The 133882-nt window shown below is 49.3% G+C and overlaps 5 protein-coding genes and 1 long non-coding RNA gene across 11 annotated transcripts; all 6 read right to left on the minus strand.

Annotated features, from left to right (window-relative positions):
* Positions 1 to 10538: 10538 nt before the first annotated feature.
* Positions 10539 to 37210, minus strand: LOC311530878 (butyrophilin subfamily 1 member A1-like). Of its 3 annotated transcripts, none has more exons than XM_084647868.1 (9): positions 37057 to 37210; positions 30951 to 31575; positions 27764 to 27874; positions 24419 to 24766; positions 22327 to 22608; positions 17276 to 17380; positions 15819 to 15839; positions 14343 to 14369; positions 10539 to 11175 (listed from the first exon to the last, which is right to left on the minus strand). In XM_084647868.1, exons 3-9 carry the CDS (start codon positions 27867 to 27869, stop codon positions 10652 to 10654), a joined length of 1413 nt encoding a protein of 470 aa, XP_084503994.1. In that variant the 5' UTR covers positions 27870 to 27874; positions 30951 to 31575; positions 37057 to 37210; the 3' UTR covers positions 10539 to 10651. The 3 variants fall into 3 exon arrangements, with proteins under 3 accessions (XP_084503994.1, XP_084503993.1, XP_084503995.1); XM_084647867.1 differs by having other exon boundaries at positions 30951 to 31581; XM_084647869.1 differs by lacking the exon at positions 30951 to 31575.
* A 4326-nt stretch (positions 37211 to 41536) lies between these two features.
* Positions 41537 to 52386, minus strand: LOC311530806 (uncharacterized protein). 3 transcript variants are annotated; one of them, XM_084647740.1, is made up of 5 exons: positions 52059 to 52386; positions 50343 to 50430; positions 49667 to 49793; positions 48047 to 48160; positions 41537 to 46826 (listed from the first exon to the last, which is right to left on the minus strand). In XM_084647740.1, the coding sequence occupies exons 2-5, from the start codon at positions 50364 to 50366 to the stop codon at positions 44704 to 44706; spliced, it is 2388 nt and encodes a 795-aa protein (XP_084503866.1). In that variant the 5' UTR covers positions 50367 to 50430; positions 52059 to 52386; the 3' UTR covers positions 41537 to 44703. The 3 variants fall into 3 exon arrangements, with proteins under 3 accessions (XP_084503866.1, XP_084503864.1, XP_084503865.1); XM_084647738.1 differs by having other exon boundaries at positions 41537 to 46829; positions 52059 to 52385; XM_084647739.1 differs by lacking the exon at positions 52059 to 52386 and having other exon boundaries at positions 41537 to 46829; positions 50343 to 50482.
* A 2634-nt stretch (positions 52387 to 55020) lies between these two features.
* LOC311530995 (uncharacterized protein) lies at positions 55021 to 72731 on the minus strand (the record flags this gene model as incomplete). Its single annotated transcript, XM_084648058.1, has 4 exons — positions 55021 to 62037; positions 62409 to 62522; positions 68615 to 68840; positions 72708 to 72731. The coding sequence occupies 4 exons, from the start codon at positions 72729 to 72731 to the stop codon at positions 60671 to 60673; spliced, it is 1731 nt and encodes a 576-aa protein (XP_084504184.1). The 3' UTR covers positions 55021 to 60670.
* Positions 72732 to 76946: 4215 nt separating this feature from the next.
* On the minus strand, positions 76947 to 84344 carry LOC311530883 (uncharacterized protein). The gene is made up of 5 exons (XM_084647887.1): positions 84177 to 84344; positions 82153 to 82240; positions 81463 to 81589; positions 80792 to 80905; positions 76947 to 80426 (listed from the first exon to the last, which is right to left on the minus strand). Exons 2-5 carry the CDS (start codon positions 82174 to 82176, stop codon positions 79303 to 79305), a joined length of 1389 nt encoding a protein of 462 aa, XP_084504013.1. The 5' UTR covers positions 82177 to 82240; positions 84177 to 84344; the 3' UTR covers positions 76947 to 79302.
* Positions 84345 to 93290: 8946 nt separating this feature from the next.
* LOC311530941 lies at positions 93291 to 96455 on the minus strand. Its single transcript, XR_014714126.1, has 3 exons — positions 96378 to 96455; positions 94997 to 95039; positions 93291 to 93361 (listed from the first exon to the last, which is right to left on the minus strand). It is a non-coding gene; the product is annotated as an uncharacterized lncRNA (long non-coding RNA).
* Positions 96456 to 115814: 19359 nt separating this feature from the next.
* LOC311530890 (zinc finger protein RFP-like) lies at positions 115815 to 127645 on the minus strand. Of its 2 annotated transcripts, none has more exons than XM_084647908.1 (7): positions 127204 to 127645; positions 124618 to 124713; positions 123797 to 124027; positions 123000 to 123022; positions 121020 to 121135; positions 118818 to 118877; positions 115815 to 116820 (listed from the first exon to the last, which is right to left on the minus strand). In XM_084647908.1, the coding sequence occupies exons 1-7, from the start codon at positions 127618 to 127620 to the stop codon at positions 116309 to 116311; spliced, it is 1455 nt and encodes a 484-aa protein (XP_084504034.1). In that variant the 5' UTR covers positions 127621 to 127645; the 3' UTR covers positions 115815 to 116308. The 2 variants fall into 2 exon arrangements, with proteins under 2 accessions (XP_084504034.1, XP_084504033.1); XM_084647907.1 differs by having other exon boundaries at positions 123911 to 124027; positions 127204 to 127621.
* Positions 127646 to 133882: the final 6237 nt, after the last annotated feature.

The raw sequence follows: 133882 nt of genomic DNA on the forward strand, positions 1-133882 counted from the left end.
CTTAGTATACCTGTGAAGCGACAAGAGAACAGCAGACAGGGAACACATATACTGTGACAAAAAACCATTACCCAACTCCCATTCCCCTGACAGAACCGGGGTGCCATTCACAGGCCATGTCCTTCCTGTCGTTAGGGACTGAGCCCTAATCTACCCTTTGGGAGAACGCGGATACGGAGTAGGACGAGGGGCAAAGCATCAGGCCATCGCAGTGAGACTTCTTGGCACACTTTTGAGAGATGCCGTTTAAGGGTCTGATTGGTCCGCTCCACTACCCCACTGGCTTGTGGTCTCCAGGGCGTATGGAGTTTCCAGGGGATCTGTAAGGCATGTGAGATGCTTTGAATGATTTTTGACGTGAAGTGTGTCCCGTTGTCAGATTCCATCCACAGGGGGAGTCCAAAGCGAGGAATGAGCTCCTTAACAAACTTGAGGGCCACTGTCCTGGCAGTGCAGTTACGGCATGGGAAGGCTTCTGGCCATCCGCTGAACCGATCCACTATAACAAGGAGATATTTGAACCCTTGGGTCCGGGGAAACTCAGTAAAGTCTATTTGCCACACTTGTCTGGGGCCCGGAGTGGGTTCTAGGGCAGCTGGTGGCACAGGATGTCCCGGTCGGGGGTTATTCTTTTGGCAGACTAAGCAGTCCGCTTGTACCTGGGCAGCCAGGGGTCGGAGTCCGGAAGTGATAAAGTATTTTCCCATTAGCTGGATAAGTGCTTCCCTGCCAGCATGAGTGGTTTGATGTAGTTTCTGCAGCACTGGCCGGATTAGGCCCTTTGGTAAGAGGACCTTCCCTTCTGGGGAATGGAGCCATCCCTCCTTTTCCCGGAGACCGAGTTTGTCAGTTAGCTGTCTCTCCTCCCCAGAGTATTGAGGGGTTGGAAGCTCCCCTACTGATGGGATAAGGGCATGCATATGGGCGTTCTCAGTCTGAGGGGATGGTAGGGTGGCAGCAAGCTTAGCCTCTCTATCTGCCCGGGCGTTACCACTGGCCACATCTTGATCCTCCCTTTGATGGGCTTTACAATGTACCACCGCCACTTCCGAGGGGAGTTGTACGGCTTCTAGGAGCCGGAGGATTTGGGGCCCGTACTTGACTGGGGAGCCTTGGGCTGTCAGCATTCCCCTTTGCTTCCATAGGCCAGCATGAGCATGCAGCACACCAAAAGCATACTTTGAATCAGTAAAAATGTTGACCCGCTTTCCTTTTGACAGTTCAAGTGCACGGGTCAGGGCTATTAGTTCGGCAAGCTGGGCAGAGGTCCCAGCAGGCAAACCTTCAGCTTCCACGGTGTCATGGAGGGTCACAACAGCATAACCCGCCCTCCTTTGCCCATCTATTACAGTACTGCTACCATCAGTGTACCACTCATAATCTGCATTTGGGAGGGGTACATCCTTTAAATCCAGATGGCTGGAGTACTGGGCATCTATGATCTCTAAACAGTCATGTTTCTGTTCCTCTGTTTCTGGCAAGAGAGTGGCTGGGTTAAGGGAGGTGCAAGGCTGTAGGGTGACTTCAGAGTTCTCTAACAGCTTAGCCTGGTACCAAGCAATCCGAGCCTGGGTGAGCCAGAGCCCACCCTTTGCATCCAATAAGGCTGGGACCATATGGGGAGTATAGATTTGCATAACCCCTCCCAATGTTAGCTTCTCGGCTTCCTCAAGCACTAGGGCAGTAGCTGCGACCGCCCGTAAACATGCCAGCCAACCCTTTGCAACCTGATCCAATTGCTTAGAAAAATAAGCCAGGGGACATCTTCATGCTCCTAACAGCTGTGTAAGCACTCCTAGGGCCACCCCCCTTTGTTCACGTACATTCAACTGAAACGGCTTAGAGAGATCCGGCAGGCCCAGAGCCTGGGCTTCCATCAATTTTCTTTTTAGGATTTTAAATGCCCTGTCAGCCTTTGGGGTCCAATAGAAGGGGTCATGATCTGTTCCTTTTACACAGTCGTACAGGGGTTTAGCCCACAGTCCAAACTCTGGGATCCCTATCCTGCAAAAGCCTGCCATACCCAGAAATGCCCTGAGCCGCTTACGGTTACTTGGGGTAGGAACCTGACAGATAGCTTTCAAGCGAAAGAAAGGAAGCTGACGCTCCCCTTGCCGTATGTGAAACCCGAGGTACCGTACCTCTGGGAGGGCAATTTGAGCCTTACTCTGTGTTACCCGATATCCCCTGAGTCCAATAAAATTCAGGAGGTTCACGGTGGCTTTAAGGCAGGGTGTTTGGCCCACAGTGGCAATTAACAAATCATCTACATACTGCAGAAGGAGGGCCTCCTCATTATCCCACTCCTGTAGGTCCCTGGCCAGAGCCTGGCCAAAGAGGGTGGGGGAGTTTTTAAATCCCTGGGCCAACACTGTCCAGCAAAGTTGCTTTTTAACCCTTTTTCTGTCCTCCCACTCGAAGGAGAAGATCTCCTGTGACGGGGTGGCAACTGGGATGGTAAAGAAAGCATCTTTCAGATCAAGGACTGAAAAATGGGTATACTGTCCCCCTATAGAAGCCAATAAGGTATACGGGTTAGGGACAAGAGGGTGCAGAGTCTTAACCCGTTCATTGACTGCCCTTAGGTCCTGTACCAGCCGATACGTGCCATCAGGCTTCTGTACGGGTAGAATGGGAGTGTTCCAGGCTGACTGACATTCCCGGAGAATACCATACATTAGGAATCGATCTATAGTTTCCTGTAAACCTTCTTTGGCTTCCCTCTTGATTGGATACTGTTTTACTTGCACTGGGCCTTTCCCTGGTATGAGCTGAATAGTAATGGGGGTCTGGTGGGTGGCCTTTCCTGGAATCCCTGATGCCCACACGAGGGGGTACACCTGGTCTTCCCACGGGCTCCATTCTGGGGCTTGCATGGCTGAGGGCTCAACTGCAAGGGTCACGATCCATGCATTCTCAGGGGGTAAGGTAAGGGTTATTTCGTCCTCAGTAAAATGCAGGGTGGCGCCTAGGCAACAAAGCAAATCCCATCCCAGCAGAGGTGTTGGACACTCAGGGAGGGATACCAGCTTGTGGGATATAGTCCTGTCTCCCAAAGTGCATTCCGCTGGGGCATACACTGGGCACTTGGTGTCCCTGCCTGTGGCTCCCATCACAGTAAGGGAATCTGCTACTGGCAACTGAAGAGGCTGATTTACGGCAGTTCGGGCCGCTCCAGAGTCCACTAAAAAATCTATTTCTGAGCTTCCCACCCGCATCTTTACTCGGGGTTCCGGGGTAGGGTGGTCCGTCTCCCCTGACACCCTGTTCCTGCTCCACCATCGCCATCATAGGGGCACCCCCCTTTTCTTTCCTCTTTGGGCATTCATTTTTCCAGTGTCCCTCCTGTCAACACAGGGCACACTGGTTGCAACCCAGTCGTCTCTCCTGCGGGCCTGGACGGTCGCGTCCACGGCCCCTTCCTCCCAGACCACTTCTCTTAGTGCCGGCCTGTACCGCTGTTACCATCGATCTCACTTGCTTTCTCTCCTTCTCTGTCTCTCTCAGACTATAAGCTCGGTTTGCAGTCTCTAAGATTTGTGCCATGGTCATGCCCATTAAATCCTCCTTTTTCTGTAACTTTCTCTTAATATCAGGGGCTGCTCTGCTCTTAAAAATTCCCTTAATAATTGACTCAATTGCCTGATCATCGGGGTCTGCATTAGTGTTCTGTCGAATGGTGTCCCGAATACGCTGTAGAAAGGCCCCTGGGCTCTCTTTTAAATCCTGTATTACTTCATATGGCTTTGCCCAATTTTTATGTCGGACAGCCAAGTGACGGAGTCCATGCAAAAGCAACTCCTTATAGGAGGTAAGGCGGGTCATATCCCCATGATCATTTGGATCCCACCTGGGGTCTGCTCGGGGGACTTGTGCATCCGAGTCAGGGACATTAATACGATCCCGGTCGTACCATCTCTGTGCCTCCTCCCTTGCCTTGGACACAGCCTGTTGTCTTTCAACCTCAGACAATAGGGTTCGCAGGAGGACGTTACAATCATCCCAGTCCGGCTTGTGACTACTGAGGCACCCCTCGAAGACTGATATAAACCTGCTTGGGTTGGTGGAAAACTCTCCTGCCTGTGCTTTGAAAGCCAAATCCACAGGGTTAAAGGGCACATGAGTATAAACCTGCATAGTCGTGGCCGGACGCCTGTCCGATCCAGACCGGGCGACTTTAGTTTCGGTGATTTAGGGGTATAGGCCAACCATTGGGGACTTACAAGGTGTGGGTGTAGGGGCCGAAGGGGACACCGGCTCTGCCATTACGGTGGGGGTGGGGGTCTGGGGACTAACATTAGCTGCTACCGAACCAGTCGGAGTCAGATTACAGTGCTGTAAAATACCTGTTCGAGTACATAAAGTCAGAAACAAATGCGCATACATATGTTCATTCCATTTCCTTGTTCTCTGACAGAACAGAAGTAACTGAAGGATCGTGTTGTAATTAATTGACCCTCCTGATGGCCACCACTCCTGGTCCTCTAGTTGATATTGAGGCCAGTCAACTGTACAGAATCGTTTTAATTGGTTCTTAGTCATTGGATCTGCACCAAATACCTTCCAGTTTGCTAGAATGCACTCTAGGGGCGTACACCGTGCCCTAACCCCTGAGCTCTGCCCTGTCCCATACCTACAGGGTAACTCTGGGCGTCCCCAGGTTCCAACAGAGCATACAATCCGGATTTCAAAAGGTTCCTACCTTATCCAAGGGACCAGTTCTTCACCATTGTCCACAACAACTGCTTCTCCACTATATGAGTGCGTTGCACCATTGTGCCCTCCGGGGTCGATCAAATCGCGTCTCCTCTGAGGCCCCAGTGAACTCACCGGTGCGCACTGGGCGTCGGTTCTCGCCGCAATCCTCGACCTCCAGGAGGGGTCCGGGCAAGGCTAAATTGCAGCCTCGTGCCCACCCAGGGATGCCAAAAGCTGTTGCCGGCACCCAGTGCCGAGAGGCTGAACAACAGCTTGAGTGGTTCGTTACCCGGTGTGCTACACCCAATAATCACAACGGGGTGGAGAAGCAGAAAAGTTTATTTGCAGCTGCAAAAATGTACAGGGAGAATAAAATCTCAAATCCTGCACACAGAGCAGGAAGTTACACAGGCTTTTATACATCCTTTTTCCCAGCATACTTATCCAATAGCAAGCTGCCCCAAGTATCCATATAGCCAGCCAATCCAGTTCCCAGCTAGTTCCCTGGTTCTCTGTATCATTTGTTAAACTATACATAAAGCTGCTTTATTCAGCATTGTTCTTCCATATCTGCCCTGTTTGGCCTTGCTTAGTTTCAGGCAGTCTGACTCTGCAGCGTATTGTTGCAGATTCTCAGCATAACTGCTGTGTGTGCCTCCAGGCGGGGGGGGCAAGGACACTTGGGCCTAGTACGCAGAGCTGCTGCGAGTGCCTCCAGGCGGGAGGGGGAGCCAAGGACACCTGGGCCTAGTGCGAGGGGGCTTCATCGACACTCGTGGTCTTCCGTCCCCTCGAGTTACCTAGTGGCTATGCCCCAGTGTCCCCAACAATGTGATGGCCATTTTGTTCCTCAGGAGTTTCGGTGTCATTTTGGTTCATTGTGTCTCTGAATCCCAGAGGGTGCAGAAGGGTTTGCTCCTTAGCTGAGGCCGTGGCTAGTCCAGGTGGTTGTTGAACCCTGCAGAGTTGTGCACAACAGCTTAGCCCTTCCCTTTCGATTCACTCATTTGATACACGCTGCAGGGAAAGGGGACACACTGTAGTGATGTCAAAACCCTTGCTCAGACCTCATGCTCTGCTGAGAGAGGGGAAACACCCCCCCACCCCTGTTCCAATCCCTTCTCCCCACTGGGGCGGGGGGCAGTTGAAGCTGGTTGTCCCATATCCTGGGGGAATGCTCTACCTACCACATTGGGCCCTGAAGGAGAAGTAGGTGCGTCTCCGCGCATCTTCTCCTGCTTCGTGCATCACCCAGGGCAGGGGCATCGGAACAGGGGGCAGAGGGGCGCCATGGCCCTCCCACTTTTTTCCAGTCATAAGGGTGTATGATGAGGGGGAGGGGGCAGGGGCAGAGAGGAGTGAGTGGCGGCTTGAGGGAAGGGGAAGGGCGGTGCAGGGGAGCGGGGCCACGGTTTGAGTGCTGGTGACCCCCCCACTTTTAGGATGTTTTCACTGCTCCTGACCCTGGGGCTTAGGTGGGAGATATGTAACTGGATACATAGAGGGAGGCAGGAATGGAGGTGCCTAGAGAGGTCAGGCACCTACAGGGTAAGGCAGCAACTGAGCAGAGATTTTGTGGCTTGCAGTAGTGCTCAAACGCGGCTTTAGGTGCCTAAATCAGGGGCTGAGGTGCCTAAGTCTTTTTGTGCATCGGGGCCAGTATTCCAAGTGATCTCCTGGGGAAGGTGTAGTCTCATGATGCTGTGCTTTAGAATGTAATAATGATTTGTGATATTTACTGTAGCTCACAAAAAAGCAGGAATGTGAGGCTTTTAAAAACCATTATTGCATTCAGGTATCTTGTGGCACCTGGCTATTTGAATCAGCTGGTACTGATACAGTCAGCTCAGCCGTGGCTGTGTCGTAAGAGAAGAGCTGCATCTCTCCACCTGACAGCGTCTGAGATGACTGCAACTTTCCAGTTCCTCTGCTACTTGACTTTCAAACCCATCAAACGCTGCAAGAGGAAAGCAAGACGTAGCAGTCTGGAACAAAAAAAGGACTCTTAAAAACCTGCAAGGAAAGGAAAAGCTGTTATCGTCCACACACTGCTATTTTATAGCCAAAATTAACTGTGCAAATTGATACAATGCAATAGTCCTTAAAATATAAACTAACTCAGAAAAACAGAGAAAGAGTTTATAAAGTCTGTCGACACGCTAAAGATCATGAAACTTCCCAGAAGAGTCAGCCAGGCAAGTGAACTTTGCCTGAAAAGGATTTAGCTAACTGATTGTTTTTATAACGTATTAGACACTCCCTTTTTTTCTTGGTTATATGGTTAACAGCACAAAGATCAAGTAATCCCATGAGAATTGTTTTTGCTCTTTATGAAACACTGCATTGTGTCTATTCAAAATACATTTCAGATCATTTTCCTAACGCTGCAACACCAGTTGTTGCAGCTCATTGAAAGTGAGTAGGAACCTGGCCAAAAGAGCCAATGGGAAGGCTAGAACTTTTTAAAATTGAAACAAGACTCCCCTTTTGTTTGTCTGTTGTTCTCTCCGGAGAGGAGACACAGAAGCAGCAATGCTGTAAGAAGCTTGCGCCAGGTTTGAAAAATCAAATCACACCTAGAACTACTCATTTGAAACCCCAGATATGTAAGCAGATCAGGAAATGTCGAGGAAGACGTGATTAGGTTTATCTCTTTTATTTCTGTAAGGCTTGGGGACTCCTCTGTGCTAACCCCAGGTGCTTTTGTTTTGCTTGTAACCTTTAAGGTGGACCTCAAGAAAACCATTCTTGATACTTAATTATTATATTTGCTCTTTTTAAATCTAGCAATAGCCTAAGTTCCAGATATATTTTCTTTCTTTTTGTTTTTAATAAAATTTACCTTTTTTAAGAACAGGATTGGGGTTTTTGATTTGTCCATGTTGTTTAATTAGCTGGTGGCAACAGCTGATTTCCTTTGTTTTCTTTCTCAGCTCTTCCCCTGAGGAGTGGTGAAAGGGCTTGAGGGTACCCCACAGGGAGGAATTCCCAAGTGCGCCTTCCTGGGTCCAAAGGGGTTGTTTTTGCACTTGGGTAGTGGCAGCATCTAGCAAGCCAAAACCAGAGAGAAGCTGTAACCTTGGGAGTTTAATATAAGCCTGGAGTGGCTAGTATTAATTTTTAAAATCCTTGCAGGCCCCCACCTTCTGCACTCAAAGTGCCAGAGTGGGAAATTCGCCTTGAAAGACGTTAAGCTGACCTAAGTCCCCATGTAGACAGTGCTAGGTTGACGGAAGAATTCTTCCATTGATGTAGATATTGCCTCTCAGGGAGGTGGATTACCTATGCCAACGGGAGAATCCCCCCCAGCGGTATAGGTTGTGTCTACCCTGAATTGCTACAGCAGTGTCACAGTGCCACTGTAGCACTTTTATTAGTGTAGCCGAACCCCATATAAAAAAACCCCCACCCATTTGCCACCCTTCCACAGCAATGGCCCACAAAGATACAAGGCAACATTGACTTGATCACAGGATAAAAATGCGGTGTGTAGTGCAGATCATGCAGTTGTTGTTGCAGATCATTTAGTGCATACACAGAAAACCCATACCAGATTAGAAGTGGAGACATGCCCGCCTCGTTGGCTAATCTCATGGAGGATTCTGACCACCTGGATTCAACAATTAATTCCACCAGTATTCAGCAACACTCCATAACAGGTGCTTAACGGTGGACACATATTTCATGCACCTATGCATGCAGTCAGACTTTTTAACCCTTTACAGGTAAAGCAAGTAGAGAACAGCTACTAACAGGGATTTTATAGCTAACTGGCTGGCTGGGTGTCCATAAAAGGGAGCTACCCCCTCCCCCCTTCTTTTATCACAGCGTCACTCAGGGAATAGCCTTCTGCTTCTGGACTGTCCCCCAGCTCTGGAGACAAACCTCAGCTCCAAGCCTGTTCTTAAAAGGCTTTTTCTTTTTTCTGCCAATCCAGGATGATGCCTGGTTATTCAGTGGGGAAACCTCCCTCCTGACTTAATGTTCTGGAGCTGGGAATGTGCTTTTCAATTTCCAGTTGTCTCAGTGTCTTTCCATTAACTGTGATAGTTCACCATTGTTCTCTCCTCGGGCTGGACAATGGATTGTTACTTGAGGCCAGTTTCATGGACACAACTGGATTTGGAGGTGCCCCTCCCCGCTTGACTGCTTCCCACTCTGCCATAAGGTGTAGCTAAAGTTGCACTACAGATCATGATCCCAGTTTTCTCTCTACACAAATACATAAACTCATAACCACAGTCTGTCTTCATAGCTGACAATGACCATCAATGTCAGAACATTACAAGCTTTTGTAAAAGACCTTGCTGAATACAGTTTTACAGTACTATGACGCTGTATACAATTGCTTGGTTTAACTGCTTTTTGGTGGGGGGGTGAAACCTTCTATTCGCCCCTTGGGGTGGCTGACCCTGATTGTCACAACAGGTGCCTGTGTCAACATTTCTATTTTTTTTTTTTTAACCAGAAGATATCCTCAGAGTTTCTTCACTTTCTGTGAGCTCTTGGCTGCTGTTTACAACCCCATCCTTCCTTATCACTAGAATCAGTATATTTTTCTGTAGCCCAAGAACAGTACCATCCTTTCTGTTTGATTTCCTTTATAAGCAGACGATCCAGGCAAGTAAAGTGATGGACAAGCTGTGTAACTTTAAATATGTTGTTAGCCCCATTGAATTTCATAGGCCTACTCCCAGGCTTAAAGTTAAGCATGTGCTTAAGTGCTTTGCTGGATCAAAGACTAAGAGACCAACAGGACAAGGACAAAGAATAGTGAAGTTTCCCTGAGAGCAGCACAATGTGTATTCCCTGTTAACTAGGTCTAGTTGAAAAATTTCCATCAAAATTGGTTTTTGACAGAAAATTAAGCTTCTGAATACATGAAACGTTCCACAGAGAGTAAGAAAAATTTCAACTTTTGGTTGAAAACTGAGAAATTTTGTGGTTGAAAATTTTCAGTTTTTTTGTGTTTCAAGTTTTGGATGAAAAGTCAAAAAATTCTATGGAACTTTCAACCAAAACATTTGTTCTTCATTTTAATTTTTTTTTTTCTTTCGACTAGAGGAGAGCAGAGAGGAACATTTTTCAAACAGCTCTACCATAACCCTTTCAGAGGAAAGATGGTTTCTTTTCTGGGTTTGAACAGTGCACAACCTAATGTGGTCCCATCGCTGTTGGGGCTTTTGGGCATTGGTCTTTTATGAATTAGACAGCATGGACGACTGCGGGAATTTGATCAAATCGTGAACCCAGAAAAGCATGATCATAGCACTTATATTGATACATAAATCACAAGAATCATAACATCAAATGGAAGGAAACTGATCACAACTCCTCATAGGCCTAACTTACGTCAGCATACAGCTGCTGCAGTAATTATGTGGCTTGTGCATGCCTACACCTTGCTCCTTGTGTCAGCGGTGTGCGTCCTCACTGGGAGCACTTGTATTGATTGTACTGCCAATGGGGGGCATTGTAAGCCGGCTTCTGAAAGCTAGTAACACTCATTGTAAGTAACTCAGTGTCTCCACTCACACGGCGTCGACCTAACTACATCGACTTTCACTCTACACCTCTCATGGGAGTGGAGTTATTAAATTGCTGTGGCGGGGCAGGTATTTTAGTTCCCTGGTTAGGTCAACGTCAGATACCTTGCATCAACCTTACTCTGTAGCGTAGACTAGGCCTCAGGCTCTTATCAGACTGTCAAGAGGGCATCTGTGACCCTAACGGGGAAGCAGACCCTTCCCCCCCCAAAATTGCAGCTGAAATAAATAAAGTAGACAGAAGAAGAGCAGAAAAATACATCCATTATTTCAAAATTTCTTTATTTACAGGGAATTAGTACGAAGCTAAAGAGGAGCTATAAGTGATCTTTATAAACTGAATGAAAGATATCCTAAGTTGATGAGAACACATCTGAGTGAATCCAAGTGGAATAATGTACCCTTTTTCATGGACACAGTCTGAGGTGGGCTCCTGCACCCCCAACCCGGAAGAAAGGGAAGATTTTCTCATCAGCGAAAGAGGCCGAGTGGAAAGTGTAGAATGGTTTCACATTATCAGCATCGAAAAATTCCACCTGCCCCCCTTCATAGTCCAGAGAAACCCGAATCTTCTCAGGTTTCCTACTTAGGGACAGGCGTGTCATAGGGTTAGTGAGAGCCCAGAACTTACCCCACCACTGTCGCTCTACAGCCCAGATCCCCTCCTCAGGATTAAGGATCACTACTCCTTCCTTCCTCCTCACAGACTCTCTGGCCACCCCCACAGCCCAGCCTCCTTTGCTCCCAACTTCCACCCCCCAATAATGCGTCCCAGAGGTGAATCCCTCAGAGGCCAGCACACAGGGAGAATAAATAAATCCCTCATGATTGGCGAGCAACTTCTCGTCTGTGCCTTCCAGTCTGGCTCTTTTCCGATCCTTAGACAAGATGATATAGGGATTTGCGGTCTCTGGATCCAGGGTCACCCTCTCTGGAGAGAGTAAGAGAATCAGAGTGTTAGAGACAGAACTGAGCCCTGTCGGTGGCATGTCATCATGTCGGTGACAGAATCTGCCCCAGCTGGAGAGTGAATCAATTTATCTCCTCTCTCTTGATTGTATATCTGGGGGGAGGAAGGACAGCTGGATGATGAACAGATTTTAATTACTATTTTAAAATGATCACAAATGTTATCCCAACTTTTCATTTGCAAAAACACAGGTTTTGGATAAATAAATTTAAAAAAATCAATTTTGACCATTTTAAAATAAAAAATCATGAAAAAAAATTCCTCATAAAATCCTAAAACAGAAAAATATTAAACACTTCAAAAGGAAAGCATTTTAAAAAGATTTTTTTGCAAAACTTTTTTTTCCCTTCCATTTTCCAACCAGGAGAAATCTGCCACTGTTAATGCTTCTGTTCTCTCTCAAGCTGAGATCAGGGATCATTGCTGGATCCCCTCAGGTAAGAGCAGGGGAAAGAACAGTATGATTATGCTGAAATGTGTGTGTACGGTCTTGAATTTAAAAATAAATAAATAAATAAAAAAACCTCCTTAAAGCCAGTGGGTGTGCTGAGCTCACTCTGTTACAAGCCATGGGAGGAGCAATCAAGCCCCTTTACGTAGTAAAAGCATATCCAAGGAAGGCTACAAATGCAGGACAGAGCGAAGTTTCATGGTCTGAGGGGTTTCCTTTGTTGCGGGGGGTGTGTGTGTGTGAGAGTGAGTGTGAGAGAGAGAGAGAGAATTACAGGGAGAAAGCCAGAGATGCAGTTGTGAGAGTGACCCTGAGAGGAAGCAGAGAGACCAGAGCTCCCCATTCCACCAAGGGACACTCAGCATTACAACACCTAACTTTTAGGCACCTAGAAAATCACTGTGAAAACCATGGGAACCCCAAATCCTGAGTGAGGTGCCTAGGCTTCCTATATGAATGGGGAGAGTGAGAGGCCCCTAAAGCTACATCTACATTGCACACCACGGGCAGTATTGTGCAGGGTCCGTGTAGCCACACAGTGCAGTGAAAAGCAGGCTGTATTGACACTGTGAGGTGTAGCTACACGTTTCGGAGAAAGGCTCTGGCAGGGTGGGGGCAATGGGGAAAGGCCCTGGCAGTGGAGAGCTGTCGGAGACTTTTCTCACTGTCTCCCCTCACCAGAGCCTTTCCCCACGGCTTGCGTCTTCCCTTGTGGCGGGGAAAGGCTCCAGCAGCTCCCTACAGAGGTGAAAGGCTCTGGCAGTGGGGAGGCAGCAGCCCATTCTGGGGAAGGTGTTGCTTGGGCATGTACAGAGCCATGTAGGGTACATCCCCACAGGGCGCATGGGTGACTTCACTTGCCTAAGCCGTGCCTCACCGTCTACAGCTGCTGTTTATACCTGAGCTAGGAGGGCGTGTAGGGTATGCACGCTATGCGCTGCTACAAGAATACTGTGCAGGGTAGATGCACTTTAAGGAGGGGATTCACAAAAGCCGGCATGCTAGACAGGGCGCTGCCTGAACTAACATGGTGGGAGGGGTGTGTGCTAAGCCCCGCCCTGCTCATGGAGATAATGCCCAAGTCTGGACAGTGCGGAGGTGCCTATCTCTGCTTGAGATCCATGAACCTGGGGGCTGCAGGCAGCTGAGTGCCTGTCCTGCCTGCAGGGCCTGAGCTGGTAGATGGGCTCAGAGGCTGGCTAGTTCTGCACAAAACAGTGGGGGGGGAGGAAAAATGCACATTCCCTTCTAACCTTTAGTCCAGCGACTAGGGTGCTCACCTGGGCTGGAGGAGATGCCTAACTCTGCCTCCTCAAGAGAAGGGATTAAAACAGGGATCTCCCATCTCTCAGGTGAGTGCTCTAGCCAACAGTCCCAGAACCTCGGTCGAGGGTGGGGGGGAACATCAGGCCCCACCTCTTTCTGTGGCCCCACCCTTGCTCCTCCTCTTCCCTGTGTGGCCCCACCCCTTTCCCTGGACCTGCCCCCTGCTCCTCCTCTTCCCCCTGTGGCTCTGCCCCTCTCCATGGCCCCCAGTCCCTGCTCCTCTTCTCCCCCTGTGGCCCTACCCCGCTCCGTGGCCCCCACTCCCTGCTCCTCTTCTCCCCCCTGTGGACCCACCCACCTATGTGGCCTCCAGGCCCTGCTCCTCCTCTTCCCCCAAAGTCCCGTCCCCGTGCCATCAGAGCTGGGCTGTGATAAGAGCTCCCCATGGAGCCTGAGCTGCTGTGGGAAGCCCCGGACCCTGCACCTGCCCTGGGCAGGGAGGCCTGAGAGAACCCCCTGGCTTGTGTCCCCATCCCAGCCCCTTTTAAAAATCCCTTTCTCCTCACAGGTGGAGAGGGACTTGGACTGGAGGTTTTCCACATCCTGGGTGAGTACCCCAAGCACTGACTGAAAACTACAAGGAGCCTTTTCTTTCAGCTGTTCTACACAGAGCTCTGAGCCCGCCTATCAGATTGGGCCCCACAGACAAGACAGGCCGTCTTCCCTGGCTTCTGGCTCACACGGGGGCTTAGATGGGAGATCTAGGCACCTGGGTGCCTAGAAGGAGGCAGGGCTCTGCCTGCCCAGAGGCAGAAACTTAGGCCCTTGGTGCCTACATTTTTGCAGTGAAAATCCCAGAGTTCAGACACCTCCGTTCAGGTGGCAGCCAGGCAGGGGTTTTGTGGATCACAGTAATGCCTAAAACTGGGAATTAGGTGCCTTGTCTGGGTTTGTAGATCTGGGCCAGAACTCCCTGGGCACACAGCTTGCTGGTGTGGCAGACCAAGGGATTTCTGAGCAAGGAAACTGCCTGCAACAAAATGGCTGATGAAATTCAATGCTGATAGACGCAAAGGACTGCACACTGGAAAATGTAATCCCAACGAAATGTTGGGGTCTAAATTAGCTGTTGCTACTCAAGAAAGAGACCTTGGAGTCATTGTGGATAGTTCTCTGACATAGGATTGCTAACCCTCCAGGAGTTTCCTGGAGTCTCCAGGAATTAAAGTTTCATCTTTAATTAAAGATGATATCGTGTGATGAAAGCTCCAGAAGTACGTCCAACCAAAATGGTCAACCCTGCTCTGAAACATCTGCTCAGTGTGCAGCGGCAGTCAAAAAAGCAAACAGAATGTTAGGAACCCTTCGGGGGATGGGATTTGGGCTTTGATAAAATATGAACGTTTATTACCTGCTTCTGTAAGGCAGTTTCTCCACCCTGCAATCAAGAATAAGACATGAGAACTCCTCTGAACGAACACTGAATTAGCAGGCAGCAATATGATACAGAATGAAATGTGGGGAGTGGAAAGGGGGAAACGGTTCTAAGTAAATCTGGTCAAAAATGTGTTTGAAAACTTTTCCTGCAAAAAATATTTAATTGAAATGGTAATTTTTGGAGAGAAAAAAAATGATGATTCCCATGTGGGTAAATGTCAAAATAAAAAAAAAATGGAAATCAACATTTAGAAATGAGACAATTTTTGTTTCATTTCAAATTAAAATATCAGTTTTCAGATCATTTTTCCATTTAAACAGACAAAACCATACTTTGTGCTGAAATGTCCATTTGAAATGACAATTTTCATTTTAAAAAACTTTTGGGTTCCATTATTATCTTTTTTAAAATATTTTGACTTTTTGGGGGGAAAACTAATTTTCAAAGAGCAAAATGTCCAGCACATCTTCCAAACATCTCTCGTTATAAGTTCTAGTAAAAAGTTACCATGCAATAATGTCAGAAATACGTATACAATACATGAGACATTCTCTTTCAAAGGCTACACATTGAATAGCGAGTTTACAGAAATTTCCAGTAACTAATATTTATTTCTATATTATCATCATACTTAACCTGGAGATAACTTTAGTGTATCTTTAAAACAACCAAAAACAAATAACCCCTTTTATTGAAGGTCTAATGCTTCGCTCACTGATGTCCATGGCAAATCCTCAATTGTATCATATGGACCCAATTCCAAATCTCACAAGAGAGAAGGGAAAGACCCTGGTTTTGTATCCAACCCAGTTGGAGGAGGTCTGAACCCATTATCATTATTTCCAAAGATTTGAAATAGCAACTGGAAATAAATATACTAATATTATGCTTTAAGGATTTATTGTATATGCTTTAAGGATTTATTGTATCTTCACTTTCTAGAATATAAACTTTCCGTCTTCAGTGCCTCATGTCCTTACTAGAAAGTAAAGGTTTAGGCACATGCAAAATTTTGACATGCGCTTACGTCCCAATTGCCTTCAGTGGGACAAAAACACATGCCTAAAGTTAAGCATGTGCTTAAGGGCTGCCCTAAATAGGGAGACACTTAAATTCTAGCATAAAACTTTCCTGAATCAGGCCCTTAGATTTTCCCTTCATTGTATATGTTAAATCTCATGCCTTTATTCTATTAGATTGTCAGTACCAACATTAAGGCTGATGGGTCATTTCTATAAAACCATGAATGCTGAAGTCACATAACTTTTTTTTTAAAGTTTCCTTTCAATGTGAAATTCCACATATTTAATATTAATCCAGCCCGCAACACCTTTTAAAAATTTAATTAAAAACCAAATGAAATAAAACACCCACAAAACAAGCAACACCCCCCAAACAAGGATGCAGCTGTGTGCACAATATTGTGAAAGGAGAGGGAATAATACTTACTACGTTCTGCAGCCCTCTTCTCTAAAAAATAAGCAGAAATACATACAGTATTATTATTACATTTCTTTTCCCCGGGGATCCACAGTAAAAAGACTAGGCCCTTTACGGTCAAAATTTATCCACGGCTCTTCAAACCTCCCCGAGGGACTGCCCTGGGGTACACTGGCAGAGTGGCCAGACAAGGTGTCTGTGTGTCCACTATAAGCAAGATAAAGTGACTCTGCTCCGAATGCAAATAGGCATGTGCAAAAGGTGGGGCAGTTCCAGAATGGGGTCCCAGATCTCTTGGCTCCAGGACCCACAAAACCGGTGCACAGTGAAAAAGGTCATTGATTGGGTTTCTGAGTTTTAACAGGCCCAGCATGACACACCCTGTGCCTGATTTTCAGAAGAGCTCAACATTTACAGTAACCTTTGACTTCAGCTGGAACTGGGATTCCTCAGATCTTAAAACCAGGCTCCAGGAGTCTCAGGGTGTGTCTTCATTGCAGAGTTAACGTGAATGACTGGCACTTGGGTCTGAGCATCTAGGTTAGCCTAGGCCAGGTCTGTGGCCGCTCTGCAAACACATACTCAGAAAGTTACTGTGTCTTCACTACTGTCACACTCACCCTTGTGCAATACGAGGACTTCCGGGGACATATCCCAGGGTTCTTTGGGCTCTGCTAAGTTGAGCCACTCTACGATTCTTTTCCAGTGATTTTTGGGAGAACTTGTCTGTCCTTCTGGGCACCCGGGGGAATTATGGGAAGGAACTAGGGGACCATGAGAATTCTAGTGATTTAGCCGGAGCCCTCACTGTAATACCAGCCTGACTGAAAGCACAGCCCCAGTTGAGTGAGCGAGCCTGGGTGGAAGGGACCACTAAACTCAGGCCAGAGGAATGTGTGTGTGAATGGAAGATGGGGCTAGGAGCAACATCTGAGTGAAAGCCAGGGCTAATTCTGAAGTCAAGACATACCCTTGGATTCATTACACAAAAAACAGAGGCAATTCAAATCAGTGGTGACATGTGACAATTTGGGCCTTATCCGTATTGCATATTTCCATTTTATACAAGTGTATTTTGGTTCTGCACTCTAGATCTCAGCTGCGAAGTCCAATACACTAAATTTTACTTTTCTCCTTTGTTTTGTTCTTAAGAAATGGTAAAAGAAAAAAAAATGGAGTTTGGATGAACATTCCCATGTTAAGGATGCTGTAAATTGGGAACCCTTTGTTCAAATCACTTCCAATTTTGCAGAACAAAAATCACCCACAGCCCTAGGCCTATAATTTTTTTGTGCTGATATCACTGTTTTGGGATTTTAGAGGGGGGAACAAAAACAGACTTTGAAATAATTTGAAAATAAAGTAACAACCTTAACTATGGAGTCATCACCATCACTATATAACCTTAAAAATTGTTTATTAAGAGAATGTCTCTTTATAGTTTACTTCCTTATTTAATGTATTACCTTTTGTTGTCAAGAGATAAATTAAGAGGCCAATAAAAAAACCCTGAATAACCAGGATGGTGCACAGAATGGCGATCCAGGGAGATTTCTTCGGGAAAAAAAGTTCTGGAAAAAAAAAATTGAACTGGCATTACTTTGGAAGCAAGGACAAAGATGAAGTGGTTTTTATTACAAATATATACATTTACAGCAGAATTTGGGTGAGACGAGGAACCAGAGATGGCCCTGCTTACACTATGAAAGGGATCAGAAACGGACCTAAAAATGGTTCTAACCAAGATCATTTTAACAGAGATATATGGTATCAGTGAATAAAAGTGGGCTTGGCTTGATTCACTGTTGAGATATTGTTCAATGCTGTGATATCACATATAATAATAAATTATAGTTGAAGTGAACAGTTTTTGACAAACAACCCACACGATAAAAATTACCCACACAGAAAACTTTGCTAAAGTGAAGAATCCAGACACAGATCCATGGTTTGAGTCTATACTACCTTTATAAAAAAAAAATAGATTTAAAAAGATTTCACTATCTTACCTGCAAATTTCCAGTTTTCCAAAGATGTGGGTTTTTTGTAATTTAATCTTAACTATGAATTTATTGGCTTCTGATTCCCCCCTATCCCCAAATTTTAGAGTTCTTAAAAGGTACCATATTCAAATTACTACTACTACTAACAGCATAAGAGAATTATAACAATGGAACACAAACAGTGGGAAAATGTGAGAAAAAAACCCCCCCACGATTGAGGAATACACAGAAATATCAAAGAAAGAAATAGATGGAACACTGAGAGGAATGAAAAATTAGAAAGCATGAAGATTAAACAGGGTGCACGGATTGTGGGTGAAATGACTAACCACTCTCTCTGACTGCCTACTGGAAAAAATTAACAAATGTTTGAAGAACAGATGCCCAAGGTGGATGGTGAAAGAAAGAAAGAAGCAGAGATTCTCAGAGTTACAGGCCGATCACGTGTTTACCAACTGTGTGGAAACTTCTATAATGGCACTTCTGGCAAAGAAGATTTGTGTTGTGCTAATTTGCAGTGGAATGCTGCATCCCGAGCAAGAAGACTGCACAGCAAACATCAAAGGGATGCAAAATCACCTGACACTGAACAGAAAGGTCACAAAGGATGCAAAACAGAAAGAAGAAAAAGCTAGAGAGGTATGGTTAGTGTTGCTTGATCTTTTTAATTGTTAATTATACTTGTATTGGTTGCCAGTTATCTGATTAATAGACTAAGGGCAAGAGGGTTCTTGTCCTAGAATCTGGCTACAGTGAACTCAAACTAACAAATTCAATATCTTGTAGGGATCCTCGAGGTGTAGGGCGAGGACTCTCACACTGTGGGCAAAGCAAAGCCTTAGAGATTTTTATTAAAATCAATAAGAAAGCCAGAAAAGCTCCAAGCCACATAAACAATTATGAATAACACGGCATTGGGGATAACTGCGGTATCATTCTTTGCATGAGCTCTTAGATTTGCCTACCCAAACCCTTCCCTGAGGACCTGGTGGTAAGAGACAAAGGACCAACCCCGCCTTTAGTATGCCAAGTGAGTCCGATGATCCAGGTTCCTCAGTGCCCAAGATTGATGGTAGAGAACCATAGAGCTGAAGGGTCCAATGATGGAAAGCTAACCCCCTCCACATGGTGGTTTGCCCTATTATAGGGCTGGAGCACCATCATGATTATTCATTCTAATGCTCAGCCTTCCATGCCCAAATGTGACTTCCTCACCCTCATAATATTGGGGTGCACTTATCCTGTAAGTCAGCATATTCATACATATTTCCAGTTCTCTCATTATCATATCCATCACTTCTTACTCAGGTGAGTTTGCAGTGATCACTTCCTTGTTCCTGTGGTTGCTGTTTCCTGTTAGATTTCAACTCCTGCTATTGAGGGAGCTATTCCTAGTTCCCCAGAATCTAACAGTAACTGGCCATTTAGCTATGCCAAAGATCTCAGGCCTACTATATTTGACTGTATTTATGCTAACTTGCTTAAGCTACTGACTTCCAGGATCCAGGCCTGTAGGTTCCTTTTGTTACATTGGAATATAATGAAGGCAGACAAGCCCTTATGGGCTAGAGTAGTCTACCAAATAGCATATGAGAGAATGCGACATTAGTGGATCACTGAGATACTGAAAATGTGCAAGGTTCCTCCCACAATCATATTCTTTCTGCAACAATGAATGGTTAACTGGGACCCTCGACTCTGCCTGGAAGGGAATCTCATCGATGAGGTCCAAATCTTTCAAGAGGATTCCGTAGCATCAAAGCTGTTTGCGGTAGCAGTGCTGCAACTCACAAGGAGGCCCCAGGAGACAAATTGCAGTTGTCATATCAGGAAAGAGCCACCACCAGTCAACTATCTGCTATACAGGGATGATCTGAAAGTGTACGGACAGTCACAAAGGGAGATACAGAGACTGCTGAGATGCATAGAACAGTTTAGTGAAAACATAAAGCTATGGTTTGGATCAACTAAATGTGCATTGGCATCTGTAAAGCGGGGGAAACTGGTTCAGTCTGATGGCGTACAAGTCAACAAAGGCACTACCCAGGATCTCGCTCACCCTGGCCCCTACAAGTATCTCAGGATCAGGGAACTGACAGAGGTACAACATAAGGAAATCACAGAAGACATGAGGAAAAAATATTATACACAAATAAAAACTGTTCTAAAGACAACAAAGAAGTTGGTCTGAGCCATCAATGTATGGGTGATAACGTAAGTATGGCACACGGCTGGAGTGATAAACTGGAATCAATCAGAGAAGAAAAAATTGGGAAACAAGGAAAAAAACTCCTAGTAATACATAGATTAATGAATGTTAATCAAGATATGGAGAGGATTTCCATCCAATGATGTGATGGAGGAAAAGTCTCTGTATGGGTGAAGTAACGGACAATGAAGAATACAACATCAAAATATATAAGGAGTCAGCTAGAGTAAAAGCCCACCTGGTCACAACAACAGGTGATGGCTGAACGCGTATCCCAGTCCAAGAAAGCATAAGAAAAAGGAGAAAGCAAATCACCAGAGAAAGACCCAAAATATGTACACAAAAAGCAATACCTGGAGAGAGATCAGACCCATTAGTGAAAGAAGATTAACAAATTAATGGCTTATAGATGGTTATCCTCAAAAGAGAGATAGCCGCATTATGGGTGCCCAAGAGTAGTTCTTAAGGCCTAATTACATTTGAAATTGACTAAACAGAACTGCTCCCCAAGATGCAGAATGTGTTCTGAAAATAAAGAGATGGTGGAGCACGTGTTGAGGGCCTGCAGGATCCTGGCTGGGAAAGAATATATGAATAGACACAATGAGGTTGCCAAGCATCTGCATTGGAGCCTCTGTGGTAAATATATATTCAAATGAACCATGCAGTGTTCTGATCACCAAATTGAAAACGTTCTAGAAAATGAAGAGGCTAAGATTTAATGGAATCTGGCAATTGTCACAGACCAAACCGTGCAGGCAAACAGGTTTGAGATAGCTGTTGTAGAAAAGACGACAAAGAAGACATACCAGCCAACAGAACTATAAAAAAAAGAAATAAGAGAACACAAGAGTTCTTCATAATTTGCCATGAATTAATATGGAAAACTAGAACAAAATCAATCCCAGTCATTACTGGAACACTTGGAGGAATGCCTAAGGGTATGAATGAGCAGCTCAAGCTGAGGCCTTGGTAAAGGCCCAAGGAGGTGCTGGGATTGCAGAGGAGCAGCTCGGGATAGGCCATGGCAGCTGGTCCAACCCCCTTGCAGATGATGAGTGGCCATTACAGACTGCAGTTTGCCCCAGAGAAAGGGGCTAGATGACGACTGGAAGTAGCCACTGAAACAAGGTAGGAATAGGGGGAAGGGGTTCCCCTGGGAGGGGAGACCCAGAGTGTGGGGACTGCTGTGGGGCAGCACCCCAAGGTAAGGGGCACTGGGGTCTGGGAGGGACACGGGGCCTGCAGCAGGCAAGACACCGGCCAGCAGAGGGTACTCCGAGAGCTGGAATCCAGCGAATTCCCGAGGTAACCAGCAGGAGGCGCCGTGGTAGGGAGTGTTCGCTCTGCAACGCCTCCATTTTGCCAGGAAGCAAAAAGCCAGTCTGCCTCACCTACCGCTCCTTGTACAGACTAGAAATACTGCCCTACCTGCCATAATCACTGTGTGTCAGTGGCCCCCACCTTCCAGACACGTACCCACTCTTAGTGAATCCACACCACACATTCTGCGGCTGTTGTTTGCATTGATCAAACCTGATTAGAACTTTGTTTGGTATGAAGCACAGAACGGAGCTGAGCTGTCTGCTATAGCTGGAGTCACCCGAACGCACGGTTAAGGAGAGTGAATTATTGGAGCAGAGCTGTTCCCGGGGAACAAGGCAGCTGAAACTTCTGACAGAGAGTTTCACTTGCATACTGTTTGTGACCGTCTCACTTCAAGGACTGATGTATGGAGCAGAAATAAAATATGTTGCACTGAGACTATACCCAGACTCTGCCTTGGTGATCTCTCCCGGAACGCGCAGCAAACCTGTGAGGCCATGAAATCTGCTACTGTTCAGCTGTGGGGAGACAATAGCTTGGGAAGGAATTAGGCACAATAAGAACAGCCACACTGGTCAGTCCAAAGGTCCATCTAGCCCAGTATCCTGTCTTCTGACAGTGGCCAATGCCAGGTTCCCCAGAAGGAATGAACAGAACAGGTGATCATCAAATGATCCGACCCTTGTCGCCCATTCCCAGCTTCTGGGAAACAGAGTCTAGGGACACCATCCCTGCATTGATGGACCTGTCCTTCATGAACTTATCTGTTTCTTTTTTGAACTGTGTTCTAGTCTTGGCCTTCACAGCATCCTCTGTTTGATTATTTATGTACCATTCAATCACTATTCATTTGCATCCATGTTAATGCTTAGTGGCTGTTACTAAGGTAGTTGTCATTGGTAGAGACATATTTTAACGGTTAGCCAATTGCAGGTGCGTGCGTGTTGATGGTCACATTGCGGCTTGGACAGTAACTCACCTGCTATATAAATTGTTGATTCCTTTTCTTGTTTGAGGATTGTGCTCCTAATGGAACAGGAGATGTTCTGGTTTGAGGTTTCTGTTATGATTACAGAAGTTTCTGTTTCAAACAGGCCATTATCCCCTTGGAATTTTGTTTCAGACAGCAACGGTAAATGTTGTCCAGTGAGATCTCTCCAGAAAACCTCAGGCTCTGGGTACCACCCGGCCGATCGGCACACCACTCGGATCCCTCCATCCTGATAACCCTCAACAGAGATGAGAGGACCAGTGCCTAGAGCTGGAGGAGAGTGGAATAAAACTGTTTTAATTTTATATTGTGCCATGGTGTTGTAGCCATGTCGGTCGCAGGATATTAGAGAGACAAGGCGAGCGAGGTAATAGCTTTTATTGCACCAACTTCCATTGTGGTGAGAGACAAGTTTTTGAGCTTACACAGAGCTCTTCTTCAAGTCTGGGAAACTAACCCCAAGTGTCACAGGTAAATACAAGATGGAACGCGCTGAGTTAGTTTCCCAGACCTGAAGAAGAACTTTTTGTAAACTAGGAACCTTGGCTTTCTCCCCAACAGAAGTTGGTCCAGTGAGAGATATTACCTGGTCCAACTTGTCTGTTTAATATTATAACTTATTCAATATTCAGCATAAGGAGTAAGTATTTAAACCTTCAGCACAACAAATGCATGGCAATGCACAACAGAAGCAGAATCGAAAGCCATCAAAATGACTTGGGAAGAAGCTAAGATTGGAGCAAGAAACCAACAAAGATGCAACGCAGCAGTGAAGGCCCTATGTGCCCCATGGCATAAAGTGCATAAGTCAAGTTAGTCATAAAAAGGCACCTGTCTGGCTTAGGGGGACAGTGTTAGAACAGGAGAAGACAGCTGCAGCCATCTCTACACTGAAGTTCTGGGTGTGCATGGCAGCTCAGGCAGATGGATCAGCACTAACTGTGCTCTAGCTGGCTCACTAAAAGTAAAAGCCAGGATGCCACAACATGGGCTTCACTGCTAGCTGCTCCAGGGGGTATGTTCCCGGGGTGGGGAAAGCTGCTCTGAAGCCCAGGCCCTGGCATTCTCACTTCTAGTTTTAGCGCGCTAGGTACAGGATGGTTAGCATGGGTATATCTACATGAGCTACTACTCATGCCCCTGGCTGCAATGCAGACAGACCCTTAGTGTCATCCATTGTTGCTGACGGATGCTCAGGATGTGCTCAGAGAGCAGTGTACAGACACTTGCTCTTGGATGGTGCCAAATTAATGGGAGCCATTAGACCACTTATTGATGGCCACTCTTGAAAGAGTAGGGTACCAGGCAGAGACGACCCATGCCTGCCAATAGTGGGAGGGCAGAGTGAGGGCAGCAGGCTTCAGCAGTGTTACTGAGCATGCTCAGTCTGTGTAAGCATGCTCACTACAAGCCAAGCAGCAAATGGGGGGGGGGGTGTGTGTGCAGGGATGTGACCCAGCATGCCCCACCCCCCACACGTCACCTCTGATGCCAGTCCCTCTTCCACAAACAAGTTAGACCTCTCTTCATAACGGGAGTCTGAGGATATTCACAATCTTATCCATCAGTACCCATTTTCAAATTGATTTTAGAGGGTAAATTGCTGAGGAGACATCTACAGCCACATCACAATTTCACAATTTCCCGAGATATGTAGCAGCTGAGCGTGAGACCGGTGATGGAAAATGTGTTGGTATCTGTGGCTGAATATCTTTTAATGACGTATTCAGGAAGGTGTCCTGCAGATTTCAATAGATCTCTCAGTGGCCAACAGGGACCATGGATCATCTCTGCTGCTTCTCATGGGTAAACTGGTTCCTATAGTTTAGTTCAGAGTCATTTTCTTCCTGCCTCATGAAAGCAACCTATGCCAGGGGTTCTCAACCTTTTTTCTCTCTGAGCCACCCAGGAGAACGTACCTCTTCCTCTCTTAGGTGAGCCAAAAAGAGTAGAAAAAACACCTTAAATTTAGAATCATACATGCCAAAAGCTTCCAGCTTATTGGGTGCTGAGCTGCAAATGAGAAAAAAGAACAAATCAAATTCTATTGCTATTGGAAATACAAGCACAAGTTACTGACCTGCCAGCTTTAGTTCCAAATGGGCATCTTTATAAAAGGAAGTTGACTCAAAATAGCACGTGTATCGTCCCTCATCTGTGGGTCTGATACTATGTAACCTCAAGGCGACGCTTCCATTTCTGATGCCGTCTTTCAGAAACTCTGTCCTTCCTGTGTATTCTGGCATTTGATATTCAATCTGATCCTTTCCATTACGATAGCGATGCACAAGTAAAGAGTAATGGGACCGGAACCATCTCACCTCCATGTCCTCAGCACTCATTGGGGGTGACAAGTGACAGGGTAACACAATGTCCTCACCCACAATAGCAGTGACAGGTTGATCCGGTCCAAGGACTGTGAACTCAGCTGTGAAACGTATTATGACACAAGGAAAATGAACTTTAACAAATTGAGCATATCATATTGCCTCTATATAAATCCATGGTACGCCCCACATCTTGAATACTGTGTGCAGATGTGGTCACCCCATCTCAAAAAAGATATATTGAAATTGGAAAAGGTACAGAAAAAGGCAACAAAAAATAATTATGGGCCTGGAACAGCTTCCATATGAGGAGAGATTAATAAGACTAGGACTTTTCAGCTTGGAAAAAGGACAATTAAGGGGGGATATGATTGAATCTATAAAATTATGACTAGTGTGGAGAAAGTAAATAAGGAAGTGTTATTTACTCCTTCTCATAACACAAGATCTAGGGGTCATCCAATTAAGTTAATAGACAGCAGGTTTAAAACAAACAAAAGGAAGGATTTCTTCACACACCACACAGTCAACCTCTGGAACTCTTTGCCAGAGGCTGTTGTGAAGGCCAAGACTACAACAGAGTTCAGAACGGAACTAGATAAGTTCATGGAGGATAGATCCATCAATGGCTATTAGCCAGGATGAGCAGGGATGGTGTCTGTAGCCTCTGTTTGCCAGAAGCTGAGAATGGGCAACAGGGGATGGATCACTTGTTGACTGCCTGTTCTGTTCATTCTCTCTGGGGCATTTGGCATTGGCCGCTATTGGAATACAGGATACTGGGCTAGATGGACCTTTGGTTTGACCCATTATGGCCGTTCTTATGTTCTTAAGGTGATTGATTAAAAAATATAAATGGTTACATTTGATCAGAGCTGGCCTCATTATTATGAAGCCACCTGGTTCCTGATTCAAGCTGAATTTTCAATCCTTTCTGAAATCTACATACAGTAGAACCTCAGAGTTACAAACACCAGAGTTAGGAGCTGATCGGTCAACCACACACACCTCATTTGGAACCAGAAGTATGCAATCAGGCAGCAGAGATGGAAAAAAAAGAGAAAAAAAAAAGGCAGCAAATATAGTACAGTGCTGTGTTAAATGTAAACTATTATAAAAGTAAAGGGAAAATTTACAAAAAGATCCGACAAGGTACGGAAACTGCTTCTGTGCTTGTTTCATTTAAATTAAGATAGTTAAAAGCAGTATTTTTCTTCTGCATAGTAAAGTTTCAAAGCTGTGTTAAGTCAATGTTCAGCTGTAAACTTTTGAAAGAACCATAACATTTTGTTCAGAGTTACGAACATTTCAGAGTTACAAACAACCTCTGTTCCCCAGGTGTTCGCAACTCTGAGCTTCTACTGTACATAGTCAACTTGGAAATGGCCTATGGCTCTTTAAGACCTGCTGCTAATTTGTGCTCGTTTTCTCAAGAGGCTAGTTTCATCTCCCCCACAATGACCTGTCCTTAAAACCTAACCCAGTTGTAAAATGGCTTTTCTGCAGAGACAGAGAAAAAAAATAGAAGGGAGGATCCACCCAAAGCATTGAAACCAAAACGGTAAAATGCTACGAGTTTGGTTTTGACTCTGCAATGTGAGCCAAGTGTGGTTTGCAGGCACTTGACAGCATTGAGCAGACTCAGCAAACTCAGCTGGCCCTCAGGAACTGGTGGTGAACACACTGCGGACATTCCTCCACTTAGTTGGTAGCTGCACTCATGAGACAGCACCAGTTGACGTGGAGGAGGCGGGTGTCCATCTACTTATATTTCGCCCCTAGGCTATGGTATCTGTACTCCAGAGGAGCATGAATGAATGGTCAACTAGGTAAGTTTTACTATCCTCATTTTCCAAATGGGCAAAGAGAGGCTCTGAGAGACTGGTTTAGCAAATATTTCCTTCTGATGGAATTTCATTGTTCCGTCGGGGGACCTAGGTACTCTCATCACTGTAATTCCAATTGTTCTGTGCTGGAGTGATTTTGATTCTGTCTTTGCAGTTGCTGTACTTGCAGGGAAAATATGCAGCACAGGTTAAAGAGAAGATGGTCATTCTTTCTAGCAGAAATGTACATATTTTTAAGTCATCCAAGGGGTGAAAAACTGAAGATTTGCCATTGCTTTTGTCTATAAATTAATGCCTGAGAATGATTACTCATCCAATCTGAACATATATAATTTTCTCTGCCCTCGGCAGGTGGCTACAGACACATCACAGCATCTAATCCTTCTCTAGCAAAGTTTCACATTTTCTTATACCAGAGAGAAAAAAAGAGGAACTTTTCAATCGGTGCACCTTAGTCTTCTTTGACAAGCATTGCTACTTGGTGTGTTCAGAATAACTCAACCCCAAATTCTTCCCCAAGTACCATTACAGAGCTACCACACAATTTCATATACTGGCATCCCGGGTGCAGGGGCAAGGGAGCAGACTTAACATAAGAATGGCTGTACTGGGTCTGACCAATGGTCCATCTAACCCAGTGTCCTGACTTCTGACAGTGGCCAATGCCAGATGCCCCAGAGAGAATCAACAGAACAGGTGATCATCCAGTGATCCATCCCCTGTTGCCCATTCCCGGCCTCTGGCAACAGAGGGTACGGAGACCATCCTTGCCCATCCTGGCTAATAGCCATTGATGGACCTACCCTCCATGAACTTATCAAGTTGGTTTTTTTTTGTTTTTTTTAAACCCTGTTAGTGTCTTAAGGTTGTGCGATGATGTTGTATGGGCATGAAGCAGCAGCATAAACTATTTGTTTCTTGGTTTTTTGAATTGTGCGCTTTGGCTTTAATTTTGATAATAACTTTGCTGCAGCTGATGAATTAAAAAAAAATAAAAAATAAAAAAAATTAGGGAATGTTCCAGGCATCCCTCGGGAAAAGACTGGTGATTTCGTGATCATCAGATGAAGTCTTCTCGGCTTTGATCAAGTGGTAGAATTAAGTAGGCTAAAGTGATGTTATTTTTCTGATACTTGTAATGTAATCATATAATTTTGCCCCTATATGCGCCTTAACAGCTAAGCAATGGAACAAGCAAATAAATAACATAAGTAACAACGGGGAGGACAATGCATGAGTGGTATCGTCTACCTGACTCCAAGTTGTGAATCGGTAAATTAATGAAGAAAATGATGAAACCAGGCAGAGAGATGCTTGCTGTGGAGCCATGATGGAGAGACGATAATTTCATTTTCATTGTAACTTGAGAAAAAAAAATAAATGAAAGAAAAAAAAATAAACGGGGTGCGCATCATAAGGATTATGTTATAACTAAATAAATCTTGGGCAGCACGTAAACAGCTCATGGGACACTTGGATATGGAGATCCTGGTTCAAATGTCCTGATGATTTTATAGCATTGTCATCAACTGTATCTCCCCACAGTTGCTTAGCAAGGAACCTTAACAGGGCTCCGTACGGTAGAACCAGGAGTTAGTGAAGAGAACATGGGGAAATAGTAAAACTGACAAAGTAAAACTATTTCCCTATGTTTATTCCCCCCCTCTCCCCCGCACCCTTCCTCACACGTTCTGGTCAACTGCTGGAAATGGCCCACCTTGATTATCACTACAAAAGGTTTCCCCTGCTCTCCTGCTGGTAATAGCTCATCTTACCTGATGAGCCATGGATTGTATATATGTGGCATGTAATATCCGGGGAAGAAGATTTAAGAGAAAAGAGGCGAGGCAAGCCTTATCCAACGAGCAAGAGACCAGTAAAAGAGCAGCTTAGTCAAACAAGGGAAGTAAATTCCTACTCCTTTGTCAGAGGGATAGTCTTACAAGAGCCCTGACTTACATTAAACAGTTACAAAAGGCTGGTTACGAAATTATCATGTGGAGAGAGAAAGCAATGGGGCCAGAGTATTCAGTTGGGCAGGAAGTGAGAATCGTGGACCTAGCTCACAGAATGCAGGCATTCGAACAAACCTGTAACATTCTGGAGGATACGTACCGTCAGGTCATAAATATTGAAGGTGAGAATGGGCCAACACTCCCAAAAAATAAGGAGGATGCCTGTATAAAGATGGAGTTGCCATCTGTATATGTTGTGAATAGAATTCCAGATATTCCAGTAGTTATGGTCTGGTGAGACCCACAATAAGCAAAGGTAGAATCTCACCCCCATTTACAGATTGAGAGCTAAAATCAGACAGGAAGAGCAGAAGGGATTGCACAATCTGGGGAGTTAGGAACAGAGGAAGAATCAAAACAGAGACACAGAAAATTCGGGGCCGGGGGGGGGAAGGGGAATCTGAAAAAAAAACAGCCAGCAGTGAGGCAAGGAAAGAGAAAGTCACAGGCAGTCTTGGTGAAAAGTCTGATGAGGAATTAAATATTGAAAGATTGAAACAAGAAATGGAAAGAACAGCAATTAGTAGCTGTCACGAGAGCAAGAAAATCAGTTACAAACGGTTCGCCAGAGAATAAGTCAGCCAGACTTATCACAGACCCATCCACAATTGTGCCGCTTTTTACAAGAAGCCCAGGGAACTATAGAAGTTGCTGTGAAGGCTCGTAAGGAGGCAATCTCAGGACAGACCAAAAGTCTTTGCAACCTGAAATTCCAGCAAGTAATTTTGATATCTTTAAGTCAACTGAGCTAGAAGCAGTAATGAACAAGTGGCATAACTGATCCTGACTCCGGTACGCCCACCAGACCCCAAGCCACTTTACAGCCAAAACCAAAATCTCCACAGAAACCCATGCCAGTGCCAGACCTTTCTGAGGTGCAGACACCTACCCCAGCCAAAAGAAAATGTAAACGGTTACAGCAAAACTCCCTGTGACAAAGTGGGGTTTCCCCTTTGTTATATTGTATGAGAGTCTTACTGTTGTGCATGAACACTGTGTGTACCTCAGTTTCCCTGTTTATTACGCCAATGCCTAGGTGGTGAGAATACGGATGTGTGACTTTTGCTGAGGCCTGCAGGGGCAGGTGAGGCTGCTCCAGCTGCCTGCACATTAGCGATGGATGGTGCCCTTCATAACCTGAGAACCAGGAAGGGGATGCGACCAGGTGATACTTTGCCCAGGAAGCAAGACAAAGACCAGGAGAAGGAGCAACAGGCGTATGGGAGGTCACGTGGCTGGAAGCTGGGTAGTCTGCTGCTTGGGACTCGAAGGTGAGGAGGGGTCCTCAACAGCTCAGTAGTCCCCCCCAAGATGGACTTTGCTGAAAGTCACTGATTTCTGTACTAGCAAGATCTGTTCTATGCTGTGTTCCTGTCGACTAATAAACCTTCTGTTTTACTGGCTGGCTGAGAGTCACTGCTGACTGCGGGGTTGGTGTGCAGGGCCCTCTGGCTTCCCCAGGGGCCCGTCCAGGTGAACCCGCCAAGGGGAAGTGTACGGTGTGAACAGGGATGCTGAATGCTCGGAGGTCAGACCCAGGAAGGCCATAGCCCAAGAGGCTCCTTGCCCTGGACAGCGTGCCCTGAGGGGAGTCACGCTACCCAGAGTCCTGGCTGGCTTCATACAGAGCAGTTCCAGAGCATCGGGCCTGTAACTCTGTCACATTTCCCACCTAAATTGTCTACTGTAGAAGCTGCCCAGCCTTGGGAGGTACCAGTTCCTCTAAAGGGAAAGGGGCCCCAGACTCCCCAATAGAACTGGGGAAGAGGAGAAAGCATCAATTTCTAATGTGGAACCATTAGAATCCAGTGGTCATGTCTCTCCAATAGCCTGGCGAGGGGCAGCCATTTCTAACGGATTCGCCTTCACAGCAAGAGACATGTATGAGGGACAATCCCTGGGATGTGTGTATTTAAGTTTATTGGTGTTTAATGGCAAGATATAAAATATATTTTTAAAATAGCTATCCCAACGCTAGGCAGACAATTACCAACACAATCCAACCAGGAAAAAAAAAAAAACCCTAGAACTGAAATTTCCATACCTCAGCTCCCTGAAAACCTTAGTCCACAATAATGATAAATAAACCGACACCTTTGCTTATTCCCCTGAGAACTTCAACTCTGCTTGAACATCTGTCTTTATGCAAACTACTTCTACTGAAGTAGTTTTCTTTTGGGGTGTAGGAGAGAAAAAGGGAGGATTGAAAAAGAGAAAGAAAAATAGATGGTATTGTGACAATCAGGGTCCAGACACCCCAGAGGGAGAACGGGGGTGCTGAACCCCACAGAATAAGGAATCTTTTTGTCCGGTGTTGGTACTGCACCTAGCACTATGGGTCCTGACCATGGCTGGGATTCCCCGATGCTACCACAATACAAATAAATAATAACAACAACAATTAAGAAGTAACCAAAGCTCACCTATCTGATGGATCCCGGGCAGAAGTTTCCCAGTGTTTTCATGATCTCATCAGTTCTTACAGCTTCTCTTAAGCCTTCATCTCGTCTCTCCCATTGCAAGCAAGTCTTTCCATTTATGAGCCTGCATAATTAATTATTTCGATCCGCTTCTCCTCGCGGATTTAATTGAAAGGTTTGGGTTGATTTCCACTGAACAGAAGTGTCTCTCTCTTGATGCTTCGACCCACTCAGAAAATAAACGCGGAGAAGTAACAGGAACAGTACAGTCACTCAGCCCTTAAAGACGCACACCCAGTCCTACCGAAAGGTAAGTTGCCATGGCGGCAGCAGGCTTATTTTCCAGGGAGCTCATATTCGGCTGATTATCCACCAGGCTTTTTTCCAGGTATCCCTCTTCGGATGAAGGTAACAGGTCTGAGGAGCCTCTTTTGCTGTTCTTCAAAACCTTGCTGACTTTTTGTTTTTCAACTCTATTTTCACCTCACTCCCAAAACGAAACCTCCCTTAGCAAACCCATGAAAAAAAAATCATCTTGTTGCTCATCTGGCATTTATGGTAATATTTTTATTACTTCCAGGTCTAAAGATCAAAGCTGAGCCCGTATCTATTCTCAGACAGAGTTAACCTGTAACTGAAAGGAGAAATTATAAAGTAACATGAGGATAGTCAACTACAGAGTGCTCTTGGCATAAGACAACACAGGTTGGAACTATTACTGTTCATATGAACTATATCCCACGTCTAACGTCAGCATTCCTCCAAATAAAGCAGCAGTCCCCAAACTTTTGACAGTCACGCCCCTCCCTTGCCCTTGCCCCTGTCCGCGCCCAGGAGTGGGGCTGCAGCCAGGGGCTGAGGCTGGGGGCGGGGCCTTGCCAAGGTTAGGGACGGGGCCAGGAGCCGGAGACGTGGCTAAGGGCGGGACCGGAGCAGAGCTGGGAGCAGAGTGGGGCTGGGTGGTGCTCCCTCCCTGTCCCCCATTGGGGCTGGCCTAGGCCACGCCATGCTCCCTGCACCCAGACTTTCCTCCATGCCCCACTGGGGGGGCATGCCCCCAGTTGGGGATCTCTGAAATAAAGGCTACTGATCACCAGGTACAATGCAGGGATGTCTCTGGAAAACAATACACTGAATCAGATCCCCAGTACGGCAACAATCAGAACAATGAGGGGAAAGAACTCTTTTTAGGCTGGAGAGTTTTCCTCTTTGGAGGAGAATGAACGTTGTGGGCGTGCGATGCATATAGAATAGCCCATCTACATATGCAGAACTGTCAGCAGACACTTCTGTCATTTCTTTTCTTTTCTAAAATAGCATGCACATCTTCTGAATTTTCTGCTCTACTCCAATTACGTTTCCCCAACACACCTATGTTTCATTTGCAGATTTCTGCCAGCAGCAGGTGTTGAATTTTAAAAAAAATTATATAATACATAGGTTGGGAAAAGAGGGTCTGTACATCTGCGTATAGTGCTTAGATTATCCACAAATATAAAGTTTGTTTTTAAAGTCATATGATACACAGAGTGCATAATCAGCAATAACCCAAATTTAGGTGAATAGATTTAACAATACAGTTTAGATATTAGAATCCAAATACTCGGGTACATCACTCATGAAAAGTTGTACAGAGATTTGGTTCTGGAAAGCAAAATACACCAATGAGCGGAGATTGTCCCGGGGGGGAGGGGGGGAGGATTTGCTCGTGCCCCCCCGCCCCTGGCCCCACCCCAACTCCACCCTTTCCCGGCCCCCATTCCAACCCCTTCCCCAAAGTCCCGCCCCAACTCCGCCCCCTCCCTGCCCCATTGGTCTGCTTCCCCAAATCCCGGCCCTGGCCCCACCTCCTCCCCTAAGCACGCCGCGTTCCCCTTCCTCCCCCCTCCCTCCCAGCCGTGCGAAACAGCTGTTTCCCGGCGCAAGCGCTGGGAGCTAGGGGGGAAAAAGTGGGCACTCTCTCAAATGATCAACATTCACTCTCTTTCTTGAATGATCAACTCTTCTTTGGGGAAAAATAATAATGGCAAAATTCCAGACGTTTTTAGATATTTAAAAATTCCTCCCAGATGGCAATTTAAGAACCAAAAAGCCGGACATATCCGGGAAAATACAGATGTATGGTAACCCTACACTTTCCTAAGCTCAAGAACATGCTCGGTCTGCTGCTGTGAGTAGGTGGGTGTTTCCCTCCCTGAAATGCTGAGCTGGTGGGAATAGAGGAGTGGAGGTGTCTATAAAAGGTGCAGTATTGGTAACCCAGACTGCTCAAAACTAATGAGTCGGCCCCGTGCCTCCCAAGAATCACGCAGTAAGCCCCCCAAATTATGAGATTAATAAAACAAGATGATGTTGGGTTTTGGGGTTGTCGATGTCTGAACTCCCCCTGTCACCCCCGGGGTGTGTGTGTGTGAGAGAGAGAGAGAATTAGCTGCCCCCCACTCACCCACCTTTACCAAACAAGAGAATTTCTGTCCCAGCACACAAGCTCCCACTCCCTCCTCTGCCTGGCCCCAAATAACCTGACCCCAACCCTCAAATCAATCCTTCCCCCAAGCAGTTCTGCCCCCAGATCTGACACCTTGATTCAACCGCCCACAGCAGTGGAAGTAGGCCAGTCCTGTCAGGCTGTACCAGCCATTTATAGCCCGTAGCACATCGGAAAGACACCAAACCGCCCCCAGCCCCTCCACAGAGCTGCCCCTCAGGAGAAGAGGGCAGGCCTGGGAGCGGTACAGCAGCCGAAGAAGCTGCAGGTGTAGTGTAGTAAATTGCTCTGGGTAGGAATGTACTACTTACAGTTTTCAGAGTAACAGCCGTGTTAGTCTGTATTCGCAAAAAGAAAAGGAGGACTTGTGGCACCTTAGAGACTAACCAATTTATTTGAGCATGACCTTTCGTGAGCTACAGCTCACTTCATCAGATGCATGCCGTGGAAACTGCAGCAGACTTTATATATACACAGAGAATATGAAAAAATACCTCCTCCCACCCCATTGTCCAGCTGGTAATAGCTTATCTAAAGTGATCATCAGGTGGGCCATTTCCAGCACAAATCCAGGTTTTCTCACCCTCCACCCCCCCACCACAAATTCACTCTCCTGCTGGTGATAGCCCATCCAAAGTGACAACTCTTTACACAGTGTGCATGATAATAAAGTTGGGCCATTTCCTGCACAAATCCAGGTTCTCTCACCCCCTCACCCCCCTCCCAAAAACCACACACACAAACTCACTATCCTGCTGGTAATAGCTCATCCAAAGTGACCATTCTCCCTACAATGTGCATAATTAAGGTGGGCCATTTCCAGCACAAATCCAGGTTTTCTCACATCCCCCCCACCCCCATACACACACAAACTCACTCTCCTGCTGGTAATAGCTCATCCAAACTGACCACTCTGTAAGTACTACTTTCAGTGTACTGAGCATTAGGGATGGGGTGGGAGGAGTTAAGCCCAGAAGTGAGTCGGTGACAGAGGGCAAAACCCGGCACAGGCAGGGGCACAGGGGGTAACAGTTACCCCAGTGGGATGACACACCAGTGTTTGCAAAAATGGTGGGGGGAGGGGCAAAGGAGCTTTTTTGTTTCCCCTCCCACAGACAGCACCTCTCAGCATGGGCTTCCCAGGGCTGGGTTCTTAAAGGCACAGGCATCCCAATGCCTAGTCAATGCAGCGCCTCTTGGTCTGATCTAACCCACTGAGGCTACATCTACACTACAAAGTTCAAAGCGCTGCCGCGGGTGCCAGAGATCCTGGTAATCCACCTCGACGAGGGGGTTAGCTCCGAGCACCGGGAGCCGAGCCTGTCCACACGAGCGCTTTAAAGCGCTTGGACTTGCTGCGCTCGGGGGCGGAAGGGGTTTTTTTTTCACACCCCTGAGCCAGCAAGTTAAAGCGTTTAACTTGCCAGTGTAGATAATCCCTGAGACTTAATTCAGTGAAAAATTTTACATATATCCCCTCAGAAACAAAGAATTCCTTATCACTGTATCTGATTGCATAGAATCTCACAGCAGTTTCCCAAGTTGTTTTATCTGCAGCTGGGATTCCCTGAATTTTTAATTCTAATTTTTTCCTTCTTATTTTTAGAGCAGACGTTTATTCTGTTGGATTATCTGACTTCCACTCTTTTGCCTCTCAATCCAGCCCTTGGTGTTTTTCCGCATGCCATTGCTTGTGTGTACAACTTGATTCTCAAATATTCAATAAAGGCAGTATACTCTCTCCTGTAACATCTTTCTCCAAGACAAAAATCTATTGTAATTTTTGCTGAACATTAGAACTGCCATAGTGGGTCAGACAAATAGTCCGTCTAGCCCAGTATCCTGTCTTCTGACAGCCGCCAGTGCCAGGTGCTTCTAAGGGAATGAACAGAACAGGCAATCACTGAGTGAACCATCCCATTGTCCACTCCCAGCATCTGGCAGTCAGAGGATGGTTTAGGGACATGCAGAGCATGGAGCTACATCCCTGATTATCTTGGCTAGTAGCTGATGCACCTATCCTGAGGGACTGATCTAATTCTTTGTTGAACCCATTCATAGTTTTGGCCTTCAGAACATAATGAACACACATCTCCAACCCCAGGATACCTTGACAACCACAAGAATTCTAAAAACTTGAGTTACACACCCTGAAGTCAAGAAATGTTAATAAATACAGTAACTTTTCACGTAACACTGTAGTTATGTTCCTGAAAAATGCGACTTTATGTGAAATGATGTTAAGCGAATCCAATTTCCCCATAAGAATTAATGTAGATGGGGGGGGGGTTAGGTTCCAAGGAAATTTTTTTCGCCAGACAAAAGACATTATATACATATACAGTATAAGTTTTAAACAATTTTAAACGAACCGTTTAATATTGTACACCGCAATGAATGATTGGGAGGCTTGGCTGAGGTGGTGGGTAAGAGGGTGGGATATTTCCCAGGGAATGCCTTTCCGCTAAATGATGAACTTGCACTCAGCTGAGCCCTCCAGGGTTAATACGCTGTTGTTAATGTAGCCTCACACTCTACAAGGCAGCACGGACTGAGGCAGGAGGGAGGAAACACACTAGATGCAGGGCAGTAGCTGCAAACGCTTCCCCGCAAAAACTGAACATGATGATGAGCCCACGCGATCCAGCTGGAGCGCACCACTCCCTCCTCCTGACAGCACGTGCAGGGCTGCACAGGTGCTGACTTTCCAAAGTGCTGGGGGGTGCGTGCATGAGTGAAAGAGAGAGAGAGAGAGATGTGCATTGCCCTTTAAGTACAATAACCGCACTTCAAGTATGTTGCTCTTTTAAGCAAATCAGCCAGTTCAGACAGGAAGCAACAGCTTCCTGCAAGCTCCTCCCCGCCCCGCCTTCTGTCCCAGAGCCCTGTGACTGTCCCTTCCTCCATTTTATGGAGAAGGGGTACGGAGGGGGGAGCAGGGGGACACCCTGATATCAGCACCCCTCCCACAGCAAGCTCTCGAGAGCAGCTCCAAGGCAGAGGGAAAGGTCAGGAGCAGCATGGCAGTGGGGGGAGGGCCACCTGAACTGCTACTAGGCAGATGCCGAGCCACATACCTTACAGGGAATTTAGGGGAGCTGCCAGCCCCCCCGGTTCTAATCCCCATGAGGAGGGGCTGCTCTTCTAGAGAATCCTGCAAGCAGTAGACAAAGCAGGCAGCTGCCAAACCATGTTATAGGAGAGCATTGCGCAACTTTAAATAAGCATGTTCCCCAATTGATCAGTAACGTAACAATGAAACAACGTTAACCAGGACAATGTTAAGTGAGGAGTTACTGTACGTGATATTTTGTTCTTATGGGCCTCTTTACCACCCCAATAAACTAGGACGGTCTCTTTACGCCTTTTGGGTTGTGTAAAACTTCTCTCAGTAAAGACAGTCCTTTCCCCTCCCCGCCACAAATAACCCAGCACCATTTGGTACAGAGCAGTGAGGAAGTACAGCTGGCCGGGGAGCTGCCGCTGCTCTGCTCCTGCCCCCCCCCCCCACTTCCAGGCACGAAGCAGACTGGGAGGGCAGGGGAAGAAAATAATGTTACTTGCACCACTGCCCCCCCCCCCCAGTCCCCACCACCACCCCATCTGCACCTCCAGCCTCACCTCTGCTCCTTCGGCAGCTCCTGGGGCTCTTCACCCCCCTCTCCCCGGCCTGGGGGGCGGTGGGGTCCCCTCTCCCCCTTGCCAGGCCCTGTGCTGGTGGAAGAGGCAGGGGCTGGGCTGGCTGCCACTTGCCGTGGGGAGGCTGAGAGGGGAGGAGAAAACAGCTGAGCTGCCCTCACGTGGTTTCAGGGAATTTCCTCCCCCCCCATCAGTATTTACAACTTTGCTGTTTCCTGGGCAGGCTGCAGGGACCCAGACACGCCGGGTAACCTCCACTGAAACCGCCGCCTCCACTTGCATCCCAGCCAGCTCCCTGCACAGCATCCCTGTGAGGAGAGATGAATAACACCGGGACTTTTCCGCTTGGAAAAGGGAGATGATAGAGATCGATAAAGTCATGAGGGGTGTGGAGACAGTGAATAGTGAGCTGTAGCTCACGAAAGCTTATGCTCTAATAAATTGGTAAGTGAGCTGTAGCTCACGAAAGCTTATGCTCTAATAAATTGGTTAGTCTCTAAGGTGCCACAAGTCCTCCTTTTCTTTTTGCGAATACAGACTAACACGGCTGTTACTCTGAAACCTGAATAGGGAAGTGTTAGTTACTCCTCATAACACAAGAACTAGGGGTCACCAAATGAAATTAACAGGCAGCAGGTTTAAAACAAACAAAAGGAAGGATTTTTTTCACACAAGGCACAGTCAGCCTGTGGAACTCCTTGCCAGAGGATGTTGTGCGGGCCAAGACTATAACAGGGTTCCAAAAAAAAAAAACCTAGATAAGTTCATGGAGGACAGGTCCATCAATGGCTATTAGTCAGGATGGACAGGGATGGTGTCCCTAGCCTCTGTTTGCCAGAAGCTGGGAATGGGCGACCAGGGCTGGCCTAGGGAAAATGGCACCCTGGGCAAATTTGCATTTTGGTGCCCCTGGCCCCTGTGGGCTCCCCATCCTCCCTTCACCCCTAACCCTTACACTGTGCCCCCTTTGTCCCAAATCCCTGCATTCCCCTCCTGTGCCCCTAATCCCTACAACCCCTTCCCTCCTAGTCCTGTACCTCCCTCCAGCACCCCTAACCCCTGCACTGTGCCCTCTTCACCCCAATCCATGCACCCCTTTCCCTCCTACCCCGTACTACCCTCCTGCACCCCTAATCCCTGTACTCTGCCCTCTTCACCCTAACCCCTGCACTGTGTCCCCTTCACCCTAACCCCTGCCCCTGCTGCACCCCAACCCCTGCACCCCTAACCCCTGCATCCCCCTCCTGCACCCACATGGAGAAACTGACCTGGATGCAGTGATGGAGCAGCTGGCATTGCTGCTCGCTCCCCCACTGGACTGGTGCTCCTCTGCCCCGTGCACCCCTAGGGGGCTGTGAGGCGGGGGAGCGAGGTCGGGGCTCCCTGGGTGCAGGTCACTTTCCCCACGTGGGCTGCATAAGGAGAGGGCAGGAGAGCAGCAGCTCCTGATGCCTCCCAGCACAGCCCATATGTGACTGTGTGTTGTGTTGAGGGGAGTGTGTGAGTACGCTGTCTCATTAAGAAAGCACTCAGGGTCAGGAGCCTGAAGGCCTGTTCAGACACAAGCAGCTGCCAGCTAAATGGAAACCGGGTACATGGGGGGGGCACCCTGACATCAACCCCCCCCCCCACCGATACACCCCCACAGCAGACAGGAGGATGCTCCAAGTCAGGAGTCGCCAGGGGCGGCTCCAGGAAGAAACTGGGGGGAGGGGGGACAGGAACAGCAAGGGCTGCACACGTGGAGCAGGCCGGAGGAGGGGCACCCCTGCTCTGGAGGAGTCACCTGGCTTGACTTTTCCTCAAACTGCCCCCTGCAGCTCAGGTCCCTCTTCCCCCAGACGCTGCTGCTCCGCCTGTCTGCCTGCCTGCCCGCTCTGCCAGCCCAGCTGGCTCTCGGCAGGTCAGGTGGGAATCAGGCAAACCCTGTGTATGGTGCCCCCTTTGGCGAGCTTCCCTGGGCCCCGCCCCAGCCCCAAGGCCAGGCCTGGGGTGACAGAAGAATCAGGGATGGATCACTGGATGATCACCTGTTCTCTTCATTCCCTCTGGGGCACCAGGCATTGGTCACTGTCAGAAGACAGGATACTGGGCTAGATGGAGCTTTGGTTTGACCCAGTCTGGCCGGTCTTATGTTCTACAATCAAAGCGGGGAAATCAGAGGGATGGGCAGAATTTTTGCAGGGGCCAGAGGAGGGTGAAACAGGGGAAAAAGGGGGCAGATGGGCAAAATCAGGGAGAGGGTGCAGGAAGTGAGGTTCAGAAAAGGGGAGATGCCCAGCTAGACAGTAGCACAGGGTGAAACCCCAGGACAGGGAGGTGCCACGGGGATCAAAGTTATCACAAATGGAGTGAGCCATCTGCTATGGGTTACAAAGTAGGGTATGGGTGGCTTTGAGATCCTGGCTTGTCCAGCCCAGGACCTGCATCACAGCACTGCACAGCCCCGCGCCTGCCTACAGCAGCTCTTCTCTGTCTGCAATGATGGACTGATCCACCAATGGAGCCTTGATTCAGGGAAATATTTTACACACATGCCATAAAACAAACAGATACTCTTCAAGTGTGTTTCTGATGCTTCTATAAATTCCTGCTCAATTTCCATAGGTGTCAAACTTCTGCACAGAGCATCAGAGCAGCTCACCTGTGCTAGATTGCCTGTTTCAGACTCCCTCTCCTGTCACGCATGGAAACTGCAGTTTCAGTCCTTTTATTAAAAAAACAGTCCCTCACCAAAGGCTCTTAAACAAAGTAAGCTGTCATGGGATAAGAGGGAAGGTCCTCTCATGGATTGGTAACTGATTGGATAAGAGATGGAAAAGGGGGATATGATAGAGGTCTATAAAATCATGACTGGTGTGGAGAAAGGAAGTATTTTTTCACACAACGCACAGTCAGCCTGTGGAACTCCTTGCCAGAGGATGTTGTCCAGGCCAAGACTATAACAAGATTAAAAAAAGAACTAGATAAATTCATGGAGGACAGGTCCATCAATGGCTATTAGCCAGGATGGGCAGGGATGGTGTCCCTAGCCTGTGTTTGCCAGAAGCTGGGAATGAGTGACAGGGGATGGATAACTTGATGATCGTCTGTTCTGTTCATTCCCTCTGGGGCACCTGGCACTGGCCACTGTCAGAAGACAGGACACTGGGCTGGATGGACCTTTGGTCTGACCCAGTCTGGCTGTTCTTATGGTCTTAGTATGATTTTTGTGACAGCGTGTTTGGTGCTGTACAAACAAGAGGGCAATGCAATAGCTACCCTCGGGCGATTGCAGGCTAAGTCCAGCTGGGATTTCTCTGTTCCTTTATCCATCCATCTGCAATGTATGTTTTCCTCTCCATCCATTAGCTAGGAGTTACAGCCAATCCTAATCCTCGGAGTGTTTGTCTCTGTAGTGCAAGGGCTCTCGCTCTATGTTTTATGGGCTTGCATTCTGCTCTCAGCTACCCCAGCGCAAGAACAAGGAGGCTAACTTCTGATATGGATTTACTTCAGATTTACACCGCTGTAAATAAGAGGAAAGTTTGACCCTTTCTGTCCAGTGTGTAAATCTCCTCTCAGCAGTGATGGACAGCATTCCGTCTCCAGAATGATTTGGCAGAGAGAGCTGTGTTTGTGGAGTGAGATCTGGGTTTGAGTCCAGGTTCCGCTGCTGTGTTAATGTGTATGGAGAACAAGTTGCTTTCCTCAGTTTCCCCATCTTTAAAACACCCTAAGCACCAGAGCATTGGGTATTCTGCACTATACAATGATTGGCGCTTGGTTTCTGACCCAATTAATATTTAATTATTTAAATGAAGTGGAATGGCTTTTACAAGAGAGACTGAGAGAAACCCATACAAAAGTATCCTATAGCTCAGTGGTTGGCTAAGATCCTTGTAAGCTGCATGGCCATGCAGCAGACATTTAAGTGCCATGTAGGTGCTCAGGGAACCCGCCAAGCTGTGACCTGCCGCGGCTGGGGGAGGGGTGCCTCTCCCCCGGCCCCAACCCAGCTCCAGACCTGCTGCGGCCAGGGGTTGGGCATCACAAATTCAGCCATGGCCCGAGCCTGCTACGGCCGAGGCGCCCCTCCCCCGGCCCCAACCCAGTCCCGGATCTGCCACGGCCAGGGGAGGGGTGCCCACAGACAGGGAAGAGGTGCCTATCTTGTGGCCTCAGCCCCAGAGCTGCCGCAGCGGGGAGAGGCGCCTCTCCCCACAGCCCAGGTGCTGCTGTGGGGAGAGAGGACTAGGGGGAGTCCTCTCTCCCTGCCGTAGCCCCTGAGCACCCTCCTGCACCCCAAACCTCTCATCCCTGACCCCACCCCGGAGCCTGCACCCCAAGCCAGAGCCCTCAAACCCCTGAACCCCAACCCTCTGCCCTAGCCCTGAGCCCCCTCCCACACTCCAAACCCCTCGGCCCCACCCCTACCACATGAATTTTGTTATGTGCACCGATATGAAGTTGACGTGTCACACATCACCTCCATATTGGTGCACAGAACAAAATTCATTCCACACACGTGTGTGGGAAACATTAGAGGGAACACTGGGTTGATGCCGTCCCCACCCCCGAGGGGTGGGAACTCCCTGTTCAAATCCGGTCTCTGCTTCAGTTGGAGGCCAGATTCTCAGGTGGGGTACGTTGGCCTACCCCTTCAGGAGCGTAGCCAGCTAGGGGACTACATCCCACCTGCCCTACCGCGCTCTCAGCCCAAGAGGTGGTGGTTTCCCAGCAGCAGACAGTGCTTTAACAAAGCGCTCGCTGCGGGGACAGGACAGCCCAGATGTGCCCGCTGAACTCACAGTGTAGCTGAGATGCGGCTCTTTGCCCGAACCACAGGCTGCAATGCGGGTGTCGTTGCCTTCTTCTTACCCTTGAAACGTGCTTAAAGCGACAGGGAGACGTTCAGACCGTTGGGCTCACTGCCTTGAACCGCTGCTAGGCTCCCTCCTGTGATCCTGAAAAGGAGTCAGCAGAAAACTGCCCATTGCCCGCTCCCGAACCTGGGCAGGAACGCAGCGCTGCGGCTTCTGCAGGGAAGAAGCTCTGGCAGCGGCCGACGGGTGCTCCCTTGCCACACCCAGCCGGAAGCCACATCCGATGAAGTGAGCTGTAGCTCACGAAAGCTCATGCTCAAATAAATTGGTTAGTCTCTAAGGTGCCACAAGTCCTCCTTTTCTTTTTGCGAATACAGACTAACACGGCTGCTACTCTGAAACCTACATCTGGGGGGAATCCCCCGCGGCGCCCCAGTCCCTGCGGGCTCCCCAGCCGCCGCAGCCGGGGGTGGGACTCCCGCTCAGCTGGGGGGGGGGGAGGGAATCAATGTTGCCAGTCAAAGGAAGCCCCAGCTTGAGAACAGCATGGATTAAACAAGTTTTCCAGTGATCCCTCACCAGGCATATGTTGTACACAATATATCAGAACCATACTCAAGCGGTGAACATGGGACACAGGACGTTAGTCATAAGAGGGATGTAGCGTGGGGCGAATGGGGCAAAGAGAGTCTCTGTCATCTCAACACAGGACACTGTGGTAGATGGGGAGGGGGGTGATCAGCTGGGCTGTCAGGTTCCTCATCTCCCTCTGGCCTCAGTGAGGGGGTCGGCCTGGCTTCAAGGCTGCCCAGGTCTGTTGACATCCCCGGCTCCCTTCTTGCCTGCGCCCAACCTTGGCATCTCAGCAATAGGGAGATGCTGCCCCTCCCGCATCATTCTTTTTTGGGGTGTCGTTCATGGTTCTTTAGATTTCAGGGGCAGCTTCACAAGAAACTCACTGGCCAAGTCTAGTTGCTCTCTGGCTCTAATGCAGCGAGTTCACAGTTCTCAGCCGTCTGGCTCTGAGGACCAAACCCAGCAGTTCCCAGCTCTGAGTCCCACCCTTTCTCCTCCTCTGGGCAGTACCTCACCTCTCTGCAGGGATCAGGCAGTAACTTCATTCCCCATTTTGGGCTCACTGTGAATGTATCTGCACCATCAATGTTTGTGCTGAGAGATACTGATCACTGTCATTGTTCAAACCACACAAAAAAATCTCATGACAAAGGGTCAGATAAAGATTAAAATAAAATCTAAAAAAAGGACGATTCTGGCAAACGATCATTTGTCTTGTGAAGTCATCAATGAATCTGACCTACATTCTGTCAAACTAAACTAATATCAAAGTATGTGACCAAACGGCCTTCAAGAGCTCTGAGTTGCCAAGGGCGATGGGGCCCGGCATCTCCCAGCTGCCACGAGCGTCGAGGGGCCACCAGAGCTCTGAACCACTGGGGGTGGGGAGCCCCCAGAGCAGCAGTCAGAGCCCCCACAGCTGCCCAGCCACAGGGGACCCAGAGCCCCAGCAGCAATAGGTGCTGGAGCCTTCTCCTTCCCCATTTTGTCAAGGAGATTATCAGTAGAAGTCACAGACAGGTCACGGGCTTCCATGAATTTTTCTTTATTGCCCCTGTTCTGTCCATAACCTTTACTAAAAATATCCAAGACAAATCTTAGCCTTACACATAAGATGCTGAGAGAGAGAGTTTACACTAGGAAATCTGGTGCAGGGTCACAAAGATGTGCTGTCTAATCCTGACCACATTTCCTACCATAGACACGCTTAGAGGCTGATGCTGCGGAAGCAGAGGTGGGATCTCCAGGCCACCCACAAAAGGCCCTGTGGGAATCACCCCGCTCAGTGGTGCTGTCTGAATGCAGAGGGGGTAGGGAGAAGGGGCAGGGAGTGATGAGAGGCAGCATGTCTCTGCCTCGTGCTCTCCCTCTCCTCTTATCCCATGTTCCCCAAACACTTGATAGCCCCAGCACCCAGCTCCCCCTGCTTCCCAGCGCCACCAGCCCCAACCATTCAACACCCAGTGTCCTCCCCATTACCCATTGGCCTGGTTCCTTAATGGTTGATTCCCCAGAGCCCAGCACCCTGGGGGATGAGGGGAGGGGAGGAGTACCAGCCCCAAGGGACACTCCCCTGCAGTTCCCCCCTGTAGCTCCAGTTAAGTGGGGAGCCCAGCCCTGGGACTGGTGGAAGATGGGGACAGGTGTCTAGAGTGAAGGTGGGGCCTGGCACAAGTGTCCTTCTCCTCATCTCCATGGCAGAGGGATCCCGGCTGGGAGGGGGGGGACTTCAGCCAGGCAGAGGGAGCGGCTGGAGGAGTTTCTTTCTCTCTATTCCCCCACCTATGGCCCATCGCTCTGCTGCCAGGACTTCAGGAGGGGATGATGGGGGCTTCTCCTCCTCTGCCTGGGGTTTGCTTAGACCAGGCAGAGCCAGAAGGTCACTGACCAGCAAATGCTCGGCTACTGCTTTATCCTCACTCCTGCAATGGGCAGCTGGATAATTGGGAGCCAAATGCCCCTGATGTGTGTGGGAGCAAGGGAATGGATTTTTCACTATGGTCACACTTTATCAAGGCACTGTTTCTATGTTGTGCAGAGGAGTCTCTGATGTACAGTATGGAGTTAGTTCGTCTTGGCATCTTTTCCACAATGAGACATCTCAGAGGTTTCTACCCTATGTAGATTTGTGAATGCCTGATACGCCGGGAGCACCAAATGAAGCTTCCCCCACATTCGAGGTCTCGCTGTTGTGTGGATCACTGATGTGTGAAGTCAAATTGAATCTTTTCCTGCAGTCAAGCTGTTTCTAGGGTCTCTCACTCTTGTGGATGCTCTCATGTTTGGTAAGCTCTGAACGCTTATTGAAGCTTTCTGCACAATCAAGGTGTTTCGAAGGTCTCTCTCCCGTGTGGATTTTCCCATGTTTACTAAGGTGTGAACGCTGACTAAAACTTTTCCCACAGTCCAAGCATGTATGGGGTTTCTCTCCTGTGTGGGTTTTCTGATGGATATTAAGGGCTGATTTCACACTGAAACTTTTCCCACATTCAAGGCATGTATAGGGTCTTTCTCCTGTGTGAGTTCTCCTATGTTTAGTAAGGGCTGAACTTGCGATAAAACTTTTCCCACACTCAAGGCATCCATAGGGTCTCTCTCCTGTGTGGGTTCGCTGATGTGTAATCAGCGTTGAACTCTGACTAAAACCTCTCCCACACTCAAGGCATTTGTAAGGTCTCTCTCCTGTGTGGATTTGCTGATGTGTAATAAGCTTTGAGTTCTGAATAAAACTTTCCCCACACTCACAGCATTTAAAGGGTCTCTCTCCTGTGTGCACTCTCTGGTGTATAATAAGTTGTGATGTCTGAATAAAACTTTTCCCACAGTCCAAGCATTTATGGGGTTTCTCTTCCATGTGAGTTCTCTCATGTCGAATAAGGGCTGATCGCTCATTGAAAACTTTCTCACAGTCAAGGCATTTATAGGGTCTTTCTCCTGTGTGGATTCTCCCATGTTTAATAAGGTATGAACGCTGACTGAAGGTTTTCCCACAGTCCAGGCATTTATATGGTCTCTCTACCGTGTGGGTTCTCCCATGTTTAATAAGGTAGGAGATCTGACTGAAAGTTTTCCCACAGTCCAAGCATTTATGGGGTTTCTCTCCTGTGTGGGTTTTCTGATGTATATTAAGGGCTGATTTCACACTGAAACTTTTCCCACACTCAAGGCATTTATAGGGTCTTTCTCCCGTGTGGATTCTTCCATGTTTAGTAAGGGATGAACTTTCAATAAAACCTTTCCCACATTCAAGGCATTTATAGGGTCTTTCTCCCGTGTGTATTCTCCTATGTTTAATGAGGGATCGATTTTCCGTAAAATTTTTCTCACACTCAAGGCATTTATAGGCTCTTTCTCCTGTATGGATTCGCCCATGTCGAATAAGGGATGAACTTTCCATAAAACTTTTTCCACACTCAAGGCATCTATAAGGTCTTTCTCCTGTGTGGGTTCGCTGATGAGTAATAAGCTTTGAGCTCTGACTAAAACTTTTCCCACACTCAAGGCATTTATACGGTCTGTCTCCTGTGTGCACTCTCTGGTGTATAATGAGTTGTGACTTCTGAATGAAGCTTTTCCCACAGTCCAGGCATTTATGGGGTTTCTCTCCTGTGTGGATTCTCTGATGATTATTAAGTTTTGTTCTGTCAACAAAACTTTGCCCACAATTGAGGCATTTATAAGGTTTGTCACCTGTATGGATTCTCTGATGCTTAATAAGGTGTGAGCGCTGACTAAAAGTTTTCCCACAGTAAAGGCATTTATACGGTCTCTCTCCCGTATGGATTCTCCTATGTTCAATAAGGTATGAGTTCTGACCAAAAGTTTTCCCACAGTCCAAGCATTTATGGGGTTTCTCTCCCGTGTGGGTTTTCTGATGTGTATTAAGGGTTGATTTCACACTGAAACTTTTCCCACACTCAGGGCATTTATATGGTCTTTCTCCTCTGTGGATTCTTTCATGTTTAGTAAGGGATGAACTTTCAATAAAACCTTTCCCACACTCAAGGCATTTATAGGGTCTCTCTCCCTTGTGGATTCGCCCATGTTGAATAAGGGATGAACTTTTGCTAAAACTTTCCCCACAGTCAAGACAATTGTAGGGTTTCTCTTTATTGTGACTTGTCTGCTGGTCTGTGGTTTCCTTGGGATCCTTACATCCTCCGCCATGTTGAATGGATTCATCCAGTTTCTTCCCAGGATAGTTTCCCAGCTGCATCTCTGATCTGTCTCGATCTTCCCAGGCATTTCTCTGCTCCAAGCACTGGGAAAAATTCCCTTCGGCTCTTCTCAAAAACATCTCCTGGGGTTCCATTTGCTCAGGCCCTTCCTGATGCGGATTCTCCTCCTTGTTCTCACTCACTGTCCTCTCACCTGCTGGGAGAGAGAGAATCCAGACAGGAGTCACTGCCTGTGCCGGGGAGAAAGGACAGAAAGGGGAATAGCAAAGAGGGAAAACACCACACAGTGACTGTTGGGGAGATGGAGACATTGGATTCTGCCTCCACATCCCACCCCAACACTCCCAGGGAAGCAAAGTCAGGGAGGAAATTCCCGACAGCTAACAGGGTGGGTGGGAAGCTCTGACTGATATTTGCCTTGATGATAGGACACCTGCCTGTGTTCCCTGTAAGCTGGGGGCACAGCATGTGTTCAGGTGCCCCTCCCCACAAGTTGCTCCATCCTGCAGATGCTCCCAGGGTCCTCCTGCTGGCTGTGCAGAGCGGGGGCGGGAGGGTGCTGATGTCAGGGTGTCCACCTCCCCCTATACCCCATCTCTGCAGAGCAGGGCAGAGGGGACAGTCTGGCTCAGGAGGACTCGGAGCTGATACGGTCTGAATGGTGGTGCCTTTCTTAAAGAGACAATGCACTGTTTCTGAGATTTCCCCAGCAGCCAGCTCACTCTGTCTGTCTGTCTGTCTCTCACACACACACACACTCACTCTCCCCTACCCGTGTACCACATCTCCGCAGAGCTGGGGAAGGTAGACAACAGGGCTCAAGAGAGCATTCAGTGAGTGTCTTAAACAGACAGCGAACTGCTTTCCCCAGCAGCCAGTACACACACTGTCTCTGTGTCACACACACACACACACAGAGTCTCTGTGTGACACTCTCCTCTCAACACCTACTTGTATTATTGTTGATGTTACTTCTTGGTACTTCTTGCAATCACATATATTCTCTGTAATTTTATTCTTCCAAAGTGTGTTATTTTAGTATTTTGACTGTCCATGCATTTCATAATTTTTATTTCTTTTACACTTAAATTTAATTCTTTGAGTAGTGAGTTCTAAAATGCCTAACTTGTCCTGGCTGGAATAATTATCCCTATGGTAACTTTTAAAAAATATATATCATATCTAGGTTTTTTGTTTCTACTGGTAGTGCACATAGGCACATATCTCGGTGCACAAAAAATGTATTCCGCACATGATTGAAAAAATTAGAGGGAACATTGCAGGCTGACTGAAGCCCTGACCTGGGTGAGACGGGGCAGAACTGAGGGCTCTCGCTCACAGCACATTTTGGGAGTCCCAGCTTTTTCCTTCACTCTCCAGACAGTTTCTCTGTCAGTTTCCCTGACTGCTCACCTGTGCGGGTGCCTCTCGGGCTCTCCTTTTCCTTGGCGGTCTGGAGGTCCGGGTCCCACGGCTCTTCCCCTTGTTCCAGCCGGGCGATCAGGTCAGGTTTGGGAATGGGGAATCCTGTGCAGGGGGTGAAATCAGGCAAGGTCAGGGTGCATGGAGTCTTGGTAGAGTATCTGACACAAGGAACCTGCGTTCCCTGTAAGCTGCGTGCTGGAGCGACTGAAGTGTCACAGCTGATTAGGCTCCAGAGCCACTCACATCCAGCAGGCAGCGTGGATTGAGGTGCCCTCCCTCCCCCGCCACCCCACAATGCAGCCCTCTGCCTTGGAGCCCTTGTGGCTCCTGGGACCCTCCTGCTGGCTGTGCAGAGTGGGGGCCGGGGGGTGCTGATGTCAGGGTACCCCTTCCCCCCATCCCTGTACCCCAGCAGGGGAGACGGAACAGCCTCGCTCAGCACTGTGAGCAGGACAGGGTCTGAGGTCTGAACCCCACACACAGAGTCTGCTTCCCCAGCACCCAGCAAACACAATCTCTGCCTGTCTACACACACACACAGAGCCTGTGCCTCTCTACACACACACACACAAACAGCGTCTGTGTGTCTACACGCACGCACAAACAGCATCTCCACACGCACAGAGTCGGCGTGCATCTACACACACACAGTCTGTGTGTCTCGAGACACACACACACGCACAGTCGGTGTGTCCCTACAAACATGCACAGTGTCTCCACAAACACACATGCACACCAAGTCCGTGTGTCTCTCCACACACAAACACAGTCTTTTACACTCACCTCCCAACACATACTTGTGTTATTGTTGTTTATTACTTCATATTTCCTGCAATGCGCATGTATTCTCTGTAAATTTATTCTTTCAAAGCGTGTTATTTTAGTGTTCTGACTGGTCTATGCATTTCATAATTTTTATTTCTCTCTTACATTTAAATGTAATTTGTTGAGTTGTTAGTTCTAAAATATCTAACCTGTCCTGGCTGGAGTAATTATCCCTATTGTAACTTTTTAAAAATATATATTATATCTTGGTTTTTTGTTTCTACTGGTGGCGCACATCCACACATAACAAAATTTATTCTGCACACGGATGGAAAAAATTAGAGGGAACATTGCAAGGAACATTCCCTGAGTTTAAACTGACCCGACATGGGATTGTGGTAACTCAGACTTCTTGGGAGAAGCAGACATCCTGGGATGGGGGTGTTGTTACACCCTCACTAGGAGGTCTCAGGATAGGTGTACTCTCGGGGACTTGCTTTCACACACAGCTCAGGTGTTCAACTCCTGTCTATTTGTAAGCCTACGGAACCTACAACCCTCCCCACGGATGGAGCAAGCAGAATGGTGTGTGAAGGAGAAATAATACAGAGAGGGCAATACCCTGCTTCTGACCCCTTGACAGCTGGTAAAACAGGGATGAATTAGCATGTCCATTAGGTGTCTGAATCCCCTGTTTCCTTGAATGGGTTATAGAGATCTCACCCTGGAGCTGTGGACTACGTGACCCTCCTCCTCCAATCTAACTGACCAGGGAAGAACCTGACCAGATTCAGACACGCAGACCCCATGGCTTCCATTAGCTGAGGCACAGGAATCCCTTACCCAGCGAGGTCACCGTCTCATAGTTCTCCTGCATGACGTCCCTGTAGAGGGCTCTCTGACCGGGGTCCAGCAGAGCCCCCTGCCCCTTGGTGAAATACACAGCCACCTCCTCGAAGGTCACTGGCATCTGAAACAACAAGTCTCCCCCATTCAGCGCCTGCTGCCCCAGCCACAATCCCACTAGTGACAGGGGAGGAGGCCCAGAGGAGCAGAATCCCACCCCCACCCTACTCAGAGCAGCCAGAAGGCTTCAGGGGACGCAGAGGTGAGAGCTCCTTGTCCCCCCAGCACACGGAGCAGGGCAGGGTCTTCTCATTTCCCACATGCTTGCCAGCCACAGGCTGATACGGGAAGCAGAGCTCTGAGCCGGGGGCAGGGACAGGAATCCCGACAGCTTCCCTTCGTATATTTCACAGCAGCCTCTGGCCAGTGGGGTCAGGCTCCAGCACTGGGAGTCTGGTCAGTTTTCCCAGCCCTGCCCAGGGGTTGTTTCCTGGTTCAGAAACGGGGGGACGTTCCCGTCCTCACCAATGGGCCTGTTCAGAAAATCAGGCTCCAAGTTGAATGTGTCCCAGGAGGATTATCACACCCTGTCTCCTCCCTGACTCCCCGTGGGGGTTTCCTACCCCTCCCCCTCCACAGCAAATCCCCCTGCAGCTCCCTGAAAATCCCCTACCTGAGCTGGCTCCATCACAGCCATTTCCCTTCCCTGTCCCCTGGAAGACAGGACGATCTGGAGCAAAATGTGGACGGGATTCCTCAGCCTGTCAGGGCGAGAGGGGCGACGGGGGAGGTTTCAGAAGGGGCTTGAGTCCATTTCACACCCCAACTCCCCCCAGGCTCCTTCCCTGCAGACAGACACTCTGGGCTCTGCCACGCTGGGAAAACCCTCAGTCACTTTATTACAACACAGACCCAGCCCCTCCCACCAGCACTGAACCCCTGAGACACTTTTAAATGCCCCCAGGGCCAGAGTCTCTGAGAGAAATGCTAGAAAAGAGCAGAATCAAAGGAACCATGTGGGAGATTCCCCCTGATGATCCCCTGATGAGGGCAGCGCATCCAGCTCCTCCCCTTGTTCCCAGGAGAGTCAGTCTCACAGTGTCTCTGAGGACAGCAGCTCTGGAACCCCCAGACCCATGGGGAGCCCCTCCCCCTTCGGTACAAACTCATCAGCAGGTCCCTGAAAGGGGCCCTTTGTGCAGAGTCACTGTCCTGCCCAGCCCCAGCCCTGTCCCCATCACCTGAAGGTCTCTGGCTCAGGAGCTGGTGTCAGAAGAGCCTGGGGCTGCCCCAGGGGGCTAGTTCCAGGTCCAGCAAAAGTCCCCACCCGGGCTGGGCCCAGAGAGGGGGGTTAATGAAGGTCTGTCCCTGGCACAGACCCTGCTGGGGAGCAGCAGTTTCACAGTCTGGGCTCTCAGGCAGAGGAGGCAGCAGTGTCTGACCCAGGGACCTCAATTCAAGGGCTCTAATATCAGGAGCAGAGAGAGACAGGCACCAGCTGCCTCCTCTCCCTGAGCAATAATCGGAGCCTTCTGGTGGCAGCAGCTCATGACTGAGCCTCCCTGTCCTGGCCCTGCAGCCCCCAGGGACAGGCAGGCAGAGGCTGATCCCATCGGCCCATCCACACTCACTCCTTGCCAGAGCCAGCAGTGACTCCGGTCAGCGTGGCCGAGATCTGACTCCTGCCCGGAAATCAGACCAGGGCCCTGGGCAGCCCCGAAGCCTCAGGAGACAGACCCCAAAATCATGAGCGTGTCTGAAAATAATACACTGGGAGCAGGGCGGGGGGGCTGGATATTTGCCGGGTAGCTTCTGAGCCCTTAGGCAGAAGCCTCCACCTACCCCCAAAGCATCATTGACTAGTTGCAGTAAAAGATTTCCCCTCTGGCTGCGGCGTGGGGCATCCCCCCCCCCTCCTGCCCCATGGAGTGGGGGAGCTGCCTTTGTATCTCTTCCTCTCATTCTCCCCGACCCCTACCCGGTTTCTCCCCCTTCCCCAGTCTGCTCTTGCTCTCAAAGTCTCCCCCGAGGCCCCCCACCCCACATCCCCCCTTTTCCTTCGCTGTGCCTCCCACTCAGAGTTTCCTTCCATTGCAGCCCTGTTCCCATCCGCCCCATAAGTCTCCCCTCATTCTCCTGCATCGCCCCATCCCCCTTCAGCGCCCCCATCCCATCCTGCCCCCTAAATCCCCCCTTACCCTCACACCCCGCCCCCCCCGGGCCCTCCCGTGTGTCTGTCCTAGTCCCAGCCCCCCGCCCGCTCCGGGCTGGTTCCCCCCGCCCCGCACACACCGGGGGCTGGCGGCGGCTTTCCCGGGCCCGGGGCAGGGAATCGCAGCCGGCTCCGCGGGGAGCAGCCCCGGGGTGACGGGGGGCGGGTCTCTCTTACCTTCCCTCCGAGCGGGGCCCCCCGGGGCAGGGGCCGGGCCGGGCTGGGGGCTCTGCCCTGGGAGAGGCTCCCGGGGAGCAGCGGGCAGGGCCCGGCTGGAGGTTCCCCTCTCCCGGCTGCAGCCCGGGCTCCGGGCTCCCAGCACCAGCCGCCGGGGCGCGGGGATCTCGCCGGGAGCCAGAGTCCCCGCAGCGGCTGCGAGCCACTTCCTGCGGCCGGGCCTGAGCCCCGCGATCCTCCCAGCCAGCTGCTCCTGGGTCCTAGCGATATCCCACGCTCTGCACTTCGCCTCTCTGTGTCCGGCTTCTGTTGACTCATAGACTTTACAGTCAGAAGGGCCCATCAGGATCATCTAGCCCAGGGGTTCTCATGACCAAATTTTTGGTGGCCTCAGAGTGTTGCCAGCAGCTCCCGCTGGTGGCCGCTCTGACACTTTTCCCTATAATACTTAATTAACTTGTGGAAAAACCAGTAAACATGCACAGAGGTAAGCGGAGGAATGGTCCCGATATGGTGGAGAACTTTCCTGGCTTATACCAATCAAATAGCAGAAGGATCTGAGTCCTCGCTCCCACTCCCTTCACCCAGAGGCCTGCCTGCTCTCCAGGACTCCCCTTCCACTCTAGTCCCTGAAACCCCGACAAGGCTGGGCCCAGGATTCGTGAGGGGCTCGATCCCCAATTTTCTTGTGATCACTCAGGACAGGGGCTAGGGCATCCCTACTCCAGGGTGCTCTCCCCACTCCGGATGCTTCCCTGACCATTGCATAGAGTTTAGCACAAATACAATTTATTAAACAGCAACAAATTAAAACAAATTAAGGGAAAAAATGGGAAAGGTTAAAGGAAAAACCATCACCCCGCTCTGTGGGATGAACCACAAACAGGCACTTCTGAAATGTAAGGAAAATTCACAGTCTGTTCCTCACACGTCCCACTCCCAGGCCTCCTGCCCAGGCCCTGGCTGTGCTGCAGGGATGCTGCGGGTCGGACACGTGCTCTGGTGGTGACCTCATGCCCTGATGCTCTCAGTGGCAGGACCTTTCTTCCTAGCATCGCACCCCCATTGGTGTTATGATCCCCCCTCCCAGTCCAGCCTGCAAGCCCTCTTGGCTGGAGATGTCTCCCTGCACTGGTTCCTCTGCCCAGGATCTCCCCTCGCTCTCCCCAGCTGCTCACAGCACCCGGCTCCGGACTGCTCCAGCCCCAGCTTCCCTCTGCCTCCAGCTCAGCTCTCTGGGCTGCGCCTCTCTGGCTCACGCTGGTGCTGCTCTGCTCCCAGCCCAGCTCTGCTCTCTCCTTAGCGCCTCCCGCCCTGCTCTGCCCCCTACAGCTCACAGAGAGGATGCGACCCCGGCCTCCTGACTTCCTCCTTGGCCTGCCTGCCCTGTCCACCAGGCTGATCCGCAGCATTGGCCCCTGCCCATTGTCAGTCTCCGGATCTTGAGGCCAACAGTCCCCTTACCCATATACACATCAAAATCGTTATTTATTGCTAGCTAGTAAGTCTGCTGCTGTGAAAAGTGATATGTGTAGGTTTGTTCATATTTTTCACAGCCTCTCAGCTAGCTACCTGGGTGGCCAACTTGGTCATTTTTAAAAACCAGGCACACCAGCAGCCCTGCTGGAACTTCCCCTGCCCCACCTCTTTCCCCCGAGGTCCCACCCTGCCCCGCCTCTTCCCCATAGGCTCCTCCTCTGCCCTGCCTTTCCCCCCAAGGCTCTCTCAGTAACTGGACTTTGGGTGTCCGGTCACTAGATCTGACCAGACACCGTCAGCTCCCCCTTTAGACTGGACTTTCTGGTCGAAAACCAGGCACCTGGCCACCCTAGTAGCACCCAACATGCAATAAGTTCTGGGAATGCGTCGGGGACAACTTCTGCTTTCCGCTGGTGGGGGAAGTACCCAGGGGGCAGCCGGGTTAGACTCAGTTCTGACCAGCAGGGAGGAATTTGTTGGTCTAGATGAAATTACTGTAAGGTGGATGCACGACTGGCTGAAAGACTGTACTCCAAGTACTGATTAATGGTATGGTGTCAAACTGGGAGGGGAACAGCCCATACCCTGGCTCCCAGGAGGTAGGTGCTGAGCGATGGCTGTCGCTGCATTCTGGGATTGTGTCTGCACCCTGACACAGACAGTGACTGACACTGCCCTCAGCTTGTGAGTGCCCCCTCCAGCACCCAAAACTTCACCCTCCCCCAGCTACCCTCCTCATCAGCGTCCTTTTTGAGAACCTGGAATATGGTCACCCTCGTAACAAACACAGAGTAAAATCTCACCATTCTACATGCACTGGTGTTACACGCATTTCAACAGCGTGATATTCAGCAGATCATGAGTTTTCCAATGATCCCTCACCAGGCACACTTTGTACATTATATATCATAACCATACACAAGTGGTGAACATGGGGCACAGGGGGTTAGTTACAAGAGGGATGCAGTGTGGGGTAAGTGGGGCAGAGACAGTCTCTCTGATCCTCACACAGGACACTGCAGTAGATGAGGAGGAGGTTGTGACAGGTTCCTCCCATGGTGCCATCTGGAACTGGGGTACCACTGAGCTTGCCTGACCCACCAGCCTGGACTTCCTATACACTGCACTGCTGTGACCAGCCTGCCAAGCCCTCTCCCAGGCTTCAGTCTGCACGTTACCAGCACACATACAGGCAGGGACACACCCAGCTGGAGTTCATACAGACTCTGTGATCGGCTCTGCATGGGAAGGCACAGCTAAGGCTCCTCCCACTTCCTAAGGCATGCCCCCCTACCCCAAGTGTAAACCCAGTGTATACCGTCTTGCTGCGCCGCACAAGGAACTGTACAGCATAAGCTCGTGAAATTTGCCCCCTCCCTCAATGTGGAAAGGAATATACACAGCTTTCTGCCCCAAGTTATGACTCCCACACACACTGTTTTAGATAAAGCAAAAACAAGTTTATTAACTACAAGAGATCAATTTTAAGGGATTATAAGGGATAGCAAACCAATCAAAGCAGATAATCTAGCAAATAAACAAAGCACAATCTAAGCTTTATATACTAAAGAGATTGGATATGAGTATCCACTTCTCACCCTAAATAATTATTTAAGCTGATTACAGAGATTCTTAAGGGGCTGGCTGCCCTTGCTTACAGCTTAAAAACCTCAGGTATTCTTCACAGTCTAGAAACCCCTCTAGCCTGGCTTCAGCACTTCCCCCCCAGTTCAGTCCTTTTTCCTCAAGGGTTTCCCAGAATCTCCTTTGGGCGGGGAGTCAGTGAAGAACCATGCTGATGTCTCTCCTCTGTCTTAAACAGCTTTTGTATGTGACGAGCACCGTTTGTCTCCATGCTTGGTTCCCATGCCTTTCAGTGGAAAAACACTGGTTTTCCAAGATGGAGTCCAGTACCAGGTGATCTGGTCACATGACTTTGTAGTGTCACAACAGCCGTGACTCCAGGCTGTTTGTAGGGTCTTCAGGAAGGCTTTCTGCTGGGAGATTAGCTTCTTTTAAAACCTATTGTTCTCCCTAATGGCCCTTCCCAGCCAGCCATTTAGACTGCCAATTAGGGCTGTAGATTAATTGCAGTTAACTCACATGATTAACTCAAAAAAAATGAATCATGATTAATCACAGTTTTAACTGCATTGTTAAACAATAGGGCACCAATTTAAATGTATTAAATATTTTGGATGTTTTTCTACATTTTCACATGTATTGTATCCTGTGTTGTAATTATAATCAAAGTACATGTTATTTTTATTCCAACTATTTGCAGTGTAAAAATGATAAACAAAAGAAATAGTATTTTTCAATTCACCTCAGTAAGTACTGAAGCGCAATCTCTTTATCATGAAAGTGCAACTTACAAATCGACAGTTTTTTGTTACATACCTGCACTCAAAAGCAAAACAATGTAAAACTTTAGAGCCTACAAGTCCACTCAGTTCTTGTTCAGCCAATCCCGAAGACAAACAAGTTTGTTTACATTTGCAGGAGATAATGCTGCTGGCTTCTTATTTACAATGTCACCTGAAAGTGAGAACAGGAGTTCACATGGCACTTTTGTAGCCAGCAATGCAAGGTATTTAAGTGCAAGATATGCTAAACATTCATATGCCCCTTCATGATTCAGCCACCATTCCTGAGGACATGCTTCCATGCTGATGATGCTCATTAAAAAAAAATAATACATTAATTACATTTTTGATTGAACTCCTTTGGGCAGAATAGTATGTCTCCTGCTCTGTTTTATCCGCATTCTGCCATATATTCCATGTTATAGCAGTCTCGGATGATGACCCAGCACATGTTGTTTCATTTAAGAACACTTTCACTGTAGATTTGACAAAACACAAAGAAGGTACCAATGTGAGATTTCTAAAGATAGCTACAGAACTTGACCCAAGGTTTAAGAATCTGAAGTGCCTTCCAAAATCTGAGAGGGACAAGGTGCGGAGCTTGCTTTCAGAAGTCATGAAAGAGCAACACTCTGATGTGGAAACTACAGAACCTGAACCACCAAAAAAGAAAATCAACCTTCTGCTGGTGGCATTTCAGATAATGAAAATGAACATGTGTTGATCCACTTTGCTTTGGACTGTTATCAAGCAGAACCCGTCATCAGCATGGACACGTCTTCTGGAACGGTAGTTGAAGCATGAAGGGACATATGAATCTTTAGCACATCTGGCACGTAAATATCTTGTGATGCCGGCTACACCAGTGCCATGAGAACACCTATTCTCACTTTCAGGTGACATTCTAAACAAGAAGTGGAAAGCATTACCTCCCACAAATGTAAACAAATTTGTTTGTCTGAGCGATTGGCTGAACAAGAAGTAGGACTGAGTGGACTTGCAGGCTCTAAAATTTTACACTTATTTTTGAATGCAGTTTTTTTTGGTACATAATTCTACGTTTGTAAATTCAACTTTCATGATAAAGAGATTGCAGTACAGTACTTGTATTAGGTGAATTGAAAAATACTATTTCTTTTGTTTTTTTACAGTGCAAATACTTGTAATCAAAAATAAATATGAAGTGAGCATTGTACACTTTGTATGCTGTGTTGTAATTGAAATCAATATATTTGAAAATGTAAAAATCATCCAAAAATATTTAAATAAATGGTATTCTATAATTGTTTAACAGCTCGATTAACTGTGTGATTAATTTTGTTAATCTTACGATTCATTGCAATTAATTTGTTTAATTGCATGATTAATCATGATTAATTTTTGTATTCGCTTGACAGCCCTATTGACAATCTTTTGCCTAGTGGGTGTTCCCCAAGTGTAAACACATTTCTAACAGAAATACATAGCCAATATTCCTAACTTCAGATACAAAAAGATAGATGCATACAAATAGGATAATCATATTCAGTAAATCATACCCTTTTCAATGATCTTTCACATGACCTATCTTGAAAAAAATACATCATAGTTATGCTATAATCATACCACAATAGTATCCCTATGAAGAATATGGGACACGGTACCACAGTGAGCAGCTGAACTGTAAGGTTGCCCATCTCCCTCTGGCCTCAATGCTGGGTATCGGTCTGGCTTCAAGGCTGCCCAGGTCTGTTGATATCCCCGGCTCCCTTCTTGTCTACACCCAACCTCAGCATCTTTGCAATAGGGAGATGCTGCCCCCTACCCCCGGATCATTTTTTGGAGTGTCGTTCATGGTCCTTTAGATTTCATGGGCAGCTGCACAAGACACTCACAATCCAATTCAAGTTTCTCTCTGGCACTGGTGCAGCGAGTTCACAGTTCTCAGCCTCAGCCGTCTGGCTCTGAGGAGCAAACCCAGCAGTTTCCCAGCTCTGTTCCCCTCATCTTCTGCCCCTCCAAATGGTATCTTACATCACTTCATAGATCAGGCAGTAACTTCATTCCCTGTTTCAGTCTCAGGCTCGACCACTGTGAATGTATCTCATACCATCACTGCTTGTGCTGAGAGATATTGATCACTGTCATTGTTCAAACCACACAAAAAAATCTCATGACAAAGGGTTAGATAAAGATCAAAATAAAATCTAAAAAAGGACTGTTCTGGCAAATGATCATTTGTCTTGTCAAGTCCTCAATGAATCTGACCTACATCCTGTCAAACCAAACTAATATCAAAGTATGTGACCAAACGGCCTTCACAAAGAGAGAAAAACCCACAATCCAGGGTGGGCTATAAAACACGTTCTTGTTCATAAAGTAAAATCTCAGAGAATCATTTAAGACTCAAAATCAGGAAAATAAATTTACCCATGTTCTTCTGAAGCCACTAAAACTAGCCTCATTATTTGGTTGTATTAGTTGCAAAAGCTTTAGCATCATCATAATAAAAAAAAAGAGAAAGAAAGACAAATCTTCCTATGTACAAATGATCTGGACTAGCCTAGAAAAAGCCAGGAAGCAATTTTACCAATAGATGGAAACAGGGCTAAAGAGCTGAAAGGTCAAACTGTGCTTTGAGGTTCAATGGGATTTCCCCATCCACTCCTAGGTATATGATACTTTCTTCTCCAGCCCTCCGGAGTCTGACTTAGGATCATAGACATCAAACTGTGATTCCTAAGCATGGAGAGACAGGGACACGGGGGTAAGTGACACCCTAGGAGATGGAGGGGTAGAACGAAACCAGGATAAAACTCTCCATCGCTTGGACAGGGGCTGCTGTGTCGAGAGTGGAGCATGACAGTGATGGGGGAAGGAGGGAATCCCTGAGACTCACCCCATTGCCCTGAAAGAGCACAGATGCTAAACCACCACATTTTATTGTCCCTGCTCCCCATTTATTTAGCATGTCATTAATTCTTGTGCATAAAGGGAGAAAATGTACAAACACTAATGCTTTTCAGCACGGCCTGATGTAATATGAGACTATCTAGGAATGAGACAATCTGTCCCCAAGGGGGAACTCAGGGACTAACAATCACTTTGTGAATGGGAGGGGGTCAGAACAGATAAGTAAGGCTACGGTTTTATTATGGAGGTTGTGGAACTCAGGCAACCTGTGACTTCCAGAGACCTCCGTGACTGCAGCCCGTGGTGGCTTGGAACTGCGGGGTCCCCCTGCCACCCATGGCAGCCGAGAGCTGCCCCCTGGAGCTCTGACCTGCTGCAGGCCATGGGGTTACCCCACATCTCCTGGCTGCAATGGGTGGCTCCCAGAGCTTTGAGTCACTGTGGGCGGCTGGGGGCCCCCCATAGCTCCCAGCAGGCATGGATGGTGGGGCGGCTTCAGAGCTCCGAGCTGCAGGTGGTGGCGGGGGGCCCTTGGAGACCCCAGCCAGAGCCCCCGCACCTCCCCAGCTGACATGGAACCCCAGACCCCAGCAACAATAGGTGCTGGAGCCTTCTCTCTCCCATTTTGTCACGGATATTAGTAGTAAAAGTCATGGACAGACTTCCGTGAATTTTTCTTTATTGCCCGTGACCTGTCCACGACTTTTATTAAAAAAAATATCCATGACAAATCTCAGCCTTGCACATAAGATGCTCAGGGAGAGTTTACAGTAGAAAAACTGGTACAGGGTCACAGAGATGCGCTGGCTAATCCTGACCATGTTTCCTACCATAGACACGCTTAGAGGCTGATACTGCAGAGGCAGAAGTGGGATCTCCAGGCCTCCCACAAAAGGCCCTGTGGGAATCAGCCCCTCTCAGTGGTGCTGCCTGAATGCAGAGGGGGCAGGGAGAAGGGGCAGAGAGGGTGAGTGATGAGAGACAGCAAGTCTCTGCCGCTGTGCTCTCCCTCTCCTCTTATCCCACGGTGCCCAAACACTCAAAAGCCCCAGCACGCAGCTCCCCCTGATCCCCAACCATTCAACTCCCAGTGTCCTCATCGGCCTGGTCCCTTAATATTTGATCGCCCATAGCCCAGTGCCCTGGGGGATTTGGGGAAGGGAGGAGTTACTAGCCCCCAAGGACACTCCCCGTGCAAGGAACAGCTCCAGGTCAGTGGTGGAGCCCAGCGCAGGGGCTGGGGAAGATGCGGGGTGGGGACAGGCATCTAGAGTGAAAGTGGGGCCTGGCACAAGTGTTCTTCTCCTCATCTCCATGGCAGGGGGACCCCACCTGGGAAGGTAAGGGAGAGGGGGGAACTTCAGCCAGGCAGAGGAAGAGGCTGGAGGAGTTTCTCTCTCTCCGTTCCCCCACCTGTGCCCCATCAGCTCAGCAGCCAGGGCTGTAGCAGGGAGGAGGAGCTGATGGGGGCTTCTCCTCCTCTGCCTGGGGTTTGCTTAGACCAGGCAGAGCCAGAGGGTCATTGACCAGCTGCTGCTTGGCTGCTGCTGGATCCTCACCGCAGTGATGGGCAGCTGGATCCTTGGGAGCTGAATGCCCCTGATGTGTGTGGGAATGAGGAAATGGGTTGGTCACCATGGCCAGCCCCAGTCAGGGCCCTTAGAGAATTTCTCTGCTGTGTAGAGGAGTCTCTGATGTCCAACATGGTGTTAACTCCATGTGGACCATGTCCCACACTGCAAACATCTCAGAGGTTTCTTCCCTGTGTGGATTTGCAAATGCCTGATACTCTGGGAGCACCAAATAAACCTTCCCCCACGTTCAAGGTCTCTCTGTTGTGTGGGTCACTGATGTGTGTCTGCAGTCAAGCTATTCCTAGGGTGTCTCACCCTTGTGTATTCTCTGATGTTTGGTGAGCTCTGAGCTCTTACTGAACCTTTCCCCACAGTCAAGGCATTTATAAGGTGTCTCTCCCATGTGCATTCTCCCATGTTTAGTAAGATGTGAGCGCTGACTGAAAGTTTTCCCACAGTCCAAGCATTTGTATGGTCTTTCTCCTGTGTGGGTTCTCTGATGTGTAATAAGCTTTGAGCTCTCACTGTAATCTTTCCCACACTCAAGGCATTTATAAGGTCTCTCTCCTGTGTGGGTTCTCTGATGTGTAATAAGCGCTGAGCTCCGAATAAAACTTTTCCCACATTCACAGCATTGAAAGGGTCTCTCTCCTGTGTGCAGTCTCTGGTGTAGAATAAGTTGTGACTTCTCAATGAAGCTTTTCCCACAGTCTAAACATTTATGGGGTCTCTCTCCTGTGTGGATTCTCTGATGAGTGGTAAGTTTTGTTCTGTCAACAAAACTTTTCCCACAATCGAGGCATTTATAGGGTTTGTCACCTGTGTGGATTTTCTGATGCTTAATAAGGCGGGAGCGACTACTGAAATCATTCCCACACTCAAGGCATTTATAAGGTCTCTCTCCAGTGTGCAGTCTCTGGTGTATAATAAGTTCTGACTTCTGAATGAAGCTTTTCCCACATTCAAGGCATTTATAGGGTCTTTCTCCTGTGTGGATTCTTTCATGTTTAGTAAGGGATGAACTTTCGATAAAACCTTTCCCACACTCGAGGCATTTATAGGGTCTCTCTCCTGTGTGCAATCTCTGGTGTTTAATAAGATAAGGCTTCCTACTGAAGCTTTTCCCACAGTCTAAGCATTTATAGGGCTTCTCTCCTGTGTGGGTTCTGTGATGTGACATAAGATGTGACGTCTCATTAAATTTTTTCCCGCATTCCAGGCATTCATAGGGTCTCTCTCCTGTGTGCAGTCTCTGGTGTGTAATAAAGTGTGACTTCTCACTGAACCTTTTCCCACAGTCCAAGCATTCATAGGACTTCTCTCCTGTGTGGGTTCTCCAATGTTTAACAAGGTTTGCACTGAAACGGAATCCTTTCCCACAGTCAAGGCATTTGTAGGGTTTCTCTTCATTGTGACTTGTCTGCTGGACTGAGGTTTCCTTGGGATCCTTGCATCCTCCGCCATGTTCAGTGGATTCATCCAGTTTCTTCCCGGGATAGTTTCCCAGCTGCATCTCTGAGCTGTCTCGATCTTCCCAGGCATTTCCCTGCTCCAAGCCCTGGGAAAAAGTCCCTTCGGCTCTTCTCAAAAACATCTCCTGCAGTTCCACTTGCTCAGGCCCTTCCTGACGCAGATTCTCCTCCTTGTTCTCACTCACTGTCCTCTCACCTGCTGGGAGAGAGAGAATCCAGACAGGAGTCACTGCCTGTGCCGGGGAGAAGGGACCGAAAGGGGAATAGCAAAGAGGGGAAACACAACACAGTGACTGCTGGGGAGATGGAGACATTGGATTTTGCCTCCACATCCCACCCAAACACTCCCAGGGAAGCAAAGTCAGGGAGGAAATTCCCACAGCTAACAAGGTGGGTGGGAAGCCATGACTGATATCTGCCTTGATGATAGGACATCTGCTGACGGCCGCCCTGACCTGGTTGAGATGGGGCACAACTGACGGCTTTCACTCACAGTAAGTTTTTGGGAGTCCAAACTTTTTCCTTCATTCACCAGATGTTTCTGTCTCAGTTTCCCTCATTCCTCACCTGTGCAGGTGCCTCTCAGGCTCTCCCTTTCCTCAGCAGCCTGGAGATCTGGGACCCACGGCTCTTCCCCTCGTTCCAGCTGGGCAATCAGGTCAGGTTTGGGAATGGGGAATACTGCGCAGGGGGTGAAATCAGGGAAGCTCAGGGCTCACGGAGTCTTGGTAGAGTATTTGTCACAAGGAACATTCCCTGAGTTTAACCTGACCCTACATGGGACTGTGGGAACTCAGACCCCTTGGGAGCAGCACAGATCTGAGGGCACGGAGGTGTTGTTACACCCTCACTAGGAGGTCTCAGGGAAGATGAGCTCTGGGGGACTTGCTGACACACACACAGCTCAGGTGTTAAACTCCTGCCTATTTCCAAGCCTGCAGAACCTAGAGCCCTCCCCACGGATGGAGAAAGGTGAATGGGTGTGAAGGAAAAATAATACAGGCAGGACAATACCCTGCTTCTGATCCCCTGAAAGCTGGAAAGATGGGGATGAATTAGCATGTCCATTAGGTTTCTGAATTCCCTGTTCCCTTGAAGGGGGTATGTAGATGCAAATCTCTTCCTCTCTGCAGTTTTGAACTATGCGACCCTCCTCCCCCCAATCCAACTGACCATGGAAGAACTTGACGAGATTCAGATGTGCAGACCCCACGGCATCTAAGAGCTGAGGGCACAGGAATCCCTTACCCATCACATAGTTCTCCTGCATGACATCCCTGTAGAGGGCTCTCTGAGCGGGGTCCAGCAGAGCCCCCTACCCCTGGGTGAAATACATAGCCACCTCTTCGAAGGTCACCGGCATCTGAAACATCAGTTTCCCCACTCAGCACCTGCAGCCCCAGCCAGAATCCCACTAGTCACAGGGGAGGAGGCCCAGAAAAGCAGAATCCCACCCGCACCCTGCTCAGAGCAGCCAGGAGGCTTGAGGGGGTGGGAGACAGTGAGAGCTTCTTGTCCCCCCCAGCACACGGAGCGGGGCAGGGTCTTCTCATTTCCCACCCGCCTGCCAGCCACAGGCTGATACGGGAAGCAGAGTTCTGAGCCGGGGGCAGGGACAGGAATCCCGACAGCTTCCCTTCGTATTTCACAGCAGCCTCTGGCCAGTGGGGTGAGGATGCAGCTCTGGGAGTCTGGTCAGTTTTCCCAGCCCTGCCCAGGATTTTTTTTTTCCTGTTTCAGAAATGGGGGGAAATGGAATAGGCCTGTTCAGAAAATCAGGCCCAGGTTGAACGTGTCTCAGCAGGTTTATCACCCTGTCCCCTCACTGCTTCACCCTGTCTGTTTCCTGGCCCTACCCCCCTACAACAACTTCCCTGAAAAATTCCCTACCTGAGTTGGCTCCATCACAGCCATTTCCCTTCCCTGTGCCCTGGAAGACAGGACAATCTGGAGTGAAACATGGATGGGATTCCTCAGCCTGTCAGGGCGAGCGGGGCGACAGGGGAGGTTTCAGAAGGGGCTGGAGTCCATTTCACACCCCGATTCCCTCCTTAGCTCTCTCCCTGCAGACAGACGCACTGGACTCTGCTACACTGGGTAAAACCATCAGTGACTTTATTACAACATAGACCGGCCCCTCCCACCAAGGCTGAACCCACAGGGGCACTTTTAAACCCTCCCAGGACAGAGCCCTGTAGCCAATTATTTTAGTTTTTTTGTCATTTATTGTGTGATGTTATGATTAATTCATATGTTATGTCATATATAATCATTTTATGTTAAATAGAGTAAAATTGTAGGATTATAAAAGTATAAGATTGATTAATAGTAGAAGGGATAGGTATGCATTAGGTATCTAAGTAAGCAGGATTGAAACACAAGGCCCACAGGCTGAAGCTTGTAAGATTTTAGCTTAGCCATATTAGGCCTTGGAGCAAAGAAATGCTGACCTCAGTACGTCACTGAGGAATGACCCGGTGCCACAAGTGGGTAATATTGTGAAAAATTGGCCAGAAGATTAATTTTAAATCACAAAAATGTTGTAATGGCATATCTGTCTGCAACATGTGTCTTAACCACAGGGTATAAATTGTGAATCAGTGCTAATGAGAATAAATAGAACCTACCTGACCAATAGAAATTGGGGTCCCTTGTGCTTCTGGGGGACACCAATCCAATAAGAACAAAGAGGGTTGACACTTTCATGAACGTGCACAGAATGTAGGTATAGTCGGACTCACCATATAAAAGAGGGTGCCCAGATTAGGAAAACTGAATTCCCTGTAGTGTGACTGGGAGCGCATCCGCCACACTCGCCAAGACAGGGTTACACCCACCTTATGGATAGCAGAAGTCCAGCACCCTAGGCCAGACTGGGCATGCTCCAGATGCTGAAGCAGTCTAGAGGGAGGAAGCCAAGCTCATTCTGGGTTGGAAGCTGGAGAGAAAGGACCTGGGCTGGTCGGTCCCGCTGAGGACTGGCTACAGCCACAAGGACCAGCTTGGACCCTGCGACCGACGGAGTCCCAGGAAGCTACATGTGCTGGAGACCCAGAAGCCTCGTGGACTGCCTCACCAGGGACAACGGCAGGAAGTGACCCAGGGAGGGTGATGGAGGGGTATCTCCCATCCAGGTAAGCTCAGCGTGTTTTAGTAGGATTCTCTGCTGAGCCAGTGGTTCTGCCACTGTTAGGGCCCTGGGTCTTCCCTACCTGGGCTGCCAGCCCCCCTTGCTGGTGGGTACTGGCCTCTAGGCCCCGCCACCCTGCACCAAAGGGCTGCGCACTAGTAAGTCTGGCCACTAGGCCATGCTTCCCCAGGCACTGGGGCTATGGCCTTTGCTGTGGTCCTTGGACCCTGGGCTAGCGGGGTTGGACACAGCCAAGTAAACTCACCGGTGGTGTCCACACACCCACTTCCCATCCCCTTTCGGGACAGGGTGTGCATACACCGTGACATAGGGGAAAACTCCAGCAGGAACCATCCCTCCACTGATGATCAATCCATGAGAGACCTACAGACTGTAACACTATCTAGGAGGATGTGAGTATAACTATGTTTGTAACTCATGCATAGGTCTGTATGGAATTTCTGTATGCTTGGGTACTCATAACTTTAATAGTTACTTTAATAAAACTTGTAAAACAGCACTAGACCTTGTACTTGTGAATGTCTGTGTGGTCACTGCCCTTGGTCTTTGTGTTCCTAGAGATGGTAAATCTGAGGCAAGTAGCAGAGGTGACTTTCACTCCATTAAGCTTGAAACTGTAGCCACCAGAGCCGAACCCAGGGTGGTGTGATCCCACACACTAAATTCACTTTAAATAAAATAAAAGGCTACAGTCTCTAAGACAAATGCTAGAAAAGAGCAGAATCAAAGGAGCCACTTTGGGGGATTCCTCCTGACATTGGCCCCGAGGGCAGCGTGGGGACTCGGCCAGGGCAGGAACTGACTTTTCCTCTGACAGCTCCTCCCCTTGTTCCCAGGAGAGTCAGTCTGCCCAGGGGGATGCAGGGAATGGATCCGGGCAGGGCTGGGAGTCTCCCTCCCCACTTCTTGCTCCTGCTGCCCATTTTGGTCTCACCATTCCCCTTCCTGTCTCCTTCCCTCTCCCCTCTGCCTGGGAGAACTGGGGACTGTCCCGTTCCCATGGGCGTTCGCTCTCCAGCGTGAGCCTGGCTGTGTCACTGAGGGCAGCAGCTCTGGGACCTGCAGACATATGCCCTGAAAAGAGTCCTTTGTGCAGAGTCACTTTCCTGCCCGGCCCCAGCCCTTTCCCCCAAGCACCTGGAAACTCTGGCTCAAGAGCTGACATTGGCAGAGCCCTGGGGCTGCCCCAGAGGGCTAGTTCCAGGAACATCAAAATTCCCCACCTGGGCTGGGCACAGAGGGGGCTTAATGAAGGTCTCTCCCTGGCACAGACCCCGCTACGGGAGCAACAGCTGCTCAGTCCGGGCCCCAGATCACAACGCAGGAGGCAGCATCAACTGACCCAGGGAGCTCAATTAACTCCCGGGTGCTAATATCATGAGCAGACAGAGACAGACACCAGCCTCCTCTTCCATAGCAATAGCCAGCCCTCCAGCCCCCCTTATGAGGACAGTTCAGCAGCTGGGGATTTCATTTGCCCACCTGGACTCACACCAGAACAGAACCAGAGAACCAGCTTGAACCGATATGCTTAACTGACCTGGACCCAGACTTGAACCATCATTTTTCATCTTAGGGCTTGGCTCCACTTGCGAGTTAGAGCGCATTGAAGGAGCCCCGGGCGCACTAGCTCACTACCCGTCCACACTGGCAAGGCAGGTAGAGTGCTCTGACTCCATGGCTAGAGCGCGGCTGGTTCTCCACCCCGGCCAGTGGAATAACGTTCTGTGCACCCCGGCTGGAGCGCCGCGGCGCCAGTGTGAATTGAACTCAGCGAAAAACGGCTCCCAGTTACAACAGAGTTTCAGCAGTTTTTCAGCTCAATATCTGATAAAACAAAACCTACTCTGATCTCTCTTTCATTATAAAACAAGACAACAAAACAACACCCAGGCATGTGATCACTACCGGAACAGCCTGTCCCGGTAGAAGGAGAAGAGAAGGGGACAGCCCACAGGAGCAGGGAGTGGGGGGGGAAGACAGGTGGGGGGCTCCCTGCCCCAGGAGTTAACATTAACTCTTCAAGCCCAAGGGAAAAGGCTGCTCAATTCTTCTTCCCCTTAGACAGGCCTCCTCTCACCCGTCCCCACCCCTTGGGGCAGCTCCTCCCTCCAACGGTCACAACCTGAGGCAGGCCCCAGGCCCCAAATTCTGTTCCGCACTGAAGCAAGCCACCACCCCGCCCCTTCTGGGGCACTTCCTGGTAACTGGACCATTCTGGGGTGTCTTGAACCAGAACTGAACACACCGACTGCCACTGAACCGAACCAAACCAAACCCCAATTCCACTCCTTGCGGCTCGCAGTGACTCTGGTTGGACACCGAATCCTATGCAGAAATCAGACCAGCCCCTGTTCAGTCCTGTCACCCCAGAAGTCAGGACCCCCCCCCAATTAAGAAGATTGTCTTTAAACACAAATAGAAAGTTGGGAGGGGGGGGAAGGGGCAGTGGGTGGACATTTGCCTTGTAAATTCGCAGCCCTTGGGGGAAGTCTCCTGCCCACCCACTACCCCTAGTGTGACCACTTTTCAAAAGGCAAAAGTGGGACACTTGCGGGAGCCCTGCCCCCTTTCCCTGAGGCCACGCCCCCGGCTCCGCCTCTTCCCCCTGAGGCCCTGCCCCCTGGCCAGGCTATGATAAGAGCTGCCCAGGGAGCCCAGGTCACTGCAAGGGGTCCTGACCCTCCACCTGCCCTGGGCAGGGGTGCTTGAGAGCGTCCCTTGGCCCGTCTGCCCACCCCTCAGGGTAGGTGGAGGGTCTGGGGCTCCCCAGTGCAGCCTGGGAATCTCTTATTATGGCCCAGCTCCTAGCTTCTGGCCTGGCCAGTGGGTGGGGCCTCCGGGGGGGACAGGAGGAGCGGGGGGTTCGTGCCGAAGGGGGGCGAAGGCCCACCTCAGCCCCACCCCCGGGGAACAGGCTGGCGCTGCCCCGGAGCCTCGGGCAGGTGCAGAGCCCCGGCCCAGGGAATCCGGGACAAATGGTGTCCGGGAGTCCTTCAGCCCAGGACCGGGACTTGAACTCTGCACTTCAGGACTGTCCTGCCCAGTTCGGGAGGGACGGTCACCCTGCCCATCCCCCACTGCTGGTTTGACCATTTGTAGGGGAACAAATCCCCGCTGGGCAGGGCAGCCCCCTCACCCTCCCTTACCCCACGGGGCAGGGGAGCTGCCTTGTATCTCTCCCCACCCCTCTGCCTGCAGCCCTCTCCCTGCCCCCCGGCTCTCCCTTCCCCAGCCAGTTTCCTCTTGCTCTCCCACTCTGCCTCCAGCCTCCCCCCCACACCGCCACCGCTCACATCTTCCCTCCATTCCCGCCTTGTTCCCCCCAGCCCCCTAATTCCCCCCCGCCCCCCCGCATCGCCCCAACCTCCCTTCAGTGCAACCACTGCCCCGCCCCCATCCCATCCTGCCCCCGGCCTCACACATCCCTATCCCCCCCCCGAATCCCCCCTTATCTGCACCCCCCCCCATGTGTGGCTGTCCCAGCCCCCCCCCCCCCGCACACGCCGGGGGCTGCGGCAGCTTTCCCGGGCCCGGGGCAGGGAATCGCAGCCGGCTCCGCGGGGAGCAGCCCGGGGCCAAACCCGCCCCCTGCAGCCCGGGGGTGCCGGGTCTCTCTTACCTTCCCTCCGAGCGGGGCCCCCCGGGGCAGGGGCCGGGCCGGGAAGGGGCCCTGGCCGGGCTGGGGGCTCTGCCCTGGGAGAGGCTCCCGGGGAGCAGCGGGCAGGGCCCGGCTGGAGGTTCCCCTCTCCCGGCTGCAGCCCGGGCTCCGGGCTCCCAGCACCAGCCGCCGGGGCGCGGGGATCTCGCCGGGAGCCGGAGTCCCCGCAGCGGCTGCGAGTCACTTCCTGGGGCCGGGCCCGAGCCCCGCGATCCTCCCCCCAGAGCCGCCCCCCAGCCGCTCCTGGGTCCTAGCGATCAACCCACCGATCTGCAGCCCCCCTGCCCCAGACCTTGCCTCTTATGTCACTAAGCCCTTCAGGGTTGACCAGAAAAGGGTGCATTGTTCTATGAGGGCAACCACGATCAGGCCTGACCAACTCACTCCTCCTCAGACACTGCTTTCATAGTGTTTATCCACAGTGGGTCATGGGAAGTCTCTAATACTGGTCCTCAGGATCATTGCAAGAAGTGTGGGGGGATGATATTTAAGGAACTACGTTTATATACTGGAAACTGTTGTAAAGTCTGAATCCAGGCAGTGCTGACAAACAGGGTTTGCTGGACCAAGAGATATCTAGTCATATCTCTCCCCCAGTTCACATGTAGATGAAGCATTGTAAGTCCTGTTTGCAAACACATTTGAAGTCCTGTTTGCATATAGCAGTGGTTCTCAGCCAGGGGTAGTTGTACCCCTGGGGGTACACAGAGCTCTTCCAGGGGGTACATCAACTCCTCTAGATATTTGCCTCGTTTTATAACAGGCTACATAAAAAGCACTAGCAAAGTCAGGACCAACTAAAATTTCATACAGACACTGACTTGTTTATTCAGCTCTATATACCAAACACTGAAATGTAAGTACAATATTTATATTCCGATTGATTTATAAAATGATGTGGTAAAAATGAGAAAATGTTCAATAATAGGGTGGCTGCAATGCTTTTGTATTTTTCTGTCGGGTTTTGTAAGCAAGTTGTTTTGAAGTGAGGTGAAACATGGGGGTAGGCAAGACAAATCAGCCTCCTGAAATGGGTACAGTGGTCAGGAAAGGTTGAGAGCCACTGACATTTAGGACCAACAGAAAGAGCACACTGGAGAACCAACAATGGGGTCGGGGGGGCACTTCAGCGGTTTACTGGACACCTGGAGGAGAAGAACATCACCCTGCAATCCTTCAGGAAGCAAACAGGAGAACGTGTTTTGCATTCATGGAAAGGGGGATCCCAGCAACGTTGGCTGGTGACCTTGGGAGAATGTTTTAGCCATGGATTACACTTGTTAACGTTAAACTCGGACTATATGAATCCTGTTATACCTGGTGTTTGACGAGTAACCTGTTGGTCTTATTGCTTCACTATCTTTTAACCTTAGTTGATAAACTCCTGTTTGTTTTCATTAAAATGCATATCTCAATGCTGTGATGTTATATTGGCACTGATCCTCAACTGAATCTAACAAGCTGGTATTGTCCCTTTGGGGATGACTTGCCTCAGCCTTTGAATTTGAGTGTCCAGTGAAGAGGGGCTACTCTTTAGAGTAGGAATGTTACCACCAGGAACTTTAGAATTGTATTACTTATTTGTGACTCTGTGCCTTGTAGCTTTGATTGCTTTTTCACTTGTTTTAATAAAGATCTTAAAACTCTGGCATTGCCCTCAGTGTCAGTGCCCTGGCCACACACCACAAGAGTCCGCTCCTGCCATAGACTATCCATGTTCTTTAACCCCCTAGGAGCCTGAATTGGGACATGAACCTAAATTATTCTAATCAGATCACTGGTGAGCCATAACAAACTAGCCCCCATAAATTCAGGTCTACAAATCCCAGCCTCCATCTATTGGTAAAGTGGCATCTGGAGTTCTTCCAGCCAAATCCAGATCATTTGTAGACAGGAAGTTTTTGGTTAGGTTTGTCTTGTTTTCCTCTTTCTTTTATGACGATGATGCTTAAAACTTTTGTCAATAACAGAGCCAAATAATGCAGCAGTGCTGAGTAAAGCAGGTTTGGCCTGTTCAGAAGGAAATGGGCAAATTTGTTCTCCAGATTTTGAATCTTAAGATTCTCTGGGATTTCACTTCATGAATGAGAAAGTGGTTTGTAGCCCACCCTGGATTGTGGGTTTTTCTCTTTTTGGTGAAGGCTGTTCTGTCATGTATTTTGATATTAAATTATTCTGACAGGATGGAGCTCGGATTTATTGAGGACTTCAAAAGACAAATGATCACTTTCCAAAATAGTCCTTTCTGATTTTCTTTTCACGTTTCCCTAGCCTTTGTCGTGAGATTTTTCTTGTTCTTAGAACAATGAAAATGACGAGTATCTAGACACAAAAACACTGAGGGCGAGTGCTGGATACGCACTCCGAGAGTTAGAGACGAAGGGTCTGTCTACACTGGCAAGTTTCTGTGCAGTAAAGCAGCTTTTTGCGCTCCAGCTGCAGAGGTGCACACACGGCCAAGCCACTTTGTGTGCAGAAACTGCGCAGCTGCAGTGCAGTGAAAAATCCACCCCGATGAGAGGCGTACGGCTTTCTGCGCCGGGCTACAGTGCCGGGGTGTCAGTGTGAACACCGTGGCGATTACACCATTGCAGCTGGCCTCCAGTCATGTCCCACAACGCCTGTTCTCGCCTCTGCGGTCATCGGTTTGAACTCTACTGCCCTGCCCTCAGGTGACCAACCATCAGCCCTACCCTTTAAAGTCCTTGGGAACTTTGAAAGTCCCCTTCCTGTTTGCTCGGTGATGCGTGCAGTGGTCTCAGCGTATATGTCCAGGTGACCATGCCTGCTCCATGCACCAGGTGATTCCCCCCCCCTTAGAGCAATGCCGAGCTGCTTGAGCTCATCAGCATCTGGGGAGAGGAGACTGTCCAGTCTCTCCTCCTCTCCAGCCGTAGGAATTATGATACCTATGGGCAGATTTCACGATGCATGACAGAAAGGGGCCATTGCAGTGCAGGGTCAAAGTGAAGGAGCTGCGGAACGCCTACCACAAGGCGCGGGAGGTAAACCACCGCTCTGGTGCTGCACCCGTGAGCTGCCGGTTCTACAAAGAGCTGGATGTGATACTTGACGGCGACCCCACCACTGCAGAGACCATTGCGGATACTTTGGCGGCTCAGGGGACAGTCGAGAGTGGACTGAGCCAGGAGAAAATCATGGACGGGGATGTGGTGCGGGAGGGGGACGCAGAGGCAGAGGATGACTCGTTCACAGATGCATGAAGCCACGAGCTCTTCTCTACCCTGGAGGTGGCCAGCCAGTCACAGCGGTTGGAGTTTGGTGAGGCGGAAACAGGACAGGAGGCCCCTGGTAAGTGGCTTTGATTTTGGGAATCGCTGAAGTGAGTTGTTGGCGGGTAGGAGGGCTGGAGAAGGCCGTCTTGTGTCTGTGTGCTGAGCTTGTGGGAGCGATTTGCAGAAGCCTGCCCTGCATCTGTGCGATGCGCTTACCACCACATGCCTAGGAAAAGCGGCAGAACAGGGTGTTGATGGACTCCCTCACTTCATGGGAATCTACCTCAGAGATCTCCATGAAACTCTCATGGAGATACTGGGCAATCCGCTGCCGCAGGTTCTTTGGCAGAGTTGCTTTGTTTCTTGCCCCATTAAGGGTAACTGTTCCCGCACCACTCAGCCATCGCTGGGGGGGTGCGGGGGGAGGGGGAGGGGAGGCATTGCTGCACACAAGCAAGCCGCATAAGGGCAAGGGCAGAAGACGCAGTGTTGGAGAAGACCTTCCCTTGATTCCCTGCTCACCCTCAGCTGCAAGATATCTTCCATAATGAAGACTGCCTGTGGAAAATGTGGGGACAGTAATGATTTTAATGCCCCCCTACAGTGCTGACTCTCCCCAAGAGCCACGTGCCTAGGGTGACCAGATAGCTAGTGTAAAACATTGGGACGGGGGTGGGGGATAATAGATGCCTATATAAGAAAAAGCCCCCAAAATCGGGACTGTCCCTATAAAATCGGGACATCTGGTCATCCTACATGTGCCCATTGCACAGTACTGTCCTGGAACATTGAATTCCCATGCCCCTATGGTTACTCACCATTTTGGGGGTCTTGTTGCTCATGTTGTTTGCCTGGGGTCAGCCAGTCAGTGACAGGTATGTGAATAGTGGCTGTGTTTTTAAACCCTGATTCGGTGCTCTCTGTGTTGCAAACAATAGTGCTTCTGTAAAATGGTGCATTTTGGCTTCACAGATCTGACCTTGGGAGCCCAGCCTCCCTCTTCCTTATCGCTGGCTGAACGGCTGCACAGGATTAGAAAGAGACCACAGAAAAATAGGGAAGACAACAAGAAAAAAAAGAATTGAAGGAATGGTGGGACAGCGAGAAGAGGGACCAAAAGGAGAATGCGGCAGGCCAGAAAGAAGCCACGGAGCAGCTCAAAAACGTTACGGAGCACCAAGCGGACATGCTGCAGGTGCTCATAGGACTGCAAACCGAGCAGCTCTGCTCCCACCCGCCCCTGCAGCTGCTGTCGCAAAACTCTTTCCCATGCTCCTTCCCCCCCCCCCCCCACTGCCAACACACTCTTATCAACATCCTGGCTCCAGGCAGTACCTGCTGCATTCCGCACATGCCCTGTCACTCTACTCCAAAGAACAAGGTTGCATATGATACCTGGACATACACAAATCTTTAACCGTCCTGGGACCCCACTTCTTCCTGGGACCCTCCCTTCCCCCATCCACCACAGCGCAATCACCTCCTAGCATTACAAGCATTGAACTCCCGGACATAGCAACAAAGGTTAGTGGCTTTCAACTTCAAATTGCTTCCTCCAGGCTTCCCTGAGCCTTAAGCCCTGCGCTGTGCCCCTGTAATAGCCCTGGTCTCTGGCTGTTCAAATGGAGCCCTCAGGCGCTGAGCCTCAACGGTCCAGTCTGAGTGAAACTTTCACCCTTCCCTTCACAAATATTATGGAGCGTACAGAATGCAGCTATAAGCATAGGAATATTGTCATCGGCCAGCTCCAGCCTCCCATATAGGCAGCACCAGTGGGCCTTTAAATAGCCAAAAGCACTCTCAACAGTCATTCTGCACTTGTTCAGCCTGTTGTTGAACTGCTTCTGGCTGCTGTAAAGGTTCCCAGTGTATGACTTCATAAGCCACGGCATTAAGGGATAGGCAGGGTCTCCTAGGATCACAATGGGCATTTCAACTTCCCCTACGATGATCTTCTGGTCCGGGAAGAAAGTCCCTGCTTGCAGCTTCTTGAACAGGCCAGTGTTCTGAAAGATGCGTGCGTCATGCACCTTTCCAGACCAGCCTGCGTTAATGTCCGTGAAACGCCCACGGTGATCTACAAGAGCCTGGAGAAATACCCCTTCCTATTAATGTTCTCGGAGGCTAGGTGGTCTGGTGCCAATATTGGAATATGTGTGTCATCTATCCCCCCTCCACAGTTAGGGAAGCCCATTTGTGCAAAGCCAGCCACAATGTTACGCGTGTTGCCCAGAGTCACGGTCTTTCATAGCAGGATGCGCTTAATGGCCCTGCACACTTCCGTCAACATGAGTCCAACGGTCGACTTCCCACTTTGAACTAGTTAGCGACTAATCAGTAGCAATCTGGAGTAGCCAGCTTCCACAGTGCAATCGCCAAGCGCTTCTCCACCGGCAGGGCAGCTCTCATTCTCGTGTCCTTGTGCTGCAGGGCTGGGGCGAGCTCATCACACAGTCCCATGAATGTGGCTTTCCTCATCCGAAAGTTCTGCAACCCCTGCTCATCATCCCAGACATGCATGATGAGGTGATCCCACCACTCAGTGCTTGTTTCCTGAGCCCAAAGGTGGTGTTCCACTGTGGTCAGCACCTGCGTGAATGCTATAGGCAATTGCAAGTCATAGATACTGCATGTGGCGAGATCAATGTCGGACACCTCTTGCCTTTGCAGTTTAAGGAATAAGTCCACGGCCACTTGTGATGTGTTAGTAAGAGCGAGCAGTATATTGGTCAGCAGTGCAGGATTCATTCCTGCAGACCGATGAGGCAGAGCGTGCAGTAAACAAACGGTTGAAAGATGGTGCCAAATGCGGATGGAAGCCAAGGGATTGCTGGGAAGCGAAGCAATGCATCACGGGGCATTGGGACAGGACCCAGGATGCCCCGCGACCCCCTCCGCCTTCCCACAACACTTAGCAGCAGAAGAGGGAGAGATGCTCTCTGGGATAGGTGCCCAAAGTGCACCCGCCGAATACCGATGCACGTACCGCAAGTGTAAATACGCTATTGCGCACGCAGCTGACAGTGTGAACACACAACAGCGGTTTCCCTTCAGCGTTCTCTGAGCGGTGATGTAACTTTACTGCACAGAACCTTGCCAGTGTAGACATACCCTGAAATGGGTAAGGAAGTTACTGCCTGATCCCTGCAGAGATGTGACATACAGTCAGGAGCGGGACGGGGAGAGAGTGGGTGGGTGTACAGGGCCTTGAAAGGGCACTGTTTGCTCTTGCAAGCCAGAGAGCTGAGGTTGAGAACTGTGAACTCACTGCACATGTCCCAGAGAGAGAGAGAGAGAGGAAATGTCCTACGAGTGCTGGATGAAGTCATCCTTGAACTTTAAAGGACTACCAATGATGCCCCAAGAGAACTGATGTGGAGAGGGATCGGCGTCTCCCCATTGCTGAGAGGAGGATGCCGGGCAAATGCCTCTCTCATGGATTGTGTTTTTCTACCAGCTTTAACTTGTTCCTCTTTCCCTGGGGCACGTGTGTGGCTGGAGCAGCAATGTGCTGAACTCGGGCTGAAATGCACCCTGCCGAGCTGGGCGTTGGATGGGGAGGGGGTTAGGTTTTATTTCTTGGTTTGAAAAGAATAAAGAAGAATTTAGTTTCTCAAACCCCCAGTGTCTCTTGTACTGAATAATGGGGGGAAGGGGGAATGGTCTTTAATGCAGTCACTCAGACGCTGTCTGGCTGTCACCCGTTGACGCAGCTGCGGAAAAGACTGGTATCATTCTGGGATGTATTAACGTGAGTGTGGTATGTAAGTTGCGGGACCCGCTCTGCTAGGCACTGGGGAGTCCTCAGCTGGAGTCCTGTGTCCAGTTCTGGGCACCACACTTTAGGAAAGATGAGGACAAATGGGATTGAGTCCCGAGGAGAGCAACAGAAAATGATCAAAGGTTTAGAAAACCCGACCTGTGGAGGAAGGTTTAAAAAAATGGATCTATTAGTCTTGAGAAAGGAAGACTGGCGATGGTCTGCAGCCATGCTACGGGCTGTTATAGAGACTGGGAATCAGTTGTGCTCCATGGCCACTGAAGGTAGGACGAGAAGTAAAAGTGTTAAGCTGCGAGGAGGGAGATTTAGGGTAGAGATTAGGAAAACTTTCTAACCATCTGAATATTTAAGCTCTGGAATAGCTTCCAAGGGAGCTTGTGGAATCCTCAGCATTGGAGGTGGCTTGGTTTTTTAAGCCCCTTGGCGGTGTTATTTCACCATCCCTGAGCTCCACACACTGCAGGTTCCGGCTGTGACATTTTCTCAGGGTGCCCCAGACTGTGAATCTCCTTGTTACCCCCTGCCTCAGTGCAAGGGAAACGTACTTCCGCTTAACGGGCCTCAGTTTCCTGTCACCCCCAGCCTTCAGCTCCGCACCCAAACTCCCCAAGGCTCTGCCAGTCCTTACTTTGCCTGGCAGGTTAACACTAGGCACAGCCTTGCCCTTGAACTCCTCTGAAGTGTCCTTCTGAGTAGCATGCTCACACCCTTCCCTGAAGACCGGGTAGCAGGAGACAGAGGACCAGCCTTGTCTCTGGCATGCCTGATAGATTTGATGGTCTAGGTCTGGGATGGCCAACCTGATCCTGAGAAGGAGCCAGAATTTACCAATGTACATTGCCAAAGAGCCACAGTAATGTCAGCAGCCCCCCATCAGCTCCACTCCCCCACGCCCCCCCTACTCCCAGCGCCTCCCAATCAGCTGTTTCCTGGCACGCAGGAGGCTTGGGGGGAGGGAGTGGGAGGAGCGAGGCATGGCAGACTCAGGGGAGGGGTGGAGTGGGGGCAGGGCCGGTGGCAGAGCCAGGGGTTGAGCAGCGAGCGCCCCCCGGCACACTGTAAAGTTGGCACCTGTAGCGCCAGTCCCGGAGCCAGTGGCTGTACAAGGGGCCGCATATTAAATTCTGAAGAGCCGCATGTGGCTCCGGAGCCCCAGGTTGGCCACCCCTGGCCTAGGTGGAGGTCAGGACCGGATGATGAGTAGCTCTGTTGCCAAGATGAGTGGATAGCGTAATAGAAGGTATACAGAGTGAGGAACGAGTGACCACTCGGCATGGTTGTTTGCCCTTTTATAGGGTCCTCACAATGGCATGAATATTCATAGCCGTGCCCAATCTTCCATGACCAAATCTTATTTCCTCACCCAGATAAATCTTCAGGTACACTTATTCTATAGGCTAAAATATTGTGACATATTCATACATAAATTCATACATGTTAATATTGATTATCTCATCCCTGAAACCATTAACTTTGACATTAATCATAACTTCCATGTTCTGCTGCGATGCACCCTGTGGTTACCGCTCTGTTCCAGACTTAAGGTAAACACCTACGGTTCCTCATGTGATTCTCCATTCAGTTCCCCCAGAGACAAAGGGGTAGCCAATAGGACATTTATCTATGCCAAAGGTTGCAATCACTTATCCTAACTGACTCAAGCTAAAATTCCTCTTACAGGATACAGGCCTGTAGGCTCCTTTGCATTACAGCCAGCTACTCGGAGTAATATACACTGAGATTCGGTATAAACCAAACTCCCTGAAGATAACAATATAATCAATCAAATCAATGAAGAAAGCACTCTAGGCAATATAGCAAGCTAGCAAAGTAACCTCATGGGCTACAGATTTAAGCTCAGACTGTGCTTTGGGGTTCACTTGAATGTCCCCTTCAGGAATGTGACATTTTCTTCTCCAGCCCTCAGGGGCCTGATTGAGGATCAAAGAAATCAAAGCGTGAGTCATAAGCATGGTGGGAAAGGACACACATGAAGGTGGAGGGGTAGAAAGGGAAAAGGATAAACTCTCCACGACTTGGGCAGAGAAGATGTGTGAGGTTGCTGGGTGAGGAGGGAATCCCCGGACTCAACCCATCCCTATCAAACAACCCAGAAGGTAAAACACCACGTTATTTTACTATCCCTGCTCCCGCTTTTTTAGACTCTATTGAATGCTGGTGTATAAGGGAGAAACAGCACAAAAAATCAAATGCTTTTCAGCATAACCAGGAGCAATGTGAGGATGTCTGGGAATAAGACAATCTCACTGCAAAGGGGGCACTTAGTGACTCTAACAATCACTTTGCTAATGGGGGATTGAAATAAACCGCTAAGGGTCAGTCTAGACTAGAAAAAGGGTGGAGGAACAAAGGAGATGCACTAGCTGATCCCAACCACTTTTCCTGCCCTAGATAGACACTCAGAGGATGATATTATCACTACCAAATTATTCCCTCCCTGGAAGGCACAGATTTGTCTCAGGTCACCCCGCAACCTGCTGGCAGAGTTGGGAACAGAGCTTATGTCTCCTGAGTCCTAGGCCAGTGCTCTATCTACTAGGCAACACTGCTTCTCTCTCAGAGGCTGATGCTGCTGTAGCAGACGTGGGAAATCCAGGCTTCCAAGAAAAGACCCTGTGGAAATCAGTCTCTGCTAATGCTGCTGTCTGAATGCAGAGGGGGCAGGGAGAAGGGGCAGATGGGGAGAGTGATGAGAGGCAGCACCTCTTTAACCCTGTGCTCTCCCTCACCTCTTATCCCATGATTCCCCAAACACTCGATAGCCCCAGCACCCAGCTCCACCAGCCTCAACCATTCAATCCCCAGTTTCCTCCCCATAACCCATCACCCTGGTCCCTTAACGGTGGATCCCCCAGAGACCAGCACCCTGGGGGATTCAGGGAGGGGAGGAGTTACCAGCCCCCTGGGACATTCCCCCTGCAGGGAACAGCTCCAGGTCAGTGGGGGAGCCCACCCCAGGGGCTGGTGGAAGATGGGGAGTGTGGACAGGTGTCTACGGTGAAGGTGGGGCCTGGCACAAGTGTCCTTTTCAGCTCCATGGCAGGGGGATCCTGGCTGGGAGGGGAAGGGAGAGGGGGAAAACTTCAGCCAGGCAGAGGGAGCCTCTGGAGGAGTTTCTCTCTCTCCGTTCCCCCACCTGTGGCCCACCAGCTCAGCAGCCAGGGCTACAGCAGGGAGGAGGGGCTGATGGGGGCTTCTCCTCCTCTGCCTGGGGTTTGCTTAGACCAGGCAGAGCCAGAAGGTCACTGACCAGCTGCTGCTCGGCTGCTGCTGTGTCCTCACCCCAGCGATGGGCAGCTGGATCCTTGGGAGCCAAATGCCCCTGATGTGTGTGGGAACAAGGAAATGGGTTGGTCACCATGGCCAGCCCTAGTCAGGGCCCTGAGAGAATTTCCCTGATGTGTGGAGGAGTCTCCGATGTCCAACATGGTGTTAGCTCCACTTGGAGCATTTTCCACACTAAGAACATCTCAGAGGTTTCTTCTCTGTGCGGATTTGCAGATGCCTGATACTCCAGGAGCACCAGATGAACCTTCCCGCACATTCACGGTCTCTCTGTTGTGTGGATCACTGAAGTGTGAAGTCAAATTGAATCTTTTCCTGTAGCCAAGCTATTTCTGAGGTCTCTCACCCTTGTGTATTCTCTGATGTTTGGTGAGCTCTGAGCTCTTACTGAAGCTTTTCCCACAGTCAAGGCATTTATAAGGTCTCCCTCCTGTGTGGATTCTTTCATGTTTAATAAGGTATGAGCGCAGACAGAAAGTTTTCCCACAGTCCAAGCATTTATGGGGTTTCTCTCCTGTGTGGGTTTTCTCATGTGCATTAAGGTTTGATTTGAAACGGAAAGCTTTCCCACAGTCCAAGCATTCATGTGGTTTCTCTCCTGTGTGGGTTTTCTGATGTGTAGTAAGGGTTGATTTCAAATTGAAACTTGTCCCGCACTCAGGGCATTTATAGGGTTTTTCTCCTGTGTGGATTCTGATATGATTAGTAAGAGCTGAACTTGCAATAAAACCTTTCCCACACTCAAGGCATTTATAGGGTCTTTCTCCCGTGTGGGTTCTCTCATGAGTTAAAAGTGCTGAGCTCTGACTAAAACCTTTCCCACACTCAAAGCATTCATAGGGTCTCTCTCCAGTGTGGGTTCTCTCATGTGTAATAAGCGTTGCACTCTGACTAAAACCTTTCCCACACTCAAGGCATTTATAAGGTCTCTCTCCTGTGTGGGTTCGTTGATGTGTAATAAGCGTTGCACTCTGACTAAAACTGTTCCCACACTCACAGCATTTAAAGGGTCTCTGTGCTGTGTGCACTCTCTCTTGTATAATAAGTTGTGACTTCTGAATTAAGCTTTTTCCAGAGTCCAAGCATTCATAGGGCTTCTCTCCTGCGTGGGTTTTCTGATGTGTAAGAAGGCTTGCACTGAAACTGAATCTTTTCCCACAGTCAAGACATTTGCAGGGTTTCTCTTCATTGTGACTTGTCTGCTTGACTGTGGTTTCCTTGGGAGCCTTACATCCTCCGCCACGTTCAGTGGATTTATCCAGTTGCTTCCTGGGATAGTTTCCCAGCTGCATCTCTGAGCTGTGTCGATCTCCCCAGGCATTTCCCTGCTCCAAGCACTGGGAAAAATTCCCTTCGGCTCTTCTCAAAAACCTCTCCTGCGGTTCCACTTTCTCAGGACCTTCCTGCTGCTGATTCTGCTCCTTGTTCTCACTCACTGTCCTCTCACCTGCTGGGAGAGAGAGAACCCAGACAGGAGTCACTGAATGTGCCGGGGAGAAGGGACCGAAAGGGGAACAGCAAAGAGGGAAAACACCACACAGTGACTGCTGGGGAGATGGAGACATTGGATTCTGCCTCCACATCCCACCCAAACATTTCCAGGGAAGTAAAGTCAGGGAGGAAATTCCCGACAGCTAACAGGATGGGTGAGAAGTCGTGAATGATCTTTGCCTTGATGCTATGACACCTACTGACTGCAGCCTTCACCTGGGTGAGATGGGACAGAACTGAGGGCTATTGGTCACAGCAAGTTTTTGGGAGTCCCAGCTTTTTCCTTCACTCACCAGATGTTTATCTGTTTCCCTTATTCCTCACCTGTGCAGGTGCCTCTCGGGCTCTCTCTTTTCTCGGTGGCTTGGAGATCCGGGACCCATGGTTCTTCCCCTCTTTCCAGCTGGGCAATCAACTCAGGTTTGGGAATGGGGAATCCTGGTGAGCGGTGAAATCAGGCAAGGTCAGGGTGTATGGAGTCTTGGTAGAGTATTTGTCACAAGGAACATTCCCTGAGTTTAACCCGACCCTACATGGGATTGTAGCAGCTCAGACCCCCTGGGAGCAGCAGACATCTGGAAGGTAGGGGGGTGTTGCCACTCCCTCACTAGGAGTTCTCAGTGTAGATGCGCTCTGGGGACTTGCTGACACACACACAGTTCGGGTGTTAAACTCCTGTCTATTTCCAAGCCATGGATGGAGCTAGTCCCAGGAAGGAAGGTGAATGGTGTGTGAAGGAGAAATAATACAGAGTGGGCAATACCCTGCTTCTGGCCCCTTGAAAGCTGGAGAGATGGGAATGAATTAGCCTGTCCATTAGGTTTCTGAATCCCCTGTTCCCTAGAATGGGGTGTGGAGATAAAGGGTCTCTCACACTGAAGCTGTGGATTATGCGACCCTCCCCCTCCAATCTAACTCACCAGGGAAGAATCTGACCAAAGTCAGATATGCATATCCCACAGCTTCTAATAACTGAGGGGACGGGTATCGCTTACCCAGCGAGGTCACTGTCTCATAATTCTCCTGCATGACGTCCCTGTAGAGGGCTTTCTGAGCGGGGTCCAGCAGAGCGCCCTGCCCCTCGGTGAAATACACAGCCACCTCCTCGAAGGTCACCGGCATCTGAAACGTCAATTCCCACACTCAGCGCCTGCTGCCCCAGCCACAATCCCGCTATTCATGGGGGAGGAGGCCCAGAAAAGCAAAATCCCACCCCCACCTGGCTCAGAGCAGCCAGGAGTCTTCATGGGGTGGGGAGAAGGTAAGAGCTCCTTGTCCCCCCCAGCAGACGGAGCAAGGCAGGGTCTTTTCATTCCCATATGCCTGCCAGCCACAGGCTGATACGGGAAGCAGAGCTCTGAGCCGGGGACAGGGACAGGAATCCCGACAGCTTCCCTTTTGATTTCAAAGCAACCTTTGGCCAGTGGGTTCAGGCTCCAGCACTGGGAGTCTGGTCAGTTTTCCCAGCCCTGCCCAGGGTTTTTTTTGGTGTTTTTTTTCTCTCTCTTTCAGAAATGGGATGATGTTCCCAGCATCTGAAAATGGTTTGTTCAGAAAATCAGGCTCCAAATTGAACGTGTCCCAGCAGGTTTATCACACCCTGTTCCCTCCCTGTCTCCCCCTGGGGGTTTCCTGCCCCTCCTCCTCCACAACAAACCCCCTGCAGCTCCCTGAAAATCCCCTACCTGAGCTGGCTCCATCACAGCCATTTCCCTTCCCTGTCCCCTGGAAGACGGGACGATCTGGAGTGAAAAGTGGACGTGATTCCTCAGCCTGTTGGGGCGAGACAGACAACGGGGGAGGTTTCAGAAGGGGCTTGAGTCCATTTCACACCCCGATTCCCCCCAGGCTCCCTCCCTGCAGACAGACGCTCTGGACTCTGCCACGCTGGGAAAACCGTCAGTCACTTTATCACAACACAGACCCAGCCCCTCCCACCAGCACTGAACCCCCTGAGACACTTTTAAACCCTCCCAGGGACAGAGTCACTAAGACAATGGCTAGAAAAGAGCAGAATCAAAGAAGCCACTTTGGGGGATTCCCCCTGACATTGGCCCCAAGCTGGGACTCCAACGGGGCAGGACCTGGCTTTTCCTCTGTCAGCTCCTTCACTTGTTCCCAGGAGAGTCAGGCTGCCCAGGGGTGATGCAGGGAATGGATCCGGGCAGGCCTGGGAGCTGGGATCCTCCCTCCTCACTGCTTGCTGCTGCTGCCCCTTTTGGTCTCACCATTCTCTCCTTCCTTCTCCGCTCTGCCTGGGAGAACTGGGGACTGTCCCGTTCCCATGGGCGCTCGCTCTCCAGTGTGAGCCTGGCTGTGTCACTGAGGGCAGCAGCTCTGGGACCCGCAGACTGACATGGAGCCCCTGCCTCTCCCGTACAAACTCACCAGCAGGTCCCTGAAAGGGGCCCTTTGTTCAGAGTCACTTTCCTGCCCGGCCCCAGCCCTGTCCCCCGGGTCTCTCCCAGTCACCTGCAGCTCAGGGGCTGGCGTGGGCAGAGCCCGGGGCTGCTCCAGGGGGCTGACTCCAGCCACTGGAGAAAGTGTCCACCTGGGCTGGCCACAGAGGGGCGTTAATGAAGGTTTGCCTTTTGCACAGACCCCGCTGGGGAGCAGCGGCTTCACAGTCTGGGCTCTCAGGCAGAGGAGGCAGCAGTGTCTGACCCAGGGACCTCCACTCAAAGGCTCTAATATCACGAGCAGAGAGAGACACGCACCCGCCTCCTCCTCTCCCTGAGCAATAACCGGAGCCCTCTGGTGGCTGCAGCTAATGTCTGAGCCTCTCTGTCCTGCCCCTGCAGCCCCCAGGGACAGGCAGGCAGAGGCTGATCCCATCGGCCCATCCGCGCTCCCCCCCTGCCAGCGTCAGCAGTGACTCCGGTCTCACACCGGCGTGGCCGAGATCTGACTCCTGCCCGGAAATGGGGAGCCCCGAACCCTCAGGAGACAGACCCCAAAATCATGAGTGTGTCTGAAAATCATACATTGGGAGCAGGGTGTCTGTGTGTGTGTGTGCAGGGAGGGTGTCTGGATATTTGCCTTGTAGCTTCTGAGCCCGTAGGTGGAAGCCCCCTCCTCCAAAGCTTCATTGACTAGTTGCGCTACAGGAATTCCCGTCCGGCTGGTGAGTGGGGCAGCCCCACCCCCTCTCCTGCCCCACGGGGTGGGTGAGCTGCCCTTATATCTCTCCCGCTCATTTTCCCCGACCCCTCCCTTCTCCAGCCAGTCTGCTCTTGCTCTCAGTCTCCCCCCCAGCCTCCCCTCCCCACATCCCCCCTTTCCTTCGCAGTGACCCCCCCAGAGTTGCCTTCTATTGCAGCCCTGTTCCCATCCGCCCCACACGTCTCCCCTGATTGCCCTGCATCGGCCCATCCCCCCTTCAGCCACGCCCGCCCCCATCCCATCCTGCTCCCTGCATCCCCCTTCACCTCCGTCCTGCCCCATGACACAGCCCTTCCCACCTGTAAGTCTCCTCTTGTCCTCCCACGCCGGGTCCCTCTTCAGACCCCTCCCAGCTACGCCCACCTAGGTGTGTCTGTCCCAGCCCCTAGCCCGGCCCGGGTTCCCCCCGCCCCGCACACGCCGGGGGCTGGCGGCAGCTTTCCCGGGCCAGGGCAGGGAATCGCAGCCGGCTCCGCGGGGAGCAGCCCGGGGCCAAACCCGCCCCCTGCAGCCCAGGGGTGACCGGGGGGGAGCGGGTCTCTCTTACCTTCCCTCCGAGCGGGGCCCCCCGGGGCAGGGGCCGGGCCGGGCTGGGGGCTCTGCCCTGGGAGAGGCTCCCGGGGAGCAGCGGGCAGGGCCCGGCTGGAGGTTCCCCTCTCCCGGCTGCAGCCCGGGCTCCGGGCTCCCAGCACCAGCCGCCGGGGCGCGGGGATCTCGCCAGGAGCCTGGGGTCCAAGGGTCACTGCACCCTCTGCGATTTCCTTCCTGCTACCCGGGAATGAGTGACCCTAGTATCGCTCCCACCCACCTGCTCCTGGGTCCTAGCGATATCCCATGCTCTGCGCTTTGCCTCTCTGTGTCTGGCTTCTGTTACACTCATAGACTTCAAGGTCAGAAGGGCCCATCAGGATCATCTAGCCCAGGGGTTCTCACGACCAACTTTTTGATGGCCTCAGAGTGCGGCCAGCAGCTTTTGGGGTGGGTGCTCTGATGGTTTTTCCTAAAATACGTAATTACCTTTAAGAAAAAACAATAAATATGCACAGAGGTAAGCGGGGGGGGGTGGGGACAGGACAGTGGGAAACTTTCCTGGTTTATACACTGCCCTGTGGAATGGAATAGCAGAAGGATCTGAGTCCTCGCTCCCACTCCTTATACCCAGAGGCCTGCTTGATCTCGAGGGCTCCCCTTCCACTCTCCTGTGTCCTTGTAACCCTTGCTACCCGGGGTTCTTTCAACCCAAAGCTCTTGGTAACTTTTACTCTGTGCGAGGTGGTGTCAGGAAATAAATCAGAGAAGACACGGCCGTCCAACCGATAGATGGCTGGCACAAACAGGACAACACAAGAGTGCTTTCACTTAAAGCTAAACTTTACTTAGTCTCAGACACTAACACACGTCCGCAAAAGGTTTGTAAGACACCCCCAACCCTTGATAATTACCAGAGCTGAGTGTGGCTCTCAAATGGCACAGCAGCAGGCTTCCGGAGGCCAAATCTTCCATATCTTCCATCTGTCGGTGGGGACTGCAAGATGTATCCAGAGGGAGAGTCCAAAAAGAGTCCAACTACCTCAAACTTTCCCCCCTTATTTATACATTAGTCATAGAATGACATGTCCCTTAAAGAAAACTTGTTAAGTAAGTAGTTTCAATAGTCAAGCAAGAGGTTCCTTCTGATTGTCGATTAACCAGGTGTGGGTTTTTCCAGAGTTTGCAGCCTTGAGGCCCCAATAGACATTCCTGGGGCACATCCTGCTCTTCGAAAATGCATGTATCAGCCACTTCAACACAATTCTTATCAGGAAGGACACTGGGTCAAGCTGCCCTTTCTGTGGCACCCAAAACTCCTCCCTCCCCTCCTGCCTTGGTCAAACTGAGAGTGCTGAATGGCCAATTTACAGCCTGCTGACTTGGCTGCTTTTAGCAATAAGCCATAGTGGTTTCAGGCACTTTACTGGTTTGCCAAAGTCTCCCCGTACACCCTGAAAAGGCTGGGCCCAGGATTCCTGAGGGGCTCGACACCAAACCTTGTGATCACTCAGGACAGGGGCTAGGCTGTCCCCACTCTGGGGTACTTTCTCCGCTCTCCCTCTTCCGTGACCATTGTATATAGTTCAGAACAAATGCAATTTATTAAACAGCAGCTAATAAAAAAAATTCAGGAAAAAATGGGAAAGGTTAAAGGAAAACATGTCACCCCGCTCTGTGGGATGACCCACAAACAGCGTCTCTGAGATGCCAGGGCAGTTCACAGGCTGTTCCTCACATGTCCCAGGCCTCCTGCCCAGGCCCTGGCTGTGCTGCAGGGATGCTGGGGGTCGGACACATGCTCTGGTGGTGGCCTCACGCCCTCAGGCTCTAGGTGACAGGACCCTTCTTCCCAGTGTCCCCCCCACCCCCACTGGAGATAAGATCCCCCTCCCAGTGCAGCCTGCAAGGCCTCTTGGTTGGGGGCATCTTCCTGCACCGGGCCCTCTGCTCACATTCCCCTCGCTCTCCCCAGCTGCTTACTGCACCCGGCTCCAGACTGCTCCAGCCCCACCTCCCCTCTGCCTCAGCACTGCTGCTGCTCTGCCCCCAGCTCAGCTCCCTGGGCTGCGCCTCCCTGCTTCTGGCTGGTGCTGCTCTGCTCCCAGCCCAGCTCTGCTCTCTCCTTAGCGCCTCCGGCCCTGCTCTGGTCCCAGCACCGCCCTCCTCTCTCCTTAGCGCCTCCCGCCCTGCTCGGGCCCTGCCAACTCCAGCTCACACAGAGGACAGGACCCCAGGCTCCTGACTCCCTCATGGGCCTGCCTGCCCTGCAAATGAGGCTGACCTGGAGCATTGGCCCCTGCCCATTGTCAGTCTCCGAATCTTGATTTCTTGTTAGCCCTTCCCCTTTCTTTTGGAAGTAGGAGAGAGCCAACCATACCCCCCCACTAAATTTCAGTAAGGGGCTCACTGTCCCCTTACCCATAGACAAATCAACATCCCCCTCCCCAATATCTGGGAGGGAGGAAGGGAGGGATAGCTCAGTGGTTTGAGCATTGGCTTGCTAAACCTAGCGATGTGAGTTCAATCCTTGAGGGGGCCATTTAGGGATCTGGGGCAAAAATTGGGGATTTGTCTTGCTTTGAGCAAGGGGTTGGACTAGATGACCTCCTGAGAACCCTTCTAACCCTGAGAGTCTATGATTTATTTATTGCTAGCTAGTAAGGCTGCTGCTGTGAAAAGTGGTATTTGCATGCTTGTTTACATTTTTCACAGCCTCTCAGCTAGCTACATGGGTGGCCCAACTTGGTAATATTTAAAAGTCGGACACTCCAGCAGGAGTGCCAGAACCTCCCCGTCCCGCCTCTTCCCCCAGAGTCGCTCTGATACTTTTTCCTAAAATACTCAATTACTTTTAGGAGAATGTGCAATAAATATGCACACAGGTAAGCGGGGGAATGGTCTCGCTATTGTGAGGAACTTTCCTGGCTTGTGCATGGCCCTGGTGGAATTGGCTAGCGAAAGGATCTGAGTCCTTGCCCCCTCCCCCTTTACCCAGAGACCTGATTGACCTTGAGGGCTCCCTTCCACTCTCCTGTGTGGCAGAGTCCTTGTAAGCCGACAAGGCTGGGCCCGGGATTGCTGGGGGACTCGACTCCCAATCTTGTTTTGGTCACTCAGGACAGGGGTTAGGGATATCCCAGATCCAGGGTTCTCTCTCCGAACTGGATGCTTCAGTGTCCTCTTCCCTGACCATTTCATAGAGTTCAGAACAAATACAATTTATTAAACAGCAACTCATAAAAAAAATTAAGGGAAAAAAGGGAAAGGTTAAAGGAAAACATGTCACCCCGCTCTGTGGGCACGGGGGAAGCACAAACTGCCATCTCTGGAATATAAGGGCAGTTCAGTCCTCACAAGTCCCAGGCCTCCCTCCCAGTCCCTGGCCGTGCTGCAGGGATGATGCAGGTCAGACGCATCCTCTAGCATGGGCTACTCAGGCTCTAGGTGGCAGAACCCCTCTTTCCAGCAAACCCCCTCCCCCCTGTCAGGGTTATGAGTCCATCCCCAAGTGTCGCCTGCAAGGCCTCTTGGCTGGTGGTGTCTCCCTGCACTGGGCCCTCTGCCCAGGGTCACCCCACGCTCTCCCCAGCTGCTCACCGCCCCCGGCTCCGGACTCATCCAGCCCCAGCTCTTCTCTCCCTCAGTGTTGCTACTGCTCTGCCTCCAGCCCAACCCCCCACTCAGAGTTTCTCTCTATTGCAGCCCTGTTCCCACCTGCCCCATAAGCCTCCCCTGATTCCCCTGCATTGCCCCAACCTCCCTTCAGCACCCCCATTCCCTTCACCCCCTCCTGCCCCTTCATACATTCCTATTCCCCCCTTATCTGCCCCATCATCCCTTCAGTACACCCCATGCCCCCATCCCATTCTGCCCCCTGCATACCCCTCCTTCCCCTCATGCATCCCTGATCCCCGCTCAATCCCACTTTAGCTACACCCCCCATGCCTCTTCAGCCCCCTTTCAGCTCCCCTCTGTCCTCCGTCCCCCCCTGGTGTGGCTGTCCCAGCCCCCAGCATGGTGCGGGCCGGCTTCCCATGCCCTGCACATAATGGGAGCTGCCAGCCACCGGCAAGAGAGCTAATTAATTCACCCCCAACAAGAGATGGCAGTTATGTCTGTGGGAGAAGCTCAAAAAAAAAAATGCCTCTCCAGGTGGATTCAGTCTCCTTCTGCAGGAGGCTGGCAAATGGGAATTACCAGGCAGAGGGGGTTTCCCTGGCAGGTGAAAAATTTTCCCCATAGACCCCTAGAAGAGTCTGAAAAGCTGAAGAATTGGCAGCTGTGGTCTGAGCATGGGCAGCAGGTATAATAGGCCAGGGGAGGTTAAGCAATGGTGATTGAGGCATGAAGGGACAAATGAATCTTTAGCACATCTGGCAGGTAAATATCTTGCGGTGCCGGCTACAACAGTGGCATGAGAACACCTGTTCTCACTTTCAGGTGACATTGTAAACAAGAAGCCGGCAGCATTCTCTCCCACAAATGTAAACATATTTGAGTGATTGGCTGAACAAGAAGTAGGACTGAGTGGACTTGTAGGGTCTAAAATTTTACACTGTTTTATTTTTGATTTGTAAATTTGTAAACGTAAATGCATATGCCTAAGGATGGCCCTGAGGGGATCCCAGCAACGGTGGCTGGTGACCCTGGGAGAATGCTTTAGCCCTGGATTTTACTTCTTAAAGTTAAATTCACCCTATCTGAATCCTGTTATACCTGGTGTTTGATGTGTAACCTGTTGGTCTTATTGCTTCACTCACTCTCTCTTCAATCTTAATTAATAAACTCCTATTTGTTTTCACTAAAACTATATCTCAGAGCTGTGATGTTATATTGGGCCTGATCCTCAATTGAATCAAACAAGTTGGTATTGTCCCTTTTGGGACAGCTTACCCGGGAATTTCTTAGTGTCCAGTGGAAAGGGGCTGGACACTGCAGAAGGACACGTCAGAGGAGCTGGAGGACAAGGTTGCGCCTAGTGTTAACCTGCAAGGCAAAGTAAGGACTGGCAGAGCCCTGGGGAGTTTGGGTGCAGAGCTAAAAGGCCTGGAGGTGACAGGGAACTGACACCCAGTTCAGCAGAAGCACGTCCCCCTTGCGCTGAGGCAGGGGAGTAACAAGGAGATTCACAGTCCGGGGTATTGGGATGGTGCTGAATTATTTTGAATTACTGTGGATGTTAGGGATGAATGTGGTGCACATGAATGTAGTTTGGCTTGACATGTTTCAATTTGCTAGAGGATTCTGGGAGCAGGGCCTCCTTAGCATCAAACGGTTCATGTGGAAATTCTCTATTCTGTGTGTCTGTTCTATTACCAACCTTTGTCAGTCAATATGCCAGCTCAACAGGTAAAGAAATCGTATAAACATGAGATCAGTGAGCTAGGCACAAGCTGACCTGGGGCAAAATGACCAAATGACCCCTTTGGAAAGCATCATGCTGACAGCTTGAGTGAATGATTGATGAGAGCGTAAATGTGGGGTGATGTCTGGTTGCTACCCCTTCTGCAGTCCCTTCCAAAGTTTTAATTAGGAGAAAATTAGTAATAGAATGCCCATAAGGCATGTTTCAAGGACATGTGACTCCTCTGAGAGCAAAAGGTATAAATGTTAAGCAACGTAAATTAGCTAAAGAGGAGGAGGAGAGGAAGAGAAGAAGAAGAAGGGTTCCCTAATTAACATCTGAAGAGGTCTATGACGCTGTAAGAAAGAGGGTCCCAGGGTAGCCAAGTCTCTTCCTCCAGGGAATCCTTGATAGACCCGGTGCCTGAGAAGAGAAGACAAGAAAAGAGAGAAGTCCTCATCTAGATCAGTAGCTATACCTGCTTTGCTAGCCAATCAGAATACTGTGTGGGGCCAGCATAAGTACTGAGGGTTTTTGCTTGGAGAATTGAGGCTCACTAGGGAGACGTGCATTGTATAACCTTATACTGCTTGTGTAATTCTTCCTCAAATAAACTGTTGTGCATGAAGTATCCTGAACCTGACTTGTTTACTGTCCCGCTAAACATTCTGCCCAGTTAAAGATCCATTTCAACATTTGGTAGCAGAGGATGGTTACCATGCCAGTGAATAAGTCAACTGTTTCTGAACTGGTTGGATAAGTTAAATATTGTCTTAAGATATTATACTGGCCAGGGAACTGAGGACTGGATAGAGCTTGGGACCAGATTGGTTACAGATTATTGGGAGAGAGGGAAATACACAGGTACGCAGGGCTGTATTAGTGCTATCTTTGAGTCTATGATGTTCTGCAAGTGCGAGCAAGGCGGGTTTACTCTGGAGGACAAAGGGGGTGCCCTGAAGCCTCCACCTATGGTTGATGAGTGCTTGTTAAGACAGGTGTTTAAAAGCTAGGGGTCCGATCCATGTTTGACTGATGCAGTCTCTACACTGCATAAGAAAGGTTTGAACAACTTGTTGTTGGGCTATCAAAAGGGTTACACACCCAAGAAAGCCCAAACAGCAGCACAAGTCACCTGTGCTATGTCTCAGGCTGTAAATAAGCTCACAGAAAAGCACCATGCCTGTGAATATGAAAAGGAACTTTTGGAACAGGAATTGGAAAAACTAAAATTGCAAAATGAAAACCTGACGCGTGATTTGCAAAGTGCTGTAGCACAGAAGGTAACTCATGCCCAGCAGACAACAGCTGTAACCCAGACGTGGCAGGATTTGGAGGAGAGAATAAATATACAGGTGGAGGAAGAGGAGCCCCTTCCAGGGCCTCCGGCAGCTCAGCCAGTAATGGTAGAGCAAATGCCTCAGCCTCCATGGCAAATACAAGAGGAAGTAATTCGTCCTCTGGCCGTAACTGAAAAACAGGCACTGGCTAAACAACTTGGCTCTTTCACTAAGAGAACGTGTTTGTCTTGGCTGTTGGGATACATGGTTAGAAAACATCTAGATCTTGTAGATTTAAGAGAACTGATAATAACCTGTGCTGGCTCTACGGAAGGAACGGCGTTGTTGGCAGAAATTGCGGCAGAGTTAAACGAAGATGACAGAGACGGTGCTAGCCAGAAAATGTCCCGATACTTTCTGACCCCCTCTGAATTGAGAAGAGCAGTTTTATTGATCCATCAGAGGGAAGAGGAATCTGTTCTGGCTTATTGTACAACATGGTTGTTGGTATGCTCTCTGGTTGAAATCGAGGAGAAATAGGTGATGGATTTGATCTTTGATGGTTTAAGGTGTTCATAGGATCTTGGATGGATTTAGATCAGACTGGACTGATCACAGCAGCTCGGGAGGCAGAAAGGGTAGTAAGTGGAGCAGGTGGTTCTTCTTGGAAGATGGTTAGTGAGGCTTCCTGCAGCTATTGGGAAGGCTGTAATGGCTGCACCCACACTGACATGGGGCATGGTAGTTATAATGAAATAGGACAAGGCCGAGGACGGTACGGTAGGAGATGTGGAGTGTCTAGTGGGGGATCACTGTGAGCTCAGGTATGGGCTCAGCTTCAGGAAAGGGGGGGCAGATATAGCTCATCTGGATGGCCAAATTCTGGAAACTATTAGCTACTTTAAGTGATTTGATGGCAAGGACTAGATCACAGTCGACGCTGCAGCCATGAGCTAGGGCTGGTGAGACCATGGGATCAGATACAGGAGATCTGCCGGTGAGCTTTCATGGCTTGTTATCCCAGGAATTGGCTCAGATGGATGTGGCAGCTTCCCATCAGGGTAGCCTCACATCTCAGTAAAAACGCCTCACCCTTAGCAACCTCTGTCCCCAAGATTGAATGTTAGTAACCACATTACAGCTCCACATAACTGGTAGATGTGGAAGTGGGGACAGAAGGAAACATATAATGGTTGCTAGCATTAATTAATGCAGAAGCGAAGGCAAGTTTAATTAAGTCAGTGCAGGAAGATGTGCAGAGAGGGTAAATGGTTTCTTTGTTTGGATTCCACAGCAAAGAAGTAAAAGGGAGCTTACTGAAACATCTGCTATGGGTAGTAGATCAAACTAAATTTTAAAGAGATACAGTGGTTTGTAACAGCGTGACTGAGGACGCTGTATTGGAAGTAGATGTGGTACAATGGGAGAAGTGGATAATTAATTTGGTCAAAGGCTGGTGCTAGAAAAGAGAGAGGGAGACCGTGAATGAGCAGGTCATTTCAGAAGGATTAAGAAAGTGGGAAATTTGAATGGGAAGGCATGGAAGTGGCAGTAAAGATAGTGGGGAAATTTGTAAAGTTAACTCCTCAGTATTCCTACCCAGTAAAAGCTGTTCCCCACATAAAGAAACTGTTGCAGAATTTAAAAGCACAAGGGCTAGTAGCAAAGTGTCAAAGCCCCTACAACTCCCCAACCTGGCATGTACGGAAACCAGATGGCAGATGGCATCCCACGACTGATTAATTATAAAAATTTGTAAATCTGCAGTACCTAGGGTCCCAATTGTAACCAACCTTACAACTGTAATGGCCGGTGCAGTGGCCAGGGCTAAATGGTTCTCTGTACTGAACATTGTTAATTGTTTCTTTGCTATGTTATTAACCCCTTTGAATTAATAACAGGCTGAATTATAAGAACTCCTGAGTTCCTGTCAATACCAAAGAAACAAATGCCTGAGCACGTACAAAAGACGATCTGGGTAGCAAATTTGGTGCAAACACTCAAGAAGATTTGGAGAGAAAAAAGATCAACACAAATAAAAAGAAGATCAGAAGGAACAATTGGAATATCAATGGAACACAGAAAACACAGTGATGCTTAAAGAATTGGTAAACAAAGGTACAATAAAACCTAGATAAAAGAAACCCTTTCCCATTAAGTACGTGGCCAGAGATGTGCAAAAACATTCTGATCAAATCAAATGATACTTTCCAAGATTTATCAATTTTCAAAATAAATGCATAGTATGTACTAATCACTAAGGCCCAGTCAGAGGCCTTGTGTGTTTTGTTTTTGTTTTGGCATGTTGACCGATGAATTTATGGAAGCAAGAAGTATGCTGTGGAATTTGCTTCGTTTTAGTGCTTGTGGGCTTGTTGGTTATGTGATTACTGAACCTGTCTGTGCCACAGGACTCCACCTGAAGAATAAGCCAGAAGATTAGTTGACCAAATTTTAATACAGTGAACACCTTTATTGGGGGTCCAAGCATAAGAACATAAAAATGGCCACATTGGGTCAAACCAAAAGACCATCTAGCCCAGAATTCTGTCTTCTGACAATGGTCAATGCCAGGTGCTTCAAAGAAAAGAAACAGAACAGTCAATGATCAACTGCTGCAGCCCTTGTTCCTCATTCCCAGCTTCTGGTAAATAGAGGCTAGGGACACCATCCCTGCCCATTTTGGCTAATAGCCATTAATGGACCTGTCCTCCATGAATTTATTTGGTTCTTTTACAGAAAAACAACCACAACCCACAAAAAAACAAACAAATGAAAAAAAGGGACATCCTGTGATAGTCTTGGCCTTTGCAACATCCTTTAACAAGAAGTTCCACAGGTTAACGCTGTGTTGTGTAAATAAATAAATATTTCCTTTTGTCTATTTTGGACCTGCTGCTTAGTAATCTCACTTGATAACCTCTGGTTCTTGTGTAACAAAAGGAAGTAAATAACACTTTCTTATTTACTTTCTCATCATCAGTCATGATTTCATAGATCTCTATCATATTCCCCCTTAGTCGTCTCTTTTTCTAGCTGAAAAGTGCCAATTTTATTAATCTCTTCTCATATAAAGTTGTTCCAGACCCCTGATCATTTTTGCTTTTTCTGTGTCTTTTTCCAATTCCAGTATATCTTATTTGAGATGTGGGCATATCATAGATTTATATAAAGGTAATAATATTTTCTGTCTTATTATCTCTCTCTTTCTTAATGATTCCCAACACTTTTAGCTTTTTGACAGCTGCTGCACATTGAATGAATGTTCTCAGGGAACTATCTACAATAATTACAAGATCTCTTTCTTGAGTGGTAACAGCTAATTTAAATCCCATCCTTTTATAGGTACAGTTGGAATTATGTTTTCCAATGTGCATGACTTTGCATTTGTCAAGACTGAATTTCATCTGCCATTTTCTTGCCCAGTCACCCAGTTTTGTGAGATCCCTTTGTAACTCTTTGCAGTCTGTTTTGGACTTAACTATCTTAAGTAGTTTTGTATTATCTACAGATTTTGCCACCTTATTGTTTACCCCTTTCCCCCCAGATTATTAACAAATATGTTTAACAGTACTTGGCCCAGTACAGATCTCTTGGGGACACCACTATTTATCTCTCTCCATTCTGAAAACTGACCCTTTATTCCTATTCTTTGTTTCCTATATTTGAACCATTATTCATTCTCAAAAGGACTCTCTCTCTTATCCTATGACAGCTTACTTGCTTAAAAACCGTTAGTAAGGGTTCAAAGGCTTTCTGAAAATCTAAGTACACTGTATTCACTGGATCATCTTGTCTAATGCTCCCCTCAAAAATTCTAGTAAATTGGTTTTCACTATAGTTTTTCAGTTGTAAAGACAGATGCTAAGAATTCATTTAGTTTTTCTGCAATGACCTTGTCCTTCTTAAGTGTTCCAAGGTATTAAAGAAACCTTAATCACTGGTTGTGTAGCAGGCTTCTTGCTTCCGACGTACTTAAATATGAAAGAAAAATCCCCAAACCAGAAAGGAGCCTCTTGGGTTAATTCTCTGAAGAAAAGTTTTGAAAGAGCTTTTGGAAAGTCTAAATTCCAGTCTTGGGGTAGATAACAGGACGGATTTGATCAAAGTCCCAGCCAAAGTAAACCTGACTGTGGGCAACAACTTGGAACCAACCCCTGCAAAAGTGCTGGAGAAAAGTCATGTTGAACTTATTTCTCTGATAATACTTACTTTTGCAGTGTTTATTTCACTAGGATCAGAGGGAAAAGGAAGGCTGGAAAAAAGCAACGTAAAAGGAGATAAAGACATTTCTATCCAGACAGCCGATTTTCTAGTACAGAAATCTGAAAACTCTATTACAGGTTTTTCCCAGGATGCCACTTGGAACTGGGGTACCACTGAGCCCTCCTAATTCACTAGTCTGGGTTCCCTTTTCATAGTAATGCTGCGCAGACCGCCAAGCCTTCCCCAGACTTCGGACTGCGCTTACCAGCACACATACAGGTTGAAATGCACCCAGCTGAAGCTTCATACAGAGGCTGAGCTCTGCATGGGGGACTCAGCTAAGGAACTGCCCAGCTACTCAAGTGCACAACCCCCCTCTGGGGAATAAAATTATCATGAAGTTCACCCCCTCCCTCAATGTGGAAGAAGATATGCAACAGCTTTTACCCCCTCCTCCCCCCACCATTATGAATTTACACACTGGTTTTAGACAAAACAAAAATGAGTTTGTTGACTACAAAGGATAGATTTTGAGTGATTCTAGGTAGTAGCAAACAGATCAAAGCAGATTACCTGATAAATAAACAAAACTGCAACTTAACATGTTAAATAGGTAGGATATATATTAGCAAATTCTCACCCTGAGTGATAAACAGGCAGGCAGATTCTTAAGGCACAAGCTGCCTTGACTTTGTAGCTTGGGTTTCCCAAGTTTTTATACACAGGCTAGAAATCTCTCTAGCCTGGGACTATCACTTCTCACCATTTAGTCTTTTTCCTCAGGTGTTTCCAGGTGTGTTGTCGTAGGGAGAGTGAGGTCCCCTCATATCAGGGTTCCCTTCCCACTCTGAACTCTGGGATACAGATGTGCGGACCCACGTGAAAGACCCCCTAAGCTTATTTCTACTAGCTTAGGTTAAAAACTTCCCCAAGGCACAAATTCCCTTCCTTGTCCTTGGATGGTATTGCTGCCACCACCAAGTGATTTACACAAAAATTGAGGAAAGGGTCACTTGGAGTCCCTATTCCCCCAAAATATCCCCCCAAGCCCCTTCACCCCCTTTCCTGGAGAGGCTTGAGAATCATATACCAACTAATAGGTTAACCAAGTGAGCACAGACCAAATCCTTTGATTTTTAGTGTTCTAAAACCCAATCAGGTTCTTAAAAGAAGAACTTTATAATAAAGAAAAAAGTAAAAGAATCACACCTGCAAAATCAGGATGGAAGGTAACTTTACAGGGTAATAAAAAGATTTAAAACACAGAGGACTCTCCTCTGGACTCAGCTTCACAGTTACAAAACAGGAATAAACCGACCTCTTAGCATAGGGAAAATTTACAAGCTAAAACAAAAGATAATCTAATGCATTTCCTTGCCTTACTTACAATTTTTGTAATTTTAGATGGTTCATTTCAGGTATGTTTTCAGGAGTTGTTGTGCCTGCCTGGTCTCTCTCTCCGTCCGGAGAGGGCACAAACAAACAAACCCTCCCCCGCCACACACATACACGACAAATTTGAAAGTATCTTCTTTCCTTATTGGTCCTTTGGGTCAGGTGCTAACCAGGTTATTTGAGCTTCTTAACCCCTTACAGGCAAAGATTCAGTACAGCTGCCCAGGAGGGATTTTATGCTACCCTTCTCTGTATGTATATGACACCTCATGGTGTCATTTCCCCCCTTTTATATCTTCTCCCCGCTTGCTGGAAAGCTCTTTTGCTGTGACTTGGGTCAAGCAGTTCCTATTGTGTGCTGATAGCTCTGAGAGGTTTCTATTGTCCACAGTTCCTGGGATAATCCTTCTGGTTTGTACATTTGCTCAATAAGCCATTCACATTGTTTGTCCTTTTTACTGTTGTACCCGAAAGGCTGCTGGTGAGTGTTTTCAACCTCACAACAGGTTTCAGTAACAGATACATCCCCAAACATTATAACTTCACACACTACGATAGCACACACAATCCAATGAGATATTAACATCTAGCAGATCAAGACTTTTAGAATGCTACCTCACAAGGCATCCTATGTACAAAACACATCCTAATTATATAACAGAAGTAAATAAGAGGGAGCCAGGGTGTCACACTCTCCATAACTCAGTAAGGGATATCAAGTTGCTAAGCCCGGTAAAGTGTATAATAAGGTGGAAGAATTGGATGTGGGAGACAGGGAAGTCTGGCACTGTATAGTAAAGGAATCAGTTTATCCCTTTGAAGCTAAGAAAGATACTCAAAGGATATGGATAACTCATGTAACGAACCCACATAGAAACACATGCTTTGTTCAAGAATCGATTTCTAAACTATTAACGAAAGGGTAGCAAGGGACTTTAGAAAACATATGTTAGTAGTTCAGAGAGAATATAATCCAAGTAGTAAAAGATGTTGAAGGACCTCAAATGTAAGAAATTGTGTCCATGAATTGGGGACCCACGAGTCCAAAGTAATTGATACCAGAACTGGGAATTGCGGAAACCAAATATACCATATGGAGACACCCCTCAGACAGACCAACCCGCCATCTGGGGACAGGACCCCAAGAATGTATAATTCAAGGGGGCTGGTTTGAAAATGAAACAAAAATTCCAGCCAGAGGTATAAGATCAGCTGTGAAATTGTATAAAACCACCGAAAATGTGGAGATATGTCAGTGAAAGTGTGATTGGTGTACACAAAACACACATTCACTGGGGCATGATAATGAATCTGTATTTAAATTGGAGCCAGGAAATGGGTGGGTAATGGTAAAAGGACATCGTCATGATACCCAATTCAAGGGATGGGAAGTGTCCAGACAAAAGTGCCCTGAAGGTCAGAAATGTACTTTAAAATGCCATACCTCATATGGGGGTAATCTACAATACAGAGAAGGAAAAACATGGGTTAGTGTAACCAAATTGACACAAGAACATCACAATGTAACTAACCATTCCCCTGAATGTATGGAATGGTAAATTTCAAATTATGATCATAGCCATAGATATATACACAACGGATATAGATTTAAAATTTTTGTAAATTTAATCCTTCAGGATTGGATGATAGACAGTCATTATCCAAATTGTTCTAAATGAGTTGCAAAATACAAAACATGTTGGTTTTGGGATGTGGGAAGAAGAGGGATGGTTAAAAGAGACACAGTCTGGGAAACATTTAATACTGGGATGGGATTAGGAAATACACGGAGTCTCTCCACCTTGAGAGAGAGAGTAAAAGAAACTCCGGGACAATTGGTACAATCAGCACATACTGGGGAACAAGGGGAAATCGTGGATCAGGAAATAGGATATTCTGTAATGGAATTAAGTGAATTATTAGGAAAAAGTGTTTTGGGACAAGAAATATTTGCTCAGGATTTTCTTGGGGAGAAGCATGTAGAGAAGTCCTGGCAATTTTGGGAGAACAATGGAGAGATATCTTGAAACAAAGTCAGAGAGATAATTGGCCAGAGATACTTAATTGGGCATTGAGTTATTATTCTTATCTTATCTATTCTTATTAATCAGTCATTCCAAGATACCTGGAAGGTGCAAGTGCATACATGTACCATACGCCGGTGCAGCCATGTCCTTTTTGGTATAGCCAACGGAGAGGCACAAGAAGTGTATCCAGTAATATATACAAGTGCCTGGGGCATAAAACAGGGTACTATGAAATCGTATCAGAGGGAAATGGATTGTGGTAAATACCCAGAGAGGGATGAAGACAAACTAATAAATTCTGGTAGCCAAATAAAAATTGGGGTAACCTTACCATGAAAAATGGTTGGTGGGGTCTGTACGAAATAAATCAAAACACATGTTGGCATCTGTTAGAATATAGATATTCGGGCCTGCCTGTAAAGGCCTATACTTGAAGAATTTAGGTGTATTTTTATTACTTAGCTAGTTATAGAGGTATAAAACAAAGAATCAAAATCACAAGTCTGCCTGTGTACGGGCCTTCTCTCACTAGAATAGTCTGAGGCTAAGCAGCAGGGCAGCCATAGGCTGGGAAGCGACCGGTCACCTCCTCACATTTCAACCTAGTCACATTGAAATCAGGTGCTATTGGGCTGTTAGGAATACAATCCTGTCCTGATACTGCCTATCGCCTCCAGATAAAGATAGTTAAAGAAAACTTAGTTAGATTGCCTTCTGTCTGGCAAGAAATCACTTATCAATGGTTGTAATTATGAAACTCTCATTTCTGTATTGCTTTATCTTTATGGCCCCCACTTTTCTATTATTAATCTGTCTGCTGTATAATTAATTTTGCTAGGTGTAAGTTAATTAGGGTAGTGGGATATAATTGGTTAGAGAATTATGTTACAATATGTTAGGATTGGTCAGATAGATTTCAGTAAAATGATTGGTTAAGGTATAGCTGAGAATATTACTATATAAACTGGGGTCAGACAGGAAGTAGGCGGGGAAACTGGAATCATGCTTGCTAGATATTAACCCCAATAAACATCGCACTGTCTGCACTTCGGACTTCTGGTCTTTTGCTGCTTGCTGTCTGCGTGACAAGAACCAGGGGAGTGGGAGAGTGGAGGGCAGCCCCCTAACAGCATCAAAAGAAAAAGGGTAATGTAAGAATAAATAACCAAACCCGGCCTACGGACCAAGGAATGTAGTGTAAACAATACCACTGACACCCCCACGAGACTGAAACCTTTATCACTCGCCCTAGATTGACACTGCCAAATTTGGAGGAAAGAGAATGGAATTATACAGTCTGGGATATGGAAATATAGACCAACGAAGGAACATTAAATCAAATCAAATAACCACCCAGACTTGTAATAACTGTAAAATATGAAATTGTTGAAGAAGTTGTAGAAAAATAAGGTCTCAGATGTGTGCCTAGTACGATATTGTATGTCAAGTGACGGAATGGAGTGACATTGAATGGGCAATGTTATTGTGGATTTGTGAAACAACTGTATCATTTCTGCTGTGCTTCTGGCTCGGGCACGAAATGTGTAAGCAATATAAAAAAAGACATGCATTGCTGATTAAGATTAAAAAAAAATATGCTTGGGGAATTGAGGCTCACTAGGAAGATGTGCATTGTATAACCTTATACTGCTTGTGTAATTCTTCCTCAGATAAACTGTTGTGCATTAAGTATCCTGAATCTGATTTGTTCACTGTCCCGGTAAACATTCTGCCCAGTTGTGGGCTGTTAAAGATTCCTTTCAACACACAGTAATATCCTTATCCTCTATTTATTAGCAATGACCAAAACAGTCAGAATACACACACTAAGCAGACAATGCTAATCACTCCCAATAGGGCAGACAAACTTTTCCTGTTGTCCAGACTGGGTCAGGTGATCTGGGGAACTCCAGCTTTGGCAGGGTGTTGAAGTGTTGGAGCTCTGATCTTGAGCTGTGTCCTGAAGTTGGTTCCCAAAGAATTTCCTTTTGGACCCCAGTTAATACAGTGAAACTTGAGTCCTGCTTAGCTGTACCTTAACCAATCATTTTATTAAAATGTTACTAACCAATCCTAACATATTGTAACAAAACTCTCTAACCAATCATACCCCACCACCTTAACTGATTTACACCGCGCAAAATTAATTATTCAACAGACAGAAACAATCAAAGAACCAGACAGAGACGGCACAGATAAGGAATAGAGAAGTGGGGACCATAAAGACAAAGCAATAAAGAAATGTGGGTTTCACAACCACAACTATTGTGGCACCTTAGAGACTAACAAGTACTCCTTTTCTTTTCGCGAATACAGACTAACACGGCTGCTACTCTGAAAACTATTGATAAGTGATCTCTTGCCAGGCAGCATGCTGTCAAACTGTTTTCTTTAACCATCTTAAGAACTGGCAGCTCTGGTCTGAGCATGGGCAGCAGGTATAATAGGCAAAGGGAGGCTAAGTCTCCCCTAGCGCAGCCACCAGCGGACGCCTTGGCTGTGATGGTCCTGACTTTCTGCGCCTCTTCCCCTCCCTGCTTCACTCCTTTCCTGAGGCCCCCACCGCCAGCCGCTACCTGGTGAGTCCCTCCTCTCTGCTCCTCCACTCCACCTCCCCACCCAGGAGGTTCCCATTGCTCGCTGTGTCCCTCCCCGGGGTGGGGGGCAGGGGCAGGCGGCTTGGGGCAGCTCAGCGGCCTGTGGCTTGGGCTGCTGCTCAGGCCAGTGCTCCTCCGGCCACGGTGGGCGTGGCAGGGCTCGGGGCTCCTGCGGGTGAGTAGAAGGGCTGGGGTCTCGGGCAGAAGGGGTGGGGCCGGGGGGCACTGCTCCCTCTAAGCACTCCGGCTTTTTTTTTTTGCTTCAGCGGCGGCACAGAAGAAATTATTTGGGCGCACGGCCGGTTAAAAATTAGAGGGAACGTTGGCCGGGGGACTAGCCTCCCCGAAAAGCCCTTCAGGGTTGAGTGGAAAAGGGTGGACTGTTCTATGACGACAACGCCTATCAGGGCTGACAAACTCACTGCTCTTCAGGCATTGCTTTCATAGTATTTATCCACAACAGGTCATGGGCGGCCTCTAATAAAGGCTCAGGTCACACTGGTCCTCAGGATCATTGTAAGACGTGTGGGCAGAGGATGAACTATGTTTGTATACCAGAAAGTGTTTTATAGTCTGAATCCAGGCAGGGTTGACAAACCAGTTTTGCCGGACAAAGGGATATCTCTCTCCCAAAGTTAATAGGTAGATTAAGCATTATAAAGAACACAGTTGCAGCCCTGTTTGCATATAGGAATGGTTCTCAACCAGGGGTATGTGCCCCCCCTGGGGGTACACAGAGATCTTCCAGGTGGTACATCATCTCATCTAGATATTTGCCTAGTTTTACAACAGGCTACATAAAAAGCATTAGCAAAGTCAGGACAAACTAAAATTTCAGACAGACAATCACTTCTATATATGGCTCTATATATTATACACTGAAATGTAAGGACAATATTTATATTCCAATTGATTTATTTTATAAAATTGTATGGTAAAAATGAGAAAGGAAGCCATTGTTCAGTAATAGTGGCTCTGACACTTTTGTATGTTCATGTCTGATTTTGTAAGCAAGTTGTTTTTAAGTGAGTAACTTGGGGGTAGGCAAGACAAATCAGACTTCTGAAAGGGGTGCAGTGGTTGGGAAAGGTTGAGAGTCAAGAGAAAGAGCACACCGGAGAACAAACAATGTGGGGTGGGGGCACGTCAGCAGTTTACTGGACTATAACTGGGGGACAAGAACCGCACCCTGCAACCCTTCAGGAAGGAAACAGGAGAGCACATTTTGCATTCATCAAAAGGGGGATCCCAGTGATGGTGGTTGTTGACCCTGGGAGAATGCTTTAGACATTGATTTCACGTGTTTAAGTTAAACTCAGACTATCTGAATCCTGTTATACCTGGTGTTTGATGCGTAAGCAGTTGGTCTGATTGCTTCGCTCACTCTCTCTTCAATCTTAATCTTTGTTGATAAACGCCTGTTTGTTTTCACTACAAATATATCTCAATGCTGTGATGTTATATTCGCAAAAAGAAAAGGAGGACTTGTGGCACCTTTAGAGACTAACCAATTGATTTGAGCCTCTAAGGTGCCACAAGTCCTCCTTTTCTTTTTGCGAATACAGACTAACACGGCTCCTACTCTGAAACCTGATGTTATATTGGTGCTCATCCTCAGGTCAATCAAACAAGCTGGTATTGTCCCTTTGCAGACGGCTTACCTGGGCATTTCTGAGTGTCCAGTGGAGAGGGGCTGGACACTGCAGAAGGACACGTCAGAGGAGCTGGAGGACGAGGTCGCGCCTAGTGTTAACCTGCAAGGCAAAGTAAGGACTGGCAGAGCCCTGGGGAGTTTGGGTGGGGAGTTAAAAGGCCTGGAGGTGACAGGGAACTGACACCCAGTTCAGCAGAAGCACGTCTCCCTCCTGCTGAGGCAGGGGGGTAACAAGGAGATTCACAGTCCGGGGCACCCTGAGAAAACATCACAGCCGGAACCTGCAGTGTGTGGAGCTCAGGGATGGTGAAATAACACCGCCAAGGGGCTTAAAAATCAACCATCCACCTCCAGTGCTGGGGATTCCACAAGCTCCCTTGGAAGCTATTCCCGGGCTTTAATACCTGTATGGTTAGAAAGTTTTCCTAATCCCTACCCTAAATCTCCCTTGCTGCAGGTTAACACTTTTAATTCTCATCCTAATTTCAGTGGCCACGGAGAACAGCTGATCCCCAGTCTCTGTATAACAGCCCGTAGCATGGCTGCAGACCATCGCCAGGCTGCTTTTCTCAAGACTAATAGCCCCACTTCTTTTAACCTTTCCCTACAGCTTAGGTTTTCTAAACTTCAGTTCATTTTTTGTTGCTCTCCTCAGGACTCAATCCGATTTGTCCTCATCTTTCCTAAAGTGTGGTGCCCAGTACTGGACAAGGACTCCAGCTGAGGCCTCCCCAGTGCCAAGCAGAGCGGGACAACGACCTCCCGCAGCTTACATTCAACACTCACATTAATACACCCCAGAATGATACCAGCCTTTTCCCCAGCTGCATCAACGGCTGACAGCCAGACAGCTGCGGAGTCCATTAAAGACCATCCCCCCTTACCTCCATTATTCAAGACACTGGGAGTTTGAGAAACTCAATTCTACTTTATTCTTTTCCAAGCAAGTAATAAAAGCTAAATCCCCACCCCACCCCCCATCCAAGGCCCAGCCCAGCACATTGGTGCTTCCAGCACTATTGTACCCGAAGGAAGGAAGAACAAGTTAAAACTGGTAGAAAAGCGCTCACAATCCATAAGAGAGGAATTTCCCCTGCCTCTTCCTCTCAGCAATGGGGAGACGCTGACCCCTCTCCACATCTGTCCTCTTGGGGCATCATTGGTAGCCCTTTAGAGTTCAAGGATGACTTCACCCAGCACTCGTAGGACATTTCCTCTCTCTCTGGGACACGTGCAGTGAGTTCACAGTTCACAGCCTCAGCTCTCTGGCTCGCAAGAGTAAACAGTGCCCATTCAAGGCCCTGCCCACCCAGCCACCCTCTCCTCCTCCTGACTGTATCTCACATCTCTGCAGGATCAGGCAGTCACTTCGTTCCCCATTTTAGTCTCGACTCTTGGAGTGCGTATCCAGCACTCACCCTCATTGTTTTTGCAGACAGATACTCATCATTTTCATTGTTCTAAGAGAGAGAAAAATCTCATAACAAAGGCTAGGGAAACGTGAAAAAAAAATGTGAAAGGACTATTTTGGAAAGTGATCATTTGCCTTTTGAAGTCCTCAATAAATCCGAGCTCCATCCTGTCAGAATAATTTAATATAAAAATATGTGATAGAACAGCCTTCACCAAAAAGAGAAAAGCCCACAATCTAGGGTGGGCTATAAACCACTTTCCTGTTCATGAATGAAATCCCAGAGAATCTTAAGATTCAAAATCTGGAGAACATATTTACCCATTTCCTTCTGAACAGGCCAAACCTGCTTTACTTAGCACTGCTGCATTATTCGGCTGTGTTATTGACAAAAGTTTTAAAGCATCATCGTCATAAAAAAAAGAGGAAAACAAGACAAACCTAACCAAAAACTTCCTGTCTACAAATGATCTGGATTTGGCTGGAAAAACTCTAGATGCCACTTTACCAATAGATGGAGGCTGGGATTTGTAGACCTGAATTTATGGGGGCTAGTTTGTTATGGCTCACCAGTGATCTGATTAGAATAATTTAGGTTCGTGTCCCAACTCAGGCTCCCAGGGGGATAAAGAACACAGATAGTGTATGGCAGGAGCGGACTCTTGTGGTGTGTGGCAAGGGCACTGACACTGAGGGCAATGCCAGAGTTTTAAGATCTTTATTAAAACAAGTGAAAAAGCAATCAAAGCTACAAGGCACAGAGTCACAAATAAGTAATACAATTCTAAAGTTCCTGGTGGTAACATTCCTACTCTAAAGACTATTTAAGGTAGCATGCTCACACCCTTCCCTGAAGACCGGGTAGCAGGAGACAGAGGACCAGCCTTGTCTCTGGCATGCCCAATAGATTTGATGGTCTAGGTCGAAGTCAGGACAGGATGACGAGTAGCTATGTTGCCAACCTGAACGGATAGCTTAATAGAAGGTATAAAAAGTGACGAACGAGCAACCCCTCTGGGTTGTTTGCCCTTTTATAGGGTTTATTTATAATTTATTGAATGCTGGTGTATAAGAAAGAAACAGTACAAAAATTAAATGCTTTTCAGCATAATCAGGAGCAGTGTGAGGATGTCTGGGAATGAGACACTCTCACTCCAAAGGGGAGTATTAGTGACTCTAACAATCACTCTGCTAATGGGGGATTGGAATAAACTTCTCAGGGTCAGTCTAGACTAGAAAAAGGGGAGGCGGAACAAAGGAGATGCACTAGCTAATCCCAACCACTTTTCCTGCCCTAGACAGACACTCGGAGACTGATATTATCACTCCCCATTTATTCCCTCTCTGGAAGGCACAGATTTGTCTCAGGTCACTCCTCAAGCAGAGTTGGGAACAGACCTTAGGTCTCCTGAGTCCCAGGCCAGTGCTCTATCCACTAGGCAATGCTCCTGCTCTCACAGAGGCTGATGCTGCTGTAGCAGAGGTGGGAAATCCAGGCTTCCAAGAAAAGACCCTGTGGAAATCAGTCTCTGCTAATGCTGCTGTCTGAATGCAGAGGGGGCAAGGAGAAGGGGCAGAGGGGGTGAATGACGAGAGGCAGCAACTCTGTACCCCTGTGCTCTCCCTCGCCTTTTATCCCATGATCCCCAAACAGGAGTGTCCTTCTCATTTCCATGGCAGGGGGATCCCGGCTGGGAGGGGGAAGGGAGAGGGGGGAACTTCAGCCAGGCGGGAGGAGTTTCCTCTCTCCCTTCCCCCACCTGTGTCCCATCATCTCAGCAGTCAGGACTGCAGCAGGAAGTGGGGAGGGGCTGATGGGGGCTTCCACTCCTCTGCCTGGGGTTTACTTACATCAGGCAGAGCCAGAGCATCACTGAATAGGTGATGCTCGGATGCTGCTGGATCCTCACCCCAGCGATGGGAAGCTGCAACACAGTGACTGTTGGGGAGATGGAGACATTGGATTCTACCTCCAAATCCTACCCAAACACTCCCACGGAATGAAAGTGAGGGAGGAAATTCCCGACAGCTAACAGGGTGGGTGGGGAGCCGTGACTGATATTTGCCTCGATGCTAGGACACCTGCTGACGGCCGCCCTGACCTGGGTGAGGTGGGGCAGAACTGAGGACTGTCGTTCACAGCACATTTTTGAGAGTCCCAGCTTTCTCCTTTACTCGCCACATGTTTCTGTCTCAGTTTCCCTGGTTTCTCACCTGTGCGGGTGCCTCTCGGCCTCTTCCTTTCTTCAAAGGCCTGGAGAGCCGGGACCCATGGCTATTCCTCTCGTTCCAGCCGGGCGATCAGGTCAAGTATGGGAATGGGAAATCCTGCGCAGGGGGTGAAATCAGGCAAGTTCAGGGCGCATGGAGTCTTGGTGGAGTATTTGTCACAAGGAACATGCCCTGAGTTTAACCTGGCCCTATGGGGGGAAGGATAGCTCAATGGTTTGAGCATTGGCCTGCTAAACCCGGGGTTGCGAGTTCAATCCTTGCAGGGGCCATTTAGTGATCTGGGACAAAATTGGACGAGATGACCTCCTGAGGTCCCTTCCAAGCCTGATATTCGATGATTATATAGGACACCTTGGGAGCAGCAGACTTCTGGGGGTGGGGGTGGAGTGTTGTCACGCCCCCACTAGGAGTTCTCAGGGTAGATGCGCTCTGGGGGACTTGCTGGCTCACACAGCTCTGGTGTTAAACTCCTGCCTATTTCCAAACCTGCCGATAGGCACTGGAGCTAGCAGTGCTGGGGCTGTTGCTGCACCCTGGGGCTTGAAGTGGTTTCCATTCTATCCCAAGTTTACAGTTTGGTTCAGTGGCTCTCAGCCCCCCACTGTGCAGATTGGTCCCGCACCCCTGAGCCTGCAGTACGGAGAGCCCTCCCCATGGATAGTCCCAAAAGGACCTGTGAATGGTGTGTGAAGGAGAAATAACACAGGCAGGACAATCCCCTGCTTCTGGCCCCTTGACAGCTGGAGAGATGGGGATGAATTAGCCTGTCCATTAGGCTTCTGACTCCCCTCTTCCCTTGAATGGGGTATGGAGATGCAAGTCTCTCTCACTGTGGAGCTGTGAACTATGCGACCCTCCTCCTCCAATCCAACTGATCAGGGAAGAACCTGACCAGATTCAGATGACACAGACCCCACGGCTTCCAATAGCTGAGGGCACAGGAATCCCTTACCCAGTGAGGTCACCGTCTCAGAGGTCTCCTGCATGACGTCCCTGCAGAGGGCTCTCTGAGTGGGGTCCAGCAGAGCCCCCTGCCCCTGGGTGAAATACACAGCCACCTCCTCAAAGGTCACCGGCATCTGAAACAACAAGAATTCCCCACTGAGCACCTGCTGCCCCAGCCACAATATCAGTATTCATGGGGGAGGAGGCCCAGAGTAGCAGAATCCCATCCCCACCCTGCTCAGAGCAGCCAGGAGGCTTCAGGGGGTGGGAGATAGTGAGAGCTCCTTGTCCCCCCCCCAGCACATGGCGCAGGGCAGGGTCTTCTCATTTCCCACATGCCTGCCAGCCACAGGCTGATACGGGAAACAGAGCTCTGAGCCGGGGACAGGGACAGGAATCCCAACAGCTTCCCTTCGTATTTCACAGCAGCCTCTGGCCAGTGGGGTCAGTTTTCCCAGCCCTGCCTGGGGGGGCGTTCCCTGTTTCAGAAATGGAGGAATGCTCCCCCCCCCCCCCCACCGGCCAATGGGCCTGTTCAGAAAATCAGGCCCAGGCTGATCATGTCCCAGCAGGTTTATCACAGCCTGTCTCTTCCCCACCTCCCATTGTGTGTTTCCTGCCCTTCCCCCTCTACAGCAACTCCCGCCTGCAGCTCCCTGAAAATCCCCTACCTGAGCTGGCTCCATCACAGCCATTTCCCTTCCCTGTCCCCTGGAAGACGGGATGATCTGGAGTGAAAAGTGGACGTGATTCCTCAGCCTGTTGGGGCGAGACAGACAACGGGGGAGGTTTCAGAAGGGGCTGGAGTCCATTTCACACCCCGATTCCCCCCAGGCTCCCTCCCTGCAGACAGATGCTCTGGGCTCTGCCACGCTGGGAAACCCTTCAGTCACTTTATTACAACACAGACCCGGCCCCTCCCACCAGCACTGAACCCCTGAGACACTTTTAAACCCTCCCAGGGCAGAGTCTCTGAGACAAATACTAGAAAAGAGCAGAATCAAAGGAGCCACTTTGAGCTATCCCCCCGACATTGGCCCCGAGGGCAGTGTGTCCCCCCCAGCAGCACAGTGACTTGACTGGTGGCAGAACCTGGCTTTTCCTCGGTCAGCTCCTTCCCTTGTTCCCAGGAGAGTCAGGCTGTCCAGGGGTGATGCAGGGAATGGATCCAGGCAGGCCTGGGAGCTGGGAACCTCCCTCCCCACTTCTTGCTCCTGCTGCCCCTTTCGGTCTCACCATTCCCCTTCCTGTCTCCTTCCCTCTCCCCTCTGCCTGGGAGAACTGGGGACTGTCCCGTTCCCATGGGCGTTTGCTCTCCAGTGTGAGCCTGGCTGTGTCACAGAGGGCAGCAGCTCTGGGACCCACAGACACAGGGGAGCCTCCCCCCCCCAGGTACAAACTCAGCAGCAGGTCCCTGAAAGGGGCCCTTTGTTCAGAGTCAGTTTCCTGCCCAGCCCCAGCCCTTTTCCCCAGGGTCTCTCCCCATCCCCTGCAGGCTCCGTCTCAGGGGCTGATGTCGGCAGAGCCCGGGGATGCCCGAGGGGGCTACTTCCAGGTCCAGCGAAAGTCCCCACCTAGGCTGGGACCAGAGGGGGGGGGGCGTTAATGAAGGTCTGTCCCTGGCACAGACCCCACTGGAGAGCAGCAGTTTTACACTCTGGGCTCTCAGGTAGAGGAGGCAGAGGGGTGTCTGACCCAGGGACCTCAATTCAAGGGCTCTAATATCAAGAGCAGAGAGACACACACCAGCCTCCTCCTCTCCCTTAGCAATAGCCAGAGGCTCTTGGTGGCAGCAGCTAATGACTGAGCCTCCCTGTCCTGCCCCTTCAGCCCCCAGGGACAGGCAGGTAGAGACTGATCACATCGGCCCATCCGCACTCACCCCCTGCCAGAGCCAGCAGTGACTCTGGTCTGACACCGGTGTGGCTGAGATCTGAATCCTGTCTGGAAATCAGACCAGGGCCCTGGGGAGCCCCAAACACTCAGGAGACAGACCCCCAAATCATGAGTGTGTCTGAAAATAATAAATCGGGAGCAGGGCATTGCTTGGTGAGTCTCTCCTCTCCTCTTCTCCACTACACCTCCCCTGACCCTGGAGGTTCCCATCGCTTGCTGTGTCCCTCCTCAGGGTGGCTCGGGATGGTGCTCGGGCCGGCCTGGGGGTTGGGCGGGTGCTTGGTCCAGTGCTCCTCTGGCCGCGGTGGGAGTGGGGCAGCCTTGGGGCTCCAGCAGGTGAGGGGAGTGAAAGGGGCAGGACCTCGGGCAGAAGGGGTGGGGCCAGGGCGCGAGCCTCCCTGAAAGGGGGTTTCATCTACCGCTCATGGGTGTGACACTAAGAGTCCTTCAGTGGTGACCAGAAAAGGGTGCATTGTTCTATGAGGGCAATGACTCGTTTACACTGCTCTATATACCATACGCTGAAATGAAAGTACAATATTTATACAATACTTATATTCCAGTTGATTTATTTTATACAATTATATGGTAACAATGAGAAAGGAAGCAATTTTTAAGTAACAGTTTGGCTGTGACACTTTTGTATGGGTATGTCCGATTTTGTAAGTGAATAGTTTTTAAGTGAGGTGTAACTTGGGGGTAGGCAAGACAAATCAGACTCCTGAAAGGGTTAAAGTGGTCGGGAAAGGTTGAGAGCCACTGGCATATAGAACCAACAGAGCGAGCACACTGGAGAACAAACAATGGGGCACGTCAGCACTTTACTGAACTATAACTGAGGGACAAGAATTGCACCCTGCAGTCCTTCAGGAAGCAAACAGGAGAGCACGTTTTGCATTAATGAAAAGGGGGATCCCAGCAATGGTGGTTGGTGACCCTGGGAGAATGCTTTAGCAGTGGATTTTACTTGTTAATGTTAAACTCAGACTATCTGAATCCTGTTATATCTGGTGTTTGACGTGTAACTTGTTGGTCTTATTTCTTCGCTCATTCTCGCTTAAATCTTAGGGCTTGTCTACACTGAGCATGTGGAGAGAGAGAGAGAGAGAGAGACAGAGAGATGCTTAGGGGGTTGAAAGCTAGCTAACAATGAGTCAGAGAGTTGAGAAATTCAAAGGTGAATTTTGCAGCCATTGAACCTGAGATATACACAGACACTGAGTTCAACCATGGTCCTGGGTGAAATCAGATTTTTTTAAAAAGGTCTGACTCTGTCAAAGGGCTATTATTTATTTTGGGTAAATGCAATCTTAGTACAGCAGAAAATTCAGAAGGTTCTCAAACTATGTTTGAAAATAAAGTACACGCACAAATGCTTATTTGGAGGGGAGGGGGAATTTGTCTCTACTCATCTTTATAGATTGCAAGTTCTTTGGGGCAGGGACCTCAGCACCTGTAAGCTGCTGATTTGTGTATCATGTTTGTTTTCTTGGAACAGGGAATGGGCGCACTGCCTTCTTCCCTGCGTGCCGCACACACATAGCTCCCGGCTGCAGAGTGGTGGATGAGGACCCCAGAGCAGTCGTTCACATCAGCGCAGGGCTGACAGCTGCCCCCAGCCCAGCTGACAGCTGGACTAACTGCTGGAGCCCTCCTGCCCCAGTGCTGATATCCTGAGATGTCAGCCAGGCTCCAGGCTCACAGCGGGGGCCCCCAGCTGTCAGTCGGGAGCTGGGATCACAGCTGGAGGGACAGCCCAAGGGGACAGCCCAAGCTGTGAGCCTGGGGCAGGGTCAGTTTCACAGCAGGGAGCCGGCAAGCTATGAGATTGAGGGCTGCTAGTATTTCACGTTTCCTCTCTGGCTTCATGGACGGGGTGGGGGTGGGGGTGGGGGTGGGGTCCAGCTGTGAGCCCGAGCGGCTGCCAGTGCCCCACAATGCCAGACTTCAGTCGGTGAAAGCGCCCCTGCACCGGTGGCAGGAGGGCAGCGTGGGCATCAGCAATGGATTTAATGGCTGCAGTGCCTATAACTTAACTTAAGTAACTGCGACCTAACTTAAGTCAACCTAATTTTGTAGCGTAGACAAGCCCATTGAAATGGATGGGGCAGTTCCCTCCTCTCAGAGCTATTGGCTCAGGATCTCTATATCAGTTATGCTTGGGCCACATTTTCAAATGTATCTTTTCAGTCATCTGGGCTGGAAGGTTCCTTTCTGGTTTCTGATCTTTTTTAATCATGTGACTCCAGCGATGGGTCCCTAGGGAATACCCCATAGCACCTGTGTTTAAACCCACTCCTGTATGTTCCAAGCAGCAGAGCAAGGGTGGCTGTGTCCATGATTCATGTGGACGCCTGGCTTGCAGTGCCTGGGCTGTCAGGGGTGTGGTGGGAGCAGCTCGTTCCTTCCATTCCTGCCTAGCAGCAGCTCAAACACATCTTGCTTCAATCTTCTGTGCAAGGAATGTGCCTCACTCAGAGCTCTGGTACCCACCTCTCTCTAAAGAACAATGCGGGGTGACAGGCTGGGGCAGCATCAGTGGCCAGGGCTCCCTGCACCTGCCTAGAGGAATGAGCCCGCAGGGCAGAGATTTAGGTGGAAGCAGAAATCAGGGGAGAAAATCTGGGAAACTGGGAGACTCTGTGGCTCTCAGAGACTCTGAGTGTATTCCTACCTTGTATTTCTGGGCAGCCTCCTCCATGAGAAGCACCGTGTGAGATCTGTGCTAGGGGGATCTCTCACAAACCACACACACTGCTTCCCTGGCCTTGTCACAGAACAGATCCGGGGCTTTGTTGTGCATCTCACACAGAGTCTCTTTTCCTGGTTTGAAATCCAGTTGTTTGATTTTTTCCACTATATTTGCTAGCTGATAATTATTCTGGAGAGCCCTTTCTGGGTCTGGGCTCTGTACGTAGGGCAGCAAAAAGGGTCAGAGCCCAGCTCTTCCCATTTCTCCCAGTACTGAGTGATGCAGCCTCAGCAGAAGTTGTGACCATAGTGTGTGGTCACTGGGTCTGCCAGATATTCCAGACAGATGAGACATTTGGTTTCCTCTTGGATTTCCCATACAGGAGCCACTGAGGCCATGGCTGCTGGGATCTCTGGTCTTCTGTTCTATCTGCATCAGAAATGGTTTTTCCGAAAATGGGAGGTCCCTGTCCCAGCTCATATCAGCTGCACAGGTGCAGAATAAGGTGAAGAGAAAGGAGAGCCCAGGAGGAGGAGCTGAAGAAAGATTAGGAAAGAAGGAAGCAGGAATTACATAGGCAAGGAATGGGAGCAGTGGGGTATAAAGAACAAGAAAGGGAATGAAAGGAAAAGGTTGGGAAGGAAACAAATGTAACCCTTCTGCCCGTCAGAGTTGGCAGCAACAAGGGCCGGGTTCAATATCTAGGGGTTCCATTCCAATAACACAATGCAAACCGGCTCGAGCCCCCACCCAGTGACCTGGGACAAATATATACCACCCCCGCTGGGCGCCTCCAAGAGGCAATACTTCCCCTCTCGCAAGCACATAGTCTGAGTGTAGCAAAAGTCTTTTAATAACAGAGAGAAACAATGTGGCATTATGTTGGGGAAACACCACCAACAGGATTCATAACACAACCCATGAGCAAAAACAATCCCACCCCAGGCAAATTGGGGCATGCCCTTTTCCCTTTGGTTCTTGAGTCCAGCAACCCCAAATCACCCAAAGTCCCAAAAGTCCAATGCCCCAAAAGTCTCTGTCCCTGGTCAGGGCAGCCCCAGAGTTCGAAAGTTTATCGGCGGAGCTTTACCTCCCAACCTGGGTGGAAATGGGACGGGGGTAAGAGGCACCTTACGTGATCTGAAGCTGACCGCCCCATAGCGGCGCTCCGCTCCGCCAGCCGCCCCACGAACTCCTTCGCTCAGCTGCGCTCCGCTCCGCCAGCCGCCCCACAAACTCCTTCGCTCAGCTGCGCTCCGCTCCGCCAGCCGCCCCACGAACTCCTTCGCTCAGCTCCACGGCCCACAAGCAGCTCCTGCCATCCACACACTGCTCCGTGTCGAACTGCTTCACCAGCCATCCCGCAAACTGCTCCACAATATATCTTCAGGCTCCCCCACTACTTAACACAACACTCAGTGATTTCAGCTCTTAGGTGAATTCAGCTTATAGTAGGGGAGCCCCAGTGCTGGTGCACTGTCAGCCCAAAGTGAGCTCAGCAGCCTATAACTAGACTTCTAATGAAATCAAAATTAGCTCTGATATTCCACAGTGGAGAGAGGAGGAAGTGCAATCAGCATGTAAGGCCCTCACCAAGGGGCCCATGCCACCAAGTATTAATACCTGTCCCCAGCCTCTCTCCATTCACACAGTTTTGGAACCCATGGCCCTTGCCTAGCGAGTGCTACTTAGTTGATGGTGAATCCCTCCATCATAACAAAAGGCCACGTTCAGTTCCAAGCACAGTTCCCATAATCAGGGTAATAACAATTTATTCTTCCTGCCCCAATAACAGAGACACTGGGGATCCCACGGCAGCCAAAGTGACCATTTGGGCAGCTATGGTCTCATTCTAGGCGTGGTGGATGTGCCTATGCAAATGAGATCAGCCCCTGAAGTTCTTTTCCACAACTTGCCACACCTCACCACCAGATGTCAGGGTGGAGCTCATCCTGACACTGCTTACATCAATGAAAGGAAAAGGTTGGGAAGGAAACAAACAAGGACACAAAAGCTTAGAGTCAGGGTCTGTCTGCACAGTATGTGTCCAGGCAGGGGTCGGGCTGGATTGTCCTCCAGCGGCTAGCCCCAGCTGCCCCCTTGGTGCCATGACTGCACTGCTCTTGGTAGTGTGGTCAAACCAGCAGTCAGCATGTGTACATGTACTCAAGCTGGGAATCACACCTGCCAGGTGCTATGTAGACGTACCCTCAATCAAACCAGGCCATTTTACATTCACAATGAGAGTGTCCACAGTCACACACAGACTTGCACTGAAACAACACGAGGTGGGAACTAAACCGTATTAAGTGATTTCAGTGACAATGTGCATGTAGAAGAGCCTTGGCTTGGCTGTGTCTTGCTGAACATCTACCCCCCCACCCCCGAGACCAGATTAAGGTCAGAGGCAGCTGGTGCGTGCTAGTGACAAGGCATGAAAATGTAAACAGCTCATTAATCAGGAGGAACAACCCTTGAGCTGAAGGGTGATATTATGGTAAATCCTCTTTATGACATCAGTCTAAAGGTCACAGCCCAGCCCCTTCAAAACGCCAGCTAAGAACTGGAAAGAAGATTTTACGTTTAATCTTTGTAAAACTCCATGCACAGAAGGGAAAGTAACAATCCTACCCACTCCCCACTGCCATCCCCCACCCCATTCCAGATGCCCCAGTCTCTTCCTGTCATTTTTTCTCCTTGGCCCAATACTGAGCCCATAATCACTGTGGACTAGGTCTGCTGGGGGGAAATACAAGCCAGGGATCCTTGTTTGGGTTTTGTCTGACTCTGGGCAGAGGAGTGTCAGGCTAGAGAGACGGGACAATGGGGACTGCTCAGCACACAAAGCTGGACATGCTGAAGTCCACAATGAGCAGCAATCTGCCCCTCTGCACAGGCTCTTTGCTGCTGAAGCTCCCCGCAAATGTTTCCCACCAATGCATTTGTCTCCATGGGTCTAGATTCTGACCCAGGTTGTACCATCGCTCCTTTGACCTCAGCAGTCAGCCAGTGTTTGGGGCCTTGCTAGGTTCTTCCATTGGGAGGAGAAACTGATTATAGGAGTCAGGTATTTCTTTGGTGCAATCTTTATTATTTACAATGTCCACACATGCCCGTGCCGGGTACAAACAAACAGCAGCCCGCAGTTTCCTTACTCAGAACTCCACGTCTACATTTCTAGGGAACCCTGTGCCTGAAGCAAGCCCTGTCTCTCCGTTTCCTCCCGGGATCACACTCCCGACTGCTTCTCTTGGCTTTCTGCCTCACGCACACCAAGCTGCCTGCTCTACATTTAACACTTAGATCAACCTGGTGACTTTATTCAGGGCTAGGAAACGTGTGCTCCGAGTACCACAGCTAGATCGACCTAACCCCTGATGCAGACAATGGAATTCCGCTGCTGACCTGGCTGCAGCCTCGCAGAAAGTGGGATTAACTAGAGCGATGGAAAAACCACTTCTGTCAATGTAGGATGCATCTACACTAGGGCACTTCAGGCACACAGCTGTAGCGTTGTAGCTGTGCCACTCTAGCCACTGTAGTGTAGACACACCATAATTCATCCGGAGGCCTAGTCCATACCCAAACCTTAGGTCAGTCTAGCTACATTGCCCAGAGCTGTGAAAAATGTGATGTAGTTAGGTCTATCTAACCCCAATATAGACGCAGATAAGTCAAGGGAAGAATTCTTTGTGGCCCTAACTACTGCCTCTCTATCAGTGTAGGATGTGTCTATGCTAGCCATTCATTTCTGCTGGATATTGGGATGAATGCACACTCCTCAGTCCCTGGCTCTCCCTCTGCTAGTATCCCTGCTGGTGCGGAGTCTCCAGCTTCTCCCCAAACACCAATTAATTCTGTGTCCCTGCCACCCCCACATCTGCCTGTCCCCAGCCCAGCTGTCAATTCTACCCCCAACCCCACATCACTTCTGCCCCCAGCCCCTTCCTCAGTTCTGCCCCTGCAGCCCCCACATCTGCCCCTCAGGGCGCCTCTGCTCCTCCTCAGCTCCAGGGTACTTCCCCCTCCCCGTCTCATCCCTGATTCTGCACAGAGGGACGGGGGAAGAGCTTCCAGGGGTCATAGAGCTAAGAGGCCAGATGGCTGGGAAGACGGGAGTCCTCCAGGCCACAGGGGCTAGGGTGACTGTGGCTAGAAAAGCCCATTGTTTCATTCCCAGTGGCCTGTTCACCCCTCTTTCCCCCTCAGTGGCACTGTCTGACCCAGGATCCCCAGAGTCCTCCTAGATCATAGAGGACAGTGACAAACAGGCTGCACAGTCCCTGGGGCCGTGATAAGTTTGGCTTCTCTACCCCGCTCACTCTGTGCTCTCTATGGTTTGACAGTCCAGAGGCTGCACAGAGTTGAGACCAGAAGCAACCTCCAGGGTCATAGAGACTAGGGTGTGTGAGGCTAGAGAGGCTGATCTCAGGGTCCCCAGTGGAATATTCCCCCTGCCCCCGGGTGTCTCAGGGACACAGTCTAAGCCTGGATCTCCACACCCGGAGGCAGGGGCGGATTCTCTCCCCAGGGACGGAGCCCGGCGGGAAAGTGAAGATCGGGGCCTCGTCACCAGCATCGATAAATGTCACCTGCCCCCGGCCACAGTCCAGACAAACCCGGATCCTGCTGGGGGCCCGGCTCAGGGGCAGGGGGGTCACAGGGGAGCTAAGAACCCGGAACTGACACAGCCACTGCTCCACAGCCCAGATCCCCCCCTCATGGCCCTGGTTGATCCGTCCCTTCTTCCCCACAGTCTCTCTGGCCACCCCCACAGCCCAGTATCGCCCACCCTCCACCTCCACCTCCCAGCAATGTCTCCCCGAGGTGAATCCCTCACAGCCCAGCACCCAGGGCTCAGTGTCAAATCTCTCAGGGTTGTCGGGCAGATCCTGCCGTGTGTCTCCCCATCTCACACTTTTCTGATCCTCAGACAGGACGAGTTGGGGATGAGCCGTGTCTGGATCCAGAGTCACATTCGCTGGAGAGAGAGAGAGAGAGAGAATCAGAGTATTAGGGGCAGAGCTCAGCCCTGGGGGAGGCTGGGACCATTTCTCACACTCCCCAGCAGCACCGTTCTGGCTGGGTCAGTCCTGGATCCCAGGGAGCTGCCTCTGTCCTGGGCACCTGAGACTGAGCAGAGATGTCACTGCAGTTCCCCTGTCTCTGTAATAAGAACAGGAGTACTTGTGGCACCTTAGAGACTAACAAATTTATTAGAGCATAAGCTTTCATGGGCTACAGCCCACTTCATCGGATGCATAGAATGGAACTTCTATGGATCCGATGAAGTGGGCTGTAGCCCATGAAAGCTTATGCTCTAATAAATTTGTTAGTCTCTAAGGTGCCACAAGTACTCCTGTTCTTTTTGCGGATACAGACTAACACGGCCACTACTCTGAAACCCGTCTTTGTAATGGGACCCACTTCACTAGTTTCTCATTTATTGCAGAGGCTTCAGCTCCCAGCTTCCCATTCTGGGGCTGCTCCATTCCTAGCGGCACAGATATAGACAGGAAGATGTCAGAAGCTTTGATTGAGAAGGGAGCAGAAGAGGCAGGTACCAGCTTTAAACCTGAGAGGGAAGCTCCCTCTCCTAACGCAGCCTCCACTCCCACGCAGGGAACCAGAGAGGACGATGCAGCATTGGGGAAGAGCTGCTTAACACCAGTGAGTAGGAGGTGGCATTAGGTGGGGTAGCCCCATCCCCAGCCCAGAGAGAAGGGAGGAGCTGGCAGCGTCAGAGAGAGAGCACCTCCCCAATCCAGGAAGCAGTGAGTAGCTCTAATGGGAGAGCCCAGTCCTGCCCAGAGGAAAGGCAAGATGTTGGAGAAGAGCGATTGGGAGACCCCCTGCACTGGAGTAAAGCAGAGGGAGGTGTCAGCCTCAGGGCAGAGAGTTCTGTCCGGGTGCTGCTCAGTGAGAGTGTTTCTGTTCATCAGCGTGGACATGAACTTGATGTCAGGATTTTTTGTGTGATGTCAGCTTGGGATCTCCCCAGGAGTTCCTGAACCTTGGTAGAATTGGGGGTGGGGAGGTAACAGGTCCTGCAGCCTGTGGCCCCACCCCCTCCTTGGCCCCGCCCCACCGACATCCCGCCCCAGGCCAGGTTGGGAGCCGAGGTCCTTGGGGGCCTGAGAGCCGAGGTCCTTGGGGGCCTGAGAGCAGTCCCTGGCCTATGTCCCCGCTCCCTGGAGTGCGCCACCCAGGGCGGGTGGACGGCCCAAGGCCCCCCCGCCAAGGAGCCGCTGCCAGAGGGGTGTGCCAGTCGCTTTTGGAGCCGTGCCGCCTGAGATAAGCAAAGCCTCCCTGCCCCCCTCCCGCACCCCAACCCCCTGCCCCAGCCCAGAGCTCGCACCCAAACTTCCTCCCAGAGCCTGCACCCCTCACCCCCTCCCACACCCCAATTCCCTGCCCCAACCCAGAGCTCACACCCAGCCCTCAAACTCCCTCCCAGAGCCTGACCTCCGCACCCCCTCCTGCACCCCAACCGCTGCCCCAATCAAGGTACCTCACTTTATTTTCCTTTACTTCCTATTACTTATAATATAGGAGGAGGAGGAAGAAAAAAAGAATGAAAAACAGGGGGGAGATAAGAGAGAATGATCTTTTTCTTGGCTGGGTCCCGAGGCGGGGGGGGGGGCAAAAATAAAGCTGCACACAGGGACCCTCTAACTCTAAATCCGCCACTGCCTGCTCCCAAACTATGCCCATGTTAAAAAGTAGGGGGGCCTGACCATCCCACTTCTAAAAGTGGTATGGCCTGGCCCCTGGATCGCCTCACTGTTTAGTGTGTTATTTTTAGGGCTGTAAGAAGAAAAGGAGTACTTGCGGCACGGCTGTTACTCTGAAACCTTTTAGGGCTGTGTGTGTCATGGTTGCTGTTGGTTTGGTTGATGACTTTAGCTACCATCTCATGAAGATGCTTTCACTGGAATTTTCTCTTAAGTTAAAGACAATCTCCACCTGCTAACTCACCCTGTCTGTGTGCTTGTAGGTATTTTCCTCTTTTTGTCTCCAGTGCAGACAGCAGAGTGTCTGGAGGGGAAAGGATAAGAGAGGTGAGATTTCAGGCTTTCATATTATAACAGCATCCCCACTCTCAACTCGTAGACCTGTGTTTTCATCATGACAGGGAAACACTCAGGTAATTAATATAAAAAGGTCAGAAACCTTCTATTTCCTCTCTCTTCAGGCATCTCCCAGCAATGGAGCCAACATCCATGAAGCCTCACAACCATCCCAGGATACAAAATATGTAAATGTGATTTACTTTTCCCTCCTCATCACCCCCCCCCCCCCGTTCAGACTCCAGTTGCTTTCTCTCATTCACTTGCTGCCTTTTGTTGTAACCTAGACCCAGATCATACAAAGACTTTGACATAAAAGTAACTTTGCCCACTTTGGTCCCTTTGACACTAATGGGATGTTCAGAGTTTGTGAAATCCTGGCTCTATTTGTGAGCTGTTGGGTCTGTTTATTCAGCATCTCTACAAAGAGCAGCACCATGGGGCCCTTGTCCTCCATAGGCAGAAATATGCATCATAATAAAATCATTTTATCCATGTGAACATTGAGGCAGGGAGAAGGTTGACTCCATGAGCCAGATTCACCCCTGTACCGGCAAAAGGAGAGAGGGGAGAGGCCATTTGTGACTCCGCTATTCAGTGGCTGCAGGGGCCGGTGCAGACCTTGGTGCAGGCTGAGGAAGTTCTGAAGCCAGCCAGAGCTACCTCCCTCTGACAATGGGCCCTGTGTATCTTGCCCAGCGTGCAGAGTGCCAGAGGCCCAGCTTTACATGGCCCATGTCCCTCTGTCCCTGGTCCACCCCATCCCTCTTCCACCCGCCCGCACCACCCCACCCCATTCCCAGCCCTCTCAGGAACCCGCCTTCTGCCTGCAGCTGCTGGGGAGGAGGCACCAGAGGCTGCTGTGCTGGAGGGATCCCTCACCGTGGGGGAGGGGCTTTCTCCTTCCCTGCAGCCCATGTACCCAGACTAGCTGCCATATGAGACCAGAGCCCAGTGATGGGCTGGTTCCAGATTTAACAAGTAGCCTTTTATTTAGGTTCTAGATTTTGGGTGCCGACCTTTAGGGGCCTGGTTCTCAGAGGGGTTGGGCACCTGCAGCTCCCACTGACTCCCCCTGCAGCTGTGGATGCTACACAGCTCTGGAGCACCTGCCCTGCAGCTCTCTAGTTGGGAGAGAGTCACTCAGGTGCCCCAAATTCGGCCATTTTGTGATTGTGAGCTTTAATGCTGTGACCTTTGGTAAGTCATGAAATTATTGTGAGACATCCTGATGCCTGGGGCTCTGCTACATCTGCTCAAAGTATCTGCTTTCCACTAGTTATTAGCTTAAGTATTGAGAATTGGTATCAAGGGCTATTTCTTATGCATAAGTTTGGACAGACGGAGATTGTGCATTTATACTGACTGACTTAGCTTTGGCCTGGTCTGTCGTTTGCTTGACATAAGGGAAATGTTGCCTTAAGTGACCTTGTTATTAAGTGATCTGTTCATAAGTTACTTAGTGGGACAAAGAGATGTTTTGACCGCACAAGGTGCTTAAAGACAACAGGCACCAAAACATACTGCCAAGGAGCAGCTAGCAAAGTCCAAAAACCCCCATGTGGAGAAAAGGGTCAAAGTGACCTGTGCAGATCACTGTGTACTGAGTGATCATGAACGAATCAGAAAAGAGAATAACTTGAATAACTTGGACAGCAAAAGCCCTGCCAATTAGAAAGTTCATGCATGTTTAGTGTATGAGTTATACAAGATACTATTAATAACATACAAAGGTGATTGGAAAAGAACTAATAAATATACAATTTGGATGCGTGTAACACGTAAGACATTGTAAAGGGCAGACGGAGCATCATAGGAGAAATGTATCATGACCTGCCTATGCCCCTGAAGAAGGTAACTGGGCAGTATTTCTTTCAGTATGTCTGTCATTTCTTACTTGAATAGTAATTGTGATGGCAAGACATGCTTTTGGAACAAATAAGGGGTTGAATTAATCAACCTGAGTGACTTGCACCCCAAGTGTGTGGCATTCTCACCCAACAATTAAATAGATGCATAATCTAATTATGAACCAATAGACCAGTGCCATTCGCCTCCAACAGTCTCAGACACTGATCCCAGTTTCCCATCCTAGATTCCTTCTAAGTACCTTTGAACTTTCTTAGAGCCTCCGATAGCGCAATAGTTTTCTGGGAGAAACCACTGACTCGCTCTTCCAGGTCAGGAGAAATCTCCTCCGGCTGCTGGAACTTCCCCTTCTCACACCTGGAGAGAAAATTTCACATGATTATATTTCATTTCGTGACTTATTATAAATTCTTGCTGGTGAGTCGCCACTCTAATGGGCCTGGAGTTAGAATTCCTCTACTTCTCCCAGCCTCAGAACAGGTGCAACATTCCCCTCCAAGGACCCATTAATCTTCTTCAACTCTGGCCTGGAGAGACCTGCTCTGAGGATAAAAGGGGAATTGAGCCTCTATGGCCAATTCACTCCATGGCCTCCATGCTCTGAGGGACAGCAGGTTCCCAGGTAAAGTGCTGTAGAAATCTGCCCACTAGGAACTAGACTGAGACATCAACTCCCCACTCCCCAGTTCATTCCACACAGGTCTCCAAACAGATCTCAGGTGGGGAAGACTCTTGAGCACTGCTGCCCTGGGCTGAATGGTGACCAGGGCCCCAGCAGTGACAGGTCCATATTCCATCCCCACAATCCTGAGGCAGCCTCTAGGAAATACTTGAGGTCAGTCTTCCCCACTGAATGGATAATTCCAGAGTTTTCTTTACAAAGGTGAGAACCTCAGGATGAAGCTGATCAGAGAGGTTTGTATCCAACATGTGACCTTCACCACACATTCTGTTGTAGAGCCCTGGGGAGATGTGGTACTAACTGTGATGGGATCCCCAGGGTACAGCCTGGGACTGTGAGACTGCTGCACCCCCTTAATTCTCTCCAGCCTGGGCTGTCTCTCACAGTGCCTTGCTCGTGACAAGCAGCAAGCCCCTCCAGGCGTTGTTATCACTCAGCACAGCAGCATGCGGAGCTCCACACCCAGCTAGATTGCCTGAATGCTCCCAGAGCCACTCACAAATCACACAGAGAAAAGCACCAGCCAAATTCCCTCACCCCACATCCCAGATTCCAGCACCCAGCACTGTACCTCAGGACTATACCGTCTATTTTATTATTTGGTTCACCACTTCATCAAGGGAAAGCGGATATACACCAGCCTTTGCAAAACCTGAGCAGATTTCCCACACACTTCATATAAACTCGCTGGTAAAGATAACCAGTAAAAGAAGTTTATTGACTACAAAAGATAGATTTTAAGTGACTATAAGTGATAGACAAAAAAAGTGAGAGTTAGTTACCAAAATACAATAAAATATAAGCACGCAGTCTAAACTCTCAACACTATTAGACTGGGCAACATCTAGATTAAGCATTTTTTCTCACCCCACTGGATATTGGAATTCATAGTGCACAGATTTCACCCTTAAAATCTGGGCCAGCCTGCTCTGTTGGAGTCTTAAGCCTTCTCAATGTCTTGGTTGCCTGCAGCATAGGTGGAGGCAGGAGAAAGGCCAAGCATGGGCTCCCTGTGTTCTGTTTTACACCCTTAGCCCATGTGCTTGGAGAACACAAGTCCAGGCATGTCTCTGGTGGGCATTGCTGAGTCCACAGGCAAGGCTGAGCAATTGCCCTGGTGTGGCCTTATGCAAGTGAGTCATCGCATTGTAGCTCCCTTGCTGGATAATATCTGGTGGTGTCTGTTCAGTACATACCCAGGTGTTGGTTACCTCCCTTGTCATTTTCTCTGGATAGCTAGTATCTGGGTGCCTCCCGAACCCACAGCATATTTTAGTGACAAGCATACAACACATTCTCATAACTTCATATGTATTGATGATATACACATTTAGATGGCACAATGGGTTTCAGCAGATCATAACCTTTCCCGTGATACCTCACGTGGCATGCTTTATGTGCAATATCACAATTATATGTAAATGAGGACTCTGGGGTTACAGAGTGCTCCCCCGAGGTATAGAAAGTCACACTAACATCACCACCAAGCTCTTTCCCAGTGTTGTGAAATGTGAGGGGGAGGGAGAGAGAGCCACGTACCTGCTCAAGATGCTTCTGACATCCTATAGGAGAGAGAGAGAGAGAGGGAATTTCAGTCCCATGTGACACGCACACACAGGGGATCCCAGGGAAGGGATTCTTCAAATATGGGGAAGAGAGGCCCTGCCCTGACCCCAGGCCATGGATTGGAAGGGACCTCAGGAGGTCATCTAGTCCAACCCCCAGCTCAAAGCAGGACCAATCCCCAATTTTTGCCCCAGATCCCTAAATGGCCCCCTCAAGGATTGAACTCACAGCCCTGGGTTTAGCAGGCCAATGCTCAAACCACTGAGCTATCCCCCCGATCAATGTGTCTGTAATGCTCCAAAGAACAGGAAAGCACACGCCAAGTTACACTGAGGATTCCAACTGCTGGACTCTAGTTCTTACGATTCAGAAGCCCACCCTTCCCCGTGTGGGGTTCTGGGATGTTTCTAACCAGAGGCGTCGGCTTCCAATTGTCCCTGGGGGTGCTCAACCCCAGACCCTGCCCCCACTCCACCCCTTCCCCCAATGCCACACCCCTGCCCCTCCTCTTCCTGCTCCCACTCTGCCCCCACCCTGCCTCTTCCCCGCCTCTTTCTGCGCCCTCCCCCAAGCACACCCTATTCCCGATCCTCCTCCTCCCTCCCAGCACCTCCTGCACACTGCGGAACAGCTGATTGTGGCAGACAGGAGGCACTGGGAGGGAGGGGAGCTGGCTGCCGGTGGGTGCTAAGCACCTGCTAATTTTTTTACATGGGTGCTCCAGCCATGGAGCCACAGAGTCGGCATCTCTGTTTCTCACTCAGTCTCACAGGCAGGAATTCACTCGCTGGCTTCTGACACTTCCCCTCCATCTCACTGATCAGCTCACTGAGGCGGGAAATCTCTTCTGAGCATTTACTGAAGTTTTCATTTTGTATCCTCACAATCTCCTTGTCCAACTTCTCCAGCTGGGACAACAGGAGTCGCTCTTGTTCCTCCAGGAACCACCGCAGTTGCTGAAATTCAGACACAATCTTCTGCCTCTCGGTTTGTGTTTGTTTCTGTATAAAAATAGGGAAAGGGCTAGTCAGGGACATGGATGGAGCCTGGGGCCCTTTCATGGAGAGCTGCGTGTGCGGGAGGGAGAACTTTGTTGAAAATCCTAAGATTTCTGACATTTGACTCTACCCTATGGGTACTAGGCAGAGGATTCTCTCACACCTTCCCCTTTGGCCCCGTACCTCTGAAAGGGATGTTTCCATGTCTGTCACGTTAGCATATTCTGTTATTCACCGTCTCTGAGAACTCCGACCCACAGCAGCAGGTGGCAGGACTCAGCACTACACTGACAGACATGCCAGGGGAGTTAAACAAACATTTTAACAATGCCAAGCAATCACCAGACACAGTGGACAGCACTTCATATGTGACATTCAGTTCACTTGTGGGGATTTCTATGAAAGCCACAAGGGCTAGACATTCACTCATTAACTGAAATGGAAGCTTAGGGCTTGTCTACACGTGAATCTAACCCAGGAATCCACGATCATAGGGAAGCACACACACGTCAATGTTCATCAGGGCCAAAGAGGAATCTGCCTCCAAACAGACCTCCCACTGCCAGTCCTGCTGGTTAATAACAGGCACCTACCAGATACTCCTGGCTTTTCCCCTTTCCAGTCACTTTCAATGCCAGCAGCTTTTCTCGCTGTTCCCTCAGAGCCTTCAATTGGGCCTGGATTTTTTCCTGAAGAAACAGAAATGATTTGGGAGGTTTTATTTGGAGGGTTGAGAAGGGTGTGGAGCTGGGTGTTTTTCAATCCAAACCCTCAGATTGGTTGGTACTAATCACTTTGTGACATCAGGACCACCAAGGAGATGAAACCTTCTCAGTGGAGACTGGGAGTGTGTTGTATTCAGACTCGTTAGCAATTCAGGTTCAATTTTTTTTTAATTAGAGAGAGATCTCATTTGTAACCAAGCTTTTTTGGTATTTATGAATAGATTAGTAGCGTAGCGCATAACAGGACTCTGGAGTCACTTGGGGATGGATCAATAAACCTGTGTTCGAGAAGGCTTAATGAACAAAGTGATACAAATCCCAGAAGCCACCAGGGTTTAAATATGGGCTGGGATTTCAGCCCTGAAGACCTGGGGATTGCACTGGTTGGGCAGAGCTGGTCTAAACCCCAGGGCAAACCCTATGAGACATCGGGAGGCCATTCATCTGGTTTGAAGCTGTGCAGTCCCAGTTTGGTGGAGCACTATCCCTGTCCATAGGGACTTAGCACTGGACGTGGCTTTGTCCGGTGAAAATGAGAGAGAGGAGGAAACAGAGCTGGATTTACAGCTTGCGTGCTCCTGGCAGGGTCCCCACACTGCCCCCAGTAGCTGGGCAGTTGTGGGGCCTTGTGTCCGAGCTCCCTTCCACTGCCTGCGGGGACTCGGAGCTCCAGGGTCCCCTGCTGCCTGTGGCATCTGGAAGCTGCAGAGTACCCCACTGCCTGCAGCGGCTCGGAGCTCCTGACCCCCGTGGGAAGTAGGGGTACCACCACTTTTAATGTTTAGGCACCCCAGTGCCCCCTGCACAGCCCCTCTACGACTTCCCAGTGCCCCCCCACAGACTCCCCCACTGCCACCTCCCTGCCTAGCCCTCCCCACCCCCTCACTGCACAGAGCCACTCCACAAACCCTCCCAGACACCCAACTCTCCTGTGCCCTGCCCCCACTCACCAGCCCTAATGGGAGGTGTCTGCAGGGCTAAGCGAGGAGCCCTCCAGCAGGGTTGCGTGGGACCGTCTCCCCCTCAGCTGGCCCCACCCCCTTCTGGGACCCGGAAGCAGCAACATTTGAAATTTTAGGTGCCCCTAGAATGCTCGTGCCCCTAGGCATGCCTACTGTGCTAATGGGAAATCCGGCCCCGGGGAGGAAACTGAGGACGCATGAAGGACACCAGCGGGGGGCACCTCCATGCAGAATGACAAAGGCAGGATGGGCCCATGCAGGCAGGCGTGGGGATGTCCCGTATTCTGGGGGTGTATCTCTGGCCACCCTAATGAGAAATGCTGATTTGTATGAAGAACCGCTGGGGATTGCCCGAGTGCTGTCCTAAACCTTTTCAGAGGCCATGTCTTCTGGGTAGGTACCTCCCTATCCCATTCCCTGGTAAAGGTCCCAGAAGCAGTGGATTCTGGGAGATTTCCAAAGGCTGCAGGTGGGGTAATGGAACCCCTTTGGCTGGTCCTTGCCCACGTACACACTAGTACAGTTCAGATGGACACAGGTCAGCACCGCCAAGGAGTTATTTGCTACAATCCAGTCTAATCCCCGTGGTATTTGGCACAGCCCTGCGCTGACTGGAGCCCTTTTGTGGGTGGACTCAAGGTGTTTGGGGTCCAGCCAGTGTTTAGCCCAGTGATCTCCTCTAGTACAGGCTGGCATTGGAGTTTAACCCCTGATGGAGCAACACAGGAGTTCAGAATCCCAGTGAGAAACCCCATCTCCCTGCTGGGCCTGGGACCTTTATCGAGGAATCTTTCCCTTCTGATGGACAAATTTCTTCACAGGGGGCTGATGCTGAGGTGGCAGCATGGCCTACTGGTTCGGGCCAGGGACTGAGACAGGGGAGAGCTGGGTTCTATGCCGAGCTTGGCCACTGACATGCTGGGTGACCCTGAGCAACTCACTGCCTCTCTTTGTGCCTCAGTTTCCCTTAACACCCTTTGTTTGTCTTACTTACTTAGACTGTAAACTGCTCAGGACAGGGACTGTCCCTCACTGTGTTTTGTGCAGGGCCCAGATCTCATTTGTGGTCTATTAGCGCTACTGTGATGCAAATAAAGATAATAATAATACATTCTATTAAACAAATCTGTAACAACGGCTTGTAACTTCCCTTTTCCAGGCTGAAGATAACACTCACATAGACTGGCCTGCAGCTCTTGTGATTTAAACCTCACTGATCAATTAACAGCTTCAATTAACAGTGGAAGGTAGTTTTGAAAAGAATTGAAAATCTTAGAGAAAAGTTTCCCAAATCAGATATCTTTAAAGACTTCATTTTTTGCCTTTCTTCCCATGCTAGCTGGTCATTTATTTTGTTTCAGCATCTCCCGTACAATGACGGCTTTACAGAGTTGAATGATGCGCCACACCTGTGCCAGGTAACTTCCAGTGAAATCAGCCTGTAATTAAAATCCAAAGTTATTACCCATTAAACTGGACAGCAATTCCCTACCTTGTACTCCTGGGCAGCCTCCTCTATGGGAACCACCCTGTGAGCTCTGTGAGCCCGGGACTCTCTGCAGATCACACAGATGGGGGTTTGATCCTCTTCGCAGAACAGTTTCAGAGCCTCCTGGTGTCTCTCACACACCCTGTCCCCTCCTGCTCCTTTTGCTGCCTGTAAACTCAGCCGTTTGGCAATTTCTAGGACATTTGCCAGCTGCCTGTTGGGCCTGAGGTTTCTCTGTTGCACAGTTTCTCTGCACTGAGGGCAGGAGGCGGCTGTGTCGGATCCCACCCAGCACTGACTGATGCAGGCTCGGCAGAAATTGTGTCCACACTCCAGAGTGACAGGGTGTGTGAAATACTCCAGACAGATGGGACATGTCGCTTCCTCCTGGAGACTTTCCATGGGGTTCTCTGCAGCCATGGCTCCCTCTGGGCAGAGTACGGGGGTAAGTTTCAATTTCCTGAGTTCACACAATGCCCCGCCTGCAGCAGCAAGGAGGTGTTTCCTTTCCTGGAACTGATTCACTCTATTTGCTGAATTGGAAAGAGCCAACTCCCAACTGGTTTCAGAGTAACAGCCGTGTTAGTCTGTATTCGCAAAAAGAAAAGGAGTACTTGTGGCACCTTAGAGACTAACCAATTTATTTGAGCATGAGCTTTCGTGAGCTACAGCTCACTTCATCGGATGCATACCGTGGAAACTGCAGCAGACTTTATATATACACAGAGAATATGAAACAATACCTCCTCCCACCCCACTGTCCTGCTGGTAATAGCTTATCTAAAGTGATCATCAGGTTGGTAACACTACGGCCCTGGAGGCTTTCATGAAAAATGTACCCCCCTAGGGCTCTGGTCCTGCAATCAGCCCCTTGTGCTGGTGTGGAGGGTCACTGGGGCTTCACATGGACATTAGAATCCATCCACCTGTCCTGACGAGCTTGCAGAACTAAGGAGTGATATTTAGGCTTGGGCAGAATTCATTTGATTTAATATATCATTTTGACAGATACAATTTATTTTTAAGTATTTTTTTATATTTATTTATTTCAACTTTCACAGTTGCACAGTTTTTATCAATTTAAATGTTCAGATTTGTGGGAATTTATGGGGGGGGGTCAGACAATATTTTGGTCACGCAATAATTATTTAATGACAGTAGATACTGAGATTCAACAAGTGAAAACTTTGTAACCATTAAAACACAAATTGTCAGCATCACATGTCAAAATATACTAAGTAAACATCCTTAAATCAAACTCTAATAAGTTCTCATGCAGCATTTTTCTTACTGTCCCTATTTGTAAATTTAAATGATCATCAATGGAAATTTTTTTCATCAGTTTGTGTGTGCAAAGTGAAATCAATGATTACAGACATCTGCTGCTATAATCTAATCCTTCCAAGTCTAGTCATATTAAATCCACTGGCCAAAAACTTGGTTTAGCTGGAATCAATGTTTCAAAGGCCTGATTCTCATTTACACTAACGCTGCTCTGGCTCAGGGTAAAGGGGCCACAGTGTCACCAACACTCATGATTTTATAATAAGTCTTATGATATTTGGTGTGTTTGTTAAAGCCCCAAGCTCCTGGAAGTATGTGATGAGGTGAGACTCTTGGCTTTCATTTCCTAAACAAAGGAAGTTTCTAGCTCTCTTGGTTGCAGAGAAAAACTTAAAAATGTGATTCGAGTGAAGCCTAAAGGTCTGAGAAACCAGAATGCAAATAGAAAGAACTCAACATTTATTATTATTTTTATGTCTCATAAAAGGCAATCACGTAATTCTGGGGGTCCTGACTCATGATTTTTAAAGGTTTGGGAATGGCGGGACTGTGCCACTGAGAATTCAGACCTTAAATCTCTATCCACTACCCATGGAAAGCCCCCTAATTTAGCACAGTTAACAGAAAAGGAAATAGACAAAGACGGCAAGGTGTGGGAATGCACATGGGGACAGGCTGTGGGCCCAAGCAGCAAATGAGCACAGCCCCCCCCGGAGTCAGGGATGAACTAAAGAGACAAATTAGAATGTTCATTTTTATGTTTAGGTCCTTCGAGCCTTTGCTGGAGAAGCCAGGCCTGAAAACAGGAACTGATCACTGCCAAGGCAGTAGGGCTGGCAGCATGTAATCAAAAATCTTGAGGTTGGGGGTTGGGGCACGAGAGCTAGAAGAGCAAGAAACTGACCTTTGTTGAAGTGAGCACTGAGGCTCTGTCTACAGTGGCAAGTTTCTGCACAATAAAACAGCTTTCTGCGGTGAAACTCTGGAGGTGCACACACGGCCAAGCCGCTTTGTGTGCAGAAACTGCGCAGTTGTACCGCTGGGTGAAAACCAGCCCCGATGAGGGGCGTACAGCTTTCTGCTCCAGGGCTACAGTGCCGCAGTGCCAGTGTAGACACCCTGGTCGATTACAGCACTGCGATTGGCCTCTGGGAGGTGTCCCACAACGCCTGTTCTTGCCTCTCTGGTCATCAGTTTGAACTCTACTGTCCTGCCCTCAGGTGACCAACCGTCAGCCCCAACCTCTAAATTCCTTGGGAATTTTGAAAGTCTCCTTCCTGTTTGCTCAGTGATGCAAAGAGGTCTCAGCACCTCTTTGCAAGTGACCAGGCCTACTCCACGCACCAGTCCAGTCTCTGCTCCGCTCCAGCTGTAGGAATTATGATACCTTCGGACGGATATCACGCTTCATGATGGAAAGGGGCCATGACCGGGACACACTGGAATGCAGGGTCAAAGTGAAGGAGCTGTGGAACGCCTACCTCAAGGTGCGGGAGGCAAACTGCTGCTCCGTTGCTGTGCCCACGAGCTGCCGGTACTACACAGATCTGGATATGATACTCGGCGGTGACCTCACCTCCACCGCAGAAACCACCATGGATACTTCGGTGGCTCAGGGGACAATTGAGAGTGGACTGAACCCAGAAGGAGGAAATCGTGGATGGGGATATGGAGGGGAAGGGGGACCCAGAGACAGAGGATGACTTTGTGTTCACAGATGCATGCAGCCAGGAGCTCATCTCTACCCAGGAGGAGGCTAGCCAGTCACAGCAGTCGGAGTTTGGCAAAGCGGAAACAGGACAGGAGGCCCCTGGTAAGTGGCTTTGATTTTGGGAATCGCTGAAGTGAGTTGTTGGAGGGGAGGAGGGCTGGAGAAGGCCAGCTTGTGTCTGTGCGCTGAGCTTGCGGGAGGGATATGCAGAAGGCTGCCTTGCGTCTGTGCGATGCGCTTACCACCACATGCCTAGGAAAAGCGGCAGAACGGTGTTGATGGACTCCCACACTTCATGGGAATCTGCCTCAGAGATCTCCATGAAACTCTCATGGAGTAATACTGGGCAATCCACTGCCACAGATTCTTTGGCAGAGCTGCTTTGTTTCTTGCCCCATTAAGGGTAATGTTCCCGCACCACTCAGCCATCGCTGGGCGGGGAGGGGACTGTTGCTGCACATAGGCGAGCCGCATAAGGGCCAGGGCAGAAGCCACAGGGTTGGAGAAGACCCTCCCTTGATTCCCTGCTCACCCTCAGCAGCGAGATATCTTTCATAATGAACACAGGCTGTGGAAAATGTGAGGACAGTAATGATTGTAATGCTGCCCGCCCTACAGTGCTGGCTCTCCCCAAGAGCCACGTGTCCAGTGCACATTAGTGTCCTGGAACATTGAATTCCCCTGTGGTTACTCACCATTTTAGGGGTCTTGTGGCTCATGTGTACTTGCCTGGGATCAGCCAGTTAGGGATAGGTATTTGAATAGAAGTTGTGTTTTAAAACACTGATTCAGTGCTCTGTGTGTTGCAAACAATAGTGCATCTGTACAATGTTGCATTTTGGCTTCACAGATCTGACCTTGAGAGCCCAGCCTCCCTCTTTGTTATCACCAGCTCAATGGCTGCACAGGGTTAGAAAGTGGCCACGAAAAACTAGAGAGGACTTTCCCCATGAAGTTATGCAGCACTCCGCGGTCAAAAAACAAGAATTGAAGGAGTGGCGGGACAGCAAGTGCCCCCCTCTCCCAACACTGCCAATGCACTCTTATCAACATCCTGGCTCCAGTCCTACCCACTGCATTCCGTACCTGCCTCCTCACAGTCCACCCTGAGGACACCCAGTACCCACTGCACTTAACACCCATTACTCTGCAGTTTAGCTCTGCTGAAGTACAGTACCTGCTGCACTCTACTCCAGTGGACAAGGCTGCATATGATTCCTGGACATACACAAATCTTTAACTGACCCGGGACCCCACCTCCTCCTGGGACCTTCACTTCCCCCATCCCCTACAGTGCTGATAAGGCTTTTGGTTGTCTCTCTCCTCTGATTGCTATTGTTTAATAAAAGAATAGTTTTGGTTTGAAAACAATCTTTATTCTACTAACTGAAAGCAAACATAGCCCTGCAAAGCAACAGGCAATTTTATTAAACCATCACAGTGCATCGTCCACACCAATCCAAATTACCTACTAGCATTACAAGCATTGAACTCTTGAGCATAGCAACAGACATTATTAGCTTTCAGCTTAAAATTGCTATCTCGAGTCATCCCTGATCCTTATGGCTCCATGCTGTGCCCCTCTAATAGCCCTGGTGTCTGGATGTTCAAATTCAGCTGCCAGGCACTGAGCCTCAGTGGTCCAGCCCTAAGTGCAGCTTTCACCCTTCCCTTCACAAATATTATGAAGCATACAGCACACGGCTATAAGCGTAGGAATATTGTCATTGGCTAGGTCCAGTCTCCCATATAGGCAGCGCCAGCGGCCTTTAAATGGCCAAAAGCACTCTCAACAGTCATTCTGCACTTGCTCAGTCTGTTGTTGTACCACTCCTTGCTGCTGTCAAGATTCCCTGTGTATGGCTTCACAAGCCACGGCATAAAGGGGTAGGCAGGCTCTCTCAGGATCACAATGGAGATTTCGACTTCCCCATGGTGATCTTCTGGTCTAGGAAGAAAGTCCCTACTTGCAGCTTCCGGAACAAGCCAGTGTGCTTTTCAGTCTAACCAGGAGAAATGTGAGGATGTCTGGGAATGAGACAATCTCACTCCAAAGGGGAAGCTCAGGGTCAATCTAGACTAGAAAAAGAGATGGAGACACAAAGGAGACACACTAGCTAATCCCAACCACTTTTTCTGCCCTAGATAGACACTCGGAGATTGATATTATCCCTCCCCATTTATTCCCTCTCTGGAAGACACAGTTTTGTCTCAGGTCACCCCGCAAGCTGCTGGCAGAGTTGGGAACAGAGTTTAGATCTCCGGAGTCCCAGGCCAGTGCTCTATCCACTAGGCAACACTGCTTCCCTCTCAGAGGCTGATGCTGCAGTAGCAGAGGTGGGAAATCCAGACTTCCAATGAAAGGCCCTGTGGGAATCAGTCTCTGCTAATGGTGCTGTTTGAATGCAGAGGGGGCAGGGAGAAGGAGCAGAGCGGGAGAGTGATGAGAGGGAGCACCTCTCTACCCCTGTGCTCTCCCTCGCCTCTTATCTCATGATCCCCAAACACTCGATAGCCCCAGCACCCAGCTCCCCATTTCCCAGCTCCACCAGCCTCGACCATTCAATACCCAGTTTCCTCCCCCTAACCCATCACCCTGGTCCCTTAATGTTTGATCCCCCAGAGCCCAGCGCCCTGGGAGATTTGGGGAGGGGAGGAGTTACCAGCTGCCAGGGACACTCACTCTTCATGGAACAGCCCCAGGTAAGTGGGGGAGCCCAGCCCAGGGCTGGTAGAAAATGGGGGATGGGGACAAGTGTCTAGAGTGAAGGCCCAAGTGTCGTTCTCCTCATCTCCATGGCAGGGGGATCCCGGCTGGGAGTGGAAGGGAGAGGGGGGAACTTCAGTCAGGCAGAGGGAGCATCTGAGGAGTTTCTCTCTCTCACTTCCCCGCCCTGTGGCCCATCAGCAACCAGGGCTGCAGGAGGGAGGAGGGGCTTCTCCTCCTCTGCCTGGGGTTTGCTTAGACCAGGAAGAGCCAGAGAGTCACTTACTAGCTGCTGCTCGGCTGCTGCTGGATCCTCACCGCAGTGATGGGCAGCTGGATCCTTGGGAGCCAAATGCCCCTGATGTGTTTGGGAACGAGGAAATGGATTTGTCACCATGGCCAGCCCCAGTCAGGGCCCTGAGAGAATTTCCCTACTGTGTGGAGGAGTCTCTGATGTCCAATGTGGTGTTTGTAGAACTTGGAGCATTTTCCATGCTGAGAACATCTGAGAGGATTTGCGGATGCCTGATACTCCGGGAGCACCAAATGAAGCTTCCCCCACATTCAAGGCCTCTGTGTTGTGTGGCTCACTGAAGTGTGAAGTCAAATTGAATCTTTTCCTTCGATCAAGCTATTCCTAGGGTCTCTCAGCTTTGTGGATTCTCTGATGTTTGGTAAGCTCTGAGCTCTTATTGAAACTTTTCCCACAGTCTAGGCATTTATAACGTCTCTCTCCTGTGTGGATTTTCCCGTGTTTAGTAAGGTATGAGCACAGACTGAAAGTTTTCCCACTCTCCAAGCATTTATGGGTTTTCTCTCCCGTGCGGCTTTTCTGATATTTATTTAGGGCTGATTTCAATTTGAAACTTTTCCCACACTCAGGGCATTTGTAGGGTCTTTCTCCTGTGTGGATTCTCATATGTGTAGAAAGGGCTGATCATGCGATAAAGCCTTTCCCACACTCAAGGCATCCATAGGGT

Source organism: Lepidochelys olivacea, assembly GCF_965140295.1.
Source record: "Lepidochelys olivacea isolate rLepOli2 genome assembly, chromosome: 14".
Lineage (NCBI taxonomy): Eukaryota > Metazoa > Chordata > Testudines > Cheloniidae > Lepidochelys > Lepidochelys olivacea.

Excerpts from the sequence above, each read along its gene's own strand:
- LOC311530878 (XM_084647869.1), bottom strand. The coding sequence starts at position 27,869 with ATGAAAATGAAATTATCGTCTCTCCATCATGGCTCCACAGCAAGCATC. Across the intron at positions 15,840-17,275 it reads TTATCTCTTGACAACAAAAG|AGAAGAGGGCTGCAGAACGT; the intron begins GTAATACATTAA and ends CTTATTTTTTAG. Across the intron at positions 14,370-15,818 it reads GAAGAGGGCTGCAGAACGTA|GGTGGAGAAACTGCCTTACA; the intron begins GTAAGTATTATT and ends TCTTGATTGCAG.
- LOC311530806 (XM_084647738.1), bottom strand. The coding sequence starts at position 50,366 with ATGGCTGTGATGGAGCCAGCTCAG. Across the intron at positions 49,794-50,342 it reads CTGTGATGGAGCCAGCTCAG|ATGCCAGTGACCTTCGAGGA; the intron begins GTAGGGGATTTT and ends TTGTTGTTTCAG. Across the intron at positions 48,161-49,666 it reads TGAGACGGTGACCTCGCTGG|GATTCCCCATTCCCAAACCT; the intron begins GTAAGGGATTCC and ends CCCCCTGCACAG.
- LOC311530883 (XM_084647887.1), bottom strand. The coding sequence starts at position 82,176 with ATGGCTGTGATGGAGCCAGCTCAG. Across the intron at positions 81,590-82,152 it reads CTGTGATGGAGCCAGCTCAG|ATGCCGGTGACCTTCGAGGA; the intron begins GTAGGGGATTTT and ends TTGACGTTTCAG. Across the intron at positions 80,427-80,791 it reads CCCGAGAGGCACCTGCACAG|CAGGTGAGAGGACAGTGAGT; the intron begins GTGAGGAATAAG and ends TCTCTCTCCCAG.
- LOC311530890 (XM_084647908.1), bottom strand. The coding sequence starts at position 127,620 with ATGGCTGCAGAGAACCCCATGGAAAGTCTCCAGGAGGAAGCGACATGT. Across the intron at positions 121,136-122,999 it reads GTCAGAAGCATCTTGAGCAG|GTGTGAGAAGGGGAAGTTCC; the intron begins GTACGTGGCTCT and ends TTTTCTCTCCAG. Across the intron at positions 118,878-121,019 it reads GGCTCTAAGAAAGTTCAAAG|ACACTCTGCTGTCTGCACTG; the intron begins GTACTTAGAAGG and ends TTTCCCCTCCAG.